This window comes from Leuresthes tenuis, unplaced genomic scaffold (genome assembly GCF_036924035.1).
Source record: "Leuresthes tenuis unplaced genomic scaffold, fLeuTen1.0.hap1 SCAF_24, whole genome shotgun sequence".
Lineage (NCBI taxonomy): Eukaryota > Metazoa > Chordata > Actinopteri > Atheriniformes > Atherinopsidae > Leuresthes > Leuresthes tenuis.
Window position 1 is genome coordinate 2,038,540 of NW_027325378.1, and position 124,801 is coordinate 2,163,340.

The window sequence follows — 124,801 nt, forward strand, 5'->3', positions numbered from 1 at the left end:
ATGAGAGTGAGAGTACACACCGAACAATCAGAACGCAGTTAAAGATCAGCCAATCAGAGTGAGAGTACCGACCGACCAATCAGAGCGCAGCTAAAGATCGGCCAATCAGAGTGAGAGTACAGCCCGACCAATCAGAGCGCAGCTAAAGGTCGGCCAATCAGAGTGAGAGTACAAACCGACCAACACAGAGTTACGACTAATCTGATCACTCTCACCTTATTACTGTAATAAGTCTGTTAAACACTTTTGATTGTGGTGTCTCAGGAAATAATCAAGGCGCCAATCTGATTACGACAGTGTTAAAAATAACGTTGAAAATATGAAAAATTTTCATGCAGGAAGTAATCACATTACAGTAATCTTATAAAAAATCAGATTACACTAATAATTTTTATAAGTAATCAGATTACAGTAATATTTCTAAAAGTAATCAGATTACAGTAATATTACTAAAGTAATCAGATTACAGTAACATTTAAAAAAGTAATCAGATTACAGTAATATTATTAAAGTAATCAGATTACAGTAATATTTTAAAAAGTAATCAGATTACAGTAATTTTACTAAAGTAATCAGATTACAGTAATAATTCAAAAGTAATCAGATTACAGTAATCTTTTAAAAAGTAATGATATTATAATTCATTCATGGGGTGCATTGACACTGCAGATCAAAGAATGAAGACCTAACTCTTTCCCCACAGATCAAGAAAGTGGTATAACAGAATTTTAAATGCTATTCTTAGCATAGGTATGGTGAATGCTCACATAATTTACTGAAGCTGTAGACCGACCAATCAGAGCTCAGCTAAAGATCGGCCAATCAGAGAGCAGCTAAAGATCAGCCAATCAGAGTGAGAGTACAGACCGACCAATATGATCACTCTCACCTTATTACTGTAATAAGTCTGTTAAACACTTTTGATTGTGGTGTCTCAGGAAACAATCAAGGCGCCAATCTGATTTGAACTCACAACCTTCTGATCTGAAGTCAGACGCACTACCATTGCGCCACAGAGTCACACGAAGTTGCTCGGTGGACCTCTGGTGTGAAGTATGGGCCGCATGATGTGACCGCAGCTGACCCTGAAGCACTTAGCATTCGGACTCACTCCAGATGGGCCAGATGTGGTGTACTACAGCGTTGGTGGTATAGTGGTGAGCACAGCTGCCTTCCAAGCAGTTGACCCAGGTTCGATTGCCGGCCAACGCAGGGACCGTTTTCAGGAGACCCAGCAGAGTTACTGGGCTGGAAACATATCAGTGACGACTTAGAAGTAACTACTGAAAAAAGATCAACAAGTCTTGCTGCACAGATGTTTCCATACCCTAATCCAGGCGTTGGCCTGCCAGATGCAGCTCTTCTCATGACTGTATCTTGCACGCAAATAAATCTTAGCTGACACTTCTTAACTCTGTCAGTAATGAAAAATTCCGCTGAAACTTTAACACAACCGAAATCCCAGTGTTAAAAATAAGGTTGAAAATATGAAACATTTTCATGCAGGAAGTAATCACATTACAGTAATCTTATAAAAAATCAGATTACACTAATAATTTTTTAAGTAATCAGATTACAGTAATATTTCTAAAAGTAATCAGATTACAGTAATATTTTTAAAAGTAATCAGATTACAGTAATCTTACTAAAGTAATCAGATTACAGTAATCTTATAAAAGTAATCAGATTACAGTAATAATTAAAAAGTAATCAGCTAAAGATCGGCCAATCAGAGAGCAGCTAAAGATCAGCCAATGAGAGTGAGAGTACACACCGATCAATCAGAACGCAGTTAAAGATCAGCCAATCAGAGTGAGAGTACCGACCGACCAATCAGAGCGCAGCTAAAGATCGGCCAATCAGAGTGAGAGTACAGCCCGACCAATCAGAGCGCAGCTAAAGATCGGCCAATCAGAGAGCAGCTAAAGATCAGCCAATCAGAGTGAGAGTACAGACCGACCAATATGATCACTCTCACCTTATTACTGTAATAAGTCTTTTAAACACTTTTGATTGTGGTGTCTCAGGAAATAATCAAGGCGCCAATCTGATTTGAACTCACAACCTTCTGATCTGAAGTCAGACGCACTACCATTGCGCCACAGAGTCACACGAAGTTGCTCGGTGGACCTCTGGTGTGAAGTATGGGCCGCATGATGTGACCGCAGCTGACCCTGAAGCACTTAGCATTCGGACTCACTCCAGATGGGCCAGATGTGGTGTACTACAGCGTTGGTGGTATAGTGGTGAGCACAGCTGCCTTCCAAGCAGTTGACCCAGGTTCGATTGCCGGCCAACGCAGGGACCGTTTTCAGGAGACCCAGCAGAGTTACTGGGCTGGAAACATATCAGTGACGACTTAGAAATAACTACTGAAAAAAGATCAACAAGTCTTGCTGCACAGATGTTTCCATACCCTAATCCAGGCGTTGGCCTGCCAGATGCAGCTCTTCTCATGACTGTATCTTGCACGCAAATAAATCTTAGCTGACACTTCTTAACTCTGTCAGTAATGAAAAATTCCGCTGAAACTTTAACACAACCGAAATCCCAGTGTTAAAAATAACGTTGAAAATATGAAACATTTTCATGCAGGAAGTAATCACATTACAGTAATCTTATAAAAAATAAGATTACACTAATAATTTTTTAAAGTAATCAGATTACAGTAATATTTCTAAAAGTAATCAGATTACAGTAATATCATTAAAGTAATCAGATTACAGTAATATTACTAAAGTAATCAGATTACAGTAATCTTATAAAAGTAATCAGATTACAGTAATAATTAAAAAGTAATCAGCTAAAGATCGGCCAATCAGAGAGCAGCTAAAGATCAGCCAATGAGAGTGAGAGTACACACCGATCAATCAGAACGCAGTTAAAGATCAGCCAATCAGAGTGAGAGTACCGACCGACCAATCAGAGCGCAGCTAAAGATCGGCCAATCAGAGTGAGAGTACAGCCCGACCAATCAGAGCGCAGCTAAAGGTCGGCCAATCAGAGTGAGACTACAAACCGACCAATACAGAGTTACGACTAATCTGATCACTCTCACCTTATTACTGTAATAAGTCTGTTAAACACTTTTGATTGTGGTGTCTCAGGAAATAATCAAGGCGCCAATCTGATTACGACAGTGTTAAAAATAACGTTGAAGATATGAAAAATTTTCATGCAGGAAGTAATCACATTACAGTAATCTTATAAAAAATCAGATTACACTAATAATTTTTATAAGTAATCAGATTACAGTAATATTTCTAAAAGTAATCAGATTACAGTAATATTACTAAAGTAATCAGATTACAGTAACATTTTAAAAAGTAATCAGATTACAGTAATATTTCTAAAAGTAATCAGATTACAGTAATATTTTTAAAAGTAATCAGATTACAGTAATTTTACTAAAGTAATCAGATTACAGTAATAATTCAAAAGTAATCAGATTACAGTAATCTTTTAAAAAGTAATGATATTATAATTCATTCATGGGGTGCATTGACACTGCAGATCAAAGAATGAAGACCTAACTCTTTCCCCACAGATCAAGAAAGTGGTATAACAGAATTTTAAATGCTATTCTTAGCATAGGTATGGTGAATGCTCACATAATTTACTGAAGCTGTAGACCGACCAATCAGAGCTCAGCTAAAGATCGGCCAATCAGAGTGAGAGTACCGACCGACCAATCAGAGCGCAGCTAAAGATCGGCCAATCAGAGTGAGAGTACCGACCGACCAATCAGATTGCAGCTAAAGATCGGCCAATCAGAGAGCAGCTAAAGATCAGCCAATCAGAGTGAGAGTACAGACCGACCAATATGATCACTCTCACCTTATTACTGTAATAAGTCTGTTAAACACTTTTGATTGTGGTGTCTCAGGAAATAATCAAGGCGCCAATCTGATTACGACAGTGTTAAAAATAACGTTGAAAATATGAAAAATTTTCATGCAGGAAGTAATCACATTACAGTAATCTTATAAAAAATCAGATTACACTAATAATTTTTATAAGTAATCAGATTACAGTAATATTTCTAAAAGTAATCAGATTACAGTAATATTACTAAAGTAATCAGATTACAGTAACATTTAAAAAAGTAATCAGATTACAGTAATATTATTAAAGTAATCAGATTACAGTAATATTTTAAAAAGTAATCAGATTACAGTAATTTTACTAAAGTAATCAGATTACAGTAATAATTCAAAAGTAATCAGATTACAGTAATCTTTTAAAAAGTAATGATATTATAATTCATTCATGGGGTGCATTGACACTGCAGATCAAAGAATGAAGACCTAACTCTTTCCCCACAGATCAAGAAAGTGGTATAACAGAATTTTAAATGCTATTCTTAGCATAGGTATGGTGAATGCTCACATAATTTACTGAAGCTGTAGACCGACCAATCAGAGCTCAGCTAAAGATCGGCCAATCAGAGAGCAGCTAAAGATCAGCCAATCAGAGTGAGAGTACAGACCGACCAATATGATCACTCTCACCTTATTACTGTAATAAGTCTGTTAAACACTTTTGATTGTGGTGTCTCAGGAAACAATCAAGGCGCCAATCTGATTTGAACTCACAACCTTCTGATCTGAAGTCAGACGCACTACCATTGCGCCACAGAGTCACACGAAGTTGCTCGGTGGACCTCTGGTGTGAAGTATGGGCCGCATGATGTGACCGCAGCTGACCCTGAAGCACTTAGCATTCGGACTCACTCCAGATGGGCCAGATGTGGTGTACTACAGCGTTGGTGGTATAGTGGTGAGCACAGCTGCCTTCCAAGCAGTTGACCCAGGTTCGATTGCCGGCCAACGCAGGGACCGTTTTCAGGAGACCCAGCAGAGTTACTGGGCTGGAAACATATCAGTGACGACTTAGAAGTAACTACTGAAAAAAGATCAACAAGTCTTGCTGCACAGATGTTTCCATACCCTAATCCAGGCGTTGGCCTGCCAGACTGTATCTTGCACGCAAATAAATCTTAGCTGACACTTCTTAACTCTGTCAGTAATGAAAAATTCCGCTGAAACTTTAACACAACCGAAATCCCAGTGTTAAAAATAACGTTGAAAATATGAAACATTTTCATGCAGGAAGTAATCACATTACAGTAATCTTATAAAAAATAAGATTACACTAATAATTTTTTAAAGTAATCAGATTACAGTAATATTTCTAAAAGTAATCAGATTACAGTAATATCATTAAAGTAATCAGATTACAGTAATATTACTAAAGTAATCAGATTACAGTAATCTTATAAAAGTAATCAGATTACAGTAATAATTAAAAAGTAATCAGCTAAAGATCGGCCAATCAGAGAGCAGCTAAAGATCAGCCAATGAGAGTGAGAGTACACACCGAACAATCAGAACGCAGTTAAAGATCAGCCAATCAGAGTGAGAGTACCGACCGACCAATCAGAGCGCAGCTAAAGATCGGCCAATCAGAGTGAGAGTACAGCCCGACCAATCAGAGCGCAGCTAAAGGTCGGCCAATCAGAGTGAGAGTACAAACCGACCAACACAGAGTTACGACTAATCTGATCACTCTCACCTTATTACTGTAATAAGTCTGTTAAACACTTTTGATTGTGGTGTCTCAGGAAATAATCAAGGCGCCAATCTGATTACGACAGTGTTAAAAATAACGTTGAAAATATGAAAAATTTTCATGCAGGAAGTAATCACATTACAGTAATCTTATAAAAAATCAGATTACACTAATAATTTTTATAAGTAATCAGATTACAGTAATATTTCTAAAAGTAATCAGATTACAGTAATATTACTAAAGTAATCAGATTACAGTAACATTTAAAAAAGTAATCAGATTACAGTAATATTATTAAAGTAATCAGATTACAGTAATATTTTAAAAAGTAATCAGATTACAGTAATTTTACTAAAGTAATCAGATTACAGTAATAATTCAAAAGTAATCAGATTACAGTAATCTTTTAAAAAGTAATGATATTATAATTCATTCATGGGGTGCATTGACACTGCAGATCAAAGAATGAAGACCTAACTCTTTCCCCACAGATCAAGAAAGTGGTATAACAGAATTTTAAATGCTATTCTTAGCATAGGTATGGTGAATGCTCACATAATTTACTGAAGCTGTAGACCGACCAATCAGAGCTCAGCTAAAGATCGGCCAATCAGAGAGCAGCTAAAGATCAGCCAATCAGAGTGAGAGTACAGACCGACCAATATGATCACTCTCACCTTATTACTGTAATAAGTCTGTTAAACACTTTTGATTGTGGTGTCTCAGGAAACAATCAAGGCGCCAATCTGATTTGAACTCACAACCTTCTGATCTGAAGTCAGACGCACTACCATTGCGCCACAGAGTCACACGAAGTTGCTCGGTGGACCTCTGGTGTGAAGTATGGGCCGCATGATGTGACCGCAGCTGACCCTGAAGCACTTAGCATTCGGACTCACTCCAGATGGGCCAGATGTGGTGTACTACAGCGTTGGTGGTATAGTGGTGAGCACAGCTGCCTTCCAAGCAGTTAACCCAGGTTCGATTGCCGGCCAACGCAGGGACCGTTTTCAGGAGACCCAGCAGAGTTACTGGGCTGGAAACATATCAGTGACGACTTAGAAGTAACTACTGAAAAAAGATCAACAAGTCTTGCTGCACAGATGTTTCCATACCCTAATCCAGGCGTTGGCCTGCCAGATGCAGCTCTTCTCATGACTGTATCTTGCACGCAAATAAATCTTAGCTGACACTTCTTAACTCTGTCAGTAATGAAAAATTCCGCTGAAACTTTAACACAACCGAAATCCCAGTGTTAAAAATAAGGTTGAAAATATGAAACATTTTCATGCAGGAAGTAATCACATTACAGTAATCTTATAAAAAATCAGATTACACTAATAATTTTTTAAGTAATCAGATTACAGTAATATTTCTAAAAGTAATCAGATTACAGTAATATTTTAAAAAGTAATCAGATTACAGTAATCTTACTAAAGTAATCAGATTACAGTAATCTTATAAAAGTAATCAGATTACAGTAATAATTAAAAAGTAATCAGCTAAAGATCGGCCAATCAGAGAGCAGCTAAAGATCAGCCAATGAGAGTGAGAGTACACACCGATCAATCAGAACGCAGTTAAAGATCAGCCAATCAGAGTGAGAGTACCGACCGACCAATCAGAGCGCAGCTAAAGATCGGCCAATCAGAGTGAGAGTACAGCCCGACCAATCAGAGCGCAGCTAAAGATCGGCCAATCAGAGAGCAGCTAAAGATCAGCCAATCAGAGTGAGAGTACAGACCGACCAATATGATCACTCTCACCTTATTACTGTAATAAGTCTGTTAAACACTTTTGATTGTGGTGTCTCAGGAAATAATCAAGGCGCCAATCTGATTACGACAGTGTTAAAAATAACGTTGAAAATATGAAAAATTTTCATGCAGGAAGTAATCACATTACAGTAATCTTATAAAAAATCAGATTACACTAATAATTTTTATAAGTAATCAGATTACAGTAATATTTCTAAAAGTAATCAGATTACAGTAATATTACTAAAGTAATCAGATTACAGTAACATTTAAAAAAGTAATCAGATTACAGTAATATTATTAAAGTAATCAGATTACAGTAATATTTTAAAAAGTAATCAGATTACAGTAATTTTACTAAAGTAATCAGATTACAGTAATAATTCAAAAGTAATCAGATTACAGTAATCTTTTAAAAAGTAATGATATTATAATTCATTCATGGGGTGCATTGACACTGCAGATCAAAGAATGAAGACCTAACTCTTTCCCCACAGATCAAGAAAGTGGTATAACAGAATTTTAAATGCTATTCTTAGCATAGGTATGGTGAATGCTCACATAATTTACTGAAGCTGTAGACCGACCAATCAGAGCTCAGCTAAAGATCGGCCAATCAGAGAGCAGCTAAAGATCAGCCAATCAGAGTGAGAGTACAGACCGACCAATATGATCACTCTCACCTTATTACTGTAATAAGTCTGTTAAACACTTTTGATTGTGGTGTCTCAGGAAACAATCAAGGCGCCAATCTGATTTGAACTCACAACCTTCTGATCTGAAGTCAGACGCACTACCATTGCGCCACAGAGTCACACGAAGTTGCTCGGTGGACCTCTGGTGTGAAGTATGGGCCGCATGATGTGACCGCAGCTGACCCTGAAGCACTTAGCATTCGGACTCACTCCAGATGGGCCAGATGTGGTGTACTACAGCGTTGGTGGTATAGTGGTGAGCACAGCTGCCTTCCAAGCAGTTGACCCAGGTTCGATTGCCGGCCAACGCAGGGACCGTTTTCAGGAGACCCAGCAGAGTTACTGGGCTGGAAACATATCAGTGACGACTTAGAAGTAACTACTGAAAAAAGATCAACAAGTCTTGCTGCACAGATGTTTCCATACCCTAATCCAGGCGTTGGCCTGCCAGACTGTATCTTGCACGCAAATAAATCTTAGCTGACACTTCTTAACTCTGTCAGTAATGAAAAATTCCGCTGAAACTTTAACACAACCGAAATCCCAGTGTTAAAAATAACGTTGAAAATATGAAACATTTTCATGCAGGAAGTAATCACATTACAGTAATCTTATAAAAAATAAGATTACACTAATAATTTTTTAAAGTAATCAGATTACAGTAATATTTCTAAAAGTAATCAGATTACAGTAATATCATTAAAGTAATCAGATTACAGTAATATTACTAAAGTAATCAGATTACAGTAATCTTATAAAAGTAATCAGATTACAGTAATAATTAAAAAGTAATCAGCTAAAGATCGGCCAATCAGAGAGCAGCTAAAGATCAGCCAATGAGAGTGAGAGTACACACCGAACAATCAGAACGCAGTTAAAGATCAGCCAATCAGAGTGAGAGTACCGACCGACCAATCAGAGCGCAGCTAAAGATCGGCCAATCAGAGTGAGAGTACAGCCCGACCAATCAGAGCGCAGCTAAAGGTCGGCCAATCAGAGTGAGAGTACAAACCGACCAACACAGAGTTACGACTAATCTGATCACTCTCACCTTATTACTGTAATAAGTCTGTTAAACACTTTTGATTGTGGTGTCTCAGGAAATAATCAAGGCGCCAATCTGATTACGACAGTGTTAAAAATAACGTTGAAAATATGAAAAATTTTCATGCAGGAAGTAATCACATTACAGTAATCTTATAAAAAATCAGATTACACTAATAATTTTTATAAGTAATCAGATTACAGTAATATTTCTAAAAGTAATCAGATTACAGTAATATTACTAAAGTAATCAGATTACAGTAACATTTAAAAAAGTAATCAGATTACAGTAATATTATTAAAGTAATCAGATTACAGTAATATTTTAAAAAGTAATCAGATTACAGTAATTTTACTAAAGTAATCAGATTACAGTAATAATTCAAAAGTAATCAGATTACAGTAATCTTTTAAAAAGTAATGATATTATAATTCATTCATGGGGTGCATTGACACTGCAGATCAAAGAATGAAGACCTAACTCTTTCCCCACAGATCAAGAAAGTGGTATAACAGAATTTTAAATGCTATTCTTAGCATAGGTATGGTGAATGCTCACATAATTTACTGAAGCTGTAGACCGACCAATCAGAGCTCAGCTAAAGATCGGCCAATCAGAGAGCAGCTAAAGATCAGCCAATCAGAGTGAGAGTACAGACCGACCAATATGATCACTCTCACCTTATTACTGTAATAAGTCTGTTAAACACTTTTGATTGTGGTGTCTCAGGAAACAATCAAGGCGCCAATCTGATTTGAACTCACAACCTTCTGATCTGAAGTCAGACGCACTACCATTGCGCCACAATCAGAGTGAGAGTACCGACCGACCAATCAGAGCGCAGCTAAAGATCGGCCAATCAGAGTGAGAGTACCGACCGACCAATCAGATTGCAGCTAAAGATCGGCCAATCAGAGAGCAGCTAAAGATCAGCCAATCAGAGTGAGAGTACAGACCGACCAATATGATCACTCTCACCTTATTACTGTAATAAGTCTGTTAAACACTTTTGATTGTGGTGTCTCAGGAAACAATCAAGGCGCCAATCTGATTTGAACTCACAACCTTCTGATCTGAAGTCAGACGCACTACCATTGCGCCACAGAGTCACACGAAGTTGCTCGGTGGACCTCTGGTGTGAAGTATGGGCCGCATGATGTGACCGCAGCTGACCCTGAAGCACTTAGTATTCGGACTCACTCCAGATGGGCCAGATGTGGTGTACTACAGCGTTGGTGGTATAGTGGTGAGCACAGCTGCCTTCCAAGCAGTTGACCCAGGTTCGATTGCCGGCCAACGCAGCGACCGTTTACAGGAGACCCAGCAGAGCTGGGCTGGAAACATATCAGTGACGACTTAGAAATAACTACTGAAAAAAGATCAACAAGATCTTGCTGCACAGATGTTTCCATACCCTAATCCAGGCGTTGGCCTGCCAGATGCAGCTCTTCTCATGACTGTATCTTGAACGCAAATAAATCTTTACTGACACTTCTTAACTCTGTCAGTAATGAAAAATTCCGCTGAAACTTTAACACAACCGAAATCCCAGTGTTAAAAATAACGTTGAAAATATGAAACATTTTCATGCAGGAAGTAATCACATTACAGTAATCTTATAAAAAATAAGATTACACTAATAATTTTTTAAAGTAATCAGATTACAGTAATATTTCTAAAAGTAATCAGATTACAGTAATATCATTAAAGTAATCAGATTACAGTAATATTATTAAAGTAATCAGATTACAGTAATATCATTAAAGTAATCAGATTACAGTAATATTTCTAAAAGTAATCAGATTACAGTAATATTACTAAAGTAATCAGATTACAGTAACATTTTTAAAAGTAATCAGATTACAGTAATAATTCAAAAGTAATCAGATTACAGTAATCTTTTAAAAAGTAATGATATTATAATTCATTCATGGGGTGCATTGACACTGCAGATCAAAGAATGAAGACCTAACTCTTTCCCCACAGATCAAGAAAGTGGTATAACAGAATTTTACATGCTATTCTTAGCATAGGTATGGTGAATGCTCACATAATTTACTGAAGCTGTAGACCGACCAATCAGAGCTCAGCTAAAGATCGGCCAATCAGAGTGAGAGTACCGACCGACCAATCAGAGCGCAGCTAAAGATCGGCCAATCAGAGTGAGAGTACCGACCGACCAATCAGATTGCAGCTAAAGATCGGCCAATCAGAGAGCAGCTAAAGATCAGCCAATCAGAGTGAGAGTACAGACCGACCAATATGATCACTCTCACCTTATTACTGTAATAAGTCTGTTAAACACTTTTGATTGTGGTGTCTCAGGAAACAATCAAGGCGCCAATCTGATTTGAACTCACAACCTTCTGATCTGAAGTCAGACGCACTACCATTGCGCCACAGAGTCACACGAAGTTGCTCGGTGGACCTCTGGTGTGAAGTATGGGCCGCATGATGTGACCGCAGCTGACCCTGAAGCACTTAGCATTCGGACTCACTCCAGATGGGCCAGATGTGGTGTACTACAGCGTTGGTGGTATAGTGGTGAGCACAGCTGCCTTCCAAGCAGTTGACCCAGGTTCGATTGCCGGCCAACGCAGCGACCGTTTTCAGGAGACTCAGCAGAGTTACTGGGCTGGAAACATATCAGTGACGACTTAGAAATAACTACTGAAAAAAGATCAACAAGATCTTGCTGCACAGATGTTTCCATACCCTAATCCAGGCGTTGGCCTGCCAGATGCAGCTCTTCTCATGACTGTATCTTGAACGCAAATAAATCTTTACTGACACTTCTTAACTCTGTCAGTAATGAAAAATTCCGCTGAAACTTTAACACAACCGAAATCCCAGTGTTAAAAATAACGTTGAAAATATGAAACATTTTCATGCAGGAAGTAATCACATTACAGTAATCTTATAAAAAATAAGATTACACTAATAATTTTTTAAAGTAATCAGATTACAGTAATATTTCTAAAAGTAAGCAGATTACAGTAATATCATTAAAGTAATCAGATTACAGTAATATTATTAAAGTAATCAGATTACAGTAATATCATTAAAGTAATCAGATTACAGTAATATTTTAAAAAGTAATCAGATTACAGTAATATTATTAAAGTAATCAGATTACAGTAATATTTTTTAAAGTAATCAGATTACAGTAATCTTACTAAAGTAATCAGATTACAGTAATCTTATAAAAGTAATCAGATTACAGTAATAATTCAAAAGTAATCAGATTACAGTAATCTTTTAAAAAGTAATGATATTATAATTCATTCATGGGGTGCATTGACACTGCAGATCAAAGAATGAAGACCTAACTCTTTCCCCACAGATCAAGAAAGTGGTATAACAGAATTTTACATGCTATTCTTAGCATAGGTATGGTGAATGCTCACATAATTTACTGAAGCTGTAGACCGACCAATCAGAGCTCAGCTAAAGATCGGCCAATCAGAGTGAGAGTACCGACCGACCAATCAGAGCGCAGCTAAAGATCGGCCAATCAGAGTGAGAGTACCGACCGACCAATCAGATTGCAGCTAAAGATCGGCCAATCAGAGAGCAGCTAAAGGTCGGCCAATCAGAGTGAGAGTACAAACCGACCAATACAGAGTTACGACTAATCTGATCACTCTCACCTTATTACTGTAATAAGTCTGTTAAACCCTTTTGATTGTGGTGTCTCAGGAAATAATCAAGGCGCCAATCTGATTACGACAGTGTTAAAAATAACGTTGAAAATATGAAAAATTTTCATGCAGGAAGTAATCACATTACAGTAATCTTATAAAAAATCAGATTACACTAATAATTTTTATAAGTAATCAGATTACAGTAATATTTCTAAAAGTAATCAGATTACAGTAATATTACTAAAGTAATCAGATTACAGTAACATTTAAAAAGTAATCAGATTACAGTAATATTATTAAAGTAATCAGATTACAGTAATATTTTTAAAAGTAATCAGATTACAGTAATTTTACTAAAGTAATCAGATTACAGTAATAATTCAAAAGTAATCAGATTACAGTAATCTTTTAAAAAGTAATGATATTATAATTCATTCATGGGGTGCATTGACACTGCAGATCAAAGAATGAAGACCTAACTCTTTCCCCACAGATCAAGAAAGTGGTATAACAGAATTTTAAATGCTATTCTTAGCATAGGTATGGTGAATGCTCACATAATTTACTGAAGCTGTAGACCGACCAATCAGAGCTCAGCTAAAGATCGGCCAATCAGAGTGAGAGTACCGACCGACCAATCAGAGCGCAGCTAAAGATCGGCCAATCAGAGTGAGAGTAAAGCCCGACCAATCAGAGCGCAGCTAAAGGTCGGCCAATCAGAGTGAGAGTACAGACCGATCAATCAGAAAGCAGTTAAAGATCAGCCAATCAGAGTGAGAGTACAGACCGATCAATCAGAAAGCAGTTAAAGATCAGCCAATCAGAGTGAGAGTACCGACCGACCAATCAGAGCGCAGCTAAAGATCGGCCAATCAGAGTGAGAGTAAAGCCCGACCAATCAGAGCGCAGCTAAAGGTCGGCCAATCAGAGTGAGAGTACAAACCGACCAATACAGAGTTACGACTAATCTGATCACTCTCCCCTTATTACTGTAATAAGTCTGTTAAACACTTTTGATTGTGGTGTCTCAGGAAATAATCAAGGCGCCAATCTGATTACGACAGTGTTAAAAACAACGTTGAAAATATGAAAAATTTTCATGCAGGAAGTAATCACATTACAGTAATCTTATAAAAAATCAGATTACACTAATAATTTTTATAAGTAATCAGATTACAGTAATATTTTAAAAAGTAATCAGATTACAGTAATATCATTAAAGTAATCAGATTACAGTAACATTTTAAAAAGTGATCAGATTACAGTAATATTATTAAAGTAATCAGATTACAGTAATATTTTTAAAGTAATCAGATTACAGTAATCTTACTAAAGTAATCAGATTACAGTAATAATTCAAAAGTAATCAGATTACAGTAATCTTTTAAAAAGTAATGATATTATAATTCATTCATGGGGTGCATTGACACTGCAGATCAAAGAATGAAGACCTAACTCTTTCCCCACAGATCAAGAAAGTGGTATAACCGAATTTTACATGCTATTCTTAGCATAGGTATGGTGAATGCTCACATAATTTACTGAAGCTGTAGACCGACCAATCAGAGCTCAGCTAAAGATCGGCCAATCAGAGTGAGAGTACCGACCGACCAATCAGAGCGCAGCTAAAGATCGGCCAATCAGAGTGAGAGTACCGACCGACCAATCAGATTGCAGCTAAAGATCGGCCAATCAGAGAGCAGCTAAAGGTCGGCCAATCAGAGTGAGAGTACAAACCGACCAATACAGAGTTACGACTAATCTGATCACTCTCACCTTATTACTGTAATAAGTCTGTTAAACCCTTTTGATTGTGGTGTCTCAGGAAATAATCAAGGCGCCAATCTGATTTGAACTCACAACCCTCTGATCTGAAGTCAGACGCACTACCATTGAGCCACAGAGTCACACGAAGTTGCTCGGTGGACCTCTGGTGTGAAGTAAGGGCCGCATGATGTGACCGCAGCTGACCCTGAAGCACTTAGCATTCGGACTCACTCCAGATGGGCCAGATGTGGTGTACTACAGCGTTGGTGGTATAGTGGTGAGCACAGCTGCCTTCCAAGCAGTTGACCCAGGTTCGATTGCCGGCCAACGCAGCGACCGTTTTCAGGAGACCCAGCAGAGTTACTGGGCTGCAAACATATCAGTGACGACTTACAAATAACTACTGAAAAAAGATCAACAAGTCTTGCTGCACAGATGTTTCCATACCCTAATCCAGGCGTTGGCCTGCCAGATGCATCTCTTCTCATGACTGTATCTTGAACGCAAATAAATCTTTGTTGACACTTCTTAACTCTGTCAGTAATGAAAAATTCCGCTGAAACTTTAACACAACCGAAATCCCAGTGTTAAAAATAACGTTGAAAATATGAAACATTTTCATGCAGGAAGTAATCACATTACAGTAATCTTATAAAAAATAAGATTACACTAATAATTTTTTTAAGTAATCAGATTACAGTAATATTTCTAAAAGTAATCAGATTACAGTAATATCATTAAAGTAATCATATTACAGTAATATTATTAAAGTAATCAGATTACAGTAATTTTACTAAAGTAATCAGATTACAGTAATAATTCAAAAGTAATCAGATTACAGTAATCTTTTAAAAAGTAATGATATTATAATTCATTCATGGGGTGCATTGACACTGCAGATCAAAGAATGAAGACCTAACTCTTTCCCCACAGATCAAGAAAGTGGTATAACAGAATTTTAAATGCTATTCTTAGCATAGGTATGGTGAATGCTCACATAATTTACTGAAGCTGTAGACCGACCAATCAGAGCTCAGCTAAAGATCGGCCAATCAGAGTGAGAGTACCGACCGACCAATCAGAGCGCAGCTAAAGATCGGCCAATCAGAGTGAGAGTACCGACCGACCAATCAGATTGCAGCTAAAGATCGGCCAATCAGAGAGCAGCTAAAGATCAGCCAATCAGAGTGAGAGTACAGACCGACCAATATGATCACTCTCACCTTATTACTGTAATAAGTCTGTTAAACACTTTTGATTGTGGTGTCTCAGGAAACAATCAAGGCGCCAATCTGATTTGAACTCACAACCTTCTGATCTGAAGTCAGACGCACTACCATTGCGCCACAGAGTCACACGAAGTTGCTCGGTGGACCTCTGGTGTGAAGTATGGGCCGCATGATGTGACCGCAGCTGACCCTGAAGCACTTAGTATTCGGACTCACTCCAGATGGGCCAGATGTGGTGTACTACAGCGTTGGTGGTATAGTGGTGAGCACAGCTGCCTTCCAAGCAGTTGACCCAGGTTCGATTGCCGGCCAACGCAGCGACCGTTTACAGGAGACCCAGCAGAGCTGGGCTGGAAACATATCAGTGACGACTTAGAAATAACTACTGAAAAAAGATCAACAAGATCTTGCTGCACAGATGTTTCCATACCCTAATCCAGGCGTTGGCCTGCCAGATGCAGCTCTTCTCATGACTGTATCTTGAACGCAAATAAATCTTTACTGACACTTCTTAACTCTGTCAGTAATGAAAAATTCCGCTGAAACTTTAACACAACCGAAATCCCAGTGTTAAAAATAACGTTGAAAATATGAAACATTTTCATGCAGGAAGTAATCACATTACAGTAATCTTATAAAAAATAAGATTACACTAATAATTTTTTAAAGTAATCAGATTACAGTAATATTTCTAAAAGTAATCAGATTACAGTAATATCATTAAAGTAATCAGATTACAGTAATATTATTAAAGTAATCAGATTACAGTAATATCATTAAAGTAATCAGATTACAGTAATATTTCTAAAAGTAATCAGATTACAGTAATATTACTAAAGTAATCAGATTACAGTAACATTTTTAAAAAGTAATCAGATTACAGTAATATTATTAAAGTAATCAGATTACAGTAATATTTTTAAAAGTAATCAGATTACAGTAATAATTCAAAAGTAATCAGATTACAGTAATCTTTTAAAAAGTAATGATATTATAATTCATTCATGGGGTGCATTGACACTGCAGATCAAAGAATGAAGACCTAACTCTTTCCCCACAGATCAAGAAAGTGGTATAACAGAATTTTACATGCTATTCTTAGCATAGGTATGGTGAATGCTCACATAATTTACTGAAGCTGTAGACCGACCAATCAGAGCTCAGCTAAAGATCGGCCAATCAGAGTGAGAGTACCGACCGACCAATCAGAGCGCAGCTAAAGATCGGCCAATCAGAGTGAGAGTACCGACCGACCAATCAGATTGCAGCTAAAGATCGGCCAATCAGAGAGCAGCTAAAGATCAGCCAATCAGAGTGAGAGTACAGACCGACCAATATGATCACTCTCACCTTATTACTGTAATAAGTCTGTTAAACACTTTTGATTGTGGTGTCTCAGGAAACAATCAAGGCGCCAATCTGATTTGAACTCACAACCTTCTGATCTGAAGTCAGACGCACTACCATTGCGCCACAGAGTCACACGAAGTTGCTCGGTGGACCTCTGGTGTGAAGTATGGGCCGCATGATGTGACCGCAGCTGACCCTGAAGCACTTAGCATTCGGACTCACTCCAGATGGGCCAGATGTGGTGTACTACAGCGTTGGTGGTATAGTGGTGAGCACAGCTGCCTTCCAAGCAGTTGACCCAGGTTCGATTGCCGGCCAACGCAGCGACCGTTTACAGGAGACCCAGCAGAGCTGGGCTGGAAACATATCAGTGACGACTTAGAAATAACTACTGAAAAAAGATCAACAAGATCTTGCTGCACAGATGTTTCCATACCCTAATCCAGGCGTTGGCCTGCCAGATGCAGCTCTTCTCATGACTGTATCTTGAACGCAAATAAATCTTTACTGACACTTCTTAACTCTGTCAGTAATGAAAAATTCCGCTGAAACTTTAACACAACCGAAATCCCAGTGTTAAAAATAACGTTGAAAATATGAAACATTTTCATGCAGGAAGTAATCACATTACAGTAATCTTATAAAAAATAAGATTACACTAATAATTTTTTAAAGTAATCAGATTACAGTAATATTTCTAAAAGTAAGCAGATTACAGTAATATCATTAAAGTAATCAGATTACAGTAATATTATTAAAGTAATCAGATTACAGTAATATCATTAAAGTAATCAGATTACAGTAATATTTTAAAAAGTAATCAGATTACAGTAATATTATTAAAGTAATCAGATTACAGTAATATTTTTTAAAGTAATCAGATTACAGTAATCTTACTAAAGTAATCAGATTACAGTAATCTTATAAAAGTAATCAGATTACAGTAATAATTCAAAAGTAATCAGATTACAGTAATCTTTTAAAAAGTAATGATATTATAATTCATTCATGGGGTGCATTGACACTGCAGATCAAAGAATGAAGACCTAACTCTTTCCCCACAGATCAAGAAAGTGGTATAACAGAATTTTACATGCTATTCTTAGCATAGGTATGGTGAATGCTCACATAATTTACTGAAGCTGTAGACCGACCAATCAGAGCTCAGCTAAAGATCGGCCAATCAGAGTGAGAGTACCGACCGACCAATCAGAGCGCAGCTAAAGATCGGCCAATCAGAGTGAGAGTACCGACCGACCAATCAGATTGCAGCTAAAGATCGGCCAATCAGAGAGCAGCTAAAGGTCGGCCAATCAGAGTGAGAGTACAAACCGACCAATACAGAGTTACGACTAATCTGATCACTCTCACCTTATTACTGTAATAAGTCTGTTAAACCCTTTTGATTGTGGTGTCTCAGGAAATAATCAAGGCGCCAATCTGATTACGACAGTGTTAAAAATAACGTTGAAAATATGAAAAATTTTCATGCAGGAAGTAATCACATTACAGTAATCTTATAAAAAATCAGATTACACTAATAATTTTTATAAGTAATCAGATTACAGTAATATTTCTAAAAGTAATCAGATTACAGTAATATTACTAAAGTAATCAGATTACAGTAACATTTAAAAAGTAATCAGATTACAGTAATATTATTAAAGTAATCAGATTACAGTAATATTTTTAAAAGTAATCAGATTACAGTAATTTTATAAAAGTAATCAGATTACAGTAATAATTCAAAAGTAATCAGATTACAGTAATCTTTTAAAAAGTAATGATATTATAATTCATTCATGGGGTGCATTGACACTGCAGATCAAAGAATGAAGACCTAACTCTTTCCCCACAGATCAAGAAAGTGGTATAACAGAATTTTACATGCTATTCTTAGCATAGGTATGGTGAATGCTCACATAATTTACTGAAGCTGTAGACCGACCAATCAGAGCTCAGCTAAAGATCGGCCAATCAGAGTGAGAGTACCGACCGACCAATCAGAGCGCAGCTAAAGATCGGCCAATCAGAGTGAGAGTACCGACCGACCAATCAGATTGCAGCTAAAGATCGGCCAATCAGAGAGCAGCTAAAGGTCGGCCAATCAGAGTGAGAGTACAAACCGACCAATACAGAGTTACGACTAATCTGATCACTCTCACCTTATTACTGTAATAAGTCTGTTAAACCCTTTTGATTGTGGTGTCTCAGGAAATAATCAAGGCGCCAATCTGATTACGACAGTGTTAAAAATAACGTTGAAAATATGAAAAATTTTCATGCAGGAAGTAATCACATTACAGTAATCTTATAAAAAATCAGATTACACTAATAATTTTTATAAGTAATCAGATTACAGTAATATTTCTAAAAGTAATCAGATTACAGTAATATTACTAAAGTAATCAGATTACAGTAACATTTAAAAAGTAATCAGATTACAGTAATATTATTAAAGTAATCAGATTACAGTAATATTTTTAAAAGTAATCAGATTACAGTAATTTTACTAAAGTAATCAGATTACAGTAATAATTCAAAAGTAATCAGATTACAGTAATCTTTTAAAAAGTAATGATATTATAATTCATTCATGGGGTGCATTGACACTGCAGATCAAAGAATGAAGACCTAACTCTTTCCCCACAGATCAAGAAAGTGGTATAACAGAATTTTAAATGCTATTCTTAGCATAGGTATGGTGAATGCTCACATAATTTACTGAAGCTGTAGACCGACCAATCAGAGCTCAGCTAAAGATCGGCCAATCAGAGTGAGAGTACCGACCGACCAATCAGAGCGCAGCTAAAGATCGGCCAATCAGAGTGAGAGTAAAGCCCGACCAATCAGAGCGCAGCTAAAGGTCGGCCAATCAGAGTGAGAGTACAGACCGATCAATCAGAAAGCAGTTAAAGATCAGCCAATCAGAGTGAGAGTACAGACCGATCAATCAGAAAGCAGTTAAAGATCAGCCAATCAGAGTGAGAGTACCGACCGACCAATCAGAGCGCAGCTAAAGATCGGCCAATCAGAGTGAGAGTAAAGCCCGACCAATCAGAGCGCAGCTAAAGGTCGGCCAATCAGAGTGAGAGTACAAACCGACCAATACAGAGTTACGACTAATCTGATCACTCTCCCCTTATTACTGTAATAAGTCTGTTAAACACTTTTGATTGTGGTGTCTCAGGAAATAATCAAGGCGCCAATCTGATTACGACAGTGTTAAAAACAACGTTGAAAATATGAAAAATTTTCATGCAGGAAGTAATCACATTACAGTAATCTTATAAAAAATCAGATTACACTAATAATTTTTATAAGTAATCAGATTACAGTAATATTTTAAAAAGTAATCAGATTACAGTAATATCATTAAAGTAATCAGATTACAGTAACATTTTAAAAAGTGATCAGATTACAGTAATATTATTAAAGTAATCAGATTACAGTAATATTTTTAAAGTAATCAGATTACAGTAATCTTACTAAAGTAATCAGATTACAGTAATAATTCAAAAGTAATCAGATTACAGTAATCTTTTAAAAAGTAATGATATTATAATTCATTCATGGGGTGCATTGACACTGCAGATCAAAGAATGAAGACCTAACTCTTTCCCCACAGATCAAGAAAGTGGTATAACAGAATTTTACATGCTATTCTTAGCATAGGTATGGTGAATGCTCACATAATTTACTGAAGCTGTTGACCGACCAATCAGAGCTCAGCTAAAGATCGGCCAATCAGAGTGAGAGTACCGACCGACCAATCAGAGCGCAGCTAAAGATTGGCCAATCAGAGTGAGAGTACCGACCGACCAATCAGATTGCAGCTAAAGATCGGCCAATCAGAGAGCAGCTAAAGGTCGGCCAATCAGAGTGAGAGTACAAACCGACCAATACAGAGTTACGACTAATCTGATCACTCTCACCTTATTACTGTAATAAGTCTGTTAAACCCTTTTGATTGTGGTGTCTCAGGAAATAATCAAGGCGCCAATCTGATTTGAACTCACAACCCTCTGATCTGAAGTCAGACGCACTACCATTGAGCCACAGAGTCACACGAAGTTGCTCGGTGGACCTCTGGTGTGAAGTAAGGGCCGCATGATGTGACCGCAGCTGACCCTGAAGCACTTAGCATTCGGACTCACTCCAGATGGGCCAGATGTGGTGTACTACAGCGTTGGTGGTATAGTGGTGAGCACAGCTGCCTTCCAAGCAGTTGACCCAGGTTCGATTGCCGGCCAACGCAGCGACCGTTTTCAGGAGACCCAGCAGAGTTACTGGGCTGCAAACATATCAGTGACGACTTAGAAATAACTACTGAAAAAAGATCAACAAGTCTTGCTGCACAGATGTTTCCATACCCTAATCCAGGCGTTGGCCTGCCAGATGCAGCTCTTCTCATGACTGTATCTTGAACGCAAATAAATCTTAGCTGACACTTCTTAACTCTGTCAGTAATGAAAAATTCCGCTGAAACTTTAACACAACCGAAATCCCAGTGTTAAAAATAACGTTGAAAATATGAAACATTTTCATGCAGGAAGTAATCACATTACAGTAATCTTATAAAAAATAAGATTACACTAATAATTTTTTTAAGTAATCAGATTACAGTAATATTTCTAAAAGTAATCAGATTACAGTAATATCATTAAAGTAATCATATTACAGTAATATTATTAAAGTAATCAGATTACAGTAATTTTACTAAAGTAATCAGATTACAGTAATAATTCAAAAGTAATCAGATTACAGTAATCTTTTAAAAAGTAATGATATTATAATTCATTCATGGGGTGCATTGACACTGCAGATCAAAGAATGAAGACCTAACTCTTTCCCCACAGATCAAGAAAGTGGTATAACAGAATTTTAAATGCTATTCTTAGCATAGGTATGGTGAATGCTCACATAATTTACTGAAGCTGTAGACCGACCAATCAGAGCTCAGCTAAAGATCGGCCAATCAGAGTGAGAGTACCGACCGACCAATCAGAGCGCAGCTAAAGATCGGCCAATCAGAGTGAGAGTACCGACCGACCAATCAGATTGCAGCTAAAGATCGGCCAATCAGAGAGCAGCTAAAGATCAGCCAATCAGAGTGAGAGTACAGACCGACCAATATGATCACTCTCACCTTATTACTGTAATAAGTCTGTTAAACACTTTTGATTGTGGTGTCTCAGGAAACAATCAAGGCGCCAATCTGATTTGAACTCACAACCTTCTGATCTGAAGTCAGACGCACTACCATTGCGCCACAGAGTCACACGAAGTTGCTCGGTGGACCTCTGGTGTGAAGTATGGGCCGCATGATGTGACCGCAGCTGACCCTGAAGCACTTAGTATTCGGACTCACTCCAGATGGGCCAGATGTGGTGTACTACAGCGTTGGTGGTATAGTGGTGAGCACAGCTGCCTTCCAAGCAGTTGACCCAGGTTCGATTGCCGGCCAACGCAGCGACCGTTTACAGGAGACCCAGCAGAGCTGGGCTGGAAACATATCAGTGACGACTTAGAAATAACTACTGAAAAAAGATCAACAAGATCTTGCTGCACAGATGTTTCCATACCCTAATCCAGGCGTTGGCCTGCCAGATGCAGCTCTTCTCATGACTGTATCTTGAACGCAAATAAATCTTTACTGACACTTCTTAACTCTGTCAGTAATGAAAAATTCCGCTGAAACTTTAACACAACCGAAATCCCAGTGTTAAAAATAACGTTGAAAATATGAAACATTTTCATGCAGGAAGTAATCACATTACAGTAATCTTATAAAAAATAAGATTACACTAATAATTTTTTAAAGTAATCAGATTACAGTAATATTTCTAAAAGTAATCAGATTACAGTAATATCATTAAAGTAATCAGATTACAGTAATATTATTAAAGTAATCAGATTACAGTAATATCATTAAAGTAATCAGATTACAGTAATATTTCTAAAAGTAATCAGATTACAGTAATATTACTAAAGTAATCAGATTACAGTAACATTTTTAAAAAGTAATCAGATTACAGTAATATTATTAAAGTAATCAGATTACAGTAATATTTTTAAAAGTAATCAGATTACAGTAATAATTCAAAAGTAATCAGATTACAGTAATCTTTTAAAAAGTAATGATATTATAATTCATTCATGGGGTGCATTGACACTGCAGATCAAAGAATGAAGACCTAACTCTTTCCCCACAGATCAAGAAAGTGGTATAACAGAATTTTACATGCTATTCTTAGCATAGGTATGGTGAATGCTCACATAATTTACTGAAGCTGTAGACCGACCAATCAGAGCTCAGCTAAAGATCGGCCAATCAGAGTGAGAGTACCGACCGACCAATCAGAGCGCAGCTAAAGATCGGCCAATCAGAGTGAGAGTACCGACCGACCAATCAGATTGCAGCTAAAGATCGGCCAATCAGAGAGCAGCTAAAGATCGGCCAATCAGAGTGAGAGTACAGACCGACCAATATGATCACTCTCACCTTATTACTGTAATAAGTCTGTTAAACACTTTTGATTGTGGTGTCTCAGGAAACAATCAAGGCGCCAATCTGATTTGAACTCACAACCTTCTGATCTGAAGTCAGACGCACTACCATTGCGCCACAGAGTCACACGAAGTTGCTCGGTGGACCTCTGGTGTGAAGTATGGGCCGCATGATGTGACCGCAGCTGACCCTGAAGCACTTAGCATTCGGACTCACTCCAGATGGGCCAGATGTGGTGTACTACAGCGTTGGTGGTATAGTGGTGAGCACAGCTGCCTTCCAAGCAGTTGACCCAGGTTCGATTGCCGGCCAACGCAGGGACCGTTTTCAGGAGACCCAGCAGAGTTACTGGGCTGGAAACATATCAGTGACGACTTAGAAGTAACTACTGAAAAAAGATCAACAAGTCTTGCTGCACAGATGTTTCCATACCCTAATCCAGGCGTTGGCCTGCCAGACTGTATCTTGCACGCAAATAAATCTTAGCTGACACTTCTTAACTCTGTCAGTAATGAAAAATTCCGCTGAAACTTTAACACAACCGAAATCCCAGTGTTAAAAATAACGTTGAAAATATGAAACATTTTCATGCAGGAAGTAATCACATTACAGTAATCTTATAAAAAATAAGATTACACTAATAATTTTTTAAAGTAATCAGATTACAGTAATATTTCTAAAAGTAATCAGATTACAGTAATATCATTAAAGTAATCAGATTACAGTAATATTACTAAAGTAATCAGATTACAGTAATCTTATAAAAGTAATCAGATTACAGTAATAATTAAAAAGTAATCAGCTAAAGATCGGCCAATCAGAGAGCAGCTAAAGATCAGCCAATGAGAGTGAGAGTACACACCGAACAATCAGAACGCAGTTAAAGATCAGCCAATCAGAGTGAGAGTACCGACCGACCAATCAGAGCGCAGCTAAAGATCGGCCAATCAGAGTGAGAGTACAGCCCGACCAATCAGAGCGCAGCTAAAGGTCGGCCAATCAGAGTGAGAGTACAAACCGACCAACACAGAGTTACGACTAATCTGATCACTCTCACCTTATTACTGTAATAAGTCTGTTAAACACTTTTGATTGTGGTGTCTCAGGAAATAATCAAGGCGCCAATCTGATTACGACAGTGTTAAAAATAACGTTGAAAATATGAAAAATTTTCATGCAGGAAGTAATCACATTACAGTAATCTTATAAAAAATCAGATTACACTAATAATTTTTATAAGTAATCAGATTACAGTAATATTTCTAAAAGTAATCAGATTACAGTAATATTACTAAAGTAATCAGATTACAGTAACATTTAAAAAAGTAATCAGATTACAGTAATATTATTAAAGTAATCAGATTACAGTAATATTTTAAAAAGTAATCAGATTACAGTAATTTTACTAAAGTAATCAGATTACAGTAATAATTCAAAAGTAATCAGATTACAGTAATCTTTTAAAAAGTAATGATATTATAATTCATTCATGGGGTGCATTGACACTGCAGATCAAAGAATGAAGACCTAACTCTTTCCCCACAGATCAAGAAAGTGGTATAACAGAATTTTAAATGCTATTCTTAGCATAGGTATGGTGAATGCTCACATAATTTACTGAAGCTGTAGACCGACCAATCAGAGCTCAGCTAAAGATCGGCCAATCAGAGAGCAGCTAAAGATCAGCCAATCAGAGTGAGAGTACAGACCGACCAATATGATCACTCTCACCTTATTACTGTAATAAGTCTGTTAAACACTTTTGATTGTGGTGTCTCAGGAAACAATCAAGGCGCCAATCTGATTTGAACTCACAACCTTCTGATCTGAAGTCAGACGCACTACCATTGCGCCACAGAGTCACACGAAGTTGCTCGGTGGACCTCTGGTGTGAAGTATGGGCCGCATGATGTGACCGCAGCTGACCCTGAAGCACTTAGCATTCGGACTCACTCCAGATGGGCCAGATGTGGTGTACTACAGCGTTGGTGGTATAGTGGTGAGCACAGCTGCCTTCCAAGCAGTTAACCCAGGTTCGATTGCCGGCCAACGCAGGGACCGTTTTCAGGAGACCCAGCAGAGTTACTGGGCTGGAAACATATCAGTGACGACTTAGAAGTAACTACTGAAAAAAGATCAACAAGTCTTGCTGCACAGATGTTTCCATACCCTAATCCAGGCGTTGGCCTGCCAGATGCAGCTCTTCTCATGACTGTATCTTGCACGCAAATAAATCTTAGCTGACACTTCTTAACTCTGTCAGTAATGAAAAATTCCGCTGAAACTTTAACACAACCGAAATCCCAGTGTTAAAAATAAGGTTGAAAATATGAAACATTTTCATGCAGGAAGTAATCACATTACAGTAATCTTATAAAAAATCAGATTACACTAATAATTTTTTAAGTAATCAGATTACAGTAATATTTCTAAAAGTAATCAGATTACAGTAATATTTTAAAAAGTAATCAGATTACAGTAATCTTACTAAAGTAATCAGATTACAGTAATCTTATAAAAGTAATCAGATTACAGTAATAATTAAAAAGTAATCAGCTAAAGATCGGCCAATCAGAGAGCAGCTAAAGATCAGCCAATGAGAGTGAGAGTACACACCGATCAATCAGAACGCAGTTAAAGATCAGCCAATCAGAGTGAGAGTACCGACCGACCAATCAGAGCGCAGCTAAAGATCGGCCAATCAGAGTGAGAGTACAGCCCGACCAATCAGAGCGCAGCTAAAGATCGGCCAATCAGAGAGCAGCTAAAGATCAGCCAATCAGAGTGAGAGTACAGACCGACCAATATGATCACTCTCACCTTATTACTGTAATAAGTCTTTTAAACACTTTTGATTGTGGTGTCTCAGGAAATAATCAAGGCGCCAATCTGATTTGAACTCACAACCTTCTGATCTGAAGTCAGACGCACTACCATTGCGCCACAGAGTCACACGAAGTTGCTCGGTGGACCTCTGGTGTGAAGTATGGGCCGCATGATGTGACCGCAGCTGACCCTGAAGCACTTAGCATTCGGACTCACTCCAGATGGGCCAGATGTGGTGTACTACAGCGTTGGTGGTATAGTGGTGAGCACAGCTGCCTTCCAAGCAGTTGACCCAGGTTCGATTGCCGGCCAACGCAGGGACCGTTTTCAGGAGACCCAGCAGAGTTACTGGGCTGGAAACATATCAGTGACGACTTAGAAATAACTACTGAAAAAAGATCAACAAGATCTTGCTGCACAGATGTTTCCATACCCTAATCCAGGCGTTGGCCTGCCAGATGCAGCTCTTCTCATGACTGTATCTTGCACGCAAATAAATCTTAGCTGACACTTCTTAACTCTGTCAGTAATGAAAAATTCCGCTGAAACTTTAACACAACCGAAATCCCAGTGTTAAAAATAACGTTGAAAATATGAAACATTTTCATGCAGGAAGTAATCACATTACAGTAATCTTATAAAAAATAAGATTACACTAATAATTTTTTAAAGTAATCAGATTACAGTAATATTTCTAAAAGTAATCAGATTACAGTAACATTACTAAAGTAATCAGATTACAGTAATCTTATAAAAGTAATCAGATTACAGTAATAATTAAAAAGTAATCAGCTAAAGATCGGCCAATCAGAGAGCAGCTAAAGATCAGCCAATGAGAGTGAGAGTACACACCGATCAATCAGAACGCAGTTAAAGATCAGCCAATCAGAGTGAGAGTACCGACCGACCAATCAGATTGCAGCTAAAGATCGGCCAATCAGAGAGCAGCTAAAGGTCGGCCAATCAGAGTGAGAGTACAAACCGACCAATACAGAGTTACGACTAATCTGATCACTCTCACCTTATTACTGTAATAAGTCTGTTAAACCCTTTTGATTGTGGTGTCTCAGGAAATAATCAAGGCGCCAATCTGATTACGACAGTGTTAAAAATAACGTTGAAAATATGAAAAATTTTCATGCAGGAAGTAATCACATTACAGTAATCTTATAAAAAATCAGATTACACTAATAATTTTTATAAGTAATCAGATTACAGTAATATTTCTAAAAGTAATCAGATTACAGTAATATTACTAAAGTAATCAGATTACAGTAACATTTAAAAAGTAATCAGATTACAGTAATATTATTAAAGTAATCAGATTACAGTAATATTTTTAAAAGTAATCAGATTACAGTAATTTTACTAAAGTAATCAGATTACAGTAATAATTCAAAAGTAATCAGATTACAGTAATCTTTTAAAAAGTAATGATATTATAATTCATTCATGGGGTGCATTGACACTGCAGATCAAAGAATGAAGACCTAACTCTTTCCCCACAGATCAAGAAAGTGGTATAACAGAATTTTAAATGCTATTCTTAGCATAGGTATGGTGAATGCTCACATAATTTACTGAAGCTGTAGACCGACCAATCAGAGCTCAGCTAAAGATCGGCCAATCAGAGTGAGAGTACCGACCGACCAATCAGAGCGCAGCTAAAGATCGGCCAATCAGAGTGAGAGTAAAGCCCGACCAATCAGAGCGCAGCTAAAGGTCGGCCAATCAGAGTGAGAGTACAGACCGATCAATCAGAAAGCAGTTAAAGATCAGCCAATCAGAGTGAGAGTACAGACCGATCAATCAGAAAGCAGTTAAAGATCAGCCAATCAGAGTGAGAGTACCGACCGACCAATCAGAGCGCAGCTAAAGATCGGCCAATCAGAGTGAGAGTAAAGCCCGACCAATCAGAGCGCAGCTAAAGGTCGGCCAATCAGAGTGAGAGTACAAACCGACCAATACAGAGTTACGACTAATCTGATCACTCTCCCCTTATTACTGTAATAAGTCTGTTAAACACTTTTGATTGTGGTGTCTCAGGAAATAATCAAGGCGCCAATCTGATTACGACAGTGTTAAAAACAACGTTGAAAATATGAAAAATTTTCATGCAGGAAGTAATCACATTACAGTAATCTTATAAAAAATCAGATTACACTAATAATTTTTATAAGTAATCAGATTACAGTAATATTTTAAAAAGTAATCAGATTACAGTAATATCATTAAAGTAATCAGATTACAGTAACATTTTAAAAAGTGATCAGATTACAGTAATATTATTAAAGTAATCAGATTACAGTAATATTTTTAAAGTAATCAGATTACAGTAATCTTACTAAAGTAATCAGATTACAGTAATAATTCAAAAGTAATCAGATTACAGTAATCTTTTAAAAAGTAATGATATTATAATTCATTCATGGGGTGCATTGACACTGCAGATCAAAGAATGAAGACCTAACTCTTTCCCCACAGATCAAGAAAGTGGTATAACAGAATTTTACATGCTATTCTTAGCATAGGTATGGTGAATGCTCACATAATTTACTGAAGCTGTAGACCGACCAATCAGAGCTCAGCTAAAGATCGGCCAATCAGAGTGAGAGTACCGACCGACCAATCAGAGCGCAGCTAAAGATTGGCCAATCAGAGTGAGAGTACCGTCCGACCAATCAGATTGCAGCTAAAGATCGGCCAATCAGAGAGCAGCTAAAGGTCGGCCAATCAGAGTGAGAGTACAAACCGACCAATACAGAGTTACGACTAATCTGATCACTCTCACCTTATTACTGTAATAAGTCTGTTAAACCCTTTTGATTGTGGTGTCTCAGGAAATAATCAAGGCGCCAATCTGATTTGAACTCACAACCCTCTGATCTGAAGTCAGACGCACTACCATTGAGCCACAGAGTCACACGAAGTTGCTCGGTGGACCTCTGGTGTGAAGTAAGGGCCGCATGATGTGACCGCAGCTGACCCTGAAGCACTTAGCATTCGGACTCACTCCAGATGGGCCAGATGTGGTGTACTACAGCGTTGGTGGTATAGTGGTGAGCACAGCTGCCTTCCAAGCAGTTGACCCAGGTTCGATTGCCGGCCAACGCAGCGACCGTTTTCAGGAGACCCAGCAGAGTTACTGGGCTGCAAACATATCAGTGACGACTTAGAAATAACTACTGAAAAAAGATCAACAAGTCTTGCTGCACAGATGTTTCCATACCCTAATCCAGGCGTTGGCCTGCCAGAATAAGATTACAAAATAAGATTACACTAATAATTTTTTTAAGTAATCAGATTACAGTAATATTTCTAAAAGTAATCAGATTACAGTAATATCATTAAAGTAATCATATTACAGTAATATTATTAAAGTAATCAGATTACAGTAATTTTACTAAAGTAATCAGATTACAGTAATAATTCAAAAGTAATCAGATTACAGTAATCTTTTAAAAAGTAATGATATTATAATTCATTCATGGGGTGCATTGACACTGCAGATCAAAGAATGAAGACCTAACTCTTTCCCCACAGATCAAGAAAGTGGTATAACAGAATTTTAAATGCTATTCTTAGCATAGGTATGGTGAATGCTCACATAATTTACTGAAGCTGTAGACCGACCAATCAGAGCTCAGCTAAAGATCGGCCAATCAGAGTGAGAGTACCGACTGACCAATCAGAGCGCAGCTAAAGATCGGCCAATCAGAGTGAGAGTACCGACCGACCAATCAGATTGCAGCTAAAGATCGGCCAATCAGAGAGCAGCTAAAGATCAGCCAATCAGAGTGAGAGTACAGACCGACCAATATGATCACTCTCACCTTATTACTGTAATAAGTCTGTTAAACACTTTTGATTGTGGTGTCTCAGGAAACAATCAAGGCGCCAATCTGATTTGAACTCACAACCTTCTGATCTGAAGTCAGACGCACTACCATTGCGCCACAGAGTCACACGAAGTTGCTCGGTGGACCTCTGGTGTGAAGTATGGGCCGCATGATGTGACCGCAGCTGACCCTGAAGCACTTAGCATTCGGACTCACTCCAGATGGGCCAGATGTGGTGTACTACAGCGTTGGTGGTATAGTGGTGAGCACAGCTGCCTTCCAAGCAGTTAACCCAGGTTCGATTGCCGGCCAACGCAGGGACCGTTTTCAGGAGACCCAGCAGAGTTACTGGGCTGGAAACATATCAGTGACGACTTAGAAGTAACTACTGAAAAAAGATCAACAAGTCTTGCTGCACAGATGTTTCCATACCCTAATCCAGGCGTTGGCCTGCCAGATGCAGCTCTTCTCATGACTGTATCTTGCACGCAAATAAATCTTAGCTGACACTTCTTAACTCTGTCAGTAATGAAAAATTCCGCTGAAACTTTAACACAACCGAAATCCCAGTGTTAAAAATAAGGTTGAAAATATGAAACATTTTCATGCAGGAAGTAATCACATTACAGTAATCTTATAAAAAATCAGATTACACTAATAATTTTTTAAGTAATCAGATTACAGTAATATTTCTAAAAGTAATCAGATTACAGTAATATTTTAAAAAGTAATCAGATTACAGTAATCTTACTAAAGTAATCAGATTACAGTAATCTTATAAAAGTAATCAGATTACAGTAATAATTAAAAAGTAATCAGCTAAAGATCGGCCAATCAGAGAGCAGCTAAAGATCAGCCAATGAGAGTGAGAGTACACACCGATCAATCAGAACGCAGTTAAAGATCAGCCAATCAGAGTGAGAGTACCGACCGACCAATCAGAGCGCAGCTAAAGATCGGCCAATCAGAGTGAGAGTACAGCCCGACCAATCAGAGCGCAGCTAAAGATCGGCCAATCAGAGAGCAGCTAAAGATCAGCCAATCAGAGTGAGAGTACAGACCGACCAATATGATCACTCTCACCTTATTACTGTAATAAGTCTTTTAAACACTTTTGATTGTGGTGTCTCAGGAAATAATCAAGGCGCCAATCTGATTTGAACTCACAACCTTCTGATCTGAAGTCAGACGCACTACCATTGCGCCACAGAGTCACACGAAGTTGCTCGGTGGACCTCTGGTGTGAAGTATGGGCCGCATGATGTGACCGCAGCTGACCCTGAAGCACTTAGCATTCGGACTCACTCCAGATGGGCCAGATGTGGTGTACTACAGCGTTGGTGGTATAGTGGTGAGCACAGCTGCCTTCCAAGCAGTTGACCCAGGTTCGATTGCCGGCCAACGCAGGGACCGTTTTCAGGAGACCCAGCAGAGTTACTGGGCTGGAAACATATCAGTGACGACTTAGAAATAACTACTGAAAAAAGATCAACAAGATCTTGCTGCACAGATGTTTCCATACCCTAATCCAGGCGTTGGCCTGCCAGATGCAGCTCTTCTCATGACTGTATCTTGCACGCAAATAAATCTTAGCTGACACTTCTTAACTCTGTCAGTAATGAAAAATTCCGCTGAAACTTTAACACAACCGAAATCCCAGTGTTAAAAATAACGTTGAAAATATGAAACATTTTCATGCAGGAAGTAATCACATTACAGTAATCTTATAAAAAATAAGATTACACTAATAATTTTTTAAAGTAATCAGATTACAGTAATATTTCTAAAAGTAATCAGATTACAGTAACATTACTAAAGTAATCAGATTACAGTAATCTTATAAAAGTAATCAGATTACAGTAATAATTAAAAAGTAATCAGCTAAAGATCGGCCAATCAGAGAGCAGCTAAAGATCAGCCAATGAGAGTGAGAGTACACACCGATCAATCAGAACGCAGTTAAAGATCAGCCAATCAGAGTGAGAGTACCGACCGACCAATCAGATTGCAGCTAAAGATCGGCCAATCAGAGAGCAGCTAAAGGTCGGCCAATCAGAGTGAGAGTACAAACCGACCAATACAGAGTTACGACTAATCTGATCACTCTCACCTTATTACTGTAATAAGTCTGTTAAACCCTTTTGATTGTGGTGTCTCAGGAAATAATCAAGGCGCCAATCTGATTACGACAGTGTTAAAAATAACGTTGAAAATATGAAAAATTTTCATGCAGGAAGTAATCACATTACAGTAATCTTATAAAAAATCAGATTACACTAATAATTTTTATAAGTAATCAGATTACAGTAATATTTCTAAAAGTAATCAGATTACAGTAATATTACTAAAGTAATCAGATTACAGTAACATTTAAAAAGTAATCAGATTACAGTAATATTATTAAAGTAATCAGATTACAGTAATATTTTTAAAAGTAATCAGATTACAGTAATTTTACTAAAGTAATCAGATTACAGTAATAATTCAAAAGTAATCAGATTACAGTAATCTTTTAAAAAGTAATGATATTATAATTCATTCATGGGGTGCATTGACACTGCAGATCAAAGAATGAAGACCTAACTCTTTCCCCACAGATCAAGAAAGTGGTATAACAGAATTTTAAATGCTATTCTTAGCATAGGTATGGTGAATGCTCACATAATTTACTGAAGCTGTAGACCGACCAATCAGAGCTCAGCTAAAGATCGGCCAATCAGAGTGAGAGTACCGACCGACCAATCAGAGCGCAGCTAAAGATCGGCCAATCAGAGTGAGAGTAAAGCCCGACCAATCAGAGCGCAGCTAAAGGTCGGCCAATCAGAGTGAGAGTACAGACCGATCAATCAGAAAGCAGTTAAAGATCAGCCAATCAGAGTGAGAGTACAGACCGATCAATCAGAAAGCAGTTAAAGATCAGCCAATCAGAGTGAGAGTACCGACCGACCAATCAGAGCGCAGCTAAAGATCGGCCAATCAGAGTGAGAGTAAAGCCCGACCAATCAGAGCGCAGCTAAAGGTCGGCCAATCAGAGTGAGAGTACAAACCGACCAATACAGAGTTACGACTAATCTGATCACTCTCCCCTTATTACTGTAATAAGTCTGTTAAACACTTTTGATTGTGGTGTCTCAGGAAATAATCAAGGCGCCAATCTGATTACGACAGTGTTAAAAACAACGTTGAAAATATGAAAAATTTTCATGCAGGAAGTAATCACATTACAGTAATCTTATAAAAAATCAGATTACACTAATAATTTTTATAAGTAATCAGATTACAGTAATATTTTAAAAAGTAATCAGATTACAGTAATATCATTAAAGTAATCAGATTACAGTAACATTTTAAAAAGTGATCAGATTACAGTAATATTATTAAAGTAATCAGATTACAGTAATATTTTTAAAGTAATCAGATTACAGTAATCTTACTAAAGTAATCAGATTACAGTAATAATTCAAAAGTAATCAGATTACAGTAATCTTTTAAAAAGTAATGATATTATAATTCATTCATGGGGTGCATTGACACTGCAGATCAAAGAATGAAGACCTAACTCTTTCCCCACAGATCAAGAAAGTGGTATAACAGAATTTTACATGCTATTCTTAGCATAGGTATGGTGAATGCTCACATAATTTACTGAAGCTGTAGACCGACCAATCAGAGCTCAGCTAAAGATCGGCCAATCAGAGTGAGAGTACCGACCGACCAATCAGAGCGCAGCTAAAGATTGGCCAATCAGAGTGAGAGTACCGTCCGACCAATCAGATTGCAGCTAAAGATCGGCCAATCAGAGAGCAGCTAAAGGTCGGCCAATCAGAGTGAGAGTACAAACCGACCAATACAGAGTTACGACTAATCTGATCACTCTCACCTTATTACTGTAATAAGTCTGTTAAACCCTTTTGATTGTGGTGTCTCAGGAAATAATCAAGGCGCCAATCTGATTTGAACTCACAACCCTCTGATCTGAAGTCAGACGCACTACCATTGAGCCACAGAGTCACACGAAGTTGCTCGGTGGACCTCTGGTGTGAAGTAAGGGCCGCATGATGTGACCGCAGCTGACCCTGAAGCACTTAGCATTCGGACTCACTCCAGATGGGCCAGATGTGGTGTACTACAGCGTTGGTGGTATAGTGGTGAGCACAGCTGCCTTCCAAGCAGTTGACCCAGGTTCGATTGCCGGCCAACGCAGCGACCGTTTTCAGGAGACCCAGCAGAGTTACTGGGCTGCAAACATATCAGTGACGACTTAGAAATAACTACTGAAAAAAGATCAACAAGTCTTGCTGCACAGATGTTTCCATACCCTAATCCAGGCGTTGGCCTGCCAGAATAAGATTACAAAATAAGATTACACTAATAATTTTTTTAAGTAATCAGATTACAGTAATATTTCTAAAAGTAATCAGATTACAGTAATATCATTAAAGTAATCATATTACAGTAATATTATTAAAGTAATCAGATTACAGTAATTTTACTAAAGTAATCAGATTACAGTAATAATTCAAAAGTAATCAGATTACAGTAATCTTTTAAAAAGTAATGATATTATAATTCATTCATGGGGTGCATTGACACTGCAGATCAAAGAATGAAGACCTAACTCTTTCCCCACAGATCAAGAAAGTGGTATAACAGAATTTTAAATGCTATTCTTAGCATAGGTATGGTGAATGCTCACATAATTTACTGAAGCTGTAGACCGACCAATCAGAGCTCAGCTAAAGATCGGCCAATCAGAGTGAGAGTACCGACTGACCAATCAGAGCGCAGCTAAAGATCGGCCAATCAGAGTGAGAGTACCGACCGACCAATCAGATTGCAGCTAAAGATCGGCCAATCAGAGAGCAGCTAAAGATCAGCCAATCAGAGTGAGAGTACAGACCGACCAATATGATCACTCTCACCTTATTACTGTAATAAGTCTGTTAAACACTTTTGATTGTGGTGTCTCAGGAAACAATCAAGGCGCCAATCTGATTTGAACTCACAACCTTCTGATCTGAAGTCAGACGCACTACCATTGCGCCACAGAGTCACACGAAGTTGCTCGGTGGACCTCTGGTGTGAAGTATGGGCCGCATGATGTGACCGCAGCTGACCCTGAAGCACTTAGTATTCGGACTCACTCCAGATGGGCCAGATGTGGTGTACTACAGCGTTGGTGGTATAGTGGTGAGCACAGCTGCCTTCCAAGCAGTTGACCCAGGTTCGATTGCCGGCCAACGCAGCGACCGTTTACAGGAGACCCAGCAGAGCTGGGCTGGAAACATATCAGTGACGACTTAGAAATAACTACTGAAAAAAGATCAACAAGATCTTGCTGCACAGATGTTTCCATACCCTAATCCAGGCGTTGGCCTGCCAGATGCAGCTCTTCTCATGACTGTATCTTGAACGCAAATAAATCTTTACTGACACTTCTTAACTCTGTCAGTAATGAAAAATTCCGCTGAAACTTTAACACAACCGAAATCCCAGTGTTAAAAATAACGTTGAAAATATGAAACATTTTCATGCAGGAAGTAATCACATTACAGTAATCTTATAAAAAATAAGATTACACTAATAATTTTTTAAAGTAATCAGATTACAGTAATATTTCTAAAAGTAATCAGATTACAGTAATATCATTAAAGTAATCAGATTACAGTAATATTATTAAAGTAATCAGATTACAGTAATATCATTAAAGTAATCAGATTACAGTAATATTTCTAAAAGTAATCAGATTACAGTAATATTACTAAAGTAATCAGATTACAGTAACATTTTTAAAAAGTAATCAGATTACAGTAATATTATTAAAGTAATCAGATTACAGTAATATTTTTAAAAGTAATCAGATTACAGTAATAATTCAAAAGTAATCAGATTACAGTAATCTTTTAAAAAGTAATGATATTATAATTCATTCATGGGGTGCATTGACACTGCAGATCAAAGAATGAAGACCTAACTCTTTCCCCACAGATCAAGAAAGTGGTATAACAGAATTTTACATGCTATTCTTAGCATAGGTATGGTGAATGCTCACATAATTTACTGAAGCTGTAGACCGACCAATCAGAGCTCAGCTAAAGATCGGCCAATCAGAGTGAGAGTACCGACCGACCAATCAGAGCGCAGCTAAAGATCGGCCAATCAGAGTGAGAGTACCGACCGACCAATCAGATTGCAGCTAAAGATCGGCCAATCAGAGAGCAGCTAAAGATCAGCCAATCAGAGTGAGAGTACAGACCGACCAATATGATCACTCTCACCTTATTACTGTAATAAGTCTGTTAAACACTTTTGATTGTGGTGTCTCAGGAAACAATCAAGGCGCCAATCTGATTTGAACTCACAACCTTCTGATCTGAAGTCAGACGCACTACCATTGCGCCACAGAGTCACACGAAGTTGCTCGGTGGACCTCTGGTGTGAAGTATGGGCCGCATGATGTGACCGCAGCTGACCCTGAAGCACTTAGTATTCGGACTCACTCCAGATGGGCCAGATGTGGTGTACTACAGCGTTGGTGGTATAGTGGTGAGCACAGCTGCCTTCCAAGCAGTTGACCCAGGTTCGATTGCCGGCCAACGCAGCGACCGTTTACAGGAGACCCAGCAGAGCTGGGCTGGAAACATATCAGTGACGACTTAGAAATAACTACTGAAAAAAGATCAACAAGATCTTGCTGCACAGATGTTTCCATACCCTAATCCAGGCGTTGGCCTGCCAGATGCAGCTCTTCTCATGACTGTATCTTGAACGCAAATAAATCTTTACTGACACTTCTTAACTCTGTCAGTAATGAAAAATTCCGCTGAAACTTTAACACAACCGAAATCCCAGTGTTAAAAATAACGTTGAAAATATGAAACATTTTCATGCAGGAAGTAATCACATTACAGTAATCTTATAAAAAATAAGATTACACTAATAATTTTTTAAAGTAATCAGATTACAGTAATATTTCTAAAAGTAATCAGATTACAGTAATATCATTAAAGTAATCAGATTACAGTAATATTATTAAAGTAATCAGATTACAGTAATATCATTAAAGTAATCAGATTACAGTAATATTTCTAAAAGTAATCAGATTACAGTAATATTACTAAAGTAATCAGATTACAGTAACATTTTTAAAAGTAATCAGATTACAGTAATAATTCAAAAGTAATCAGATTACAGTAATCTTTTAAAAAGTAATGATATTATAATTCATTCATGGGGTGCATTGACACTGCAGATCAAAGAATGAAGACCTAACTCTTTCCCCACAGATCAAGAAAGTGGTATAACAGAATTTTACATGCTATTCTTAGCATAGGTATGGTGAATGCTCACATAATTTACTGAAGCTGTAGACCGACCAATCAGAGCTCAGCTAAAGATCGGCCAATCAGAGTGAGAGTACCGACCGACCAATCAGAGCGCAGCTAAAGATCGGCCAATCAGAGTGAGAGTACCGACCGACCAATCAGATTGCAGCTAAAGATCGGCCAATCAGAGAGCAGCTAAAGATCAGCCAATCAGAGTGAGAGTACAGACCGACCAATATGATCACTCTCACCTTATTACTGTAATAAGTCTGTTAAACACTTTTGATTGTGGTGTCTCAGGAAACAATCAAGGCGCCAATCTGATTTGAACTCACAACCTTCTGATCTGAAGTCAGACGCACTACCATTGCGCCACAGAGTCACACGAAGTTGCTCGGTGGACCTCTGGTGTGAAGTATGGGCCGCATGATGTGACCGCAGCTGACCCTGAAGCACTTAGCATTCGGACTCACTCCAGATGGGCCAGATGTGGTGTACTACAGCGTTGGTGGTATAGTGGTGAGCACAGCTGCCTTCCAAGCAGTTGACCCAGGTTCGATTGCCGGCCAACGCAGCGACCGTTTTCAGGAGACTCAGCAGAGTTACTGGGCTGGAAACATATCAGTGACGACTTAGAAATAACTACTGAAAAAAGATCAACAAGATCTTGCTGCACAGATGTTTCCATACCCTAATCCAGGCGTTGGCCTGCCAGATGCAGCTCTTCTCATGACTGTATCTTGAACGCAAATAAATCTTTACTGACACTTCTTAACTCTGTCAGTAATGAAAAATTCCGCTGAAACTTTAACACAACCGAAATCCCAGTGTTAAAAATAACGTTGAAAATATGAAACATTTTCATGCAGGAAGTAATCACATTACAGTAATCTTATAAAAAATAAGATTACACTAATAATTTTTTAAAGTAATCAGATTACAGTAATATTTCTAAAAGTAAGCAGATTACAGTAATATCATTAAAGTAATCAGATTACAGTAATATTATTAAAGTAATCAGATTACAGTAATATCATTAAAGTAATCAGATTACAGTAATATTTTAAAAAGTAATCAGATTACAGTAATATTATTAAAGTAATCAGATTACAGTAATATTTTTTAAAGTAATCAGATTACAGTAATCTTACTAAAGTAATCAGATTACAGTAATCTTATAAAAGTAATCAGATTACAGTAATAATTCAAAAGTAATCAGATTACAGTAATCTTTTAAAAAGTAATGATATTATAATTCATTCATGGGGTGCATTGACACTGCAGATCAAAGAATGAAGACCTAACTCTTTCCCCACAGATCAAGAAAGTGGTATAACAGAATTTTACATGCTATTCTTAGCATAGGTATGGTGAATGCTCACATAATTTACTGAAGCTGTAGACCGACCAATCAGAGCTCAGCTAAAGATCGGCCAATCAGAGTGAGAGTACCGACCGACCAATCAGAGCGCAGCTAAAGATCGGCCAATCAGAGTGAGAGTACCGACCGACCAATCAGATTGCAGCTAAAGATCGGCCAATCAGAGAGCAGCTAAAGGTCGGCCAATCAGAGTGAGAGTACAAACCGACCAATACAGAGTTACGACTAATCTGATCACTCTCACCTTATTACTGTAATAAGTCTGTTAAACCCTTTTGATTGTGGTGTCTCAGGAAATAATCAAGGCGCCAATCTGATTACGACAGTGTTAAAAATAACGTTGAAAATATGAAAAATTTTCATGCAGGAAGTAATCACATTACAGTAATCTTATAAAAAATCAGATTACACTAATAATTTTTATAAGTAATCAGATTACAGTAATATTTCTAAAAGTAATCAGATTACAGTAATATTACTAAAGTAATCAGATTACAGTAACATTTAAAAAGTAATCAGATTACAGTAATATTATTAAAGTAATCAGATTACAGTAATATTTTTAAAAGTAATCAGATTACAGTAATTTTACTAAAGTAATCAGATTACAGTAATAATTCAAAAGTAATCAGATTACAGTAATCTTTTAAAAAGTAATGATATTATAATTCATTCATGGGGTGCATTGACACTGCAGATCAAAGAATGAAGACCTAACTCTTTCCCCACAGATCAAGAAAGTGGTATAACAGAATTTTAAATGCTATTCTTAGCATAGGTATGGTGAATGCTCACATAATTTACTGAAGCTGTAGACCGACCAATCAGAGCTCAGCTAAAGATCGGCCAATCAGAGTGAGAGTACCGACCGACCAATCAGAGCGCAGCTAAAGATCGGCCAATCAGAGTGAGAGTAAAGCCCGACCAATCAGAGCGCAGCTAAAGGTCGGCCAATCAGAGTGAGAGTACAGACCGATCAATCAGAAAGCAGTTAAAGATCAGCCAATCAGAGTGAGAGTACAGACCGATCAATCAGAAAGCAGTTAAAGATCAGCCAATCAGAGTGAGAGTACCGACCGACCAATCAGAGCGCAGCTAAAGATCGGCCAATCAGAGTGAGAGTAAAGCCCGACCAATCAGAGCGCAGCTAAAGGTCGGCCAATCAGAGTGAGAGTACAAACCGACCAATACAGAGTTACGACTAATCTGATCACTCTCCCCTTATTACTGTAATAAGTCTGTTAAACACTTTTGATTGTGGTGTCTCAGGAAATAATCAAGGCGCCAATCTGATTACGACAGTGTTAAAAACAACGTTGAAAATATGAAAAATTTTCATGCAGGAAGTAATCACATTACAGTAATCTTATAAAAAATCAGATTACACTAATAATTTTTATAAGTAATCAGATTACAGTAATATTTTAAAAAGTAATCAGATTACAGTAATATCATTAAAGTAATCAGATTACAGTAACATTTTAAAAAGTGATCAGATTACAGTAATATTATTAAAGTAATCAGATTACAGTAATATTTTTAAAGTAATCAGATTACAGTAATCTTACTAAAGTAATCAGATTACAGTAATAATTCAAAAGTAATCAGATTACAGTAATCTTTTAAAAAGTAATGATATTATAATTCATTCATGGGGTGCATTGACACTGCAGATCAAAGAATGAAGACCTAACTCTTTCCCCACAGATCAAGAAAGTGGTATAACCGAATTTTACATGCTATTCTTAGCATAGGTATGGTGAATGCTCACATAATTTACTGAAGCTGTAGACCGACCAATCAGAGCTCAGCTAAAGATCGGCCAATCAGAGTGAGAGTACCGACCGACCAATCAGAGCGCAGCTAAAGATCGGCCAATCAGAGTGAGAGTACCGACCGACCAATCAGATTGCAGCTAAAGATCGGCCAATCAGAGAGCAGCTAAAGGTCGGCCAATCAGAGTGAGAGTACAAACCGACCAATACAGAGTTACGACTAATCTGATCACTCTCACCTTATTACTGTAATAAGTCTGTTAAACCCTTTTGATTGTGGTGTCTCAGGAAATAATCAAGGCGCCAATCTGATTTGAACTCACAACCCTCTGATCTGAAGTCAGACGCACTACCATTGAGCCACAGAGTCACACGAAGTTGCTCGGTGGACCTCTGGTGTGAAGTAAGGGCCGCATGATGTGACCGCAGCTGACCCTGAAGCACTTAGCATTCGGACTCACTCCAGATGGGCCAGATGTGGTGTACTACAGCGTTGGTGGTATAGTGGTGAGCACAGCTGCCTTCCAAGCAGTTGACCCAGGTTCGATTGCCGGCCAACGCAGCGACCGTTTTCAGGAGACCCAGCAGAGTTACTGGGCTGCAAACATATCAGTGACGACTTACAAATAACTACTGAAAAAAGATCAACAAGTCTTGCTGCACAGATGTTTCCATACCCTAATCCAGGCGTTGGCCTGCCAGATGCATCTCTTCTCATGACTGTATCTTGAACGCAAATAAATCTTTGTTGACACTTCTTAACTCTGTCAGTAATGAAAAATTCCGCTGAAACTTTAACACAACCGAAATCCCAGTGTTAAAAATAACGTTGAAAATATGAAACATTTTCATGCAGGAAGTAATCACATTACAGTAATCTTATAAAAAATAAGATTACACTAATAATTTTTTTAAGTAATCAGATTACAGTAATATTTCTAAAAGTAATCAGATTACAGTAATATCATTAAAGTAATCATATTACAGTAATATTATTAAAGTAATCAGATTACAGTAATTTTACTAAAGTAATCAGATTACAGTAATAATTCAAAAGTAATCAGATTACAGTAATCTTTTAAAAAGTAATGATATTATAATTCATTCATGGGGTGCATTGACACTGCAGATCAAAGAATGAAGACCTAACTCTTTCCCCACAGATCAAGAAAGTGGTATAACAGAATTTTAAATGCTATTCTTAGCATAGGTATGGTGAATGCTCACATAATTTACTGAAGCTGTAGACCGACCAATCAGAGCTCAGCTAAAGATCGGCCAATCAGAGTGAGAGTACCGACCGACCAATCAGAGCGCAGCTAAAGATCGGCCAATCAGAGTGAGAGTACCGACCGACCAATCAGATTGCAGCTAAAGATCGGCCAATCAGAGAGCAGCTAAAGATCAGCCAATCAGAGTGAGAGTACAGACCGACCAATATGATCACTCTCACCTTATTACTGTAATAAGTCTGTTAAACACTTTTGATTGTGGTGTCTCAGGAAACAATCAAGGCGCCAATCTGATTTGAACTCACAACCTTCTGATCTGAAGTCAGACGCACTACCATTGCGCCACAGAGTCACACGAAGTTGCTCGGTGGACCTCTGGTGTGAAGTATGGGCCGCATGATGTGACCGCAGCTGACCCTGAAGCACTTAGTATTCGGACTCACTCCAGATGGGCCAGATGTGGTGTACTACAGCGTTGGTGGTATAGTGGTGAGCACAGCTGCCTTCCAAGCAGTTGACCCAGGTTCGATTGCCGGCCAACGCAGCGACCGTTTACAGGAGACCCAGCAGAGCTGGGCTGGAAACATATCAGTGACGACTTAGAAATAACTACTGAAAAAAGATCAACAAGATCTTGCTGCACAGATGTTTCCATACCCTAATCCAGGCGTTGGCCTGCCAGATGCAGCTCTTCTCATGACTGTATCTTGAACGCAAATAAATCTTTACTGACACTTCTTAACTCTGTCAGTAATGAAAAATTCCGCTGAAACTTTAACACAACCGAAATCCCAGTGTTAAAAATAACGTTGAAAATATGAAACATTTTCATGCAGGAAGTAATCACATTACAGTAATCTTATAAAAAATAAGATTACACTAATAATTTTTTAAAGTAATCAGATTACAGTAATATTTCTAAAAGTAATCAGATTACAGTAATATCATTAAAGTAATCAGATTACAGTAATATTATTAAAGTAATCAGATTACAGTAATATCATTAAAGTAATCAGATTACAGTAATATTTCTAAAAGTAATCAGATTACAGTAATATTACTAAAGTAATCAGATTACAGTAACATTTTTAAAAGTAATCAGATTACAGTAATAATTCAAAAGTAATCAGATTACAGTAATCTTTTAAAAAGTAATGATATTATAATTCATTCATGGGGTGCATTGACACTGCAGATCAAAGAATGAAGACCTAACTCTTTCCCCACAGATCAAGAAAGTGGTATAACAGAATTTTACATGCTATTCTTAGCATAGGTATGGTGAATGCTCACATAATTTACTGAAGCTGTAGACCGACCAATCAGAGCTCAGCTAAAGATCGGCCAATCAGAGTGAGAGTACCGACCGACCAATCAGAGCGCAGCTAAAGATCGGCCAATCAGAGTGAGAGTACCGACCGACCAATCAGATTGCAGCTAAAGATCGGCCAATCAGAGAGCAGCTAAAGATCAGCCAATCAGAGTGAGAGTACAGACCGACCAATATGATCACTCTCACCTTATTACTGTAATAAGTCTGTTAAACACTTTTGATTGTGGTGTCTCAGGAAACAATCAAGGCGCCAATCTGATTTGAACTCACAACCTTCTGATCTGAAGTCAGACGCACTACCATTGCGCCACAGAGTCACACGAAGTTGCTCGGTGGACCTCTGGTGTGAAGTATGGGCCGCATGATGTGACCGCAGCTGACCCTGAAGCACTTAGCATTCGGACTCACTCCAGATGGGCCAGATGTGGTGTACTACAGCGTTGGTGGTATAGTGGTGAGCACAGCTGCCTTCCAAGCAGTTGACCCAGGTTCGATTGCCGGCCAACGCAGCGACCGTTTTCAGGAGACTCAGCAGAGTTACTGGGCTGGAAACATATCAGTGACGACTTAGAAATAACTACTGAAAAAAGATCAACAAGATCTTGCTGCACAGATGTTTCCATACCCTAATCCAGGCGTTGGCCTGCCAGATGCAGCTCTTCTCATGACTGTATCTTGAACGCAAATAAATCTTTACTGACACTTCTTAACTCTGTCAGTAATGAAAAATTCCGCTGAAACTTTAACACAACCGAAATCCCAGTGTTAAAAATAACGTTGAAAATATGAAACATTTTCATGCAGGAAGTAATCACATTACAGTAATCTTATAAAAAATAAGATTACACTAATAATTTTTTAAAGTAATCAGATTACAGTAATATTTCTAAAAGTAAGCAGATTACAGTAATATCATTAAAGTAATCAGATTACAGTAATATTATTAAAGTAATCAGATTACAGTAATATCATTAAAGTAATCAGATTACAGTAATATTTTAAAAAGTAATCAGATTACAGTAATATTATTAAAGTAATCAGATTACAGTAATATTTTTTAAAGTAATCAGATTACAGTAATCTTACTAAAGTAATCAGATTACAGTAATCTTATAAAAGTAATCAGATTACAGTAATAATTCAAAAGTAATCAGATTACAGTAATCTTTTAAAAAGTAATGATATTATAATTCATTCATGGGGTGCATTGACACTGCAGATCAAAGAATGAAGACCTAACTCTTTCCCCACAGATCAAGAAAGTGGTATAACAGAATTTTACATGCTATTCTTAGCATAGGTATGGTGAATGCTCACATAATTTACTGAAGCTGTAGACCGACCAATCAGAGCTCAGCTAAAGATCGGCCAATCAGAGTGAGAGTACCGACCGACCAATCAGAGCGCAGCTAAAGATCGGCCAATCAGAGTGAGAGTACCGACCGACCAATCAGATTGCAGCTAAAGATCGGCCAATCAGAGAGCAGCTAAAGGTCGGCCAATCAGAGTGAGAGTACAAACCGACCAATACAGAGTTACGACTAATCTGATCACTCTCACCTTATTACTGTAATAAGTCTGTTAAACCCTTTTGATTGTGGTGTCTCAGGAAATAATCAAGGCGCCAATCTGATTACGACAGTGTTAAAAATAACGTTGAAAATATGAAAAATTTTCATGCAGGAAGTAATCACATTACAGTAATCTTATAAAAAATCAGATTACACTAATAATTTTTATAAGTAATCAGATTACAGTAATATTTCTAAAAGTAATCAGATTACAGTAATATTACTAAAGTAATCAGATTACAGTAACATTTAAAAAGTAATCAGATTACAGTAATATTATTAAAGTAATCAGATTACAGTAATATTTTTAAAAGTAATCAGATTACAGTAATTTTACTAAAGTAATCAGATTACAGTAATAATTCAAAAGTAATCAGATTACAGTAATCTTTTAAAAAGTAATGATATTATAATTCATTCATGGGGTGCATTGACACTGCAGATCAAAGAATGAAGACCTAACTCTTTCCCCACAGATCAAGAAAGTGGTATAACAGAATTTTAAATGCTATTCTTAGCATAGGTATGGTGAATGCTCACATAATTTACTGAAGCTGTAGACCGACCAATCAGAGCTCAGCTAAAGATCGGCCAATCAGAGTGAGAGTACCGACCGACCAATCAGAGCGCAGCTAAAGATCGGCCAATCAGAGTGAGAGTAAAGCCCGACCAATCAGAGCGCAGCTAAAGGTCGGCCAATCAGAGTGAGAGTACAGACCGATCAATCAGAAAGCAGTTAAAGATCAGCCAATCAGAGTGAGAGTACCGACCGACCAATCAGAGCGCAGCTAAAGATCGGCCAATCAGAGTGAGAGTAAAGCCCGACCAATCAGAGCGCAGCTAAAGGTCGGCCAATCAGAGTGAGAGTACAAACCGACCAATACAGAGTTACGACTAATCTGATCACTCTCCCCTTATTACTGTAATAAGTCTGTTAAACACTTTTGATTGTGGTGTCTCAGGAAATAATCAAGGCGCCAATCTGATTACGACAGTGTTAAAAACAACGTTGAAAATATGAAAAATTTTCATGCAGGAAGTAATCACATTACAGTAATCTTATAAAAAATCAGATTACACTAATAATTTTTATAAGTAATCAGATTACAGTAATATTTTAAAAAGTAATCAGATTACAGTAATATCATTAAAGTAATCAGATTACAGTAACATTTTAAAAAGTGATCAGATTACAGTAATATTATTAAAGTAATCAGATTACAGTAATATTTTTAAAGTAATCAGATTACAGTAATCTTACTAAAGTAATCAGATTACAGTAATAATTCAAAAGTAATCAGATTACAGTAATCTTTTAAAAAGTAATGATATTATAATTCATTCATGGGGTGCATTGACACTGCAGATCAAAGAATGAAGACCTAACTCTTTCCCCACAGATCAAGAAAGTGGTATAACCGAATTTTACATGCTATTCTTAGCATAGGTATGGTGAATGCTCACATAATTTACTGAAGCTGTAGACCGACCAATCAGAGCTCAGCTAAAGATCGGCCAATCAGAGTGAGAGTACCGACCGACCAATCAGAGCGCAGCTAAAGATCGGCCAATCAGAGTGAGAGTACCGACCGACCAATCAGATTGCAGCTAAAGATCGGCCAATCAGAGAGCAGCTAAAGGTCGGCCAATCAGAGTGAGAGTACAAACCGACCAATACAGAGTTACGACTAATCTGATCACTCTCACCTTATTACTGTAATAAGTCTGTTAAACCCTTTTGATTGTGGTGTCTCAGGAAATAATCAAGGCGCCAATCTGATTTGAACTCACAACCCTCTGATCTGAAGTCAGACGCACTACCATTGAGCCACAGAGTCACACGAAGTTGCTCGGTGGACCTCTGGTGTGAAGTAAGGGCCGCATGATGTGACCGCAGCTGACCCTGAAGCACTTAGCATTCGGACTCACTCCAGATGGGCCAGATGTGGTGTACTACAGCGTTGGTGGTATAGTGGTGAGCACAGCTGCCTTCCAAGCAGTTGACCCAGGTTCGATTGCCGGCCAACGCAGCGACCGTTTTCAGGAGACCCAGCAGAGTTACTGGGCTGCAAACATATCAGTGACGACTTACAAATAACTACTGAAAAAAGATCAACAAGTCTTGCTGCACAGATGTTTCCATACCCTAATCCAGGCGTTGGCCTGCCAGATGCATCTCTTCTCATGACTGTATCTTGAACGCAAATAAATCTTTGTTGACACTTCTTAACTCTGTCAGTAATGAAAAATTCCGCTGAAACTTTAACACAACCGAAATCCCAGTGTTAAAAATAACGTTGAAAATATGAAACATTTTCATGCAGGAAGTAATCACATTACAGTAATCTTATAAAAAATAAGATTACACTAATAATTTTTTTAAGTAATCAGATTACAGTAATATTTCTAAAAGTAATCAGATTACAGTAATATCATTAAAGTAATCATATTACAGTAATATTATTAAAGTAATCAGATTACAGTAATTTTACTAAAGTAATCAGATTACAGTAATAATTCAAAAGTAATCAGATTACAGTAATCTTTTAAAAAGTAATGATATTATAATTCATTCATGGGGTGCATTGACACTGCAGATCAAAGAATGAAGACCTAACTCTTTCCCCACAGATCAAGAAAGTGGTATAACAGAATTTTAAATGCTATTCTTAGCATAGGTATGGTGAATGCTCACATAATTTACTGAAGCTGTAGACCGACCAATCAGAGCTCAGCTAAAGATCGGCCAATCAGAGTGAGAGTACCGACCGACCAATCAGAGCGCAGCTAAAGATCGGCCAATCAGAGTGAGAGTACCGACCGACCAATCAGATTGCAGCTAAAGATCGGCCAATCAGAGAGCAGCTAAAGATCAGCCAATCAGAGTGAGAGTACAGACCGACCAATATGATCACTCTCACCTTATTACTGTAATAAGTCTGTTAAACACTTTTGATTGTGGTGTCTCAGGAAACAATCAAGGCGCCAATCTGATTTGAACTCACAACCTTCTGATCTGAAGTCAGACGCACTACCATTGCGCCACAGAGTCACACGAAGTTGCTCGGTGGACCTCTGGTGTGAAGTATGGGCCGCATGATGTGACCGCAGCTGACCCTGAAGCACTTAGTATTCGGACTCACTCCAGATGGGCCAGATGTGGTGTACTACAGCGTTGGTGGTATAGTGGTGAGCACAGCTGCCTTCCAAGCAGTTGACCCAGGTTCGATTGCCGGCCAACGCAGCGACCGTTTACAGGAGACCCAGCAGAGCTGGGCTGGAAACATATCAGTGACGACTTAGAAATAACTACTGAAAAAAGATCAACAAGATCTTGCTGCACAGATGTTTCCATACCCTAATCCAGGCGTTGGCCTGCCAGATGCAGCTCTTCTCATGACTGTATCTTGAACGCAAATAAATCTTTACTGACACTTCTTAACTCTGTCAGTAATGAAAAATTCCGCTGAAACTTTAACACAACCGAAATCCCAGTGTTAAAAATAACGTTGAAAATATGAAACATTTTCATGCAGGAAGTAATCACATTACAGTAATCTTATAAAAAATAAGATTACACTAATAATTTTTTAAAGTAATCAGATTACAGTAATATTTCTAAAAGTAATCAGATTACAGTAATATCATTAAAGTAATCAGATTACAGTAATATTATTAAAGTAATCAGATTACAGTAATATCATTAAAGTAATCAGATTACAGTAATATTTCTAAAAGTAATCAGATTACAGTAATATTACTAAAGTAATCAGATTACAGTAACATTTTTAAAAAGTAATCAGATTACAGTAATATTATTAAAGTAATCAGATTACAGTAATATTTTTAAAAGTAATCAGATTACAGTAATAATTCAAAAGTAATCAGATTACAGTAATCTTTTAAAAAGTAATGATATTATAATTCATTCATGGGGTGCATTGACACTGCAGATCAAAGAATGAAGACCTAACTCTTTCCCCACAGATCAAGAAAGTGGTATAACAGAATTTTACATGCTATTCTTAGCATAGGTATGGTGAATGCTCACATAATTTACTGAAGCTGTAGACCGACCAATCAGAGCTCAGCTAAAGATCGGCCAATCAGAGTGAGAGTACCGACCGACCAATCAGAGCGCAGCTAAAGATCGGCCAATCAGAGTGAGAGTACCGACCGACCAATCAGATTGCAGCTAAAGATCGGCCAATCAGAGAGCAGCTAAAGATCAGCCAATCAGAGTGAGAGTACAGACCGACCAATATGATCACTCTCACCTTATTACTGTAATAAGTCTGTTAAACACTTTTGATTGTGGTGTCTCAGGAAACAATCAAGGCGCCAATCTGATTTGAACTCACAACCTTCTGATCTGAAGTCAGACGCACTACCATTGCGCCACAGAGTCACACGAAGTTGCTCGGTGGACCTCTGGTGTGAAGTATGGGCCGCATGATGTGACCGCAGCTGACCCTGAAGCACTTAGCATTCGGACTCACTCCAGATGGGCCAGATGTGGTGTACTACAGCGTTGGTGGTATAGTGGTGAGCACAGCTGCCTTCCAAGCAGTTGACCCAGGTTCGATTGCCGGCCAACGCAGCGACCGTTTTCAGGAGACCCAGCAGAGCTGGGCTGGAAACATATCAGTGACGACTTAGAAATAACTACTGAAAAAAGATCAACAAGATCTTGCTGCACAGATGTTTCCATACCCTAATCCAGGCGTTGGCCTGCCAGATGCAGCTCTTCTCATGACTGTATCTTGAACGCAAATAAATCTTTACTGACACTTCTTAACTCTGTCAGTAATGAAAAATTCCGCTGAAACTTTAACACAACCGAAATCCCAGTGTTAAAAATAACGTTGAAAATATGAAACATTTTCATGCAGGAAGTAATCACATTACAGTAATCTTATAAAAAATAAGATTACACTAATAATTTTTTAAAGTAATCAGATTACAGTAATATTTCTAAAAGTAAGCAGATTACAGTAATATCATTAAAGTAATCAGATTACAGTAATATTATTAAAGTAATCAGATTACAGTAATATCATTAAAGTAATCAGATTACAGTAATATTTTAAAAAGTAATCAGATTACAGTAATATTATTAAAGTAATCAGATTACAGTAATATTTTTTAAAGTAATCAGATTACAGTAATCTTACTAAAGTAATCAGATTACAGTAATCTTATAAAAGTAATCAGATTACAGTAATAATTCAAAAGTAATCAGATTACAGTAATCTTTTAAAAAGTAATGATATTATAATTCATTCATGGGGTGCATTGACACTGCAGATCAAAGAATGAAGACCTAACTCTTTCCCCACAGATCAAGAAAGTGGTATAACAGAATTTTACATGCTATTCTTAGCATAGGTATGGTGAATGCTCACATAATTTACTGAAGCTGTAGACCGACCAATCAGAGCTCAGCTAAAGATCGGCCAATCAGAGTGAGAGTACCGACCGACCAATCAGAGCGCAGCTAAAGATCGGCCAATCAGAGTGAGAGTACCGACCGACCAATCAGATTGCAGCTAAAGATCGGCCAATCAGAGAGCAGCTAAAGGTCGGCCAATCAGAGTGAGAGTACAAACCGACCAATACAGAGTTACGACTAATCTGATCACTCTCACCTTATTACTGTAATAAGTCTGTTAAACCCTTTTGATTGTGGTGTCTCAGGAAATAATCAAGGCGCCAATCTGATTACGACAGTGTTAAAAATAACGTTGAAAATATGAAAAATTTTCATGCAGGAAGTAATCACATTACAGTAATCTTATAAAAAATCAGATTACACTAATAATTTTTATAAGTAATCAGATTACAGTAATATTTCTAAAAGTAATCAGATTACAGTAATATTACTAAAGTAATCAGATTACAGTAACATTTAAAAAGTAATCAGATTACAGTAATATTATTAAAGTAATCAGATTACAGTAATATTTTTAAAAGTAATCAGATTACAGTAATTTTACTAAAGTAATCAGATTACAGTAATAATTCAAAAGTAATCAGATTACAGTAATCTTTTAAAAAGTAATGATATTATAATTCATTCATGGGGTGCATTGACACTGCAGATCAAAGAATGAAGACCTAACTCTTTCCCCACAGATCAAGAAAGTGGTATAACAGAATTTTACATGCTATTCTTAGCATAGGTATGGTGAATGCTCACATAATTTACTGAAGCTGTAGACCGACCAATCAGAGCTCAGCTAAAGATCGGCCAATCAGAGTGAGAGTACCGACCGACCAATCAGAGCGCAGCTAAAGATCGGCCAATCAGAGTGAGAGTACCGACCGACCAATCAGATTGCAGCTAAAGATCGGCCAATCAGAGAGCAGCTAAAGGTCGGCCAATCAGAGTGAGAGTACAAACCGACCAATACAGAGTTACGACTAATCTGATCACTCTCACCTTATTACTGTAATAAGTCTGTTAAACCCTTTTGATTGTGGTGTCTCAGGAAATAATCAAGGCGCCAATCTGATTACGACAGTGTTAAAAATAACGTTGAAAATATGAAAAATTTTCATGCAGGAAGTAATCACATTACAGTAATCTTATAAAAAATCAGATTACACTAATAATTTTTATAAGTAATCAGATTACAGTAATATTTCTAAAAGTAATCAGATTACAGTAATATTACTAAAGTAATCAGATTACAGTAACATTTAAAAAGTAATCAGATTACAGTAATATTATTAAAGTAATCAGATTACAGTAATATTTTTAAAAGTAATCAGATTACAGTAATTTTACTAAAGTAATCAGATTACAGTAATAATTCAAAAGTAATCAGATTACAGTAATCTTTTAAAAAGTAATGATATTATAATTCATTCATGGGGTGCATTGACACTGCAGATCAAAGAATGAAGACCTAACTCTTTCCCCACAGATCAAGAAAGTGGTATAACAGAATTTTAAATGCTATTCTTAGCATAGGTATGGTGAATGCTCACATAATTTACTGAAGCTGTAGACCGACCAATCAGAGCTCAGCTAAAGATCGGCCAATCAGAGTGAGAGTACCGACCGACCAATCAGAGCGCAGCTAAAGATCGGCCAATCAGAGTGAGAGTAAAGCCCGACCAATCAGAGCGCAGCTAAAGGTCGGCCAATCAGAGTGAGAGTACAGACCGATCAATCAGAAAGCAGTTAAAGATCAGCCAATCAGAGTGAGAGTACAGACCGATCAATCAGAAAGCAGTTAAAGATCAGCCAATCAGAGTGAGAGTACCGACCGACCAATCAGAGCGCAGCTAAAGATCGGCCAATCAGAGTGAGAGTAAAGCCCGACCAATCAGAGCGCAGCTAAAGGTCGGCCAATCAGAGTGAGAGTACAAACCGACCAATACAGAGTTACGACTAATCTGATCACTCTCCCCTTATTACTGTAATAAGTCTGTTAAACACTTTTGATTGTGGTGTCTCAGGAAATAATCAAGGCGCCAATCTGATTACGACAGTGTTAAAAACAACGTTGAAAATATGAAAAATTTTCATGCAGGAAGTAATCACATTACAGTAATCTTATAAAAAATCAGATTACACTAATAATTTTTATAAGTAATCAGATTACAGTAATATTTTAAAAAGTAATCAGATTACAGTAATATCATTAAAGTAATCAGATTACAGTAACATTTTAAAAAGTGATCAGATTACAGTAATATTATTAAAGTAATCAGATTACAGTAATATTTTTAAAGTAATCAGATTACAGTAATCTTACTAAAGTAATCAGATTACAGTAATAATTCAAAAGTAATCAGATTACAGTAATCTTTTAAAAAGTAATGATATTATAATTCATTCATGGGGTGCATTGACACTGCAGATCAAAGAATGAAGACCTAACTCTTTCCCCACAGATCAAGAAAGTGGTATAACAGAATTTTACATGCTATTCTTAGCATAGGTATGGTGAATGCTCACATAATTTACTGAAGCTGTAGACCGACCAATCAGAGCTCAGCTAAAGATCGGCCAATCAGAGTGAGAGTACCGACCGACCAATCAGAGCGCAGCTAAAGATTGGCCAATCAGAGTGAGAGTACCGACCGACCAATCAGATTGCAGCTAAAGATCGGCCAATCAGAGAGCAGCTAAAGGTCGGCCAATCAGAGTGAGAGTACAAACCGACCAATACAGAGTTACGACTAATCTGATCACTCTCACCTTATTACTGTAATAAGTCTGTTAAACCCTTTTGATTGTGGTGTCTCAGGAAATAATCAAGGCGCCAATCTGATTTGAACTCACAACCCTCTGATCTGAAGTCAGACGCACTACCATTGAGCCACAGAGTCACACGAAGTTGCTCGGTGGACCTCTGGTGTGAAGTAAGGGCCGCATGATGTGACCGCAGCTGACCCTGAAGCACTTAGCATTCGGACTCACTCCAGATGGGCCAGATGTGGTGTACTACAGCGTTGGTGGTATAGTGGTGAGCACAGCTGCCTTCCAAGCAGTTGACCCAGGTTCGATTGCCGGCCAACGCAGTGACCGTTTTCAGGAGACCCAGCAGAGTTACTGGGCTGCAAACATATCAGTGACGACTTAGAAATAACTACTGAAAAAAGATCAACAAGTCTTGCTGCACAGATGTTTCCATACCCTAATCCAGGCGTTGGCCTGCCAGATGCAGCTCTTCTCATGACTGTATCTTGAACGCAAATAAATCTTAGCTGACACTTCTTAACTCTGTCAGTAATGAAAAATTCCGCTGAAACTTTAACACAACCGAAATCCCAGTGTTAAAAATAACGTTGAAAATATGAAACATTTTCATGCAGGAAGTAATCACATTACAGTAATCTTATAAAAAATAAGATTACACTAATAATTTTTTTAAGTAATCAGATTACAGTAATATTTCTAAAAGTAATCAGATTACAGTAATATCATTAAAGTAATCATATTACAGTAATATTATTAAAGTAATCAGATTACAGTAATTTTACTAAAGTAATCAGATTACAGTAATAATTCAAAAGTAATCAGATTACAGTAATCTTTTAAAAAGTAATGATATTATAATTCATTCATGGGGTGCATTGACACTGCAGATCAAAGAATGAAGACCTAACTCTTTCCCCACAGATCAAGAAAGTGGTATAACAGAATTTTAAATGCTATTCTTAGCATAGGTATGGTGAATGCTCACATAATTTACTGAAGCTGTAGACCGACCAATCAGAGCTCAGCTAAAGATCGGCCAATCAGAGTGAGAGTACCGACCGACCAATCAGAGCGCAGCTAAAGATCGGCCAATCAGAGTGAGAGTACCGACCGACCAATCAGATTGCAGCTAAAGATCGGCCAATCAGAGAGCAGCTAAAGATCAGCCAATCAGAGTGAGAGTACAGACCGACCAATATGATCACTCTCACCTTATTACTGTAATAAGTCTGTTAAACACTTTTGATTGTGGTGTCTCAGGAAACAATCAAGGCGCCAATCTGATTTGAACTCACAACCTTCTGATCTGAAGTCAGACGCACTACCATTGCGCCACAGAGTCACACGAAGTTGCTCGGTGGACCTCTGGTGTGAAGTATGGGCCGCATGATGTGACCGCAGCTGACCCTGAAGCACTTAGTATTCGGACTCACTCCAGATGGGCCAGATGTGGTGTACTACAGCGTTGGTGGTATAGTGGTGAGCACAGCTGCCTTCCAAGCAGTTGACCCAGGTTCGATTGCCGGCCAACGCAGCGACCGTTTACAGGAGACCCAGCAGAGCTGGGCTGGAAACATATCAGTGACGACTTAGAAATAACTACTGAAAAAAGATCAACAAGATCTTGCTGCACAGATGTTTCCATACCCTAATCCAGGCGTTGGCCTGCCAGATGCAGCTCTTCTCATGACTGTATCTTGAACGCAAATAAATCTTTACTGACACTTCTTAACTCTGTCAGTAATGAAAAATTCCGCTGAAACTTTAACACAACCGAAATCCCAGTGTTAAAAATAACGTTGAAAATATGAAACATTTTCATGCAGGAAGTAATCACATTACAGTAATCTTATAAAAAATAAGATTACACTAATAATTTTTTAAAGTAATCAGATTACAGTAATATTTCTAAAAGTAAGCAGATTACAGTAATATCATTAAAGTAATCAGATTACAGTAATATTATTAAAGTAATCAGATTACAGTAATATCATTAAAGTAATCAGATTACAGTAATATTTTAAAAAGTAATCAGATTACAGTAATATTATTAAAGTAATCAGATTACAGTAATATTTTTTAAAGTAATCAGATTACAGTAATCTTACTAAAGTAATCAGATTACAGTAATCTTATAAAAGTAATCAGATTACAGTAATAATTCAAAAGTAATCAGATTACAGTAATCTTTTAAAAAGTAATGATATTATAATTCATTCATGGGGTGCATTGACACTGCAGATCAAAGAATGAAGACCTAACTCTTTCCCCACAGATCAAGAAAGTGGTATAACAGAATTTTACATGCTATTCTTAGCATAGGTATGGTGAATGCTCACATAATTTACTGAAGCTGTAGACCGACCAATCAGAGCTCAGCTAAAGATCGGCCAATCAGAGTGAGAGTACCGACCGACCAATCAGAGCGCAGCTAAAGATCGGCCAATCAGAGTGAGAGTACCGACCGACCAATCAGATTGCAGCTAAAGATCGGCCAATCAGAGAGCAGCTAAAGGTCGGCCAATCAGAGTGAGAGTACAAACCGACCAATACAGAGTTACGACTAATCTGATCACTCTCACCTTATTACTGTAATAAGTCTGTTAAACCCTTTTGATTGTGGTGTCTCAGGAAATAATCAAGGCGCCAATCTGATTACGACAGTGTTAAAAATAACGTTGAAAATATGAAAAATTTTCATGCAGGAAGTAATCACATTACAGTAATCTTATAAAAAATCAGATTACACTAATAATTTTTATAAGTAATCAGATTACAGTAATATTTCTAAAAGTAATCAGATTACAGTAATATTACTAAAGTAATCAGATTACAGTAACATTTAAAAAGTAATCAGATTACAGTAATATTATTAAAGTAATCAGATTACAGTAATATTTTTAAAAGTAATCAGATTACAGTAATTTTACTAAAGTAATCAGATTACAGTAATAATTCAAAAGTAATCAGATTACAGTAATCTTTTAAAAAGTAATGATATTATAATTCATTCATGGGGTGCATTGACACTGCAGATCAAAGAATGAAGACCTAACTCTTTCCCCACAGATCAAGAAAGTGGTATAACAGAATTTTAAATGCTATTCTTAGCATAGGTATGGTGAATGCTCACATAATTTACTGAAGCTGTAGACCGACCAATCAGAGCTCAGCTAAAGATCGGCCAATCAGAGTGAGAGTACCGACCGACCAATCAGAGCGCAGCTAAAGATCGGCCAATCAGAGTGAGAGTAAAGCCCGACCAATCAGAGCGCAGCTAAAGGTCGGCCAATCAGAGTGAGAGTACAGACCGATCAATCAGAAAGCAGTTAAAGATCAGCCAATCAGAGTGAGAGTACCGACCGACCAATCAGAGCGCAGCTAAAGATCGGCCAATCAGAGTGAGAGTAAAGCCCGACCAATCAGAGCGCAGCTAAAGGTCGGCCAATCAGAGTGAGAGTACAAACCGACCAATACAGAGTTACGACTAATCTGATCACTCTCCCCTTATTACTGTAATAAGTCTGTTAAACACTTTTGATTGTGGTGTCTCAGGAAATAATCAAGGCGCCAATCTGATTACGACAGTGTTAAAAACAACGTTGAAAATATGAAAAATTTTCATGCAGGAAGTAATCACATTACAGTAATCTTATAAAAAATCAGATTACACTAATAATTTTTATAAGTAATCAGATTACAGTAATATTTTAAAAAGTAATCAGATTACAGTAATATCATTAAAGTAATCAGATTACAGTAACATTTTAAAAAGTGATCAGATTACAGTAATATTATTAAAGTAATCAGATTACAGTAATATTTTTAAAGTAATCAGATTACAGTAATCTTACTAAAGTAATCAGATTACAGTAATAATTCAAAAGTAATCAGATTACAGTAATCTTTTAAAAAGTAATGATATTATAATTCATTCATGGGGTGCATTGACACTGCAGATCAAAGAATGAAGACCTAACTCTTTCCCCACAGATCAAGAAAGTGGTATAACCGAATTTTACATGCTATTCTTAGCATAGGTATGGTGAATGCTCACATAATTTACTGAAGCTGTAGACCGACCAATCAGAGCTCAGCTAAAGATCGGCCAATCAGAGTGAGAGTACCGACCGACCAATCAGAGCGCAGCTAAAGATCGGCCAATCAGAGTGAGAGTACCGACCGACCAATCAGATTGCAGCTAAAGATCGGCCAATCAGAGAGCAGCTAAAGGTCGGCCAATCAGAGTGAGAGTACAAACCGACCAATACAGAGTTACGACTAATCTGATCACTCTCACCTTATTACTGTAATAAGTCTGTTAAACCCTTTTGATTGTGGTGTCTCAGGAAATAATCAAGGCGCCAATCTGATTTGAACTCACAACCCTCTGATCTGAAGTCAGACGCACTACCATTGAGCCACAGAGTCACACGAAGTTGCTCGGTGGACCTCTGGTGTGAAGTAAGGGCCGCATGATGTGACCGCAGCTGACCCTGAAGCACTTAGCATTCGGACTCACTCCAGATGGGCCAGATGTGGTGTACTACAGCGTTGGTGGTATAGTGGTGAGCACAGCTGCCTTCCAAGCAGTTGACCCAGGTTCGATTGCCGGCCAACGCAGCGACCGTTTTCAGGAGACCCAGCAGAGTTACTGGGCTGCAAACATATCAGTGACGACTTACAAATAACTACTGAAAAAAGATCAACAAGTCTTGCTGCACAGATGTTTCCATACCCTAATCCAGGCGTTGGCCTGCCAGATGCATCTCTTCTCATGACTGTATCTTGAACGCAAATAAATCTTTGTTGACACTTCTTAACTCTGTCAGTAATGAAAAATTCCGCTGAAACTTTAACACAACCGAAATCCCAGTGTTAAAAATAACGTTGAAAATATGAAACATTTTCATGCAGGAAGTAATCACATTACAGTAATCTTATAAAAAATAAGATTACACTAATAATTTTTTTAAGTAATCAGATTACAGTAATATTTCTAAAAGTAATCAGATTACAGTAATATCATTAAAGTAATCATATTACAGTAATATTATTAAAGTAATCAGATTACAGTAATTTTACTAAAGTAATCAGATTACAGTAATAATTCAAAAGTAATCAGATTACAGTAATCTTTTAAAAAGTAATGATATTATAATTCATTCATGGGGTGCATTGACACTGCAGATCAAAGAATGAAGACCTAACTCTTTCCCCACAGATCAAGAAAGTGGTATAACAGAATTTTAAATGCTATTCTTAGCATAGGTATGGTGAATGCTCACATAATTTACTGAAGCTGTAGACCGACCAATCAGAGCTCAGCTAAAGATCGGCCAATCAGAGTGAGAGTACCGACCGACCAATCAGAGCGCAGCTAAAGATCGGCCAATCAGAGTGAGAGTACCGACCGACCAATCAGATTGCAGCTAAAGATCGGCCAATCAGAGAGCAGCTAAAGATCAGCCAATCAGAGTGAGAGTACAGACCGACCAATATGATCACTCTCACCTTATTACTGTAATAAGTCTGTTAAACACTTTTGATTGTGGTGTCTCAGGAAACAATCAAGGCGCCAATCTGATTTGAACTCACAACCTTCTGATCTGAAGTCAGACGCACTACCATTGCGCCACAGAGTCACACGAAGTTGCTCAGTGGACCTCTGGTGTGAAGTATGGGCCGCATGATGTGACCGCAGCTGACCCTGAAGCACTTAGTATTCGGACTCACTCCAGATGGGCCAGATGTGGTGTACTACAGCGTTGGTGGTATAGTGGTGAGCACAGCTGCCTTCCAAGCAGTTGACCCAGGTTCGATTGCCGGCCAACGCAGCGACCGTTTACAGGAGACCCAGCAGAGCTGGGCTGGAAACATATCAGTGACGACTTAGAAATAACTACTGAAAAAAGATCAACAAGATCTTGCTGCACAGATGTTTCCATACCCTAATCCAGGCGTTGGCCTGCCAGATGCAGCTCTTCTCATGACTGTATCTTGAACGCAAATAAATCTTTACTGACACTTCTTAACTCTGTCAGTAATGAAAAATTCCGCTGAAACTTTAACACAACCGAAATCCCAGTGTTAAAAATAACGTTGAAAATATGAAACATTTTCATGCAGGAAGTAATCACATTACAGTAATCTTATAAAAAATAAGATTACACTAATAATTTTTTAAAGTAATCAGATTACAGTAATATTTCTAAAAGTAATCAGATTACAGTAATATCATTAAAGTAATCAGATTACAGTAATATTATTAAAGTAATCAGATTACAGTAATATCATTAAAGTAATCAGATTACAGTAATATTTCTAAAAGTAATCAGATTACAGTAATATTACTAAAGTAATCAGATTACAGTAACATTTTTAAAAAGTAATCAGATTACAGTAATATTATTAAAGTAATCAGATTACAGTAATATTTTTAAAAGTAATCAGATTACAGTAATAATTCAAAAGTAATCAGATTACAGTAATCTTTTAAAAAGTAATGATATTATAATTCATTCATGGGGTGCATTGACACTGCAGATCAAAGAATGAAGACCTAACTCTTTCCCCACAGATCAAGAAAGTGGTATAACAGAATTTTACATGCTATTCTTAGCATAGGTATGGTGAATGCTCACATAATTTACTGAAGCTGTAGACCGACCAATCAGAGCTCAGCTAAAGATCGGCCAATCAGAGTGAGAGTACCGACCGACCAATCAGAGCGCAGCTAAAGATCGGCCAATCAGAGTGAGAGTACCGACCGACCAATCAGATTGCAGCTAAAGATCGGCCAATCAGAGAGCAGCTAAAGATCAGCCAATCAGAGTGAGAGTACAGACCGACCAATATGATCACTCTCACCTTATTACTGTAATAAGTCTGTTAAACACTTTTGATTGTGGTGTCTCAGGAAACAATCAAGGCGCCAATCTGATTTGAACTCACAACCTTCTGATCTGAAGTCAGACGCACTACCATTGCGCCACAGAGTCACACGAAGTTGCTCGGTGGACCTCTGGTGTGAAGTATGGGCCGCATGATGTGACCGCAGCTGACCCTGAAGCACTTAGCATTCGGACTCACTCCAGATGGGCCAGATGTGGTGTACTACAGCGTTGGTGGTATAGTGGTGAGCACAGCTGCCTTCCAAGCAGTTGACCCAGGTTCGATTGCCGGCCAACGCAGCGACCGTTTTCAGGAGACCCAGCAGAGCTGGGCTGGAAACATATCAGTGACGACTTAGAAATAACTACTGAAAAAAGATCAACAAGATCTTGCTGCACAGATGTTTCCATACCCTAATCCAGGCGTTGGCCTGCCAGATGCAGCTCTTCTCATGACTGTATCTTGAACGCAAATAAATCTTTACTGACACTTCTTAACTCTGTCAGTAATGAAAAATTCCGCTGAAACTTTAACACAACCGAAATCCCAGTGTTAAAAATAACGTTGAAAATATGAAACATTTTCATGCAGGAAGTAATCACATTACAGTAATCTTATAAAAAATAAGATTACACTAATAATTTTTTAAAGTAATCAGATTACAGTAATATTTCTAAAAGTAAGCAGATTACAGTAATATCATTAAAGTAATCAGATTACAGTAATATTATTAAAGTAATCAGATTACAGTAATATCATTAAAGTAATCAGATTACAGTAATATTTTAAAAAGTAATCAGATTACAGTAATATTATTAAAGTAATCAGATTACAGTAATATTTTTTAAAGTAATCAGATTACAGTAATCTTACTAAAGTAATCAGATTACAGTAATCTTATAAAAGTAATCAGATTACAGTAATAATTCAAAAGTAATCAGATTACAGTAATCTTTTAAAAAGTAATGATATTATAATTCATTCATGGGGTGCATTGACACTGCAGATCAAAGAATGAAGACCTAACTCTTTCCCCACAGATCAAGAAAGTGGTATAACAGAATTTTACATGCTATTCTTAGCATAGGTATGGTGAATGCTCACATAATTTACTGAAGCTGTAGACCGACCAATCAGAGCTCAGCTAAAGATCGGCCAATCAGAGTGAGAGTACCGACCGACCAATCAGAGCGCAGCTAAAGATCGGCCAATCAGAGTGAGAGTACCGACCGACCAATCAGATTGCAGCTAAAGATCGGCCAATCAGAGAGCAGCTAAAGGTCGGCCAATCAGAGTGAGAGTACAAACCGACCAATACAGAGTTACGACTAATCTGATCACTCTCACCTTATTACTGTAATAAGTCTGTTAAACCCTTTTGATTGTGGTGTCTCAGGAAATAATCAAGGCGCCAATCTGATTACGACAGTGTTAAAAATAACGTTGAAAATATGAAAAATTTTCATGCAGGAAGTAATCACATTACAGTAATCTTATAAAAAATCAGATTACACTAATAATTTTTATAAGTAATCAGATTACAGTAATATTTCTAAAAGTAATCAGATTACAGTAATATTACTAAAGTAATCAGATTACAGTAACATTTAAAAAGTAATCAGATTACAGTAATATTATTAAAGTAATCAGATTACAGTAATATTTTTAAAAGTAATCAGATTACAGTAATTTTACTAAAGTAATCAGATTACAGTAATAATTCAAAAGTAATCAGATTACAGTAATCTTTTAAAAAGTAATGATATTATAATTCATTCATGGGGTGCATTGACACTGCAGATCAAAGAATGAAGACCTAACTCTTTCCCCACAGATCAAGAAAGTGGTATAACAGAATTTTACATGCTATTCTTAGCATAGGTATGGTGAATGCTCACATAATTTACTGAAGCTGTAGACCGACCAATCAGAGCTCAGCTAAAGATCGGCCAATCAGAGTGAGAGTACCGACCGACCAATCAGAGCGCAGCTAAAGATCGGCCAATCAGAGTGAGAGTACCGACCGACCAATCAGATTGCAGCTAAAGATCGGCCAATCAGAGAGCAGCTAAAGGTCGGCCAATCAGAGTGAGAGTACAAACCGACCAATACAGAGTTACGACTAATCTGATCACTCTCACCTTATTACTGTAATAAGTCTGTTAAACCCTTTTGATTGTGGTGTCTCAGGAAATAATCAAGGCGCCAATCTGATTACGACAGTGTTAAAAATAACGTTGAAAATATGAAAAATTTTCATGCAGGAAGTAATCACATTACAGTAATCTTATAAAAAATCAGATTACACTAATAATTTTTATAAGTAATCAGATTACAGTAATATTTCTAAAAGTAATCAGATTACAGTAATATTACTAAAGTAATCAGATTACAGTAACATTTAAAAAGTAATCAGATTACAGTAATATTATTAAAGTAATCAGATTACAGTAATATTTTTAAAAGTAATCAGATTACAGTAATTTTACTAAAGTAATCAGATTACAGTAATAATTCAAAAGTAATCAGATTACAGTAATCTTTTAAAAAGTAATGATATTATAATTCATTCATGGGGTGCATTGACACTGCAGATCAAAGAATGAAGACCTAACTCTTTCCCCACAGATCAAGAAAGTGGTATAACAGAATTTTAAATGCTATTCTTAGCATAGGTATGGTGAATGCTCACATAATTTACTGAAGCTGTAGACCGACCAATCAGAGCTCAGCTAAAGATCGGCCAATCAGAGTGAGAGTACCGACCGACCAATCAGAGCGCAGCTAAAGATCGGCCAATCAGAGTGAGAGTAAAGCCCGACCAATCAGAGCGCAGCTAAAGGTCGGCCAATCAGAGTGAGAGTACAGACCGATCAATCAGAAAGCAGTTAAAGATCAGCCAATCAGAGTGAGAGTACAGACCGATCAATCAGAAAGCAGTTAAAGATCAGCCAATCAGAGTGAGAGTACCGACCGACCAATCAGAGCGCAGCTAAAGATCGGCCAATCAGAGTGAGAGTAAAGCCCGACCAATCAGAGCGCAGCTAAAGGTCGGCCAATCAGAGTGAGAGTACAAACCGACCAATACAGAGTTACGACTAATCTGATCACTCTCCCCTTATTACTGTAATAAGTCTGTTAAACACTTTTGATTGTGGTGTCTCAGGAAATAATCAAGGCGCCAATCTGATTACGACAGTGTTAAAAACAACGTTGAAAATATGAAAAATTTTCATGCAGGAAGTAATCACATTACAGTAATCTTATAAAAAATCAGATTACACTAATAATTTTTATAAGTAATCAGATTACAGTAATATTTTAAAAAGTAATCAGATTACAGTAATATCATTAAAGTAATCAGATTACAGTAACATTTTAAAAAGTGATCAGATTACAGTAATATTATTAAAGTAATCAGATTACAGTAATATTTTTAAAGTAATCAGATTACAGTAATCTTACTAAAGTAATCAGATTACAGTAATAATTCAAAAGTAATCAGATTACAGTAATCTTTTAAAAAGTAATGATATTATAATTCATTCATGGGGTGCATTGACACTGCAGATCAAAGAATGAAGACCTAACTCTTTCCCCACAGATCAAGAAAGTGGTATAACAGAATTTTACATGCTATTCTTAGCATAGGTATGGTGAATGCTCACATAATTTACTGAAGCTGTAGACCGACCAATCAGAGCTCAGCTAAAGATCGGCCAATCAGAGTGAGAGTACCGACCGACCAATCAGAGCGCAGCTAAAGATTGGCCAATCAGAGTGAGAGTACCGACCGACCAATCAGATTGCAGCTAAAGATCGGCCAATCAGAGAGCAGCTAAAGGTCGGCCAATCAGAGTGAGAGTACAAACCGACCAATACAGAGTTACGACTAATCTGATCACTCTCACCTTATTACTGTAATAAGTCTGTTAAACCCTTTTGATTGTGGTGTCTCAGGAAATAATCAAGGCGCCAATCTGATTTGAACTCACAACCCTCTGATCTGAAGTCAGACGCACTACCATTGAGCCACAGAGTCACACGAAGTTGCTCGGTGGACCTCTGGTGTGAAGTAAGGGCCGCATGATGTGACCGCAGCTGACCCTGAAGCACTTAGCATTCGGACTCACTCCAGATGGGCCAGATGTGGTGTACTACAGCGTTGGTGGTATAGTGGTGAGCACAGCTGCCTTCCAAGCAGTTGACCCAGGTTCGATTGCCGGCCAACGCAGTGACCGTTTTCAGGAGACCCAGCAGAGTTACTGGGCTGCAAACATATCAGTGACGACTTAGAAATAACTACTGAAAAAAGATCAACAAGTCTTGCTGCACAGATGTTTCCATACCCTAATCCAGGCGTTGGCCTGCCAGATGCAGCTCTTCTCATGACTGTATCTTGAACGCAAATAAATCTTAGCTGACACTTCTTAACTCTGTCAGTAATGAAAAATTCCGCTGAAACTTTAACACAACCGAAATCCCAGTGTTAAAAATAACGTTGAAAATATGAAACATTTTCATGCAGGAAGTAATCACATTACAGTAATCTTATAAAAAATAAGATTACACTAATAATTTTTTTAAGTAATCAGATTACAGTAATATTTCTAAAAGTAATCAGATTACAGTAATATCATTAAAGTAATCATATTACAGTAATATTATTAAAGTAATCAGATTACAGTAATTTTACTAAAGTAATCAGATTACAGTAATAATTCAAAAGTAATCAGATTACAGTAATCTTTTAAAAAGTAATGATATTATAATTCATTCATGGGGTGCATTGACACTGCAGATCAAAGAATGAAGACCTAACTCTTTCCCCACAGATCAAGAAAGTGGTATAACAGAATTTTAAATGCTATTCTTAGCATAGGTATGGTGAATGCTCACATAATTTACTGAAGCTGTAGACCGACCAATCAGAGCTCAGCTAAAGATCGGCCAATCAGAGTGAGAGTACCGACCGACCAATCAGAGCGCAGCTAAAGATCGGCCAATCAGAGTGAGAGTACCGACCGACCAATCAGATTGCAGCTAAAGATCGGCCAATCAGAGAGCAGCTAAAGATCAGCCAATCAGAGTGAGAGTACAGACCGACCAATATGATCACTCTCACCTTATTACTGTAATAAGTCTGTTAAACACTTTTGATTGTGGTGTCTCAGGAAACAATCAAGGCGCCAATCTGATTTGAACTCACAACCTTCTGATCTGAAGTCAGACGCACTACCATTGCGCCACAGAGTCACACGAAGTTGCTCGGTGGACCTCTGGTGTGAAGTATGGGCCGCATGATGTGACCGCAGCTGACCCTGAAGCACTTAGTATTCGGACTCACTCCAGATGGGCCAGATGTGGTGTACTACAGCGTTGGTGGTATAGTGGTGAGCACAGCTGCCTTCCAAGCAGTTGACCCAGGTTCGATTGCCGGCCAACGCAGCGACCGTTTACAGGAGACCCAGCAGAGCTGGGCTGGAAACATATCAGTGACGACTTAGAAATAACTACTGAAAAAAGATCAACAAGATCTTGCTGCACAGATGTTTCCATACCCTAATCCAGGCGTTGGCCTGCCAGATGCAGCTCTTCTCATGACTGTATCTTGAACGCAAATAAATCTTTACTGACACTTCTTAACTCTGTCAGTAATGAAAAATTCCGCTGAAACTTTAACACAACCGAAATCCCAGTGTTAAAAATAACGTTGAAAATATGAAACATTTTCATGCAGGAAGTAATCACATTACAGTAATCTTATAAAAAATAAGATTACACTAATAATTTTTTAAAGTAATCAGATTACAGTAATATTTCTAAAAGTAATCAGATTACAGTAATATCATTAAAGTAATCAGATTACAGTAATATTATTAAAGTAATCAGATTACAGTAATATCATTAAAGTAATCAGATTACAGTAATATTTCTAAAAGTAATCAGATTACAGTAATATTACTAAAGTAATCAGATTACAGTAACATTTTTAAAAAGTAATCAGATTACAGTAATATTATTAAAGTAATCAGATTACAGTAATATTTTTAAAAGTAATCAGATTACAGTAATAATTCAAAAGTAATCAGATTACAGTAATCTTTTAAAAAGTAATGATATTATAATTCATTCATGGGGTGCATTGACACTGCAGATCAAAGAATGAAGACCTAACTCTTTCCCCACAGATCAAGAAAGTGGTATAACAGAATTTTACATGCTATTCTTAGCATAGGTATGGTGAATGCTCACATAATTTACTGAAGCTGTAGACCGACCAATCAGAGCTCAGCTAAAGATCGGCCAATCAGAGTGAGAGTACCGACCGACCAATCAGAGCGCAGCTAAAGATCGGCCAATCAGAGTGAGAGTACCGACCGACCAATCAGATTGCAGCTAAAGATCGGCCAATCAGAGAGCAGCTAAAGATCGGCCAATCAGAGTGAGAGTACAGACCGACCAATATGATCACTCTCACCTTATTACTGTAATAAGTCTGTTAAACACTTTTGATTGTGGTGTCTCAGGAAACAATCAAGGCGCCAATCTGATTTGAACTCACAACCTTCTGATCTGAAGTCAGACGCACTACCATTGCGCCACAGAGTCACACGAAGTTGCTCGGTGGACCTCTGGTGTGAAGTATGGGCCGCATGATGTGACCGCAGCTGACCCTGAAGCACTTAGCATTCGGACTCACTCCAGATGGGCCAGATGTGGTGTACTACAGCGTTGGTGGTATAGTGGTGAGCACAGCTGCCTTCCAAGCAGTTGACCCAGGTTCGATTGCCGGCCAACGCAGCGACCGTTTTCAGGAGACCCAGCAGAGCTGGGCTGGAAACATATCAGTGACGACTTAGAAATAACTACTGAAAAAAGATCAACAAGATCTTGCTGCACAGATGTTTCCATACCCTAATCCAGGCGTTGGCCTGCCAGATGCAGCTCTTCTCATGACTGTATCTTGAACGCAAATAAATCTTTACTGACACTTCTTAACTCTGTCAGTAATGAAAAATTCCGCTGAAACTTTAACACAACCGAAATCCCAGTGTTAAAAATAAGGTTGAAAATATGAAACATTTTCATGCAGGAAGTAATCACATTACAGTAATCTTATAAAAAATAAGATTACACTAATAATTTTTTAAAGTAATCAGATTACAGTAATATTTCTAAAAGTAAGCAGATTACAGTAATATCATTAAAGTAATCAGATTACAGTAATATTATTAAAGTAATCAGATTACAGTAATATCATTAAAGTAATCAGATTACAGTAATATTTTAAAAAGTAATCAGATTACAGTAACATTATTAAAGTAATCAGATTACAGTAATATTTTTTAAAGTAATCAGATTACAGTAATCTTACTAAAGTAATCAGATTACAGTAATCTTATAAAAGTAATCAGATTACAGTAATAATTCAAAAGTAATCAGATTACAGTAATCTTTTAAAAAGTAATGATATTATAATTCATTCATGGGGTGCATTGACACTGCAGATCAAAGAATGAAGACCTAACTCTTTCCCCACAGATCAAGAAAGTGGTATAACAGAATTTTACATGCTATTCTTAGCATAGGTATGGTGAATGCTCACATAATTTACTGAAGCTGTAGACCGACCAATCAGAGCTCAGCTAAAGATCGGCCAATCAGAGTGAGAGTACCGACCGACCAATCAGAGCGCAGCTAAAGATCGGCCAATCAGAGTGAGAGTACCGACCGACCAATCAGATTGCAGCTAAAGATCGGCCAATCAGAGAGCAGCTAAAGGTCGGCCAATCAGAGTGAGAGTACAAACCGACCAATACAGAGTTACGACTAATCTGATCACTCTCACCTTATTACTGTAATAAGTCTGTTAAACCCTTTTGATTGTGGTGTCTCAGGAAATAATCAAGGCGCCAATCTGATTACGACAGTGTTAAAAATAACGTTGAAAATATGAAAAATTTTCATGCAGGAAGTAATCACATTACAGTAATCTTATAAAAAATCAGATTACACTAATAATTTTTATAAGTAATCAGATTACAGTAATATTTCTAAAAGTAATCAGATTACAGTAATATTACTAAAGTAATCAGATTACAGTAACATTTAAAAAGTAATCAGATTACAGTAATATTATTAAAGTAATCAGATTACAGTAATATTTTTAAAAGTAATCAGATTACAGTAATTTTACTAAAGTAATCAGATTACAGTAATAATTCAAAAGTAATCAGATTACAGTAATCTTTTAAAAAGTAATGATATTATAATTCATTCATGGGGTGCATTGACACTGCAGATCAAAGAATGAAGACCTAACTCTTTCCCCACAGATCAAGAAAGTGGTATAACAGAATTTTACATGCTATTCTTAGCATAGGTATGGTGAATGCTCACATAATTTACTGAAGCTGTAGACCGACCAATCAGAGCTCAGCTAAAGATCGGCCAATCAGAGTGAGAGTACCGACCGACCAATCAGAGCGCAGCTAAAGATCGGCCAATCAGAGTGAGAGTACCGACCGACCAATCAGATTGCAGCTAAAGATCGGCCAATCAGAGAGCAGCTAAAGGTCGGCCAATCAGAGTGAGAGTACAAACCGACCAATACAGAGTTACGACTAATCTGATCACTCTCACCTTATTACTGTAATAAGTCTGTTAAACCCTTTTGATTGTGGTGTCTCAGGAAATAATCAAGGCGCCAATCTGATTACGACAGTGTTAAAAATAACGTTGAAAATATGAAAAATTTTCATGCAGGAAGTAATCACATTACAGTAATCTTATAAAAAATCAGATTACACTAATAATTTTTATAAGTAATCAGATTACAGTAATATTTCTAAAAGTAATCAGATTACAGTAATATTACTAAAGTAATCAGATTACAGTAACATTTAAAAAGTAATCAGATTACAGTAATATTATTAAAGTAATCAGATTACAGTAATATTTTTAAAAGTAATCAGATTACAGTAATTTTACTAAAGTAATCAGATTACAGTAATAATTCAAAAGTAATCAGATTACAGTAATCTTTTAAAAAGTAATGATATTATAATTCATTCATGGGGTGCATTGACACTGCAGATCAAAGAATGAAGACCTAACTCTTTCCCCACAGATCAAGAAAGTGGTATAACAGAATTTTAAATGCTATTCTTAGCATAGGTATGGTGAATGCTCACATAATTTACTGAAGCTGTAGACCGACCAATCAGAGCTCAGCTAAAGATCGGCCAATCAGAGTGAGAGTACCGACCGACCAATCAGAGCGCAGCTAAAGATCGGCCAATCAGAGTGAGAGTAAAGCCCGACCAATCAGAGCGCAGCTAAAGGTCGGCCAATCAGAGTGAGAGTACAGACCGATCAATCAGAAAGCAGTTAAAGATCAGCCAATCAGAGTGAGAGTACAGACCGATCAATCAGAAAGCAGTTAAAGATCAGCCAATCAGAGTGAGAGTACCGACCGACCAATCAGAGCGCAGCTAAAGATCGGCCAATCAGAGTGAGAGTAAAGCCCGACCAATCAGAGCGCAGCTAAAGGTCGGCCAATCAGAGTGAGAGTACAAACCGACCAATACAGAGTTACGACTAATCTGATCACTCTCCCCTTATTACTGTAATAAGTCTGTTAAACACTTTTGATTGTGGTGTCTCAGGAAATAATCAAGGCGCCAATCTGATTACGACAGTGTTAAAAACAACGTTGAAAATATGAAAAATTTTCATGCAGGAAGTAATCACATTACAGTAATCTTATAAAAAATCAGATTACACTAATAATTTTTATAAGTAATCAGATTACAGTAATATTTTAAAAAGTAATCAGATTACAGTAATATCATTAAAGTAATCAGATTACAGTAACATTTTAAAAAGTGATCAGATTACAGTAATATTATTAAAGTAATCAGATTACAGTAATATTTTTAAAGTAATCAGATTACAGTAATCTTACTAAAGTAATCAGATTACAGTAATAATTCAAAAGTAATCAGATTACAGTAATCTTTTAAAAAGTAATGATATTATAATTCATTCATGGGGTGCATTGACACTGCAGATCAAAGAATGAAGACCTAACTCTTTCCCCACAGATCAAGAAAGTGGTATAACAGAATTTTACATGCTATTCTTAGCATAGGTATGGTGAATGCTCACATAATTTACTGAAGCTGTAGACCGACCAATCAGAGCTCAGCTAAAGATCGGCCAATCAGAGTGAGAGTACCGACCGACCAATCAGAGCGCAGCTAAAGATTGGCCAATCAGAGTGAGAGTACCGACCGACCAATCAGATTGCAGCTAAAGATCGGCCAATCAGAGAGCAGCTAAAGGTCGGCCAATCAGAGTGAGAGTACAAACCGACCAATACAGAGTTACGACTAATCTGATCACTCTCACCTTATTACTGTAATAAGTCTGTTAAACCCTTTTGATTGTGGTGTCTCAGGAAATAATCAAGGCGCCAATCTGATTTGAACTCACAACCCTCTGATCTGAAGTCAGACGCACTACCATTGAGCCACAGAGTCACACGAAGTTGCTCGGTGGACCTCTGGTGTGAAGTAAGGGCCGCATGATGTGACCGCAGCTGACCCTGAAGCACTTAGCATTCGGACTCACTCCAGATGGGCCAGATGTGGTGTACTACAGCGTTGGTGGTATAGTGGTGAGCACAGCTGCCTTCCAAGCAGTTGACCCAGGTTCGATTGCCGGCCAACGCAGCGACCGTTTTCAGGAGACCCAGCAGAGTTACTGGGCTGCAAACATATCAGTGACGACTTAGAAATAACTACTGAAAAAAGATCAACAAGTCTTGCTGCACAGATGTTTCCATACCCTAATCCAGGCGTTGGCCTGCCAGATGCAGCTCTTCTCATGACTGTATCTTGAACGCAAATAAATCTTTGCTGACACTTCTTAACTCTGTCAGTAATGAAAAATTCCGCTGAAACTTTAACACAACCGAAATCCCAGTGTTAAAAATAACGTTGAAAATATGAAACATTTTCATGCAGGAAGTAATCACATTACAGTAATCTTATAAAAAATAAGATTACACTAATAATTTTTTTAAGTAATCAGATTACAGTAATATTTCTAAAAGTAATCAGATTACAGTAATATCATTAAAGTAATCATATTACAGTAATATTATTAAAGTAATCAGATTACAGTAATTTTACTAAAGTAATCAGATTACAGTAATAATTCAAAAGTAATCAGATTACAGTAATCTTTTAAAAAGTAATGATATTATAATTCATTCATGGGGTGCATTGACACTGCAGATCAAAGAATGAAGACCTAACTCTTTCCCCACAGATCAAGAAAGTGGTATAACAGAATTTTAAATGCTATTCTTAGCATAGGTATGGTGAATGCTCACATAATTTACTGAAGCTGTAGACCGACCAATCAGAGCTCAGCTAAAGATCGGCCAATCAGAGTGAGAGTACCGACCGACCAATCAGAGCGCAGCTAAAGATCGGCCAATCAGAGTGAGAGTACCGACCGACCAATCAGATTGCAGCTAAAGATCGGCCAATCAGAGAGCAGCTAAAGATCAGCCAATCAGAGTGAGAGTACAGACCGACCAATATGATCACTCTCACCTTATTACTGTAATAAGTCTGTTAAACCCTTTTGATTGTGGTGTCTCAGGAAATAATCAAGGCGCCAATCTGATTTGAACTCACAACCCTCTGATCTGAAGTCAGACGCACTACCATTGAGCCACAGAGTCACACGAAGTTGCTCGGTGGACCTCTGGTGTGAAGTAAGGGCCGCATGATGTGACCGCAGCTGACCCTGAAGCACTTAGCATTCGGACTCACTCCAGATGGGCCAGATGTGGTGTACTACAGCGTTGGTGGTATAGTGGTGAGCACAGCTGCCTTCCAAGCAATTGACCCAGGTTCGATTGCCGGCCAACGCAGGGACCGTTTTCAGGAGACCCAGCAGAGTTACTGGGCTGGAAACATATCAGTGACGACTTAGAAATAACTACTGAAAAAAGATCAACAAGTCTTGCTGCACAGATGTTTCCATACCCTAATCCAGGCGTTGGCCTGCCAGATGCAGCTCTTCTCATGACTGTATCTTGCACGCAAATAAATCTTAGCTGACACTTCTTAACTCTGTCAGTAATGAAAAATTCCGCTGAAACTTTAACACAACCGAAATCCCAGTGTTAAAAATAAGGTTGAAAATATGAAACATTTTCATGCAGGAAGTAATCACATTACAGTAATCTTATAAAAAATAAGATTACACTAATAATTTTTTTAAGTAATCAGATTACAGTAATATTTCTAAAAGTAATCAGATTACAGTAATATCATTAAAGTAATCATATTACAGTAATATTATTAAAGTAATCAGATTACAGTAATTTTACTAAAGTAATCAGATTACAGTAATAATTCAAAAGTAATCAGATTACAGTAATCTTTTAAAAAGTAATGATATTATAATTCATTCATGGGGTGCATTGACACTGCAGATCAAAGAATGAAGACCTAACTCTTTCCCCACAGATCAAGAAAGTGGTATAACAGAATTTTACATGCTATTCTTAGCATAGGTATGGTGAATGCTCACATAATTTACTGAAGCTGTAGACCGACCAATCAGAGCTCAGCTAAAGATCGGCCAATCAGAGTGAGAGTACCGACCGACCAATCAGAGCGCAGCTAAAGATCGGCCAATCAGAGTGAGAGTACCGACCGACCAATCAGAGCGCAGCTAAAGATCGGCCAATCAGAGTGAGAGTACCGACCGACCAATCAGATTGCAGCTAAAGATCGGCCAATCAGAGAGCAGCTAAAGGTCGGCCAATCAGAGTGAGAGTACAAACCGACCAATACAGAGTTACGACTAATCTGATCACTCTCACCTTATTACTGTAATAAGTCTGTTAAACCCTTTTGATTGTGGTGTCTCAGGAAATAATCAAGGCGCCAATCTGATTACGACAGTGTTAAAAATAACGTTGAAAATATGAAAAATTTTCATGCAGGAAGTAATCACATTACAGTAATCTTATAAAAAATCAGATTACACTAATAATTTTTATAAGTAATCAGATTACAGTAATATTTCTAAAAGTAATCAGATTACAGTAATATTACTAAAGTAATCAGATTACAGTAACATTTAAAAAGTAATCAGATTACAGTAATATTATTAAAGTAATCAGATTACAGTAATATTTTTAAAAGTAATCAGATTACAGTAATTTTACTAAAGTAATCAGATTACAGTAATAATTCAAAAGTAATCAGATTACAGTAATCTTTTAAAAAGTAATGATATTATAATTCATTCATGGGGTGCATTGACACTGCAGATCAAAGAATGAAGACCTAACTCTTTCCCCACAGATCAAGAAAGTGGTATAACAGAATTTTAAATGCTATTCTTAGCATAGGTATGGTGAATGCTCACATAATTTACTGAAGCTGTAGACCGACCAATCAGAGCTCAGCTAAAGATCGGCCAATCAGAGTGAGAGTACCGACCGACCAATCAGAGCGCAGCTAAAGATCGGCCAATCAGAGTGAGAGTAAAGCCCGACCAATCAGAGCGCAGCTAAAGGTCGGCCAATCAGAGTGAGAGTACAGACCGATCAATCAGAAAGCAGTTAAAGATCAGCCAATCAGAGTGAGAGTACAGACCGATCAATCAGAAAGCAGTTAAAGATCAGCCAATCAGAGTGAGAGTACCGACCGACCAATCAGAGCGCAGCTAAAGATCGGCCAATCAGAGTGAGAGTAAAGCCCGACCAATCAGAGCGCAGCTAAAGGTCGGCCAATCAGAGTGAGAGTACAAACCGACCAATACAGAGTTACGACTAATCTGATCACTCTCCCCTTATTACTGTAATAAGTCTGTTAAACACTTTTGATTGTGGTGTCTCAGGAAATAATCAAGGCGCCAATCTGATTACGACAGTGTTAAAAACAACGTTGAAAATATGAAAAATTTTCATGCAGGAAGTAATCACATTACAGTAATCTTATAAAAAATCAGATTACACTAATAATTTTTATAAGTAATCAGATTACAGTAATATTTTAAAAAGTAATCAGATTACAGTAATATCATTAAAGTAATCAGATTACAGTAACATTTTAAAAAGTGATCAGATTACAGTAATATTATTAAAGTAATCAGATTACAGTAATATTTTTAAAGTAATCAGATTACAGTAATCTTACTAAAGTAATCAGATTACAGTAATAATTCAAAAGTAATCAGATTACAGTAATCTTTTAAAAAGTAATGATATTATAATTCATTCATGGGGTGCATTGACACTGCAGATCAAAGAATGAAGACCTAACTCTTTCCCCACAGATCAAGAAAGTGGTATAACAGAATTTTACATGCTATTCTTAGCATAGGTATGGTGAATGCTCACATAATTTACTGAAGCTGTAGACCGACCAATCAGAGCTCAGCTAAAGATCGGCCAATCAGAGTGAGAGTACCGACCGACCAATCAGAGCGCAGCTAAAGATTGGCCAATCAGAGTGAGAGTACCGACCGACCAATCAGATTGCAGCTAAAGATCGGCCAATCAGAGAGCAGCTAAAGGTCGGCCAATCAGAGTGAGAGTACAAACCGACCAATACAGAGTTACGACTAATCTGATCACTCTCACCTTATTACTGTAATAAGTCTGTTAAACCCTTTTGATTGTGGTGTCTCAGGAAATAATCAAGGCGCCAATCTGATTTGAACTCACAACCCTCTGATCTGAAGTCAGACGCACTACCATTGAGCCACAGAGTCACACGAAGTTGCTCGGTGGACCTCTGGTGTGAAGTAAGGGCCGCATGATGTGACCGCAGCTGACCCTGAAGCACTTAGCATTCGGACTCACTCCAGATGGGCCAGATGTGGTGTACTACAGCGTTGGTGGTATAGTGGTGAGCACAGCTGCCTTCCAAGCAGTTGACCCAGGTTCGATTGCCGGCCAACGCAGCGACCGTTTTCAGGAGACCCAGCAGAGTTACTGGGCTGCAAACATATCAGTGACGACTTAGAAATAACTACTGAAAAAAGATCAACAAGTCTTGCTGCACAGATGTTTCCATACCCTAATCCAGGCGTTGGCCTGCCAGATGCAGCTCTTCTCATGACTGTATCTTGAACGCAAATAAATCTTTGTTGACACTTCTTAACTCTGTCAGTAATGAAAAATTCCGCTGAAACTTTAACACAACCGAAATCCCAGTGTTAAAAATAACGTTGAAAATATGAAACATTTTCATGCAGGAAGTAATCACATTACAGTAATCTTATAAAAAATAAGATTACACTAATAATTTTTTTAAGTAATCAGATTACAGTAATATTTCTAAAAGTAATCAGATTACAGTAATATCATTAAAGTAATCATATTACAGTAATATTATTAAAGTAATCAGATTACAGTAATTTTACTAAAGTAATCAGATTACAGTAATAATTCAAAAGTAATCAGATTACAGTAATCTTTTAAAAAGTAATGATATTATAATTCATTCATGGGGTGCATTGACACTGCAGATCAAAGAATGAAGACCTAACTCTTTCCCCACAGATCAAGAAAGTGGTATAACAGAATTTTAAATGCTATTCTTAGCATAGGTATGGTGAATGCTCACATAATTTACTGAAGCTGTAGACCGACCAATCAGAGCTCAGCTAAAGATCGGCCAATCAGAGTGAGAGTACCGACCGACCAATCAGAGCGCAGCTAAAGATCGGCCAATCAGAGTGAGAGTACCGACCGACCAATCAGATTGCAGCTAAAGATCGGCCAATCAGAGAGCAGCTAAAGATCAGCCAATCAGAGTGAGAGTACAGACCGACCAATATGATCACTCTCACCTTATTACTGTAATAAGTCTGTTAAACCCTTTTGATTGTGGTGTCTCAGGAAATAATCAAGGCGCCAATCTGATTTGAACTCACAACCTTCTGATCTGAAGTCAGACGCACTACCATTGAGCCACAGAGTCACACGAAGTTGCTCGGTGGACCTCTGGTGTGAAGTAAGGGCCGCATGATGTGACCGCAGCTGACCCTGAAGCACTTAGTATTCGGACTCACTCCAGATGGGCCAGATGTGGTGTACTACAGCGTTGGTGGTATAGTGGTGAGCACAGCTGCCTTCCAAGCAGTTGACCCAGGTTCGATTGCCGGCCAACGCAGCGACCGTTTACAGGAGACCCAGCAGAGCTGGGCTGGAAACATATCAGTGACGACTTAGAAATAACTACTGAAAAAAGATCAACAAGATCTTGCTGCACAGATGTTTCCATACCCTAATCCAGGCGTTGGCCTGCCAGATGCAGCTCTTCTCATGACTGTATCTTGAACGCAAATAAATCTTTACTGACACTTCTTAACTCTGTCAGTAATGAAAAATTCCGCTGAAACTTTAACACAACCGAAATCCCAGTGTTAAAAATAACGTTGAAAATATGAAACATTTTCATGCAGGAAGTAATCACATTACAGTAATCTTATAAAAAATAAGATTACACTAATAATTTTTTAAAGTAATCAGATTACAGTAATATTTCTAAAAGTAATCAGATTACAGTAATATTATTAAAGTAATCAGATTACAGTAATATCATTAAAGTAATCAGATTACAGTAATATTTCTAAAAGTAATCAGATTACAGTAATATTACTAAAGTAATCAGATTACAGTAACATTTTTAAAAAGTAATCAGATTACAGTAATATTATTAAAGTAATCAGATTACAGTAATATTTTTAAAAGTAATCAGATTACAGTAATAATTCAAAAGTAATCAGATTACAGTAATCTTTTAAAAAGTAATGATATTATAATTCATTCATGGGGTGCATTGACACTGCAGATCAAAGAATGAAGACCTAACTCTTTCCCCACAGATCAAGAAAGTGGTATAACAGAATTTTACATGCTATTCTTAGCATAGGTATGGTGAATGCTCACATAATTTACTGAAGCTGTAGACCGACCAATCAGAGCTCAGCTAAAGATCGGCCAATCAGAGTGAGAGTACCGACCGACCAATCAGAGCGCAGCTAAAGATCGGCCAATCAGAGTGAGAGTACCGACCGACCAATCAGAGCGCAGCTAAAGATCGGCCAATCAGAGTGAGAGTACCGACCGACCAATCAGATTGCAGCTAAAGATCGGCCAATCAGAGAGCAGCTAAAGGTCGGCCAATCAGAGTGAGAGTACAAACCGACCAATACAGAGTTACGACTAATCTGATCACTCTCACCTTATTACTGTAATAAGTCTGTTAAACCCTTTTGATTGTGGTGTCTCAGGAAATAATCAAGGCGCCAATCTGATTACGACAGTGTTAAAAATAACGTTGAAAATATGAAAAATTTTCATGCAGGAAGTAATCACATTACAGTAATCTTATAAAAAATCAGATTACACTAATAATTTTTATAAGTAATCAGATTACAGTAATATTTCTAAAAGTAATCAGATTACAGTAATATTACTAAAGTAATCAGATTACAGTAACATTTAAAAAGTAATCAGATTACAGTAATATTATTAAAGTAATCAGATTACAGTAATATTTTTAAAAGTAATCAGATTACAGTAATTTTACTAAAGTAATCAGATTACAGTAATAATTCAAAAGTAATCAGATTACAGTAATCTTTTAAAAAGTAATGATATTATAATTCATTCATGGGGTGCATTGACACTGCAGATCAAAGAATGAAGACCTAACTCTTTCCCCACAGATCAAGAAAGTGGTATAACAGAATTTTAAATGCTATTCTTAGCATAGGTATGGTGAATGCTCACATAATTTACTGAAGCTGTAGACCGACCAATCAGAGCTCAGCTAAAGATCGGCCAATCAGAGTGAGAGTACCGACCGACCAATCAGAGCGCAGCTAAAGATCGGCCAATCAGAGTGAGAGTAAAGCCCGACCAATCAGAGCGCAGCTAAAGGTCGGCCAATCAGAGTGAGAGTACAGACCGATCAATCAGAAAGCAGTTAAAGATCAGCCAATCAGAGTGAGAGTACAGACCGATCAATCAGAAAGCAGTTAAAGATCAGCCAATCAGAGTGAGAGTACCGACCGACCAATCAGAGCGCAGCTAAAGATCGGCCAATCAGAGTGAGAGTAAAGCCCGACCAATCAGAGCGCAGCTAAAGGTCGGCCAATCAGAGTGAGAGTACAAACCGACCAATACAGAGTTACGACTAATCTGATCACTCTCCCCTTATTACTGTAATAAGTCTGTTAAACACTTTTGATTGTGGTGTCTCAGGAAATAATCAAGGCGCCAATCTGATTACGACAGTGTTAAAAACAACGTTGAAAATATGAAAAATTTTCATGCAGGAAGTAATCACATTACAGTAATCTTATAAAAAATCAGATTACACTAATAATTTTTATAAGTAATCAGATTACAGTAATATTTTAAAAAGTAATCAGATTACAGTAATATCATTAAAGTAATCAGATTACAGTAACATTTTAAAAAGTGATCAGATTACAGTAATATTATTAAAGTAATCAGATTACAGTAATATTTTTAAAGTAATCAGATTACAGTAATCTTACTAAAGTAATCAGATTACAGTAATAATTCAAAAGTAATCAGATTACAGTAATCTTTTAAAAAGTAATGATATTATAATTCATTCATGGGGTGCATTGACACTGCAGATCAAAGAATGAAGACCTAACTCTTTCCCCACAGATCAAGAAAGTGGTATAACCGAATTTTACATGCTATTCTTAGCATAGGTATGGTGAATGCTCACATAATTTACTGAAGCTGTAGACCGACCAATCAGAGCTCAGCTAAAGATCGGCCAATCAGAGTGAGAGTACCGACCGACCAATCAGAGCGCAGCTAAAGATTGGCCAATCAGAGTGAGAGTACCGACCGACCAATCAGATTGCAGCTAAAGATCGGCCAATCAGAGAGCAGCTAAAGGTCGGCCAATCAGAGTGAGAGTACAAACCGACCAATACAGAGTTACGACTAATCTGATCACTCTCACCTTATTACTGTAATAAGTCTGTTAAACCCTTTTGATTGTGGTGTCTCAGGAAATAATCAAGGCGCCAATCTGATTTGAACTCACAACCCTCTGATCTGAAGTCAGACGCACTACCATTGAGCCACAGAGTCACACGAAGTTGCTCGGTGGACCTCTGGTGTGAAGTAAGGGCCGCATGATGTGACCGCAGCTGACCCTGAAGCACTTAGCATTCGGACTCACTCCAGATGGGCCAGATGTGGTGTACTACAGCGTTGGTGGTATAGTGGTGAGCACAGCTGCCTTCCAAGCAGTTGACCCAGGTTCGATTGCCGGCCAACGCAGCGACCGTTTTCAGGAGACCCAGCAGAGTTACTGGGCTGCAAACATATCAGTGACGACTTAGAAATAACTACTGAAAAAAGATCAACAAGTCTTGCTGCACAGATGTTTCCATACCCTAATCCAGGCGTTGGCCTGCCAGATGCAGCTCTTCTCATGACTGTATCTTGAACGCAAATAAATCTTTGTTGACACTTCTTAACTCTGTCAGTAATGAAAAATTCCGCTGAAACTTTAACACAACCGAAATCCCAGTGTTAAAAATAACGTTGAAAATATGAAACATTTTCATGCAGGAAGTAATCACATTACAGTAATCTTATAAAAAATAAGATTACACTAATAATTTTTTTAAGTAATCAGATTACAGTAATATTTCTAAAAGTAATCAGATTACAGTAATATCATTAAAGTAATCATATTACAGTAATATTATTAAAGTAATCAGATTACAGTAATTTTACTAAAGTAATCAGATTACAGTAATAATTCAAAAGTAATCAGATTACAGTAATCTTTTAAAAAGTAATGATATTATAATTCATTCATGGGGTGCATTGACACTGCAGATCAAAGAATGAAGACCTAACTCTTTCCCCACAGATCAAGAAAGTGGTATAACAGAATTTTAAATGCTATTCTTAGCATAGGTATGGTGAATGCTCACATAATTTACTGAAGCTGTAGACCGACCAATCAGAGCTCAGCTAAAGATCGGCCAATCAGAGTGAGAGTACCGACCGACCAATCAGAGCGCAGCTAAAGATCGGCCAATCAGAGTGAGAGTACCGACCGACCAATCAGATTGCAGCTAAAGATCGGCCAATCAGAGAGCAGCTAAAGATCAGCCAATCAGAGTGAGAGTACAGACCGACCAATATGATCACTCTCACCTTATTACTGTAATAAGTCTGTTAAACACTTTTGATTGTGGTGTCTCAGGAAACAATCAAGGCGCCAATCTGATTTGAACTCACAACCTTCTGATCTGAAGTCAGACGCACTACCATTGCGCCACAGAGTCACACGAAGTTGCTCGGTGGACCTCTGGTGTGAAGTATGGGCCGCATGATGTGACCGCAGCTGACCCTGAAGCACTTAGTATTCGGACTCACTCCAGATGGGCCAGATGTGGTGTACTACAGCGTTGGTGGTATAGTGGTGAGCACAGCTGCCTTCCAAGCAGTTGACCCAGGTTCGATTGCCGGCCAACGCAGCGACCGTTTACAGGAGACCCAGCAGAGCTGGGCTGGAAACATATCAGTGACGACTTAGAAATAACTACTGAAAAAAGATCAACAAGATCTTGCTGCACAGATGTTTCCATACCCTAATCCAGGCGTTGGCCTGCCAGATGCAGCTCTTCTCATGACTGTATCTTGAACGCAAATAAATCTTTACTGACACTTCTTAACTCTGTCAGTAATGAAAAATTCCGCTGAAACTTTAACACAACCGAAATCCCAGTGTTAAAAATAACGTTGAAAATATGAAACATTTTCATGCAGGAAGTAATCACATTACAGTAATCTTATAAAAAATAAGATTACACTAATAATTTTTTAAAGTAATCAAATTACAGTAATATTTCTAAAAGTAATCAGATTACAGTAATATCATTAAAGTAATCAGATTACAGTAATATTATTAAAGTAATCAGATTACAGTAATATCATTAAAGTAATCAGATTACAGTAATATTTCTAAAAGTAATCAGATTACAGTAATATTACTAAAGTAATCAGATTACAGTAACATTTTTAAAAAGTAATCAGATTACAGTAATATTATTAAAGTAATCAGATTACAGTAATATTTTTAAAAGTAATCAGATTACAGTAATAATTCAAAAGTAATCAGATTACAGTAATCTTTTAAAAAGTAATGATATTATAATTCATTCATGGGGTGCATTGACACTGCAGATCAAAGAATGAAGACCTAACTCTTTCCCCACAGATCAAGAAAGTGGTATAACAGAATTTTACATGCTATTCTTAGCATAGGTATGGTGAATGCTCACATAATTTACTGAAGCTGTAGACCGACCAATCAGAGCTCAGCTAAAGATCGGCCAATCAGAGTGAGAGTACCGACCGACCAATCAGAGCGCAGCTAAAGATCGGCCAATCAGAGTGAGAGTACCGACCGACCAATCAGATTGCAGCTAAAGATCGGCCAATCAGAGAGCAGCTAAAGATCAGCCAATCAGAGTGAGAGTACAGACCGACCAATATGATCACTCTCACCTTATTACTGTAATAAGTCTGTTAAACACTTTTGATTGTGGTGTCTCAGGAAACAATCAAGGCGCCAATCTGATTTGAACTCACAACCTTCTGATCTGAAGTCAGACGCACTACCATTGCGCCACAGAGTCACACGAAGTTGCTCGGTGGACCTCTGGTGTGAAGTATGGGCCGCATGATGTGACCGCAGCTGACCCTGAAGCACTTAGCATTCGGACTCACTCCAGATGGGCCAGATGTGGTGTACTACAGCGTTGGTGGTATAGTGGTGAGCACAGCTGCCTTCCAAGCAGTTGACCCAGGTTCGATTGCCGGCCAACGCAGCGACCGTTTTCAGGAGACCCAGCAGAGCTGGGCTGGAAACATATCAGTGACGACTTAGAAATAACTACTGAAAAAAGATCAACAAGATCTTGCTGCACAGATGTTTCCATACCCTAATCCAGGCGTTGGCCTGCCAGATGCAGCTCTTCTCATGACTGTATCTTGAACGCAAATAAATCTTTACTGACACTTCTTAACTCTGTCAGTAATGAAAAATTCCGCTGAAACTTTAACACAACCGAAATCCCAGTGTTAAAAATAACGTTGAAAATATGAAACATTTTCATGCAGGAAGTAATCACATTCCAGTAATCTTATAAAAAATAAGATTACACTAATAATTTTTTAAAGTAATCAGATTACAGTAATATTTCTAAAAGTAATCAGATTACAGTAATATCATTAAAGTAATCAGATTACAGTAATATTATTAAAGTAATCAGATTACAGTAATATCATTAAAGTAATCAGATTACAGTAATATTTCTAAAAGTAATCAGATTACAGTAATATTACTAAAGTAATCAGATTACAGTAACATTTTTAAAAAGTAATCAGATTACAGTAATATTATTAAAGTAATCAGATTACAGTAATATTTTTAAAAGTAATCAGATTACAGTAATAATTCAAAAGTAATCAGATTACAGTAATCTTTTAAAAAGTAATGATATTATAATTCATTCATGGGGTGCATTGACACTGCAGATCAAAGAATGAAGACCTAACTCTTTCCCCACAGATCAAGAAAGTGGTATAACAGAATTTTACATGCTATTCTTAGCATAGGTATGGTGAATGCTCACATAATTTACTGAAGCTGTAGACCGACCAATCAGAGCTCAGCTAAAGATCGGCCAATCAGAGTGAGAGTACCGACCGACCAATCAGAGCGCAGCTAAAGATCGGCCAATCAGAGTGAGAGTACCGACCGACCAATCAGATTGCAGCTAAAGATCGGCCAATCAGAGAGCAGCTAAAGATCAGCCAATCAGAGTGAGAGTACAGACCGACCAATATGATCACTCTCACCTTATTACTGTAATAAGTCTGTTAAACACTTTTGATTGTGGTGTCTCAGGAAACAATCAAGGCGCCAATCTGATTTGAACTCACAACCTTCTGATCTGAAGTCAGACGCACTACCATTGCGCCACAGAGTCACACGAAGTTGCTCGGTGGACCTCTGGTGTGAAGTATGGGCCGCATGATGTGACCGCAGCTGACCCTGAAGCACTTAGCATTCGGACTCACTCCAGATGGGCCAGATGTGGTGTACTACAGCGTTGGTGGTATAGTGGTGAGCACAGCTGCCTTCCAAGCAGTTGACCCAGGTTCGATTGCCGGCCAACGCAGCGACCGTTTTCAGGAGACCCAGCAGAGCTGGGCTGGAAACATATCAGTGACGACTTAGAAATAACTACTGAAAAAAGATCAACAAGATCTTGCTGCACAGATGTTTCCATACCCTAATCCAGGCGTTGGCCTGCCAGATGCAGCTCTTCTCATGACTGTATCTTGAACGCAAATAAATCTTTACTGACACTTCTTAACTCTGTCAGTAATGAAAAATTCCGCTGAAACTTTAACACAACCGAAATCCCAGTGTTAAAAATAAGGTTGAAAATATGAAACATTTTCATGCAGGAAGTAATCACATTACAGTAATCTTATAAAAAATAAGATTACACTAATAATTTTTTAAAGTAATCAGATTACAGTAATATTTCTAAAAGTAAGCAGATTACAGTAATATCATTAAAATAATCAGATTACAGTAATATTATTAAAGTAATCAGATTACAGTAATATCATTAAAGTAATCAGATTACAGTAATATTTTAAAAAGTAATCAGATTACAGTAATATTATTAAAGTAATCAGATTACAGTAATATTTTTTAAAGTAATCAGATTACAGTAATCTTACTAAAGTAATCAGATTACAGTAATCTTATAAAAGTAATCAGATTACAGTAATAATTCAAAAGTAATCAGATTACAGTAATCTTTTAAAAAGTAATGATATTATAATTCATTCATGGGGTGCATTGACACTGCAGATCAAAGAATGAAGACCTAACTCTTTCCCCACAGATCAAGAAAGTGGTATAACAGAATTTTACATGCTATTCTTAGCATAGGTATGGTGAATGCTCACATAATTTACTGAAGCTGTAGACCGACCAATCAGAGCTCAGCTAAAGATCGGCCAATCAGAGTGAGAGTACCGACCGACCAATCAGAGCGCAGCTAAAGATCGGCCAATCAGAGTGAGAGTACCGACCGACCAATCAGATTGCAGCTAAAGATCGGCCAATCAGAGAGCAGCTAAAGATCAGCCAATCAGAGTGAGAGTACAGACCGACCAATATGATCACTCTCACCTTATTACTGTAATAAGTCTGTTAAACACTTTTGATTGTGGTGTCTCAGGAAACAATCAAGGCGCCAATCTGATTTGAACTCACAACCTTCTGATCTGAAGTCAGACGCACTACCATTGCGCCACAGAGTCACACGAAGTTGCTCGGTGGACCTCTGGTGTGAAGTATGGGCCGCATGATGTGACCGCAGCTGACCCTGAAGCACTTAGCATTCGGACTCACTCCAGATGGGCCAGATGTGGTGTACTACAGCGTTGGTGGTATAGTGGTGAGCACAGCTGCCTTCCAAGCAGTTGACCCAGGTTCGATTGCCGGCCAACGCAGCGACCGTTTTCAGGAGACCCAGCAGAGCTGGGCTGGAAACATATCAGTGACGACTTAGAAATAACTACTGAAAAAAGATCAACAAGATCTTGCTGCACAGATGTTTCCATACCCTAATCCAGGCGTTGGCCTGCCAGATGCAGCTCTTCTCATGACTGTATCTTGAACGCAAATAAATCTTTACTGACACTTCTTAACTCTGTCAGTAATGAAAAATTCCGCTGAAACTTTAACACAACCGAAATCCCAGTGTTAAAAATAACGTTGAAAATATGAAACATTTTCATGCAGGAAGTAATCACATTACAGTAATCTTATAAAAAATAAGATTACACTAATAATTTTTTAAAGTAATCAGATTACAGTAATATTTCTAAAAGTAATCAGATTACAGTAATATCATTAAAGTAATCAGATTACAGTAATATTATTAAAGTAATCAGATTACAGTAATATCATTAAAGTAATCAGATTACAGTAATATTTCTAAAAGTAATCAGATTACAGTAATATTACTAAAGTAATCAGATTACAGTAACATTTTTAAAAAGTAATCAGATTACAGTAATATTATTAAAGTAATCAGATTACAGTAATATTTTTAAAAGTAATCAGATTACAGTAATAATTCAAAAGTAATCAGATTACAGTAATCTTTTAAAAAGTAATGATATTATAATTCATTCATGGGGTGCATTGACACTGCAGATCAAAGAATGAAGACCTAACTCTTTCCCCACAGATCAAGAAAGTGGTATAACAGAATTTTACATGCTATTCTTAGCATAGGTATGGTGAATGCTCACATAATTTACTGAAGCTGTAGACCGACCAATCAGAGCTCAGCTAAAGATCGGCCAATCAGAGTGAGAGTACCGACCGACCAATCAGAGCGCAGCTAAAGATCGGCCAATCAGAGTGAGAGTACCGACCGACCAATCAGATTGCAGCTAAAGATCGGCCAATCAGAGAGCAGCTAAAGGTCGGCCAATCAGAGTGAGAGTACAAACCGACCAATACAGAGTTACGACTAATCTGATCACTCTCACCTTATTACTGTAATAAGTCTGTTAAACCCTTTTGATTGTGGTGTCTCAGGAAATAATCAAGGCGCCAATCTGATTTGAACTCACAACCCTCTGATCTGAAGTCAGACGCACTACCATTGAGCCACAGAGTCACACGAAGTTGCTCGGTGGACCTCTGGTGTGAAGTAAGGGCCGCATGATGTGACCGCAGCTGACCCTGAAGCACTTAGCATTCGGACTCACTCCAGATGGGCCAGATGTGGTGTACTACAGCGTTGGTGGTATAGTGGTGAGCACAGCTGCCTTCCAAGCAATTGACCCAGGTTCGATTGCCGGCCAACGCAGGGACCGTTTTCAGGAGACCCAGCAGAGTTACTGGGCTGGAAACATATCAGTGACGACTTAGAAATAACTACTGAAAAAAGATCAACAAGTCTTGCTGCACAGATGTTTCCATACCCTAATCCAGGCGTTGGCCTGCCAGATGCAGCTCTTCTCATGACTGTATCTTGCACGCAAATAAATCTTAGCTGACACTTCTTAACTCTGTCAGTAATGAAAAATTCCGCTGAAACTTTAACACAACCGAAATCCCAGTGTTAAAAATAAGGTTGAAAATATGAAACATTTTCATGCAGGAAGTAATCACATTACAGTAATCTTATAAAAAATAAGATTACACTCATAATTTTTTAAGTAATCAGATTACAGTAATATTTCTAAAAGTAATCAGATTACAGTAATATTTTTAAAGTAATCAGATTACAGTAATCTTACTAAAGTAATCAGATTACAGTAATCTTGTAAAAGTAATCAGATTACAGTAATAATTAAAAGTAATCAGCTAAAGATCGGCCAATCAGAGAGCAGCTAAAGATCAGCCAATGAGAGTGAGAGTACACACCGATCAATCAGAACGCAGTTAAAGATCAGCCAATCAGAGTGAGAGTACCGACCGACCAATCAGAGCGCAGCTAAAGATCGGCCAATCAGAGTGAGAGTACAGCCCGACCAATCAGAGCGCAGCTAAAGGTCGGCCAATCAGAGTGAGAGTACAAACCGACCAACACAGAGTTACGACTAATCTGATCACTCTCACCTTATTACTGTAATAAGTCTGTTAAACACTTTTGATTGTGGTGTCTCAGGAAATAATCAAGGCGCCAATCTGATTACGACAGTGTTAAAAATAACGTTGAAAATATGAAAAATTTTCATGCAGGAAGTAATCACATTACAGTAATCTTATAAAAAATCAGATTACACTAATAATTTTTATAAGTAATCAGATTACAGTAATATTTCTAAAAGTAATCAGATTACAGTAATATTACTAAAGTAATCAGATTACAGTAACATTTTTAAAAAGTAATCAGATTACAGTAATATTATTAAAGTAATCAGATTACAGTAATATTTTTAAAAGTAATCAGATTACAGTAATAATTCAAAAGTAATCAGATTACAGTAATCTTTTAAAAAGTAATGATATTATAATTCATTCATGGGGTGCATTGACACTGCAGATCAAAGAATGAAGACCTAACTCTTTCCCCACAGATCAAGAAAGTGGTATAACAGAATTTTACATGCTATTCTTAGCATAGGTATGGTGAATGCTCACATAATTTACTGAAGCTGTAGACCGACCAATCAGAGCTCAGCTAAAGATCGGCCAATCAGAGTGAGAGTACCGACCGACCAATCAGAGCGCAGCTAAAGATCGGCCAATCAGAGTGAGAGTACCGACCGACCAATCAGATTGCAGCTAAAGATCGGCCAATCAGAGAGCAGCTAAAGGTCGGCCAATCAGAGTGAGAGTACAAACCGACCAATACAGAGTTACGACTAATCTGATCACTCTCACCTTATTACTGTAATAAGTCTGTTAAACCCTTTTGATTGTGGTGTCTCAGGAAATAATCAAGGCGCCAATCTGATTTGAACTCACAACCCTCTGATCTGAAGTCAGACGCACTACCATTGAGCCACAGAGTCACACGAAGTTGCTCGGTGGACCTCTGGTGTGAAGTAAGGGCCGCATGATGTGACCGCAGCTGACCCTGAAGCACTTAGCATTCGGACTCACTCCAGATGGGCCAGATGTGGTGTACTACAGCGTTGGTGGTATAGTGGTGAGCACAGCTGCCTTCCAAGCAATTGACCCAGGTTCGATTGCCGGCCAACGCAGGGACCGTTTTCAGGAGACCCAGCAGAGTTACTGGGCTGGAAACATATCAGTGACGACTTAGAAATAACTACTGAAAAAAGATCAACAAGTCTTGCTGCACAGATGTTTCCATACCCTAATCCAGGCGTTGGCCTGCCAGATGCAGCTCTTCTCATGACTGTATCTTGCACGCAAATAAATCTTAGCTGACACTTCTTAACTCTGTCAGTAATGAAAAATTCCGCTGAAACTTTAACACAACCGAAATCCCAGTGTTAAAAATAAGGTTGAAAATATGAAACATTTTCATGCAGGAAGTAATCACATTACAGTAATCTTATAAAAAATAAGATTACACTAATAATTTTTTTAAGTAATCAGATTACAGTAATATTTCTAAAAGTAATCAGATTACAGTAATATCATTAAAGTAATCATATTACAGTAATATTATTAAAGTAATCAGATTACAGTAATTTTACTAAAGTAATCAGATTACAGTAATAATTCAAAAGTAATCAGATTACAGTAATCTTTTAAAAAGTAATGATATTATAATTCATTCATGGGGTGCATTGACACTGCAGATCAAAGAATGAAGACCTAACTCTTTCCCCACAGATCAAGAAAGTGGTATAACAGAATTTTAAATGCTATTCTTAGCATAGGTATGGTGAATGCTCACATAATTTACTGAAGCTGTAGACCGACCAATCAGAGCTCAGCTAAAGATCGGCCAATCAGAGTGAGAGTACCGACCGACCAATCAGAGCGCAGCTAAAGATCGGCCAATCAGAGTGAGAGTACCGACCGACCAATCAGATTGCAGCTAAAGATCGGCCAATCAGAGAGCAGCTAAAGATCAGCCAATCAGAGTGAGAGTACAGACCGACCAATATGATCACTCTCACCTTATTACTGTAATAAGTCTGTTAAACACTTTTGATTGTGGTGTCTCAGGAAACAATCAAGGCGCCAATCTGATTTGAACTCACAACCTTCTGATCTGAAGTCAGACGCACTACCATTGCGCCACAGAGTCACACGAAGTTGCTCGGTGGACCTCTGGTGTGAAGTATGGGCCGCATGATGTGACCGCAGCTGACCCTGAAGCACTTAGTATTCGGACTCACTCCAGATGGGCCAGATGTGGTGTACTACAGCGTTGGTGGTATAGTGGTGAGCACAGCTGCCTTCCAAGCAGTTGACCCAGGTTCGATTGCCGGCCAACGCAGCGACCGTTTACAGGAGACCCAGCAGAGCTGGGCTGGAAACATATCAGTGACGACTTAGAAATAACTACTGAAAAAAGATCAACAAGATCTTGCTGCACAGATGTTTCCATACCCTAATCCAGGCGTTGGCCTGCCAGATGCAGCTCTTCTCATGACTGTATCTTGAACGCAAATAAATCTTTACTGACACTTCTTAACTCTGTCAGTAATGAAAAATTCCGCTGAAACTTTAACACAACCGAAATCCCAGTGTTAAAAATAACGTTGAAAATATGAAACATTTTCATGCAGGAAGTAATCACATTACAGTAATCTTATAAAAAATAAGATTACACTAATAATTTTTTAAAGTAATCAGATTACAGTAATATTTCTAAAAGTAATCAGATTACAGTAATATTATTAAAGTAATCAGATTACAGTAATATCATTAAAGTAATCAGATTACAGTAATATTTCTAAAAGTAATCAGATTACAGTAATATTACTAAAGTAATCAGATTACAGTAACATTTTTAAAAAGTAATCAGATTACAGTAATATTATTAAAGTAATCAGATTACAGTAATATTTTTAAAAGTAATCAGATTACAGTAATAATTCAAAAGTAATCAGATTACAGTAATCTTTTAAAAAGTAATGATATTATAATTCATTCATGGGGTGCATTGACACTGCAGATCAAAGAATGAAGACCTAACTCTTTCCCCACAGATCAAGAAAGTGGTATAACAGAATTTTACATGCTATTCTTAGCATAGGTATGGTGAATGCTCACATAATTTACTGAAGCTGTAGACCGACCAATCAGAGCTCAGCTAAAGATCGGCCAATCAGAGTGAGAGTACCGACCGACCAATCAGAGCGCAGCTAAAGATCGGCCAATCAGAGTGAGAGTACCGACCGACCAATCAGAGCGCAGCTAAAGATCGGCCAATCAGAGTGAGAGTACCGACCGACCAATCAGATTGCAGCTAAAGATCGGCCAATCAGAGAGCAGCTAAAGGTCGGCCAATCAGAGTGAGAGTACAAACCGACCAATACAGAGTTACGACTAATCTGATCACTCTCACCTTATTACTGTAATAAGTCTGTTAAACCCTTTTGATTGTGGTGTCTCAGGAAATAATCAAGGCGCCAATCTGATTACGACAGTGTTAAAAATAACGTTGAAAATATGAAAAATTTTCATGCAGGAAGTAATCACATTACAGTAATCTTATAAAAAATCAGATTACACTAATAATTTTTATAAGTAATCAGATTACAGTAATATTTCTAAAAGTAATCAGATTACAGTAATATTACTAAAGTAATCAGATTACAGTAACATTTAAAAAGTAATCAGATTACAGTAATATTATTAAAGTAATCAGATTACAGTAATATTTTTAAAAGTAATCAGATTACAGTAATTTTACTAAAGTAATCAGATTACAGTAATAATTCAAAAGTAATCAGATTACAGTAATCTTTTAAAAAGTAATGATATTATAATTCATTCATGGGGTGCATTGACACTGCAGATCAAAGAATGAAGACCTAACTCTTTCCCCACAGATCAAGAAAGTGGTATAACAGAATTTTAAATGCTATTCTTAGCATAGGTATGGTGAATGCTCACATAATTTACTGAAGCTGTAGACCGACCAATCAGAGCTCAGCTAAAGATCGGCCAATCAGAGTGAGAGTACCGACCGACCAATCAGAGCGCAGCTAAAGATCGGCCAATCAGAGTGAGAGTAAAGCCCGACCAATCAGAGCGCAGCTAAAGGTCGGCCAATCAGAGTGAGAGTACAGACCGATCAATCAGAAAGCAGTTAAAGATCAGCCAATCAGAGTGAGAGTACAGACCGATCAATCAGAAAGCAGTTAAAGATCAGCCAATCAGAGTGAGAGTACCGACCGACCAATCAGAGCGCAGCTAAAGATCGGCCAATCAGAGTGAGAGTAAAGCCCGACCAATCAGAGCGCAGCTAAAGGTCGGCCAATCAGAGTGAGAGTACAAACCGACCAATACAGAGTTACGACTAATCTGATCACTCTCCCCTTATTACTGTAATAAGTCTGTTAAACACTTTTGATTGTGGTGTCTCAGGAAATAATCAAGGCGCCAATCTGATTACGACAGTGTTAAAAACAACGTTGAAAATATGAAAAATTTTCATGCAGGAAGTAATCACATTACAGTAATCTTATAAAAAATCAGATTACACTAATAATTTTTATAAGTAATCAGATTACAGTAATATTTTAAAAAGTAATCAGATTACAGTAATATCATTAAAGTAATCAGATTACAGTAACATTTTAAAAAGTGATCAGATTACAGTAATATTATTAAAGTAATCAGATTACAGTAATATTTTTAAAGTAATCAGATTACAGTAATCTTACTAAAGTAATCAGATTACAGTAATAATTCAAAAGTAATCAGATTACAGTAATCTTTTAAAAAGTAATGATATTATAATTCATTCATGGGGTGCATTGACACTGCAGATCAAAGAATGAAGACCTAACTCTTTCCCCACAGATCAAGAAAGTGGTATAACAGAATTTTACATGCTATTCTTAGCATAGGTATGGTGAATGCTCACATAATTTACTGAAGCTGTAGACCGACCAATCAGAGCTCAGCTAAAGATCGGCCAATCAGAGTGAGAGTACCGACCGACCAATCAGAGCGCAGCTAAAGATTGGCCAATCAGAGTGAGAGTACCGACCGACCAATCAGATTGCAGCTAAAGATCGGCCAATCAGAGAGCAGCTAAAGATCAGCCAATCAGAGTGAGAGTACAGACCGACCAATATGATCACTCTCACCTTATTACTGTAATAAGTCTGTTAAACCCTTTTGATTGTGGTGTCTCAGGAAATAATCAAGGCGCCAATCTGATTTGAACTCACAACCTTCTGATCTGAAGTCAGACGCACTACCATTGAGCCACAGAGTCACACGAAGTTGCTCGGTGGACCTCTGGTGTGAAGTAAGGGCCGCATGATGTGACCGCAGCTGACCCTGAAGCACTTAGTATTCGGACTCACTCCAGATGGGCCAGATGTGGTGTACTACAGCGTTGGTGGTATAGTGGTGAGCACAGCTGCCTTCCAAGCAGTTGACCCAGGTTCGATTGCCGGCCAACGCAGCGACCGTTTACAGGAGACCCAGCAGAGCTGGGCTGGAAACATATCAGTGACGACTTAGAAATAACTACTGAAAAAAGATCAACAAGATCTTGCTGCACAGATGTTTCCATACCCTAATCCAGGCGTTGGCCTGCCAGATGCAGCTCTTCTCATGACTGTATCTTGAACGCAAATAAATCTTTACTGACACTTCTTAACTCTGTCAGTAATGAAAAATTCCGCTGAAACTTTAACACAACCGAAATCCCAGTGTTAAAAATAACGTTGAAAATATGAAACATTTTCATGCAGGAAGTAATCACATTACAGTAATCTTATAAAAAATAAGATTACACTAATAATTTTTTAAAGTAATCAGATTACAGTAATATTTCTAAAAGTAATCAGATTACAGTAATATTATTAAAGTAATCAGATTACAGTAATATCATTAAAGTAATCAGATTACAGTAATATTTCTAAAAGTAATCAGATTACAGTAATATTACTAAAGTAATCAGATTACAGTAACATTTTTAAAAAGTAATCAGATTACAGTAATATTATTAAAGTAATCAGATTACAGTAATATTTTTAAAAGTAATCAGATTACAGTAATAATTCAAAAGTAATCAGATTACAGTAATCTTTTAAAAAGTAATGATATTATAATTCATTCATGGGGTGCATTGACACTGCAGATCAAAGAATGAAGACCTAACTCTTTCCCCACAGATCAAGAAAGTGGTATAACAGAATTTTACATGCTATTCTTAGCATAGGTATGGTGAATGCTCACATAATTTACTGAAGCTGTAGACCGACCAATCAGAGCTCAGCTAAAGATCGGCCAATCAGAGTGAGAGTACCGACCGACCAATCAGAGCGCAGCTAAAGATCGGCCAATCAGAGTGAGAGTACCGACCGACCAATCAGAGCGCAGCTAAAGATCGGCCAATCAGAGTGAGAGTACCGACCGACCAATCAGATTGCAGCTAAAGATCGGCCAATCAGAGAGCAGCTAAAGGTCGGCCAATCAGAGTGAGAGTACAAACCGACCAATACAGAGTTACGACTAATCTGATCACTCTCACCTTATTACTGTAATAAGTCTGTTAAACCCTTTTGATTGTGGTGTCTCAGGAAATAATCAAGGCGCCAATCTGATTACGACAGTGTTAAAAATAACGTTGAAAATATGAAAAATTTTCATGCAGGAAGTAATCACATTACAGTAATCTTATAAAAAATCAGATTACACTAATAATTTTTATAAGTAATCAGATTACAGTAATATTTCTAAAAGTAATCAGATTACAGTAATATTACTAAAGTAATCAGATTACAGTAACATTTAAAAAGTAATCAGATTACAGTAATATTATTAAAGTAATCAGATTACAGTAATATTTTTAAAAGTAATCAGATTACAGTAATTTTACTAAAGTAATCAGATTACAGTAATAATTCAAAAGTAATCAGATTACAGTAATCTTTTAAAAAGTAATGATATTATAATTCATTCATGGGGTGCATTGACACTGCAGATCAAAGAATGAAGACCTAACTCTTTCCCCACAGATCAAGAAAGTGGTATAACAGAATTTTAAATGCTATTCTTAGCATAGGTATGGTGAATGCTCACATAATTTACTGAAGCTGTAGACCGACCAATCAGAGCTCAGCTAAAGATCGGCCAATCAGAGTGAGAGTACCGACCGACCAATCAGAGCGCAGCTAAAGATCGGCCAATCAGAGTGAGAGTAAAGCCCGACCAATCAGAGCGCAGCTAAAGGTCGGCCAATCAGAGTGAGAGTACAGACCGATCAATCAGAAAGCAGTTAAAGATCAGCCAATCAGAGTGAGAGTACAGACCGATCAATCAGAAAGCAGTTAAAGATCAGCCAATCAGAGTGAGAGTACCGACCGACCAATCAGAGCGCAGCTAAAGATCGGCCAATCAGAGTGAGAGTAAAGCCCGACCAATCAGAGCGCAGCTAAAGGTCGGCCAATCAGAGTGAGAGTACAAACCGACCAATACAGAGTTACGACTAATCTGATCACTCTCCCCTTATTACTGTAATAAGTCTGTTAAACACTTTTGATTGTGGTGTCTCAGGAAATAATCAAGGCGCCAATCTGATTACGACAGTGTTAAAAACAACGTTGAAAATATGAAAAATTTTCATGCAGGAAGTAATCACATTACAGTAATCTTATAAAAAATCAGATTACACTAATAATTTTTATAAGTAATCAGATTACAGTAATATTTTAAAAAGTAATCAGATTACAGTAATATCATTAAAGTAATCAGATTACAGTAACATTTTAAAAAGTGATCAGATTACAGTAATATTATTAAAGTAATCAGATTACAGTAATATTTTTAAAGTAATCAGATTACAGTAATCTTACTAAAGTAATCAGATTACAGTAATAATTCAAAAGTAATCAGATTACAGTAATCTTTTAAAAAGTAATGATATTATAATTCATTCATGGGGTGCATTGACACTGCAGATCAAAGAATGAAGACCTAACTCTTTCCCCACAGATCAAGAAAGTGGTATAACCGAATTTTACATGCTATTCTTAGCATAGGTATGGTGAATGCTCACATAATTTACTGAAGCTGTAGACCGACCAATCAGAGCTCAGCTAAAGATCGGCCAATCAGAGTGAGAGTACCGACCGACCAATCAGAGCGCAGCTAAAGATTGGCCAATCAGAGTGAGAGTACCGACCGACCAATCAGATTGCAGCTAAAGATCGGCCAATCAGAGAGCAGCTAAAGGTCGGCCAATCAGAGTGAGAGTACAAACCGACCAATACAGAGTTACGACTAATCTGATCACTCTCACCTTATTACTGTAATAAGTCTGTTAAACCCTTTTGATTGTGGTGTCTCAGGAAATAATCAAGGCGCCAATCTGATTTGAACTCACAACCCTCTGATCTGAAGTCAGACGCACTACCATTGAGCCACAGAGTCACACGAAGTTGCTCGGTGGACCTCTGGTGTGAAGTAAGGGCCGCATGATGTGACCGCAGCTGACCCTGAAGCACTTAGCATTCGGACTCACTCCAGATGGGCCAGATGTGGTGTACTACAGCGTTGGTGGTATAGTGGTGAGCACAGCTGCCTTCCAAGCAGTTGACCCAGGTTCGATTGCCGGCCAACGCAGCGACCGTTTTCAGGAGACCCAGCAGAGTTACTGGGCTGCAAACATATCAGTGACGACTTAGAAATAACTACTGAAAAAAGATCAACAAGTCTTGCTGCACAGATGTTTCCATACCCTAATCCAGGCGTTGGCCTGCCAGATGCAGCTCTTCTCATGACTGTATCTTGAACGCAAATAAATCTTTGTTGACACTTCTTAACTCTGTCAGTAATGAAAAATTCCGCTGAAACTTTAACACAACCGAAATCCCAGTGTTAAAAATAACGTTGAAAATATGAAACATTTTCATGCAGGAAGTAATCACATTACAGTAATCTTATAAAAAATAAGATTACACTAATAATTTTTTTAAGTAATCAGATTACAGTAATATTTCTAAAAGTAATCAGATTACAGTAATATCATTAAAGTAATCATATTACAGTAATATTATTAAAGTAATCAGATTACAGTAATTTTACTAAAGTAATCAGATTACAGTAATAATTCAAAAGTAATCAGATTACAGTAATCTTTTAAAAAGTAATGATATTATAATTCATTCATGGGGTGCATTGACACTGCAGATCAAAGAATGAAGACCTAACTCTTTCCCCACAGATCAAGAAAGTGGTATAACAGAATTTTAAATGCTATTCTTAGCATAGGTATGGTGAATGCTCACATAATTTACTGAAGCTGTAGACCGACCAATCAGAGCTCAGCTAAAGATCGGCCAATCAGAGTGAGAGTACCGACCGACCAATCAGAGCGCAGCTAAAGATCGGCCAATCAGAGTGAGAGTACCGACCGACCAATCAGATTGCAGCTAAAGATCGGCCAATCAGAGAGCAGCTAAAGATCAGCCAATCAGAGTGAGAGTACAGACCGACCAATATGATCACTCTCACCTTATTACTGTAATAAGTCTGTTAAACACTTTTGATTGTGGTGTCTCAGGAAACAATCAAGGCGCCAATCTGATTTGAACTCACAACCTTCTGATCTGAAGTCAGACGCACTACCATTGCGCCACAGAGTCACACGAAGTTGCTCGGTGGACCTCTGGTGTGAAGTATGGGCCGCATGATGTGACCGCAGCTGACCCTGAAGCACTTAGTATTCGGACTCACTCCAGATGGGCCAGATGTGGTGTACTACAGCGTTGGTGGTATAGTGGTGAGCACAGCTGCCTTCCAAGCAGTTGACCCAGGTTCGATTGCCGGCCAACGCAGCGACCGTTTACAGGAGACCCAGCAGAGCTGGGCTGGAAACATATCAGTGACGACTTAGAAATAACTACTGAAAAAAGATCAACAAGATCTTGCTGCACAGATGTTTCCATACCCTAATCCAGGCGTTGGCCTGCCAGATGCAGCTCTTCTCATGACTGTATCTTGAACGCAAATAAATCTTTACTGACACTTCTTAACTCTGTCAGTAATGAAAAATTCCGCTGAAACTTTAACACAACCGAAATCCCAGTGTTAAAAATAACGTTGAAAATATGAAACATTTTCATGCAGGAAGTAATCACATTACAGTAATCTTATAAAAAATAAGATTACACTAATAATTTTTTAAAGTAATCAGATTACAGTAATATTTCTAAAAGTAATCAGATTACAGTAATATCATTAAAGTAATCAGATTACAGTAATATTATTAAAGTAATCAGATTACAGTAATATCATTAAAGTAATCAGATTACAGTAATATTTCTAAAAGTAATCAGATTACAGTAATATTACTAAAGTAATCAGATTACAGTAACATTTTAAAAAAGTAATCAGATTACAGTAATATTATTAAAGTAATCAGATTACAGTAATATTTTTAAAAGTAATCAGATTACAGTAATAATTCAAAAGTAATCAGATTACAGTAATCTTTTAAAAAGTAATGATATTATAATTCATTCATGGGGTGCATTGACACTGCAGATCAAAGAATGAAGACCTAACTCTTTCCCCACAGATCAAGAAAGTGGTATAACAGAATTTTACATGCTATTCTTAGCATAGGTATGGTGAATGCTCACATAATTTACTGAAGCTGTAGACCGACCAATCAGAGCTCAGCTAAAGATCGGCCAATCAGAGTGAGAGTACCGACCGACCAATCAGAGCGCAGCTAAAGATTGGCCAATCAGAGTGAGAGTACCGACCGACCAATCAGATTGCAGCTAAAGATCGGCCAATCAGAGAGCAGCTAAAGGTCGGCCAATCAGAGTGAGAGTACAAACCGACCAATACAGAGTTACGACTAATCTGATCACTCTCACCTTATTACTGTAATAAGTCTGTTAAACCCTTTTGATTGTGGTGTCTCAGGAAATAATCAAGGCGCCAATCTGATTTGAACTCACAACCCTCTGATCTGAAGTCAGACGCACTACCATTGAGCCACAGAGTCACACGAAGTTGCTCGGTGGACCTCTGGTGTGAAGTAAGGGCCGCATGATGTGACCGCAGCTGACCCTGAAGCACTTAGCATTCGGACTCACTCCAGATGGGCCAGATGTGGTGTACTACAGCGTTGGTGGTATAGTGGTGAGCACAGCTGCCTTCCAAGCAGTTGACCCAGGTTCGATTGCCGGCCAACGCAGCGACCGTTTTCAGGAGACCCAGCAGAGTTACTGGGCTGCAAACATATCAGTGACGACTTAGAAATAACTACTGAAAAAAGATCAACAAGTCTTGCTGCACAGATGTTTCCATACCCTAATCCAGGCGTTGGCCTGCCAGATGCAGCTCTTCTCATGACTGTATCTTGAACGCAAATAAATCTTTGTTGACACTTCTTAACTCTGTCAGTAATGAAAAATTCCGCTGAAACTTTAACACAACCGAAATCCCAGTGTTAAAAATAACGTTGAAAATATGAAACATTTTCATGCAGGAAGTAATCACATTACAGTAATCTTATAAAAAATAAGATTACACTAATAATTTTTTTAAGTAATCAGATTACAGTAATATTTCTAAAAGTAATCAGATTACAGTAATATCATTAAAGTAATCATATTACAGTAATATTATTAAAGTAATCAGATTACAGTAATTTTACTAAAGTAATCAGATTACAGTAATAATTCAAAAGTAATCAGATTACAGTAATCTTTTAAAAAGTAATGATATTATAATTCATTCATGGGGTGCATTGACACTGCAGATCAAAGAATGAAGACCTAACTCTTTCCCCACAGATCAAGAAAGTGGTATAACAGAATTTTAAATGCTATTCTTAGCATAGGTATGGTGAATGCTCACATAATTTACTGAAGCTGTAGACCGACCAATCAGAGCTCAGCTAAAGATCGGCCAATCAGAGTGAGAGTACCGACCGACCAATCAGAGCGCAGCTAAAGATCGGCCAATCAGAGTGAGAGTACCGACCGACCAATCAGATTGCAGCTAAAGATCGGCCAATCAGAGAGCAGCTAAAGATCAGCCAATCAGAGTGAGAGTACAGACCGACCAATATGATCACTCTCACCTTATTACTGTAATAAGTCTGTTAAACACTTTTGATTGTGGTGTCTCAGGAAACAATCAAGGCGCCAATCTGATTTGAACTCACAACCTTCTGATCTGAAGTCAGACGCACTACCATTGCGCCACAGAGTCACACGAAGTTGCTCGGTGGACCTCTGGTGTGAAGTATGGGCCGCATGATGTGACCGCAGCTGACCCTGAAGCACTTAGTATTCGGACTCACTCCAGATGGGCCAGATGTGGTGTACTACAGCGTTGGTGGTATAGTGGTGAGCACAGCTGCCTTCCAAGCAGTTGACCCAGGTTCGATTGCCGGCCAACGCAGCGACCGTTTACAGGAGACCCAGCAGAGCTGGGCTGGAAACATATCAGTGACGACTTAGAAATAACTACTGAAAAAAGATCAACAAGATCTTGCTGCACAGATGTTTCCATACCCTAATCCAGGCGTTGGCCTGCCAGATGCAGCTCTTCTCATGACTGTATCTTGAACGCAAATAAATCTTTACTGACACTTCTTAACTCTGTCAGTAATGAAAAATTCCGCTGAAACTTTAACACAACCGAAATCCCAGTGTTAAAAATAACGTTGAAAATATGAAACATTTTCATGCAGGAAGTAATCACATTACAGTAATCTTATAAAAAATAAGATTACACTAATAATTTTTTAAAGTAATCAGATTACAGTAATATTTCTAAAAGTAATCAGATTACAGTAATATCATTAAAGTAATCAGATTACAGTAATATTATTAAAGTAATCAGATTACAGTAATATCATTAAAGTAATCAGATTACAGTAATATTTCTAAAAGTAATCAGATTACAGTAATATTACTAAAGTAATCAGATTACAGTAACATTTTAAAAAAGTAATCAGATTACAGTAATATTATTAAAGTAATCAGATTACAGTAATATTTTTAAAAGTAATCAGATTACAGTAATAATTCAAAAGTAATCAGATTACAGTAATCTTTTAAAAAGTAATGATATTATAATTCATTCATGGGGTGCATTGACACTGCAGATCAAAGAATGAAGACCTAACTCTTTCCCCACAGATCAAGAAAGTGGTATAACAGAATTTTACATGCTATTCTTAGCATAGGTATGGTGAATGCTCACATAATTTACTGAAGCTGTAGACCGACCAATCAGAGCTCAGCTAAAGATCGGCCAATCAGAGTGAGAGTACCGACCGACCAATCAGAGCGCAGCTAAAGATCGGCCAATCAGAGTGAGAGTACCGACCGACCAATCAGATTGCAGCTAAAGATCGGCCAATCAGAGCGCAGCTAAAGATCGGCCAATCAGAGTGAGAGTACCGACCGACCAATCAGATTGCAGCTAAAGATCGGCCAATCAGAGAGCAGCTAAAGATCAGCCAATCAGAGTGAGAGTACAGACCGACCAATATGATCACTCTCACCTTATTACTGTAATAAGTCTGTTAAACACTTTTGATTGTGGTGTCTCAGGAAACAATCAAGGCGCCAATCTGATTTGAACTCACAACCTTCTGATCTGAAGTCAGACGCACTACCATTGCGCCACAGAGTCACACGAAGTTGCTCGGTGGACCTCTGGTGTGAAGTATGGGCCGCATGATGTGACCGCAGCTGACCCTGAAGCACTTAGCATTCGGACTCACTCCAGATGGGCCAGATGTGGTGTACTACAGCGTTGGTGGTATAGTGGTGAGCACAGCTGCCTTCCAAGCAGTTGACCCAGGTTCGATTGCCGGCCAACGCAGCGACCGTTTTCAGGAGACCCAGCAGAGCTGGGCTGGAAACATATCAGTGACGACTTAGAAATAACTACTGAAAAAAGATCAACAAGATCTTGCTGCACAGATGTTTCCATACCCTAATCCAGGCGTTGGCCTGCCAGATGCAGCTCTTCTCATGACTGTATCTTGAACGCAAATAAATCTTTACTGACACTTCTTAACTCTGTCAGTAATGAAAAATTCCGCTGAAACTTTAACACAACCGAAATCCCAGTGTTAAAAATAAGGTTGAAAATATGAAACATTTTCATGCAGGAAGTAATCACATTACAGTAATCTTATAAAAAATAAGATTACACTAATAATTTTTTAAAGTAATCAGATTACAGTAATATTTCTAAAAGTAAGCAGATTACAGTAATATCATTAAAATAATCAGATTACAGTAATATTATTAAAGTAATCAGATTACAGTAATATCATTAAAGTAATCAGATTACAGTAATATTTTAAAAAGTAATCAGATTACAGTAATATTATTAAAGTAATCAGATTACAGTAATATTTTTTAAAGTAATCAGATTACAGTAATCTTACTAAAGTAATCAGATTACAGTAATCTTATAAAAGTAATCAGATTACAGTAATAATTCAAAAGTAATCAGATTACAGTAATCTTACTAAAGTAATCAGATTACAGTAATCTTATAAAAGTAATCAGATTACAGTAATATTTCTAAAAGTAATCAGATTACAGTAATATCATTAAAGTAATCAGATTACAGTAATATTATTAAAGTAATCAGATTACAGTAATATCATTAAAGTAATCAGATTACAGTAATATTTCTAAAAGTAATCAGATTACAATAATATTACTAAAGTAATCAGATTACAGTAACATTTTAAAAAAGTAATCAGATTACAGTAATATTATTAAAGTAATCAGATTACAGTAATATTTTTAAAAGTAATCAGATTACAGTAATAATTCAAAAGTAATCAGATTACAGTAATCTTTTAAAAAGTAATGATATTATAATTCATTCATGGGGTGCATTGACACTGCAGATCAAAGAATGAAGACCTAACTCTTTCCCCACAGATCAAGAAAGTGGTATAACAGAATTTTACATGCTATTCTTAGCATAGGTATGGTGAATGCTCACATAATTTACTGAAGCTGTAGACCGACCAATCAGAGCTCAGCTAAAGATCGGCCAATCAGAGTGAGAGTACCGACCGACCAATCAGAGCGCAGCTAAAGATTGGCCAATCAGAGTGAGAGTACCGACCGACCAATCAGATTGCAGCTAAAGATCGGCCAATCAGAGAGCAGCTAAAGGTCGGCCAATCAGAGTGAGAGTACAAACCGACCAATACAGAGTTACGACTAATCTGATCACTCTCACCTTATTACTGTAATAAGTCTGTTAAACCCTTTTGATTGTGGTGTCTCAGGAAATAATCAAGGCGCCAATCTGATTTGAACTCACAACCCTCTGATCTGAAGTCAGACGCACTACCATTGAGCCACAGAGTCACACGAAGTTGCTCGGTGGACCTCTGGTGTGAAGTAAGGGCCGCATGATGTGACCGCAGCTGACCCTGAAGCACTTAGCATTCGGACTCACTCCAGATGGGCCAGATGTGGTGTACTACAGCGTTGGTGGTATAGTGGTGAGCACAGCTGCCTTCCAAGCAGTTGACCCAGGTTCGATTGCCGGCCAACGCAGCGACCGTTTTCAGGAGACCCAGCAGAGTTACTGGGCTGCAAACATATCAGTGACGACTTAGAAATAACTACTGAAAAAAGATCAACAAGTCTTGCTGCACAGATGTTTCCATACCCTAATCCAGGCGTTGGCCTGCCAGATGCAGCTCTTCTCATGACTGTATCTTGAACGCAAATAAATCTTTGTTGACACTTCTTAACTCTGTCAGTAATGAAAAATTCCGCTGAAACTTTAACACAACCGAAATCCCAGTGTTAAAAATAACGTTGAAAATATGAAACATTTTCATGCAGGAAGTAATCACATTACAGTAATCTTATAAAAAATAAGATTACACTAATAATTTTTTTAAGTAATCAGATTACAGTAATATTTCTAAAAGTAATCAGATTACAGTAATATCATTAAAGTAATCATATTACAGTAATATTATTAAAGTAATCAGATTACAGTAATTTTACTAAAGTAATCAGATTACAGTAATAATTCAAAAGTAATCAGATTACAGTAATCTTTTAAAAAGTAATGATATTATAATTCATTCATGGGGTGCATTGACACTGCAGATCAAAGAATGAAGACCTAACTCTTTCCCCACAGATCAAGAAAGTGGTATAACAGAATTTTAAATGCTATTCTTAGCATAGGTATGGTGAATGCTCACATAATTTACTGAAGCTGTAGACCGACCAATCAGAGCTCAGCTAAAGATCGGCCAATCAGAGTGAGAGTACCGACCGACCAATCAGAGCGCAGCTAAAGATCGGCCAATCAGAGTGAGAGTACCGACCGACCAATCAGATTGCAGCTAAAGATCGGCCAATCAGAGAGCAGCTAAAGATCAGCCAATCAGAGTGAGAGTACAGACCGACCAATATGATCACTCTCACCTTATTACTGTAATAAGTCTGTTAAACACTTTTGATTGTGGTGTCTCAGGAAACAATCAAGGCGCCAATCTGATTTGAACTCACAACCTTCTGATCTGAAGTCAGACGCACTACCATTGCGCCACAGAGTCACACGAAGTTGCTCGGTGGACCTCTGGTGTGAAGTATGGGCCGCATGATGTGACCGCAGCTGACCCTGAAGCACTTAGTATTCGGACTCACTCCAGATGGGCCAGATGTGGTGTACTACAGCGTTGGTGGTATAGTGGTGAGCACAGCTGCCTTCCAAGCAGTTGACCCAGGTTCGATTGCCGGCCAACGCAGCGACCGTTTACAGGAGACCCAGCAGAGCTGGGCTGGAAACATATCAGTGACGACTTAGAAATAACTACTGAAAAAAGATCAACAAGATCTTGCTGCACAGATGTTTCCATACCCTAATCCAGGCGTTGGCCTGCCAGATGCAGCTCTTCTCATGACTGTATCTTGAACGCAAATAAATCTTTACTGACACTTCTTAACTCTGTCAGTAATGAAAAATTCCGCTGAAACTTTAACACAACCGAAATCCCAGTGTTAAAAATAACGTTGAAAATATGAAACATTTTCATGCAGGAAGTAATCACATTACAGTAATCTTATAAAAAATAAGATTACACTAATAATTTTTTAAAGTAATCAGATTACAGTAATATTTCTAAAAGTAATCAGATTACAGTAATATCATTAAAGTAATCAGATTACAGTAATATTATTAAAGTAATCAGATTACAGTAATATCATTAAAGTAATCAGATTACAGTAATATTTCTAAAAGTAATCAGATTACAGTAATATTACTAAAGTAATCAGATTACAGTAACATTTTAAAAAAGTAATCAGATTACAGTAATATTATTAAAGTAATCAGATTACAGTAATATTTTTAAAAGTAATCAGATTACAGTAATAATTCAAAAGTAATCAGATTACAGTAATCTTTTAAAAAGTAATGATATTATAATTCATTCATGGGGTGCATTGACACTGCAGATCAAAGAATGAAGACCTAACTCTTTCCCCACAGATCAAGAAAGTGGTATAACAGAATTTTACATGCTATTCTTAGCATAGGTATGGTGAATGCTCACATAATTTACTGAAGCTGTAGACCGACCAATCAGAGCTCAGCTAAAGATCGGCCAATCAGAGTGAGAGTACCGACCGACCAATCAGAGCGCAGCTAAAGATCGGCCAATCAGAGTGAGAGTACCGACCGACCAATCAGATTGCAGCTAAAGATCGGCCAATCAGAGAGCAGCTAAAGGTCGGCCAATCAGAGTGAGAGTACAAACCGACCAATACAGAGTTACGACTAATCTGATCACTCTCACCTTATTACTGTAATAAGTCTGTTAAACCCTTTTGATTGTGGTGTCTCAGGAAATAATCAAGGCGCCAATCTGATTTGAACTCACAACCCTCTGATCTGAAGTCAGACGCACTACCATTGAGCCACAGAGTCACACGAAGTTGCTCGGTGGACCTCTGGTGTGAAGTAAGGGCCGCATGATGTGACCGCAGCTGACCCTGAAGCACTTAGCATTCGGACTCACTCCAGATGGGCCAGATGTGGTGTACTACAGCGTTGGTGGTATAGTGGTGAGCACAGCTGCCTTCCAAGCAATTGACCCAGGTTCGATTGCCGGCCAACGCAGGGACCGTTTTCAGGAGACCCAGCAGAGTTACTGGGCTGGAAACATATCAGTGACGACTTAGAAATAACTACTGAAAAAAGATCAACAAGTCTTGCTGCACAGATGTTTCCATACCCTAATCCAGGCGTTGGCCTGCCAGATGCAGCTCTTCTCATGACTGTATCTTGCACGCAAATAAATCTTAGCTGACACTTCTTAACTCTGTCAGTAATGAAAAATTCCGCTGAAACTTTAACACAACCGAAATCCCAGTGTTAAAAATAAGGTTGAAAATATGAAACATTTTCATGCAGGAAGTAATCACATTACAGTAATCTTATAAAAAATAAGATTACACTCATAATTTTTTAAGTAATCAGATTACAGTAATATTTCTAAAAGTAATCAGATTACAGTAATATTTTTAAAGTAATCAGATTACAGTAATCTTACTAAAGTAATCAGATTACAGTAATCTTGTAAAAGTAATCAGATTACAGTAATAATTAAAAGTAATCAGCTAAAGATCGGCCAATCAGAGAGCAGCTAAAGATCAGCCAATGAGAGTGAGAGTACACACCGATCAATCAGAACGCAGTTAAAGATCAGCCAATCAGAGTGAGAGTACCGACCGACCAATCAGAGCGCAGCTAAAGATCGGCCAATCAGAGTGAGAGTACCGACCGACCAATCAGAGCGCAGCTAAAGATCGGCCAATCAGAGTGAGAGTACCGACCGACCAATCAGATTGCAGCTAAAGATCGGCCAATCAGAGAGCAGCTAAAGATCAGCCAATCAGAGTGAGAGTACAGACCGACCAATATGATCACTCTCACAAGTCTGTTAAACACTTTTGATTGTGGTGTCTCAGGAAACAATCAAGGCGCCAATCTGATTTGAACTCACAACCTTCTGATCTGAAGTCAGACGCACTACCATTGCGCCACAGAGTCACACGAAGTTGCTCGGTGGACCTCTGGTGTGAAGTATGGGCCGCATGATGTGACCGCAGCTGACCCTGAAGCACTTAGCATTCGGACTCACTCCAGATGGGCCAGATGTGGTGTACTACAGCGTTGGTGGTATAGTGGTGAGCACAGCTGCCTTCCAAGCAGTTGACCCAGGTTCGATTGCCGGCCAACGCAGAGACCGTTTTCAGGAGACCCAGCAGAGCTGGGCTGGAAACATATCAGTGACGACTTAGAAATAACTACTGAAAAAAGATCAACAAGATCTTGCTGCACAGATGTTTCCATACCCTAATCCAGGCGTTGGCCTGCCAGATGCAGCTCTTCTCATGACTGTATCTTGAACGCAAATAAATCTTTACTGACACTTCTTAACTCTGTCAGTAATGAAAAATTCCGCTGAAACTTTAACACAACCGAAATCCCAGTGTTAAAAATAACGTTGAAAATATGAAACATTTTCATGCAGGAAGTAATCACATTACAGTAATCTTATAAAAAATAAGATTACACTAATAATTTTTTAAAGTAATCAGATTACAGTAATATTTCTAAAAGTAATCAGATTACAGTAATATCATTAAAGTAATCAGATTACAGTAATATTATTAAAGTAATCAGATTACAGTAATATCATTAAAGTAATCAGATTACAGTAATATTTTAAAAAGTAATCAGATTACAGTAATATTATTAAAGTAATCAGATTACAGTAATATTTTTTAAAGTAATCAGATTACAGTAATCTTACTAAAGTAATCAGATTACAGTAATCTTATAAAAGTAATCAGATTACAGTAATAATTCAAAAGTAATCAGATTACAGTAATCTTTTAAAAAGTAATGATATTATAATTCATTCATGGGGTGCATTGACACTGCAGATCAAAGAATGAAGACCTAACTCTTTCCCCACAGATCAAGAAAGTGGTATAACAGAATTTTACATGCTATTCTTAGCATAGGTATGGTGAATGCTCACATAATTTACTGAAGCTGTAGACCGACCAATCAGAGCTCAGCTAAAGATCGGCCAATCAGAGTGAGAGTACCGACCGACCAATCAGAGCGCAGCTAAAGATCGGCCAATCAGAGTGAGAGTACCGACCGACCAATCAGATTGCAGCTAAAGATCGGCCAATCAGAGAGCAGCTAAAGATCAGCCAATCAGAGTGAGAGTACAGACCGACCAATATGATCACTCTCACCTTATTACTGTAATAAGTCTGTTAAACACTTTTGATTGTGGTGTCTCAGGAAACAATCAAGGCGCCAATCTGATTTGAACTCACAACCTTCTGATCTGAAGTCAGACGCACTACCATTGCGCCACAGAGTCACACGAAGTTGCTCGGTGGACCTCTGGTGTGAAGTATGGGCCGCATGATGTGACCGCAGCTGACCCTGAAGCACTTAGCATTCGGACTCACTCCAGATGGGCCAGATGTGGTGTACTACAGCGTTGGTGGTATAGTGGTGAGCACAGCTGCCTTCCAAGCAGTTGACCCAGGTTCGATTGCCGGCCAACGCAGCGACCGTTTTCAGGAGACTCAGCAGAGTTACTGGGCTGGAAACATATCAGTGACGACTTAGAAATAACTACTGAAAAAAGATCAACAAGATCTTGCTGCACAGATGTTTCCATACCCTAATCCAGGCGTTGGCCTGCCAGATGCAGCTCTTCTCATGACTGTATCTTGAACGCAAATAAATCTTTACTGACACTTCTTAACTCTGTCAGTAATGAAAAATTCCGCTGAAACTTTAACACAACCGAAATCCCAGTGTTAAAAATAACGTTGAAAATATGAAACATTTTCATGCAGGAAGTAATCACATTACAGTAATCTTATAAAAAATAAGATTACACTAATAATTTTTTAAAGTAATCAGATTACAGTAATATTTCTAAAAGTAAGCAGATTACAGTAATATCATTAAAGTAATCAGATTACAGTAATATTATTAAAGTAATCAGATTACAGTAATATCATTAAAGTAATCAGATTACAGTTATATTTTAAAAAGTAATCAGATTACAGTAATATTATTAAAGTAATCAGATTACAGTAATATTTTTTAAAGTAATCAGATTACAGTAATCTTACTAAAGTAATCAGATTACAGTAATTTTATAAAAGTAATCAGATTACAGTAATAATTCAAAAGTAATCAGATTACAGTAATCTTTTAAAAAGTAATGATATTATAATTCATTCATGGGGTGCATTGACACTGCAGATCAAAGAATGAAGACCTAACTCTTTCCCCACAGATCAAGAAAGTGGTATAACAGAATTTTACATGCTATTCTTAGCATAGGTATGGTGAATGCTCACATAATTTACTGAAGCTGTAGACCGACCAATCAGAGCTCAGCTAAAGATCGGCCAATCAGAGTGAGAGTACCGACCGACCAATCAGAGCGCAGCTAAAGATCGGCCAATCAGAGTGAGAGTACCGACCGACCAATCAGATTGCAGCTAAAGATCGGCCAATCAGAGAGCAGCTAAAGGTCGGCCAATCAGAGTGAGAGTACAAACCGACCAATACAGAGTTACGACTAATCTGATCACTCTCACCTTATTACTGTAATAAGTCTGTTAAACCCTTTTGATTGTGGTGTCTCAGGAAATAATCAAGGCGCCAATCTGATTACGACAGTGTTAAAAATAACGTTGAAAATATGAAAAATTTTCATGCAGGAAGTAATCACATTACAGTAATCTTATAAAAAATCAGATTACACTAATAATTTTTATAAGTAATCAGATTACAGTAATATTTCTAAAAGTAATCAGATTACAGTAATATTACTAAAGTAATCAGATTACAGTAACATTTAAAAAGTAATCAGATTACAGTAATATTATTAAAGTAATCAGATTACAGTAATAATTCAAAAGTAATCAGATTACAGTAATCTTTTAAAAAGTAATGATATTATAATTCATTCATGGGGTGCATTGACACTGCAGATCAAAGAATGAAGACCTAACTCTTTCCCCACAGATCAAGAAAGTGGTATAACAGAATTTTAAATGCTATTCTTAGCATAGGTATGGTGAATGCTCACATAATTTACTGAAGCTGTAGACCGACCAATCAGAGCTCAGCTAAAGATCGGCCAATCAGAGTGAGAGTACCGACCGACCAATCAGAGCGCAGCTAAAGATCGGCCAATCAGAGTGAGAGTAAAGCCCGACCAATCAGAGCGCAGCTAAAGGTCGGCCAATCAGAGTGAGAGTACAGACCGATCAATCAGAAAGCAGTTAAAGATCAGCCAATCAGAGTGAGAGTACAGACCGATCAATCAGAAAGCAGTTAAAGATCAGCCAATCAGAGTGAGAGTACCGACCGACCAATCAGAGCGCAGCTAAAGATCGGCCAATCAGAGTGAGAGTAAAGCCCGACCAATCAGAGCGCAGCTAAAGGTCGGCCAATCAGAGTGAGAGTACAAACCGACCAATACAGAGTTACGACTAATCTGATCACTCTCCCCTTATTACTGTAATAAGTCTGTTAAACACTTTTGATTGTGGTGTCTCAGGAAATAATCAAGGCGCCAATCTGATTACGACAGTGTTAAAAATAACGTTGAAAATATGAAAAATTTTCATGCAGGAAGTAATCACATTACAGTAATCTTATAAAAAATCAGATTACACTAATAATTTTTATAAGTAATCAGATTACAGTAATATTTTAAAAAGTAATCAGATTACAGTAATATCATTAAAGTAATCAGATTACAGTAACATTTTAAAAAGTAATCAGATTACAGTAATATTATTAAAGTAATCAGATTACAGTAATATTTTTAAAGTAATCAGATTACAGTAATCTTACTAAAGTAATCAGATTACAGTAATCTTACTAAAGTAATCAGATTACAGTAATAATTCAAAAGTAATCAGATTACAGTAATCTTTTAAAAAGTAATGATATTATAATTCATTCATGGGGTGCATTGACACTGCAGATCAAAGAATGAAGACCTAACTCTTTCCCCACAGATCAAGAAAGTGGTATAACAGAATTTTACATGCTATTCTTAGCATAGGTATGGTGAATGCTCACATAATTTACTGAAGCTGTAGACCGACCAATCAGAGCTCAGCTAAAGATCGGCCAATCAGAGTGAGAGTACCGACCGACCAATCAGAGCGCAGCTAAAGATCGGCCAAAAATAACGTTGAAAATATGAAAAATTTTCATGCAGGAAGTAATCACATTACAGTAATCTTATAAAAAATAAGATTACACTAATATTTTTTTAAGTAATCAGATTACAGTAATATTTCTAAAAGTAATCAGATTACAGATAACAGAATTTTACATGCTATTCTTAGCATAGGTATGGTGAATGCTCACATAATTTACTGAAGCTGTATTCTCCTGTATAGCTCCTCAAGTCTCTGAAGGTCTTTGTGCAAGACGTGGTAACTGGTTTACTGGCAGGCTACTCCAGCACAGAGAGACATAAAGGGAGGAATAAGTAATCGGGAGAAATTCCACAGAGACTCAGAGAACATCACTTTCTGTATAAGGCTGATGACCACCCAGATTGTGTCGTATGTCGTATGTTCTGATCGAACAGACAAAATACAGGTGTAGGCAGTGTGGGGTGGGTCTTAGTGTGGTACCATGCAATGAGAGGTATCACACCATAAAAAACTACAAACCGTGTCACCTGATGGATTTTTAGCTTAGCCACCCATGCAACATCTTCCTGCTTAGCCAAATGGCTGAGCCACAAAACTTCTCACACAGTGTGTTTCCATACAAAGTTATTGAACCACTGCCATTGCATCAGTAATGACACTGATGGGATTTGAACTCACAACCTTCTGATCTGGAGTGAGACGCGCTTACGCAATTTACAGTGTTGGTTTACTCTTTGCTATTTCCCTGAACATTTTGCATTGTCTAGCGCATTGAATATATAATATTGAGTATAGCACAGACATTCATAGGAATATATTTGGGGAAAAAGGCTGCATTTCATCATTGAAACATGAAAATTTCATAAAAATTCTATAATCCAAGATGGCCCATGACGTCATAATATGCAAATTAGGTGTGTCAGTTTGCTTCCTACATAAACTTTGGGTCATCCTTAACATTTCTTTAATTAACAGAAAGTCTCTATCTCCTATCAGTTTTAAGATATAGCCCTTTGAAATTTATTTGACAAAATCATGGATTTTCTAAGAAAAACCTCTGGCGCCTAAAGGGTTAAAATCTGTTGTTGGTCATTTTCTGTTTCCGTGTCAGAAAGAGAAGAAGTGGATGATCTGAACAAACAGCAGCAGCGTGTCAGGACAACCTGCTCAGAGGAAGTTCATTTAAAGGGAACAAACTTTGAGACTTCAGCAGATTTTTTGAGAAAAACATTAAACATCAGAACAGAAAAAAATTCAACTTTTTGCAGTGAACACGAGTCTGGAGCTGAAAGCAAACTGTTTTTTTTCCACATCAATTGACTAATGAGCCGCAATCAGCTGTTAAACTGCAACAACCTTGTTAAAGAAGATTAACCTTCCAACGAAAACACATCAAACACAAGTAAAACCTACAAACTGCTGATTTATCATCACAAACTATCTGGAGTCCATCATTCTACAGAGAGAAAGATTATTCACAAGTGGAAAACATTCAGGACAGCTGTCAATCTTCCCAGGAGTGGACGTCCCAGCAAGTTCACCCCAAGGTGAAGAAGCCCAGAGCTACATCTCAGACTCTACAGGCCTCAGTTAGCATGTTAAAGGTCACCCCAAGGTGAAAAAGCCCAGAGCTACATCTCAGACTCTACAGGCCTCAGTTAGCATGTTAAAGGTTAAAGGTCATGGCAGCACAGTTAGAGAAAGACTGAACAAGGATGGCTTGTTTGGAAGGGCTGCAGGAGAAAGCCTCTTCTCTCTAAAAAGAACATGGCAGCACAGCTTAGGTTTGCAAAGCTGCATCTGAACAAAGCTCAAGACTTCTGGAACAATGTCCTTTGGACAGACCAGAGCAAAGTGGAGATGTTTGGTCCTAATGCACAGCAGCACGTTTGGAGGAAACCAAACACAGCATATCAGCACAAACACCTCATACCAGCTGTCAAGCACGGTGGTGGAGGGCTGATGATCTGGGCTGGTTCTGCAGCCACAGGACCTGGGCACCATGCAGTCATTGAGTCCACCATGAACTCCTCTGGATACCAAAGTATTCTAGAGTCAAATGTAATTTATAAATATTTCATGTTGTATGAATCACTTTTGATGCACTTGTAAGGTGAAAAATTCAATAAGTTAAATGTAAAAAATCTGTTTTTACCTGACAAACAAGCACTATTAAACTCATTATTTCTTGTTTTACTTACCTTATGGGGACTTTTATGTTTACAGTCACTTTGTGGAGAATTGGCTTACACTCTGCCTCCATCACTGTAACTAAACTAATTCTCATGACGAAGATAATTAAAGTCTGATTGTTTTCATGTCAGTTTTCTGAAGGTTAGTGTGAGTCTGCAGAAAATGAATGGATGTCAATGTGAAGACCTCAGAAGTGATGGAAACCTGAGTGTGTGTGTGTAAAAAGAGGAAGCAGAGATTGTGTATATATAAAGTGATATTGCAGTCGTTCTGATCATCATCTGATCGGATCAGAGACCCGACAGGCGAACTTCTCTCCATCTGACTGGTGAGTTTCAGCCGTTTTATCTGGAATCAGAAATATTCTCGTGTTTAAAGTGTGCAGAACTGAGAGGAAACTAAAATAGCACCGTGAGTGTTTTTTATCTGCTGTGTGATACAGTAAAGGTTTGGGGTGAGCAGAAGTAACTTTTCTTTGTATGATCTGATAAAAATCTGATGAAAATCTGATGTAAACGATAAAAATCTGATAAAAAAAATTTGATGAAAATGCTTTAAAAAATCTGATGAAAATGATAAAAATCTGATGAAAATTTGCATGAACATATGCCCCGTGGGAATATTTTACTGGTTAAGTTATTGAAGATGAATTTGGGGTTTTCTCTCTTCTTGCAGAGGAACGTTTGAGCTTCAACCATCATGCCATTATCCAACTACAAGGGTCGCTACAGTGGGCCGGTACGCATCACGATCAAAGCATTGCACTTGATTCGGAGCAGCTAAGCACGGATAGTTCACCATGTCTTTGTTTATTGTTTCTGATGATTTGTAGGTACCGACTTCCAACCTTCACATAGATGATAAGGACGACTTTAAGGACTTTGAACCATTTGACAGTTCACCTGATGCTGGGCCCAGAGGTTTTCCTGGTGGTGGTGGTAAGAGTCACACGCGTCACCATCAGTCCGTGTAGACGATTTAAGCGTCTTTAGTTGCCTTAATCTGCATTTTTCCCTCTTTCAGAGCCCCTGCAGGTGATGCAGGTCAACATGCGTAAGGACGTCAATAAACAGAACCACTACACAACGGAGTACATGACCAACCTCCTGGTAGTCCGTCGTGGTCAGAGTTTTGTCATAGACGTCACCCTCAGCCGTCCACTGATGCAACAGGATGACTTCCAGTTGGAGTTCCTCATTGGTGAGTTTGAATTTCAAGCGCTGTGAAGCGTTTATTTTCTAAATGAAGCGAGAAAAACCCGTGACCTTTGAAATGAGAAGGTATGGGAACACAGGGATGGCTCTTTTTCAGTGGATTGACGCATGTCGGGACTAAAGAAATCACCTTTTAGTAAACTTTCATTCAACGTAATTCAACCATGAAATTCTGCTGAACCAGTGAAATGAATGGTACAGTGCTTATTTCATATCTTCGCCCTCTCTCTGTTTGCTATCCCCCAGGTGCTGACCCCTCACCCAACAGGGGCTCCCTTGTGGTAGTGACCTTCGGTAACCGCCGAGGCGGTCGATGGTCGGGCGAGATACTGGGCGTTCAGGGTAATATCATGTCGCTCAGTGTCAAACCGCACGCCAAAGCTATTGTGGGGATGTATCGGACGTATGTGGCCATATCAGCGGCCAACGGCATGCTACGAACCAGAAAGGACCCCAACACCAACATGTACCTGCTGTTCAACCCCTGGTGTCCAGGTAGAAGCCTGTCTGCTTTCACTGCCACCTGATGGTTGGAGGGTTAAAGCTGCTGCAGTTTCATGTTGTCATGACAACGTAGGACATGGCTTCTCAAAAACTATGTGAAAGAATGTTTCCATCCATCTTTTTAAGCTCAATTTTCTTTTTGATCAGATTAATTCATTATTGCTCAACACAAACAGTGAAGCAAAGTAAAATAATGGAAATTGGATTCAGTGTTGAAACATCGTAGACTGTTGGCTCTGAAGTTGAAGGCAGTTAAGCTGATGTTAGTGAAATGATTCCTGTTGGACTGTTTGCAGAGGATGATGTCTTTTATCCTGATGACGCTGGACGCTTTGAGTACGTCATGAACCCAATTGGTATCATCTACCAGGGCACAGTGGATGCTCTAGAAGAACGCAGCTGGATTTTTGGACAGGTACAGGTAACAGAAATATCATAGTATAAAGGATAAAGCTGGAGAGTGTTAACAGATTATGTGTTGTCTCCCTACAGTTTGAGGAACAGATTTTGGATGCCTGCATTAATATATTGGATGCATGTCAGATGCCAATCCAGAGTCGTGGCAATGTAATCAAGATTGTTCGGAAGGCATCTGCCATGGTGAGGACGCAGAGCGGGAAAACAAACTTACCCGATATTATAGTCGCATAAAAAATATTAATTTTCCAAATAAAGAAGCCAGTCAGTCACATTTAGATCTATGTTTACTAAAACTGTTAATCCAAACAAAAGTGCATGCATTTTTTAAGGAGGCCTTTAAACGTGCTCCTTAATGCTGGAAATTAGGTTTGAAGAGGAAAGGGAATTTTTTTAGTAAATCCTTATATTTGGCGTTTATGTATGTTGACTCAACTTTGACTTCCTTTTTGTTTCAGATCAATTCTCTGGATGATCAAGGTGTGTTGGTTGGTGACTGGAGTGATGACTACTCCATGGGCAAACCCCCAACAGCTTGGATTGGCAGCATCGCAATTCTGCAGAAATACTACGCCACCGGAGTTCCTGTCTGTTTTGGCCAGTGTTGGGTGTTTGCTGGAGTTCTCTGCACCTGTAAGAGCACACATGGTTACCACAATACACCTTAAAGTGCTATTGTCATGTCTCTAAAGAATTTAAAGTACAGATAGACTAAGGAACCAAAAATAGATCCCACACAGCCTCAAGGGAGATGCAAAAAGAGCTAAAATAGAGCTTAAAAAAGACTGACAAGAACATAACAAGAAAAAATATGAACACAAAGCGGCTTACCATAACAACAAAAAACATGACCACGATGGGACTGAAAATGACAACATAGAAACATAAAAGCAATCAGAAAAAGTAATTAAGATTCAATATAATATTCAAGCACAAACATTGGTGAATATGAAGATGTTTAAAATGGACATAAAGCTGTAATTATGGGTGCCAATGCCAAAGGCAAGGCCCACATATTACTGTTGTAAATACTTATTATTTTCCTGTTTCCGTCACAAATTTCGGCGCGCTACTCCTCCCACAACGATGGTCTGACTGGAATAAAAAACCCATCGCTGCGTGCGCGTTGATCGGGATCAGTGTGCTTAAATTTTTCTCTGTCGTTACTCGAAAGGAATTCCGGAAAATTGGGAAACTGGGAAAAAAAGGAAAAATGCATTTAAAAGGCCTTAACGAGGCAGTTTTGGGCTCAACTACCTGCTCTTGGAGGCCTCCTAACTCAGCCATACAGCATCACAGACACATCATTCAAAGTTTGTATGTGACAAGAAAGACTCAACTTTAACTGTGGTAAAGGGCTTGTCAATAGATTATACAGCTTTGAAACAACGGCAGTTTACGTTTTATGTAGCCAGAGGAGCTCATCTCATGCCTCTCACCCTCTAACTCAATGATTTAAAAAGATTTTCTGAAACAAATGCCTCTCACGTCCAAACTATCTGCCTGATCTGGACAAATTTTAGTCCACATTTTAGTCCTCTTTCACCCAAAGTAACTCTCAAGGAGCTTGGCCTCACATATTTCTCACAAATCACCACTGAGTGCAGAGAGGCGCACTCCAGCTCCCATACTTTTCCATTATAAACAGGCCGAGCCATGAAATCAGTGTGAAAGACTCATTTTTAAACTGCCATAAAAAAACGAGCCACACGCAAGAGCAGAATAAAAATTACACCGCTGGCTTCCCCCATCCCTTCTGGCGCTCACGGTTCAAGAATTATTCGGATAGGACTTCTACTTTTCGAACAGCAACCGTTTGTTCCAGACTTGTGCTTCATTATTAAAGCCCATGATTTTAAGGGGACAAAGTCAGGTGCAGATTTGACAGTTGGCACACGCAGCTGTTGCCCATAGCAACTAATGAGGGGCCAGAGCCAAGATGGCTGCCCTGTTCTGATACAGCTGATGAGGGCAGACCAACATGGCTGGCCTATTGTAACAGCTTTATGCCAACCTGTATTATCTCTGCTCCTAATACAAAATAACATGACAGCCTCGGCCTCTTACACATCACATCACACATTTCCATTATAAAGAAGCTGTCCTTCTCTCCTTTACACTGATAGTGAGGGCTGTCATAAACCTGTATTCTACACAGGACCTTGATATAAATTACATAACAGTCTTCAGCAGACTTTTCTGCTTTTAACGGGTTGAATTTTTTTACTGTGACTTATAAATCCATTGAAACAGCTGTTTGTTCTCAGCGGGCACAACCTGTCCTCTGTGTCTCTCTGGTTTAGGTCGTCCTTCTGTGTGGTTAACCTCACTTATGCTGTCTAAAGCAGGCAGGTTTCACCATAACAAGGCAGAATCTCATATTTCAGACTGGATTTGAAATATCTAATGCTTGACTGGCAAGAAGCAGCTCTCTCAGCACAGCACAGCCTCTCTGGCTCTCAGTCTCGGCGGGAAGTAGCTTGGCACCCATCAAAATTTCTTCAGAAATTTTCTAGTGTCGTTTAAGATGTTATCTCAACAGTTAGAAAGTAAAAGACTTTCTTGTCCTTAGGTGTAGAGTGCCTCAAAATTGTTGTAAAGTACATAATTAAGTACTTTTTCGACATAGCCACATTCATCAAACACATTTAACCAGATGAACCAATATTACTGACTTTGTGTTTCTTCAGTCCTAAGATGCCTTGGCATTCCAGGGAGGGTCATCACCAACTTCAACTCAACCCACGACAACAATGGAAACCTGATCTGTGAACTCATCTTCAAGGAAGTTGGCATACCAGACAGACGCAACACCAAGGACTCTATCTGGTTGGTCCGAATTTATTGGTTAAACACCAAAAAACAGCGAGTTGATTTATTAAAAAACTATTTTCTTCAAGAAAGACCTGTGGTAAGCCACTTAACTTCCCCCAAATGAAGTGTATTCCACAGTCAGCAAACAAAACTCCTGACTCCTTTGGGTCAGATTTTAATGAACAACACTTCCAGAAATCATGCCGTTTTACAACTAAGATCTGAGGATAACAATTAATTAAACGAACACCTTTTTAGATTTTATTGTACCATAAAAAAATACCTTAGATGTATATAATATCAGTAAAACAGCTCTCAAGGTTTCCTTTAAAACCTCCAAACCAGGCAGCTATCAATAAAGATAATGATGCTAAATTTAAGCTAGTTAGCAAGAAAACGAAAGTTTGCCTCAGTTTAATTAATCCACTTTCTACCTTCCTTCCTAATGAATAAAAGGTACATTTCAGTATTGAAATAACTTATTATTTCTCTCACAGAGGTTTAATGACGCTTATGATGGATAAAAAACAAGCAGCTAAAAAACAGCTAAGCTATGTTAGCAGATTAGCCATCTCAGACAGAATCTTGTCAAATTCACAGCTTGTAGTCACATTAAGAGCACACAATATGACATTTTTGGTCTTGATTAATTTATATTCGATGGTTTGGAAGTATTTGAACATTTGAAAGTGGCCTTTAGCCCCAACTTTGGCTGAATTAATCTAAATAGAACAGAAACTTCAAAATGCGCCTACATGTCTGAATATCAGTTATTTTGTAGTTTGACTGTTGTAGCAGTTAAAATAACTTCTCATTTCATTTAGTTGTTTTTTGATAATGTAATCTTATTCTTTTCTTTCTCATGTGAATTTGAAGTAATTTCACTGTTTAATTTATTTGTTTTTCAAGTCTTCTCGCTCACATTTGATTTAGTTTTCCATTTATTTACACTTGTGTTATATTCTACCTTTACCCATGTAAGATTCTGAAATAAGTTGTGCCCAAAAACAAAAAGCTCCTTTCTTCAGTCTCTGTGATCAGTTGTCTCCATCCCAGTGTTTACCCATGCAAGTGTACTAACTAGGCCTTGTTATTTAGGAACTACCACTGCTGGTGTGAGGCGTTCATGAACCGCTTTGACCTGCCACCAAAATACAAAGGATGGCAGGTGGTGGATGCCACACCCCAAGAGACCAGTGATGGTAGGACAGACAAAAAGATGGACACATCAACTCATAGATGGCTGAATGTGCAATTCAATCGACTCTGTTTATTTTCAAGGACATTACCGCTGTGGTCCAGCCCCTGTCATCGCCATCAAGGACGGTGAGCTGTGTCACCCATTTGACTGTGGGTTCGTCTTTGCTGAGGTTAGTGGGGAACGAGGTCGAGTGTCGCAGCTGTAAATATCCTGCTTTAGTGAAGGAGTGATGGAAAAAGGTCATGTGGTCTGACGATTAGGTCAGCTGACTACCTGAATATTCTGACTGACCAGGTTTTTCCATCAAAAGATGCGGTCTTGATGATGATTCAGTGGGCTCGAACTGTATAAGACTGGTTCAGGGAACATGCCACGGCATTCCCGTAATGTATCTTTACTGTCTCTGCAAAACCAAATCAATCATCTTTGGCTTCAGAGTGATAAAGTGTCCTTCTTCCAGGTCAACAGTGACATTATCTACATAAAGAGAGACAAATACGGCACTATGACCCCGTTCAAGGTGGACACCACTAAAATTGGAAAGCTGATTCTAACCAAAGCTATCGGCTCAATGACAGCTCAGAACGTCACATTTACCTACAAGTACCCTGAAGGTAACATACACAGAGATGTAACTTCCAGATGACCAGTCTAACAAATGAAGTGATCATCCGACTTAGCAGTGCATTGATTTGTGTCTACAGGTAGTGCAGAGGACGAGAGGACTATGACTTTGGCGGAGCAGTACGGCTGTGAGAGGGACCACCCCGAGCTGCCTGAGGCCAAGTTCTCGGTTGAGATCACGGCTGAACCGGTAATATATCTGCTACCATCAGCCGATTCATTTGTGTCCCTGTAGGTGTCAGTTTAACTGTATAGCGACAAAGTAAGAGATGAAACAAAGGTTTGGGATCTATAAACAGGAAAAGAAAAGCAGGACAGGAAAACAAAACTACAAATTTTTTCATGCTCTCTTTCAAACTTTGCAAATAGAATCTACTATAAACTAAGGATCCTTTCCTGAGGAACACCTCGGGGTTTTCATAATCATCCATCCAAACAAGTGAACAGAAAAGTGCTTCCCTTACATTAACTGTACCAGATATACGGAGCCGAGAAGCAACTGGCTAACAGTTGAATAATAAAAAGCTAAACATTTCGGCCGTAACTGTCCATCTTCCCCTCCATCCCTGTGTCCAGTGCTCTCTGGGTGACACCGTGAAAGTGCTGGTGACCTTCAACAACCAGAGTGAACTCAACAAAACTGTGCAAGCCCACCTGGAAGTATCGGTCGTCTTCTACACTGGAGTCGTATCCAATAGCTTCAAAGAGGAGAACTTCACTCTTCATGTGGCGGCCCACCAGAGTGAGCAAAATATCCATGACAGTCCTTTTCGTGGATCTGAAGATGAACCCTTTGACACCTCAGATTTGTGTTTGTGTTGCAGGTAACAGTGCAGTGTTTGAGGTCCCACCTCAGGAGTACATGCCTCTCCTGCGCTCTAAGAACTCCCTGCACTTTTTGGTCAATGGAAAGAGTGATGATGAAGAAGTGTCTGACTTCGAGGTGGTCTCGCTGACGGCTCCTCGCATCACCATAACGGTAAAACACAAATATTCCAGCTTGAAAAGGATCTTTAATGTATTTTTTGTCATGTTAATGTTTGGATATATTCAGCGTAGAATTATGCAGAAATCTATCAAATTAATATCTAAATGTACTGTGAATGTGACATATTGTGCTGATCTTCCTACAGGTAAAGGGCACACCCCAGGTGCATAAGAAAATGTTTGTGACTGTTCGGTTCAAGAACCCCCTCAACATGACCCTGCACAACGCCACGCTGACCATGGAGGCAGCTGGACTGATGAATGCGAAGGTGTTTCCCTACAGGTAAGTACGCCACAGATAGCACCTGAGCTTGCAACCTCATGTGCTGTATATTCAACATCTTTATTTGTTTTAGAGTCATTGGTCCGAATGCTGAGATCTACCAGACTGTGGAGTTAACGCCCAAGAAGCCGGGACTCAAATACATCGTGGCACAGCTGGACTGCGACAACCTGAATGATGTAAGTGAAACTGAAACTCTGCTCACAGTTGCTTAAACTTCCAGGAGCTCCTCAGAATCATTGTCCAGAGGACTTTTGTGTTATCTGGTATCAGTTACTCGAGCTTTATTGACATCTGTAACATGCTGTCGTTTACTCGTTAACATTCCCCTTTGGTCCCCCAAAAACAAGAGTTCTGGTCCTTTATCACCCGTTAACTGGACTGTCAGGAGATGTTCATTAGACATATTTGTGTTAATATGATGGTGTTTTAGTAGATGTATTTTGCAATATAAGGCATACTTTTTCCCACTTCAGGTAGCAAAATGTTAATTCCTCATATGTACGACCATCTGCATGGCATCCTTTGAGTTATTAGCTTGGGGCTACCCTTTGATCTCCCAACTATTGTCTTTGTAAATAGAAGGGAAACCGACACAGCAAAGAATAGCAAATCTTCCGAGTATACTCTTTATTACTTTATTCTACATTCTTTTGATGTTAGCTAGCGTGCTAACATGTAAAGCATGCAGTTTGACTTGATTTATCTTGAGCATCAACTGCTAATAATTTGCTAACCATCAATATGCTCATATTTCATATCTGAAATTAATCATTAGCATGCTAACTATTACGGTGATATGCATCCATTTCAAAACACAGCTACTAAATTAAATCAGCTTCAGGATTAGCAGGAGAAATGTAACGTATGTGTTAGCATGCCTGCTAACAACGTTCACTATAGATTTAACATCCAACAGTTAAAACTGACCTTCTGCTAATTTCCAACTCTGTATCTTTACTCTCCATTTGTGTAGCATTGCAAAAATCATACATCTATTGATCTTCATGGATTACATCATTTTGCTGTCTTTAAACATGCTAATTTGCATTCTAGCACGTTAAACCTGGAAAATAAAAACGAAAATAAAAACTGATACGTTAGCTTGTTTTAACATGTAGTCCAGATCTTATCCCTAACCCAATGAGGGACTAATGTCCTTAAGTGGTCACAATTTATACTTTTGACACCAAAGTTTTATTAATTTCTTCTTATTTGTATCTATTTTTCAGGTGCAGAAAACGCTTGAGGTGAACGTTAGTCCATAAGCTTCTGGCTGAGCGCAGAGAGCCGATGAACACAGCTTCTTCAGTGATTTGTTTTCTTCTTTAAAATCAATTTAATTCAGAAATCAACATTTTGATATTTTTTTCCACAGATATGGAGGTTTGTGTGAGCTTTTAAAGTCAGATTTTTTGAGCATTTTTGGTTTATCAATGGCTGAACTAAACAGATGAAAAATGCTTTAAAGCTTTTGTGGGATAAATCATTAACTAAATGTTTATAAACAGGATTCCCTGAAATACAGGATACATTTTAATCATTTGGAAAAATGGAGAAACTAAACATTAAGGTCAAGAAAATGCGTAAAATGTAAAATTCATATTCTAATTAATAAAATATCAGATTCTTTATTCTTAAATGCCTACTTTTCCCTCCAGTTTCTAATTCAGATTTTAAAGATTGACATTGATTTATACATGATATATAATTTAGATATTGGCTTTAAAAATGGTTTAAACACTTTAAGGCAACAATTCCCCAACATAAGATTACTAGATTAAAACAACATTCTGTGTTATATCAAAACTATTTAAGTGATAAAATACCAACTGTAATGTATCATTTATCCGCCCACACTTTGTCATGAACTTTAGTTGAAAGAATGATTTAACTTTTTAACTTTAGAAAACAAATCAAAGTTTTGTCTTAGTACTTTTGAATTAAATTCTTTCATTTATTGAAGAATAAATTATTCTCTATATAAATTAGATATACTTATAAAAATAAGTTAATTTTCTCCCAAAATTTAATCTAATTTGGAAACATAACATTTTCTTGGGTAGTTTCACATGAAAATAAACTTCTTTATCTTTAAAGAAGTAGAAATGCAAATTGGATCATTTAGCTATTCACTCTGGCAGACATGACATATTAATCAATCAGAAATATTTTCAGTCAATAAACAACCAGAAACTGTCTCACAAGGGTCACATTAAAGCTTCCTTTCTGTCTGGAAAGTAAATCTGTTAATTCAAATAATGGAAATTAACCTAATCCCAGTCTTTCTTGATTCAAATTAATGAGATTTTACCTTTTAACTTTGCTCTGTAACTCAATTAATTTTACAATGAAGTTCCTGTCTACTAACAATAAAAGCATATTCAAAACCACTGAATGTCTCATTGTTCATTTATATCTTTGTTTCAGACATTAAACTTTCCTTTATCACAACCAGTTTGAGATTATTTGTGTAATTTAAGATAAATCTGCAAGAATATAAGGTCCAGAAAAACCGACTGAGAGTGATTCTAACACTGTAATAACAAGTGTTATTGAGCTGTTATAACAGGTGTTATTACCTTGTAATAACAAATATATTATAGTCTTATTAGATTGTAACTACAATCTCATAACCATGTAATTATAATAAAAAATGGGTTAAAAAGGGTTAAAATTGTCACATAAACAAACATACATACTTTAGCTTCTCATCATCACTCCTTAAATCAGAAAATACAACTTTTTTACACCTCTGTTAAAACCCTTAAAGAATATGAGTACGGATGCAATTTTAGGATGTGGATAAACAGATTTTAGATTTCGGAATAGATGGTTAAAAACAAAAGTTTTTACTTTAATTGAAGGCACAAAAAGTTGTAAATGAAGCCGTTTGAGGCTAATAATGAGGCAGAAATTAATAAAGTGAAATAATCCACGTTACATCAAACATGTAACTTTGATCCAAAAGCAGCAATCATAATTCTGCTTTATAATGTATTTTAATTAAGACTTGGAGGACATCTTTGTTTTCATTGTGTTGGATGAATTCTTTCTAAAAATGACATATTTTAGTAAAGTTTTAACACTTAGAACCAACTTTTACCCAACATGGAGTCATCTTTGTGAGAAGTAAAATGATTTCTGCAGCTGCTGTGTTATAATGAACCTCTGAGGATCAGAAAGGTGCGGTTCAGCAGATCCGCCACAAGAGGGAGCCGGCAGTGTTTAACTCCATCACCTGTCTGACCTCCACACCTGCTCACTGCAATTATCTTTACTGGTTTAGAGTTTTACCTGTTTTTGTGGAGTTTTTGTGTGATTTCATCAGAGGTATTTTCAGCCTGAACTCATCTTAAGCTTCTGAAAATGTTTTAAAAGGTTTTGGTTCCTACATGTTGAAGTAGTTGCACAGAAAAGCTCTCCTAAGTCATTATTTTCACTTTTTTGGAAAAAAAATACAATTAAAATGCATGTTATTTGAAATAGAAATGTCTTATTTTCAAATAAACACATATGTACTGCTTTGTTGCCGAATATCTGTGCAGATTGCTTTGTTTCTAAGATAAATTTGACTTAAAGTTCAGGGGAAAATGGACAGTTATTGATATTTCCTGACTTTTTAACATTAACATAGTTAAAAGGTAATAATGTATCAAAGAAAATGAGATCTGATAATGAAAAAAAATTGTTGGCTGCAGTTTTACTTTTTCTCTGATTGTTTGAAGTTTTCTGCATTTTTAATTTCATGAGGTAAAGAAACAGCTGAATGAGTTTGATCAAGCAAACTTCAGAACAAACAAGCTCAAGATTAAACAAACGTGACAAGACTTCCTGGTCGTGGAAAACGACAGATCTTTACCCTTGAAAGGATAGAGGAAGGTGCGCGGGAGTTAGCCGAACCACTCTTCGTGTGTTTTGGTCCCTTGTGGAGTTCTGTGGGAGGTGTTTCGGAAGTATGGGTTATCCTTTTCTATGGGCTTTTAGGTCCCTAAACAAGTGAGAGCTTGGTGTGCATTGCTAGCAGTAAGTCAGACTCATTCCCAATGGATGTTGGACTCCAGAGCTGCTCTTTGTCATTGATACTGTTCTTAACCTTTATGAACAGAATTTCTACATGTAGCCAAGGGGTGGAGGGTATCAGACAGTTCGGGATGCATCTTTGCTTTTGCAGATGTTGTTGTTCTGTTGGCTTCATCAAGTGGATCTCTCCAGCATTCACTGGGACAATTTTCTGCCGATTGTAAAGCAGCTGAGATGAGAACCAGCACCTCCAAGTCTGAGGCCATGGTCCTCAGTTAGAAAAGGGTGGTGAGTCACTGCCTCAAGTGGATGACTTTATGTACCTCTGAGTCTTGTTTAGGATAGAACAGCAGATTGGGAAGCATCTACAGTGTTGTGGATGTTGTGATGAAGACAGAGCCGAGTTGGAAGGTAAAGCTGTTGAATGAACTATTTTCTAACCCTCAACTACAGTCATGAGCTGTAGGTAGGAACAGTAAGTGTGAAATCAAGACTTGTGTCTGGGTTCACCCCAGG

The 124,801-nt window shown here is 37.8% G+C and overlaps 1 protein-coding gene and 25 non-coding genes across 26 annotated transcripts; all 26 read left to right on the top strand.

Moving 5' to 3' along the window:
- The first annotated feature begins 57,617 nt into the window (after positions 1-57,617).
- On the top strand, positions 57,618-57,689 carry trnag-ucc (transfer RNA glycine (anticodon UCC)). Its single transcript has one exon. It is a non-coding gene; the product is annotated as a tRNA-Gly (tRNA).
- A 1,142-nt stretch (positions 57,690-58,831) lies between these two features.
- Positions 58,832-58,903, top strand: trnag-ucc (transfer RNA glycine (anticodon UCC)). Its single transcript has one exon. It is a non-coding gene; the product is annotated as a tRNA-Gly (tRNA).
- Positions 58,904-60,187: 1,284 nt separating this feature from the next.
- Positions 60,188-60,259, top strand: trnag-ucc (transfer RNA glycine (anticodon UCC)). Its single transcript has one exon. It is a non-coding gene; the product is annotated as a tRNA-Gly (tRNA).
- Positions 60,260-64,122: 3,863 nt separating this feature from the next.
- trnag-ucc (transfer RNA glycine (anticodon UCC)) lies at positions 64,123-64,194 on the top strand. The gene has a single exon. It is a non-coding gene; the product is annotated as a tRNA-Gly (tRNA).
- A 1,142-nt stretch (positions 64,195-65,336) lies between these two features.
- trnag-ucc (transfer RNA glycine (anticodon UCC)) lies at positions 65,337-65,408 on the top strand. Its single transcript has one exon. It is a non-coding gene; the product is annotated as a tRNA-Gly (tRNA).
- Positions 65,409-66,692: 1,284 nt separating this feature from the next.
- Positions 66,693-66,764, top strand: trnag-ucc (transfer RNA glycine (anticodon UCC)). Its single transcript has one exon. It is a non-coding gene; the product is annotated as a tRNA-Gly (tRNA).
- Positions 66,765-70,627: 3,863 nt separating this feature from the next.
- trnag-ucc (transfer RNA glycine (anticodon UCC)) lies at positions 70,628-70,699 on the top strand. Its single transcript has one exon. It is a non-coding gene; the product is annotated as a tRNA-Gly (tRNA).
- Positions 70,700-74,894: 4,195 nt separating this feature from the next.
- On the top strand, positions 74,895-74,966 carry trnag-ucc (transfer RNA glycine (anticodon UCC)). Its single transcript has one exon. It is a non-coding gene; the product is annotated as a tRNA-Gly (tRNA).
- Positions 74,967-76,108: 1,142 nt separating this feature from the next.
- trnag-ucc (transfer RNA glycine (anticodon UCC)) lies at positions 76,109-76,180 on the top strand. The gene has a single exon. It is a non-coding gene; the product is annotated as a tRNA-Gly (tRNA).
- Positions 76,181-79,275: 3,095 nt separating this feature from the next.
- Positions 79,276-79,347, top strand: trnag-ucc (transfer RNA glycine (anticodon UCC)). Its single transcript has one exon. It is a non-coding gene; the product is annotated as a tRNA-Gly (tRNA).
- Positions 79,348-80,489: 1,142 nt separating this feature from the next.
- On the top strand, positions 80,490-80,561 carry trnag-ucc (transfer RNA glycine (anticodon UCC)). The gene has a single exon. It is a non-coding gene; the product is annotated as a tRNA-Gly (tRNA).
- Positions 80,562-81,845: 1,284 nt separating this feature from the next.
- Positions 81,846-81,917, top strand: trnag-ucc (transfer RNA glycine (anticodon UCC)). The gene has a single exon. It is a non-coding gene; the product is annotated as a tRNA-Gly (tRNA).
- Positions 81,918-83,201: 1,284 nt separating this feature from the next.
- Positions 83,202-83,273, top strand: trnag-ucc (transfer RNA glycine (anticodon UCC)). Its single transcript has one exon. It is a non-coding gene; the product is annotated as a tRNA-Gly (tRNA).
- A 1,282-nt stretch (positions 83,274-84,555) lies between these two features.
- Positions 84,556-84,627, top strand: trnag-ucc (transfer RNA glycine (anticodon UCC)). The gene has a single exon. It is a non-coding gene; the product is annotated as a tRNA-Gly (tRNA).
- A 4,361-nt stretch (positions 84,628-88,988) lies between these two features.
- On the top strand, positions 88,989-89,060 carry trnag-ucc (transfer RNA glycine (anticodon UCC)). The gene has a single exon. It is a non-coding gene; the product is annotated as a tRNA-Gly (tRNA).
- Positions 89,061-92,138: 3,078 nt separating this feature from the next.
- Positions 92,139-92,210, top strand: trnag-ucc (transfer RNA glycine (anticodon UCC)). Its single transcript has one exon. It is a non-coding gene; the product is annotated as a tRNA-Gly (tRNA).
- Positions 92,211-95,305: 3,095 nt separating this feature from the next.
- Positions 95,306-95,377, top strand: trnag-ucc (transfer RNA glycine (anticodon UCC)). The gene has a single exon. It is a non-coding gene; the product is annotated as a tRNA-Gly (tRNA).
- A 1,142-nt stretch (positions 95,378-96,519) lies between these two features.
- On the top strand, positions 96,520-96,591 carry trnag-ucc (transfer RNA glycine (anticodon UCC)). The gene has a single exon. It is a non-coding gene; the product is annotated as a tRNA-Gly (tRNA).
- A 1,301-nt stretch (positions 96,592-97,892) lies between these two features.
- trnag-ucc (transfer RNA glycine (anticodon UCC)) lies at positions 97,893-97,964 on the top strand. The gene has a single exon. It is a non-coding gene; the product is annotated as a tRNA-Gly (tRNA).
- A 1,142-nt stretch (positions 97,965-99,106) lies between these two features.
- On the top strand, positions 99,107-99,178 carry trnag-ucc (transfer RNA glycine (anticodon UCC)). The gene has a single exon. It is a non-coding gene; the product is annotated as a tRNA-Gly (tRNA).
- A 1,362-nt stretch (positions 99,179-100,540) lies between these two features.
- On the top strand, positions 100,541-100,612 carry trnag-ucc (transfer RNA glycine (anticodon UCC)). The gene has a single exon. It is a non-coding gene; the product is annotated as a tRNA-Gly (tRNA).
- Positions 100,613-102,252: 1,640 nt separating this feature from the next.
- trnag-ucc (transfer RNA glycine (anticodon UCC)) lies at positions 102,253-102,324 on the top strand. The gene has a single exon. It is a non-coding gene; the product is annotated as a tRNA-Gly (tRNA).
- Positions 102,325-103,466: 1,142 nt separating this feature from the next.
- Positions 103,467-103,538, top strand: trnag-ucc (transfer RNA glycine (anticodon UCC)). The gene has a single exon. It is a non-coding gene; the product is annotated as a tRNA-Gly (tRNA).
- A 2,426-nt stretch (positions 103,539-105,964) lies between these two features.
- On the top strand, positions 105,965-106,036 carry trnag-ucc (transfer RNA glycine (anticodon UCC)). The gene has a single exon. It is a non-coding gene; the product is annotated as a tRNA-Gly (tRNA).
- Positions 106,037-107,318: 1,282 nt separating this feature from the next.
- On the top strand, positions 107,319-107,390 carry trnag-ucc (transfer RNA glycine (anticodon UCC)). The gene has a single exon. It is a non-coding gene; the product is annotated as a tRNA-Gly (tRNA).
- Positions 107,391-112,917: 5,527 nt separating this feature from the next.
- LOC140285005 (coagulation factor XIII A chain-like) lies at positions 112,918-120,129 on the top strand. Its single transcript, XM_072379063.1, has 15 exons — positions 112,918-112,956; positions 113,051-113,156; positions 113,242-113,418; positions 113,679-113,927; positions 114,233-114,351; positions 114,429-114,536; positions 114,812-114,986; positions 117,044-117,182; positions 118,266-118,369; positions 118,449-118,537; positions 118,829-118,982; positions 119,073-119,182; positions 119,569-119,734; positions 119,817-120,030; positions 120,126-120,129. Exons 1-15 carry the CDS (start codon positions 112,918-112,920, stop codon positions 120,127-120,129), a joined length of 1,953 nt encoding a protein of 650 aa, XP_072235164.1.
- The last annotated feature ends 4,672 nt before the right edge of the window (positions 120,130-124,801 follow it).

Coding starts and splice junctions, on each gene's coding strand:
- LOC140285005 (XM_072379063.1), top strand. CDS start 112,918: ATGCCATTATCCAACTACAAGGGTCGCTACAGTGGGCCG. Junction 113,419..113,678: donor CCAGTTGGAGTTCCTCATTG/GTGAGTTTGAAT, acceptor GCTATCCCCCAG/GTGCTGACCCCTCACCCAAC. Junction 114,987..117,043: donor TGCTGGAGTTCTCTGCACCT/GTAAGAGCACAC, acceptor GTGTTTCTTCAG/TCCTAAGATGCCTTGGCATT.